The 144,179-nt window shown below is 34.1% G+C and overlaps 13 protein-coding genes across 18 annotated transcripts; 8 read left to right on the forward strand and 5 right to left on the reverse strand.

The window, feature by feature from the left end:
- Positions 1 to 708: 708 nt before the first annotated feature.
- On the reverse strand, positions 709 to 17,927 carry LOC120773491 (E3 ubiquitin-protein ligase UBR1). Of its 4 annotated transcripts, none has more exons than XM_040102434.1 (10): positions 17,681 to 17,927; positions 15,540 to 16,307; positions 11,581 to 11,598; positions 8,525 to 8,859; positions 5,908 to 7,386; positions 5,178 to 5,839; positions 5,005 to 5,116; positions 4,810 to 4,938; positions 3,369 to 4,737; positions 1,327 to 2,507 (listed from the first exon to the last, which is right to left on the reverse strand). In XM_040102434.1, exons 2-10 carry the CDS (start codon positions 15,712 to 15,714, stop codon positions 1,327 to 1,329), a joined length of 5,460 nt encoding a protein of 1,819 aa, XP_039958368.1. In that variant the 5' UTR covers positions 15,715 to 16,307; positions 17,681 to 17,927. The 4 variants fall into 4 exon arrangements, with proteins under 4 accessions (XP_039958370.1, XP_039958368.1, XP_039958367.1 ...); XM_040102433.1 differs by having other exon boundaries at positions 17,645 to 17,681; XM_040102435.1 differs by lacking the exon at positions 17,681 to 17,927 and adding an exon at positions 17,593 to 17,614.
- A 707-nt stretch (positions 17,928 to 18,634) lies between these two features.
- Positions 18,635 to 33,855, forward strand: LOC120774928 (fatty acid hydroxylase domain-containing protein 2). The gene is made up of 5 exons (XM_040104805.1): positions 18,635 to 19,538; positions 23,233 to 23,306; positions 32,708 to 32,883; positions 32,971 to 33,425; positions 33,488 to 33,855. The coding sequence occupies exons 1-5, from the start codon at positions 19,096 to 19,098 to the stop codon at positions 33,636 to 33,638; spliced, it is 1,299 nt and encodes a 432-aa protein (XP_039960739.1). The 5' UTR covers positions 18,635 to 19,095; the 3' UTR covers positions 33,639 to 33,855.
- Positions 33,856 to 37,581: 3,726 nt separating this feature from the next.
- Positions 37,582 to 38,968, forward strand: LOC120774520 (fatty acid hydroxylase domain-containing protein 2). The gene is made up of 3 exons (XM_040104214.1): positions 37,582 to 37,744; positions 37,877 to 38,052; positions 38,176 to 38,968. Exons 1-3 carry the CDS (start codon positions 37,672 to 37,674, stop codon positions 38,752 to 38,754), a joined length of 828 nt encoding a protein of 275 aa, XP_039960148.1. The 5' UTR covers positions 37,582 to 37,671; the 3' UTR covers positions 38,755 to 38,968.
- Positions 38,969 to 40,744: 1,776 nt separating this feature from the next.
- On the forward strand, positions 40,745 to 42,817 carry LOC120775441 (probable serine/threonine-protein kinase nek3). Its single transcript, XM_040105627.1, has one exon. It carries the CDS (start codon positions 40,873 to 40,875, stop codon positions 41,791 to 41,793), a length of 921 nt encoding a protein of 306 aa, XP_039961561.1. The 5' UTR covers positions 40,745 to 40,872; the 3' UTR covers positions 41,794 to 42,817.
- Positions 42,818 to 48,603: 5,786 nt separating this feature from the next.
- On the forward strand, positions 48,604 to 60,002 carry LOC120773985 (band 7 protein AGAP004871-like). Its single transcript, XM_040103244.1, has 4 exons — positions 48,604 to 48,828; positions 56,022 to 56,538; positions 56,600 to 56,765; positions 59,715 to 60,002. Exons 1-4 carry the CDS (start codon positions 48,699 to 48,701, stop codon positions 59,868 to 59,870), a joined length of 969 nt encoding a protein of 322 aa, XP_039959178.1. The 5' UTR covers positions 48,604 to 48,698; the 3' UTR covers positions 59,871 to 60,002.
- Positions 60,003 to 60,133: 131 nt separating this feature from the next.
- On the reverse strand, positions 60,134 to 64,985 carry LOC120773984 (RNA-binding protein 1-like). Of its 3 annotated transcripts, none has more exons than XM_040103243.1 (4): positions 64,870 to 64,985; positions 64,432 to 64,669; positions 64,240 to 64,371; positions 60,134 to 60,729 (listed from the first exon to the last, which is right to left on the reverse strand). In XM_040103243.1, the coding sequence occupies exons 2-4, from the start codon at positions 64,638 to 64,640 to the stop codon at positions 60,642 to 60,644; spliced, it is 429 nt and encodes a 142-aa protein (XP_039959177.1). In that variant the 5' UTR covers positions 64,641 to 64,669; positions 64,870 to 64,985; the 3' UTR covers positions 60,134 to 60,641. The 3 variants fall into 3 exon arrangements, with proteins under 3 accessions (XP_039959177.1, XP_039959175.1, XP_039959176.1); XM_040103241.1 differs by having other exon boundaries at positions 60,641 to 63,785; XM_040103242.1 differs by having other exon boundaries at positions 60,641 to 63,785; positions 64,432 to 64,665; positions 64,869 to 64,985.
- Positions 64,986 to 65,866: 881 nt separating this feature from the next.
- Positions 65,867 to 69,594, forward strand: LOC120775436 (surfeit locus protein 4 homolog). Its single transcript, XM_040105622.1, has 5 exons — positions 65,867 to 66,123; positions 68,192 to 68,455; positions 68,529 to 68,759; positions 68,824 to 69,003; positions 69,149 to 69,594. Exons 1-5 carry the CDS (start codon positions 66,073 to 66,075, stop codon positions 69,233 to 69,235), a joined length of 813 nt encoding a protein of 270 aa, XP_039961556.1. The 5' UTR covers positions 65,867 to 66,072; the 3' UTR covers positions 69,236 to 69,594.
- Positions 69,595 to 70,530: 936 nt separating this feature from the next.
- Positions 70,531 to 71,764, reverse strand: LOC120775537 (ATP synthase subunit gamma, mitochondrial). Its single transcript, XM_040105759.1, has 2 exons — positions 71,675 to 71,764; positions 70,531 to 71,602 (listed from the first exon to the last, which is right to left on the reverse strand). Exon 2 carries the CDS (start codon positions 71,566 to 71,568, stop codon positions 70,675 to 70,677), a length of 894 nt encoding a protein of 297 aa, XP_039961693.1. The 5' UTR covers positions 71,569 to 71,602; positions 71,675 to 71,764; the 3' UTR covers positions 70,531 to 70,674.
- A 386-nt stretch (positions 71,765 to 72,150) lies between these two features.
- LOC120775567 (protein Dr1) lies at positions 72,151 to 72,936 on the forward strand. The gene has a single exon (XM_040105795.1). It carries the CDS (start codon positions 72,290 to 72,292, stop codon positions 72,845 to 72,847), a length of 558 nt encoding a protein of 185 aa, XP_039961729.1. The 5' UTR covers positions 72,151 to 72,289; the 3' UTR covers positions 72,848 to 72,936.
- On the reverse strand, positions 72,937 to 74,153 carry LOC120775566 (probable tRNA(His) guanylyltransferase). The gene is made up of 2 exons (XM_040105794.1): positions 73,813 to 74,153; positions 72,937 to 73,736 (listed from the first exon to the last, which is right to left on the reverse strand). The coding sequence occupies exons 1-2, from the start codon at positions 74,048 to 74,050 to the stop codon at positions 73,012 to 73,014; spliced, it is 963 nt and encodes a 320-aa protein (XP_039961728.1). The 5' UTR covers positions 74,051 to 74,153; the 3' UTR covers positions 72,937 to 73,011.
- A 61-nt stretch (positions 74,154 to 74,214) lies between these two features.
- LOC120775628 (NADH-cytochrome b5 reductase-like) lies at positions 74,215 to 75,475 on the forward strand. The gene has a single exon (XM_040105882.1). It carries the CDS (start codon positions 74,394 to 74,396, stop codon positions 75,360 to 75,362), a length of 969 nt encoding a protein of 322 aa, XP_039961816.1. The 5' UTR covers positions 74,215 to 74,393; the 3' UTR covers positions 75,363 to 75,475.
- LOC120775629 (anaphase-promoting complex subunit 15B) lies at positions 75,453 to 76,125 on the reverse strand. Its single transcript, XM_040105883.1, has 2 exons — positions 75,796 to 76,125; positions 75,453 to 75,739 (listed from the first exon to the last, which is right to left on the reverse strand). The coding sequence occupies exons 1-2, from the start codon at positions 76,004 to 76,006 to the stop codon at positions 75,582 to 75,584; spliced, it is 369 nt and encodes a 122-aa protein (XP_039961817.1). The 5' UTR covers positions 76,007 to 76,125; the 3' UTR covers positions 75,453 to 75,581.
- Positions 76,126 to 76,457: 332 nt separating this feature from the next.
- Positions 76,458 to 77,001, forward strand: LOC120775184 (ubiquitin-like protein 5). The gene is made up of 3 exons (XM_040105239.1): positions 76,458 to 76,598; positions 76,658 to 76,796; positions 76,864 to 77,001. The coding sequence occupies exons 1-3, from the start codon at positions 76,560 to 76,562 to the stop codon at positions 76,905 to 76,907; spliced, it is 222 nt and encodes a 73-aa protein (XP_039961173.1). The 5' UTR covers positions 76,458 to 76,559; the 3' UTR covers positions 76,908 to 77,001.
- The last annotated feature ends 67,178 nt before the right edge of the window (positions 77,002 to 144,179 follow it).

Below are 144,179 nucleotides of genomic sequence, written 5' to 3' on the forward strand. Positions count from 1 at the left end.
GATAATGCACCGTCGCATACTGCACTGATTCTTCATAAGTTTTTCAACCAATATTGTGGCGCAATAACCGCATTCGCAAATGTATTGTGAACAAGGGGGATTACTGTGAGGGGTACGACATAGATTTGGAATTATAAAATTATGAGCAGAGCCTTACTATTTTTTGCTCTTGGCAGTACATGTTCTTTTTAAGCAAATTGAAAACAAGAAAAAACGTTAACTACGGCTGCACCGAAGCTAATATACCCTTCAGAGTATAAAAAAATACATACTCGCAAATAGGTTTACTTGCCTATCATTCTTGATGCATATATTACATAACTTCAGCGAACTACAGTGATGGGTCGCCAAAATATTCGGAAGATTCTTATATACATATGTAAATAAAAAAGCTGTCAAAAATATAATTCAATTTGTAGAGTCCTTACTTAGAATAGATTTAAAATCCATAGGGGTAAACATATAGTATAAGGCTCGATAAAGTATGGCTGCTGACGTAAATAATTAAAATTAAAATAATTTGATGGTAAAAGTGATAATTAAAAAATAAAAAATCGTACATTCCTCCAACACCTCGCTTCACGTTCAAGACATGTAAACATTTGATTTTGCTTTGTTTTTTGATTTATTTAAATTTTTCGTTTCTTCAATTGTTTGTCGTTATAGTTAAATTATAATTAATAACATTTTTTTTTGTTTTTGTAAATAGTAGTATTGCATATAGAGCGAAAGTTCTAACGCGTGCCAGAGAAGTACTGTGTGCAGTTAGGTTTTCATTTTGCCTATTCAAGTTTTTCGTTTATACCAAACTTCTTCAATTTTTGTTTTTGTAGATACGTTAAACAGTCACAGTTAATGTTTATAGAATATATGTATGTATGTATGTTATGTATTTATGTATACGTTGTATGTATCTTGAAAAGCGTTGCGATTTTATCTTATTCACTACCAACTAAACTGCCCCACGGGGTATTTTCATATATTTTTGGCTAACAGACACTTCAGCTCTCAGCTGCATTTATTATAGTTAGTTTATAATAAATTAAATAAAATAAAAAAATAGTTCTTTACAAAACCAAAAAGGCAAACCTATACAACCGTAGCGGGAATGAAATTCCAATGTTTTCTTCCCTCTATTTCTAAATTAGTACTAGACAAAAGAAGTCACGCTAAAATATTCCCGATGAGGTTGATTCCTTTAGCGCACACACACATAAATCACATATGTTGAAGAAGTTGCCAACTTGTTCACGCCGTTCCGGTTGCGCTCAAGTGTCCAGCGCATCATTGCTCGTACAACTTTTGTGTTGGCCGCGACCAAAAAGACTACATGTGATGCCACTGTGTTGCCACAACGGACGTATTATCATTGAGTCGGGCAATTTCCTCATGCAGAGTGTGACTCAGCCAATTTAGTTGAATTTTGCTGTAGCGCAACGGACATAAACGTAACGGATTGCCACGTCTTAAGCCCTGATCAGTCTCGCCGTATTGATCCAAGTATGGAGGATTCACAAAACAACCCTTATTACGACCCAAATACACAATTTGACAATCGCGTATGCGTAGAAAAACGCAAATTTCTGCAGCGCAAGAATTGGCATGATAAGTGCAAGCGCCCACATTACGACCCTCCAACTCCGGTTGACAGCAGAATGACTGTGCACAAATAATTTTGCCACATATCATGCACATCGTTGGCGTTTTCATCTCTTCACGCTTATTATTCGGACAAATGAAGTCCGAAACACTGTTTATAAGATCGCTATAATCTTCGGGTAGATCCACTAATCTTGGCACACGTTGAGTGCAGGGCACTAAATCGAAATTACGGCCGCAGCGTTTCTTCAACGTTGTCACATCACAGTACACCAAATCGGGATGGGTGGCAAATGTCTCTAATATGGATGCATAGCAGCCGGCACTGTCAAAATATGCAGCCAGTCCGGTTTCCAAGCCTAAATATTTACACATATTCTCGTATGTGTCGCTGTGTTCGGGAAGAAATTCATCGGGGAATTCCACTTCGGTGACGAAGTGGAAGAACAAACAACAACATCGTAAATATTCTCTCATTTGCTTTTTGATGTGAGCGTACAGTGCGGCGATGGTGCCCAAATCGCACGGTACCTTAAATTCATTATCAGCATTATATTCGCTCATCGAAACTTCGAGATCGGCATCGATTTCTGTTGACTGTGTTTCCTGTACTAATGCCTCCACGGATTTTGCTGGCGCTTGTGTTTGTGACTGTGCCTGTGTTTGTTGTTGTTGTTGTTGCACATATGCGTGGGCTTGTTGGCGTGCAACAAAATTATATTTACGATAGAATTCTGCTATGTTGTCGCGTATGTTTTGTGGTAACTGTTTGATTTCCTGGTCATAGTCTTCGTCGACATCCATGTCTGGTGGTTGGAAGAGCACAATTGCCTTCACCATATTTGCGAGGAAGAATAACTGCACGGCATAGAAGTCCAGCATGCTGCCATTGACCACAACAGATTTGTCTGTAGAAATAAATATTGTGAGAACAATTTTTACAAAAGAAAATTATAAAAAGAAAAGGCGTTAACTTCGGTTGCACCGAAGCTAGAATACCTTTCACAAATACAAAATACCGTTGGATGACGTCGATGACAAGTTATCTAATCCTTACCATCCTAACGGAGATTATGTACCCGTTACAACAACAACATCTAAATATTGTTTTTAAGAATTCAATTTTGAATGGTCAGTTAATACGGCAGCTATATGCTATAGTTGCCCGATCAAAACGATTTCATTGGAGACTGTGACGTTGCTTTGGATAATAATCCATGACAAATTTGGATAATAATCCATGACATTCAAAATAGCGTCAAATTAAAAAGTTTTGACTCAAGGATTTGAGTTTGATCGTTCAGTTTGTATAGCAGCTATAAGCTTTAGTGGTCCGATCCGAATAATTTCTTCGGAGCTTGTAGAGTTTGACAAATTTCGTAGAGATAGCTTGTCAAATCAAAAAGTTTTCCATACAAGGGTTTGAGTTTCGGTCACTTTGTATGACAATTATGAAGTCACGCTATATTTGTCCGATCAAAACATTTCCTTAAGATATTTTAGCGATGCCATGGATAACAATTCGTGCCGACAAATAAGCAGTTTCTTTCAAGAAAAGGACAAGGGAAACATTTCAAATCGATGTTCATACATATATCCCGCATATATACAGACAGATAGACTAAATTGGCATGACTAAATTGGCTCAGCTCGCCACGATGGACATTTATTTATGTACTTCATAGGATCTCCGACGTTAACTTTTGAACGTCACAAACAACGTAGCCAACGTAATACACCCTGCTCAGATTATAAGAATAAATACTTACGCGAAGAGGAGAAAAGTATATTCGGCACCAGGCATGTCATTTGTACCATCATGCTGAAAGGTCTCCATTCCAATATACAGCTGCCCTTTTGCTTGAAGACTGTGTCCAACAATTCGGCCACAGCGGGTTTCAGATTTGTTACATCGGTGTGTGTTAAATTCGTGCCATATAAGCAGGACGCACGCACCAAACCGCTAATGCAACTCTTTTGTCGTATGGACATTTCACTCTTAAACGGTTTGGCAACTGCACGATGGTGGACTTCCAGCGCACGAACTGTATAGATGCAAGTATGTATCAGCCACAAGAAGCCATCCTTCTCAGAATCATCAAAATCAGCGGGCGCATGTTGCCGAATCGATTTGATATAGCGTTGGGCAAATGTTATCCAGCTAGCCGGTAGTTCCAACTTGTCAATGGGTTGTGCGATACGCTCGAACTGTGCGATATTGGCATACAGATTAGCGCGCGACAATATTGTGTCAGCCGGTGGCAAGACACGATCGAAATTTCCCTCGATGGGGGGTAAAATTAATTCATCGCTCAATGTTTTCATAACTTCAATCCACATGTCTATGGGGAATAAATCCTCGCCCTTATGTATAACCAGTGGCATTGAGTACTTCGATAGCGGTGCACTCAGTGGCAACACTGAGTTACTCAGGCAACGACAATATGGACACTGAAATTCAGTGTTCTGTGATGCTTGTGGAAACGGTTGGCGATTGCGATGTGGCCTTCGTTGTTCTTTTGTCTCTTCGTTGGTATAGTATTCTTGCCAACAATTAATATGCATCACATGACCACAGCTGCTCGTGTGTACTGAGCATGCATATTTTGCATCGGGTGGCAATACTTTCGATTTCTGTACGAATGCCGAATACACGAGTGTCGGTCCATCCTTACTAACGGTGCAATCCTCAAAACAGAGTATACATTTGAAACTCTGCTCTTCTGGCTGCTGCAAACGTCGCTCCACGCCCAAACAAGCCTGTGAATTGTATGCTACAGCACCTTCTTCGTCCATATTCGAAACATCTTCTTGCCATTCCATTGCTGTGGTTGCATCACGACTACCGCTCGCTTGTACATTAGCGCTGGCAAACATTTCCGCATTCGATTTCATGAAATTATTTTGGGCATTTTGCATTTGTGCCATTATTTTAGCGCGGCGTTCAGCAGCCAGGCGTGCACGTTCCTCCTTCTCTTGCTTCTCCTTTTCGGCAGCAGTGAGTGGTCGTGATATTTCGACATCTTCACCACCATCTGCCAACATTGCACTGAGATCGGCTTCGTTAGCTTTGCCTTTGGCCTGTAGCTCCTTGAATTTTTGTATTGTCCAGAGTATGAAATCGCGATGAGCCTCAACCTAAAAGTGGACAACGTATATATGACACAATTTCGGAAACCATATTGGAGTGGCTATAGCAACAGTACTTACACGAGAACTACGCGACAGTTCTTCTAATTTACTTAACATATTGTATTTTTGTGACTGTTCATAAAATGAAAGAAACGGATAGTAGCCCGATTGTTCCTCTTGCAGGCCATAACCAATTAGAAAGAGTACCTGTAAAAAATTTGCGTGGTATAGTTATTGCCAAGCAAAATCATATGTTTTAGTATTTTAACTTACTTCTTGTAAATGATTTTCCGCAAAACTATTTGAGGTTAGATCGATGGCACGATCCAGCACAGTTGTTAATATCGTCATCATCACATCACATTGCAACAAATTAGCAATGGAACTGTCAGAATATAAACATACATAAGTATTTTTTAAGCATATTACATAACGCAGCAACTTACACAAAACCATCGGTCAACTTGGGCAGCTTAGGTGGTGGGCAACAGACGAGTTCGTTTTTATTCTTACGACGCAGACGTTGTGTCTCCTCCGACTTGGACTTTTCTTCCTTGGTATAATGATAGAAATACATATTATAATTTTCATACAGCTCTTCTTTGAGCTGGTAAACGCCTCTAGAGTCTGATCTTTGTGGTTTTTTAAAAACTGCCACAGTATCGATAACATCTTCCACGGCTGTTTCGTTGAGCGCATCTGGAAGAGCGCGATTCAACTCCGAATGCGAATATGGTCTAATACAAAGCAGTTGTATTATTTCCTTTTTTGTACGATCCTCTTCCGCCACATTCGATATACCGGGTACATAACGTTCGCCAATGATTACGATTAGTAATTCTAAAAATTCTTCAATCATGGGCAAGAGGAAGTCATCTTCCACCGCTTCCGCCGTTGAATTCTTTTCATAATCCGGTTGTATCCACTTCATTAAATTAAATTTATTTAGTATATGTATGAGATATTGGTTGCTCTCAATTAAAGCGGCACCAATCTGTAGGCCAATAATGTCGCGATCCAACATTTCCGTGCGACAGCGTACAATACGATAGAAGTACAGCTGATGAAGCAGCGAGTAGCCATTACGACGCCACATGCCAGCGTGCACCTATAATTTTAATTAATTTTTGAATAATTAACACCTTTGCAACAAGACTTTTTCCAAAAACCACTTACCTGAGCGATCATCGTTTGTGTGCATAAAATTGGCTCCATAATCTCCTCGGGTGTACGTTTATTGCCAGCAACGGCATTATCGAAGGTCAAACCGTATGCGCCCAAGTGCAAGTATATGCCAGCAAAGAAGCGAGACAATGGTAAATGTATTGAAACGGGGCGTGAAGCTACATCGTAGATTATACATTCGGCCACATGACCGGCAACATGACGTTCTTCTCGTTTAATCGTGGTATCCACAATAAAAGTATTCGAAACGAGATAACGCATTACCATTTGATAAAGTTTAGTCAGCACAGCCAAATCAGTTGAACACCATTCTAATACTAAAGTGATAGCGGTGGCTAATTTAATATGCAAATTGAAAGCGCATTCCCATTCGGGTTCGTAGTCCATGTGCTGGCCGGTTTGACGTGTCGTCGACTCCATGCCCTGCATCACGTTCAACAGCTTCAGCAACGCTTTGCAACCTTCCAGAAAACCCTCACGCAATCCATCCGTCCACACATCGGGCTTGAAGCTGAGTATATAACGCAAATCGTAGAGTATGTAAGCGGCACGTTTGAACGGTGCATTTATATTCTTTGAGAATTGTAGTGTTTTATTCTTGATGAACGTCTCTATCGATGCATGATAGAATGTGTGTAGCAATTTGTGAAAAATACCCTCGTTAGCCATTAGATAATGCGCTATGCTCGGCACGGTGAATAACTGCACACTCAGCGAAACAATCGAGCATGAATGCTCGTGATCGTCACGTATGAAATCCTGCACAATCGAAGCATAATGTTTGGAGAATTCCTGCGCCAATGCCATTTTGTTGTCGTACTCCATCAGCAGACCGGAGATGAGCAGGCGATGCCAGCAGGCACGCGCTGTCTTCCACAGCTTCACATCATACTCGAGTATGTGTCGTATGCAATAAGGTGACTTACGATCCATTATTAGACGTGCGAATATTTTACGGAAAATGCTGTGTTTGATGAGAAACTCCTGAAACCATGTGAGCAATTGCAATGCGAATTGCTGACAAGCTACGGCGCGTATATTTAGCACGGAAACGCGCAGGGATTGATTAGCGCGTGAGTGTGGTATACCTGGTACTACGGTGACGGCTTGTTTTTCAATTGCCTCCTGCAGTTGCTGACACTCACTAAAGCTATCACATTTAACAACGGCGCGACCTTCACGATCGATACTCGCCACAATTTCCATAGCGTCCTTCTGACGGCATTTGGCAATTTTCGTCAAAGTCTGTATGACCTGATCGAATGTGTGTGACTCGTCATTGTAGAGTACGGTGCAAAAGCACTCGTCTTGTCCATCGTCTGAGTCGCCGTCCAAGCACTCGAGACTCGCATTCGGTTCGATTTCAAGGAAATTCACGCAAAATGTAAGTATTGCATTGAAGGTCAGCTCACAACGTTCCTGTATGGCATCCGTGATGATTGTACTACTGATGGGATTCTCTTTACCGCGCTGGAAATTTTTAATGTTTACATTTCAAAATCTTCTTGCGTCTTACAATTTTGTATGAGTATGGTGGAAAATCAGGTTTAATGACGCGGTGGTGTTTATAATACGTTTAATGAATTTAGAAAATGAACTTAACACTAATGTTTACGGAAAAACTCAAAACGTTTAATCAAAATGTAATATTTTATATTCGAAGTACCACATAAGGGTTAACCATACAAATTATTTCGAATTTTCTGATTGGTATTGTATTTGTGCTGAGTGAAAAATATTCCCCTGGCCGAAATGCAACTGTGTTTCTCTTTATTTTCGAAACCACTTTTTTTAAAAATTGAAGAATCAATCACATTTTACTCACAAACTTTCGTAGTTTCAAATTTTCGGTCAAGTTGATTTAAAATTCATACATACATACATACATTCATATACCAACTGATCAAATTTGACCAGGACTGGAGGTTTCATACCGCAGCTGAGGATACTAGATTCATCAATCGCATTATTACTGGTGACGAAATGTGGGTTTAGAAATATAACGTCGAAACAGTCCAATAATCTAGCAAATGAGGTTCGAAAAAAGAACCAGAATCGAAAAACGCAATTTCGTTGAATGTTTAAAACACTGATTAACTATTTAATTAATTATTATATGTAAGTCTTGGTAACTATGTCCTAAACAATATTTTCGGAGGAAAGCGAGGTTATGTACGATATGAAATATTGAACAAGACTTTTAACATATGTATCTGTAAATGATTTAGGCAAAATATGATCATTTACGAGCACAGCCATACTTTTTCGAATTTTCGCTTCATTTCAAGGCAGTTTTAAAAGGGCAACTCAATTTTGGAATGAATGGATTTATAGTCAGACAGCTAAAATCAAATGCATTTTGGATACGAAAATAAATATTTGGACTCATTAGTAGCACAAAACTTTTTCTTCTTCTTTATTGGCGTACTACAAAACAAAATCTATCCATTTCCGCAACAGTCGGATTTATAATTCCCACTTCATCCAATCCTTTGCTCTTGGATTGTTGTACTTCGAAGTGGTAACTTATTCATGAGATGATTTCATATTTTATGACCAAAATGTATGTGCAAATGACTCAATATGAACTCAAATGAAATGTACTCACCAGATGCTCTTCACAATAATGATCCTTTTTCCATGCCTCCTCATCGCCACAATCACAGCAACCACCGCCACCTGAAGTTGACATTTTATACTTGTGATAGCGATGTGCCGATTGTTTAAAACAATTCACGCACAACACACAAGTGGGATCCATGCCGCACTCACGGCAACTATATGTGGGTTCGCCATTCTTGAATACTTTGCCACACACCGTGGCGGTATTGCCCTCCTGTTGTAGTTTATCGAGTACTATTGTGGGATTATCGCCCAACACGAACTCCATCAGAACATTTATGATGTGCTCCTTGGCGCCAGCCTCGTTGAAGGTTATTTTTACTAAATTTTGTTTTGTTTTTCCAAAGTGATGAACATATAGAAGAAGAGCGCAAGAGAATAATAAAAAGAGTCATGAAAAATAGAATTAGTAGAAATATAGATACAAGCATAAGTGAGTAATGACAATTTGATTATTTATTATTGCTGGTTTTTGCATGGCAAATGCATAACAACCTATGTATTTATAATAGCCAGGCAATGAATATTAGTAGCGTCGCCAGTAAGTTTTAAATACAATGAATGTATGAATATTAAACTGAAGATACGCTTCCGTTTAATTTAAACTAATTTTGAATTACTGATTGTGCTGATTTATGTATTTTATGATTATTTTTGAATTTTTTATTTCTTCAGATGAGTGAACTTAAATTTTGGGAAAAGTGTTGGCAAAAAAAACTTACAGGCGCCACGAGGCCGCGAGCCATCAAGCCTAGTTTGATAGTTTCTAAATGCAGAAAGTACATCTGCCCCTTGGGGAACCAAAAACACATAATAATTAACGTAAAATAAAAAAAATAAATAAATAATCGATATTGAAATAATAAAATTAGCGCATCAAGCAAATGTTACGGATTTAGATGAAATGATTTTTATGTTGAAATAAGTATTTAATATTAACGAGCAAGCACACATATTGTTTATTATTAAAGCTATTTCTTGATGAGTGTTTAATGTAGACCTTCAGCAACAAAAATACGATTATACACATAATACAAAAAACATCCTAAACTAAAACCAATAACACATAGTACTCAGGTTCTTTATAAGTTCTGTTTTCGTTAGAAATGGCTAAGATTCTTGATTTTTGGATATTTTGAAAAAAAAAAAAAAACTTATGAATGAAATTTTTAAAAATGTTGATATATATATTGATTGACATATATTTTACAATTAGTGAATAAAAACAAAGAATTAAAAAAATATAATTTAATTTTAGCGATTTACTCGCTATTTCTCTAGTTACTCAAAAACAAAGATTTAGATTTTGCGGATCGTAAATGAAACCAAAAAATATTATAAATATGTAAGGCATTGCTTGTACAATGACATACGATTGTTAAAAATGAAATTTAATAAAATAGCACTTCGAAAAAAAATTTCTAATTTTGCTTAAAAAAATGATATTTGGAAAGTCAAAAAGACATTTTCCAAAAAATCGAAAAGCTGGAAGGTCATTCAATCAAGAATATGCCAAATAAGAATAAATAAGAAAAACGTTAATTTTCTTTGCACCGAAGCTATGATACCCTTCACAAATTCAAAAAATTCCAAACAAGTATTTGACTCCGGTCGTTCAGTATGTTTGGCAACGAAATGGTATAGTATTTCAATCTGAAAATTGTCTTCGGATATTGGAATATTGCCTTAGACAATAACCCATATCCATGCCAAAGTTCGTGAAGATATCTCCTCAAATTAAAACGTTTGATTCCGATCCTTTACTTTGTATGGCAGTTACATATATGCTATAGTGTTCTGATATTCACGGTTCTAACAAATGAGCAGCTTCTTGGAGAGTGTGCAAAATGTATGTACAGGATTTGTCCGGAAAGTAATATTGAACCAATCCTTACAATTCTTTAAAAGCGCTATGTGTAAAAGCAATTCCCACGACAGCCGGTTCTACGCACCGAAATTGACTGGGATCTCATCCGACCAAGGGCTGTTTTTCCGGCGATCTAACCCCGTTTGGATCGGTGAGTGTTAATTTGTTAATTATTTAAAAGCTTTCAAAATAGGCTTCTTCTGCGTCGATGGAGCGATGCCAGCGCGATTTCCAAGCACAGAAGGCGTCACGGAAGGCATTCTCCGAAATAGCCGTCAATGCCTAGGTGAATGCTGCTTCGATCCCCTTTCAGGCAAGGAAACAAAAAAAATCCGGAGGGGGCACATCTGTGCTGTAGGGCAGTTGCGGAAGCGTTGGGATGCCGGCTTTGTTTAGGTAGCTGTTCACAAGAAAGGTGGTGTGAGCCGGGGCGTTGTCGTTGAATCGGCTACGATGTATTGTCGGACCCGATTGACCCTTCGTTTGAATCTCTTGAGAACTTCCACGTAAAAATTGGCGTTGATGGTTTGTCCAGGAGGAACAAATTCATGGTAGACGATGCCTTTGATGTCAAAAAAAAAACAATGATCATCGTTTTCACTTTCAATTTGCTCATTCTTCTGGTCTTCATTAGCGACCCCTCCCCGACCGTATAAAAAGGGCTGGTGCCACCGAAACACACCCCTTCTTACTAAAGTAAGAAACGTCTCCGTCGCCCGAAAATATTTGTTCTGACTATCCAGTTGCTCGGAGACAACTAACCAGCCGCTCGTTGGGACATCCTCTACCGAATCCAGTCGGTGCGCGAACGCTCCGAAGTACAGTCGTGGCGAAAGAAAATCAGTCCCATTACTTTCCGGAGAAACCCTGTGTATATTTTTTAGGGTATCCGACCTGTCTTTTTGGGTATTACAAGCTTCGTGGCAAATTTAATATACCCTGTTTAGGGTATAAAAAACTAAAGCGATCGCATTGATTTGAGTTATAACCGGAAAGACAATTGTCTTCAAAATAATCATTTTCGATTTAAGCCTTGTATTCCGTACTTTCTAACGGAAAACAGATCTTACAACTACACAAAGTACTTTAAATAATGTATGAGATATGTAGTTAAATGTTCAATGACATTTTTACGATGATCAGCGAAAATAATTCCACAATTCGATTTTACTTACAGCTGGGTCTGGTAGCATCTGAAAGAAAAAGAAAAAATAATTACATTTTCATTCGTTAGAATACAGCAGTTATGATGATTAATTAAATTTACATATGTATGTTTAGGCATTAAAAACAAAAAAATCATGGAAGTTTGGTTTGATGGATATTTACACACTATGTATACTAACATAATTACATATATACTACATATCGTACAATTTTATGGTTACAAATCGATTCACCACTTAGTGACTAAGAGTGAATACTTACAAAAATGCTGATGACGAGATTATAAATAACAATTACGTCTATAAATTATTTATATGGTTGGTAGCTTTGTCGTTTTCTTGTAAGATTTTTAACTTTTTATTTTTCTTATGGATACGTTTGAGTCTTCGATAAACTAGTATGTCACCCCAAATTTAAATACCCATTTAGAAAATATATACCCATATTGGCGTAGTAACAGATACTTTTTGAAAATCGAATTGCCTTTGTCACAAAAATTATATTTGATCTTAAACATCCTCCGGTCCAAAGTACCGTAATTTGCTAATTAATTAAGAAGTTTAAATAGTTTTACGGCTAACGTCGCTTTAATGTTACATATTGTAGTTAAATATAAATATTAATGACTGAAAAGTTTTTTATCAAGCCTCTGAACTCTTGAAAGTCCTAAATGGAAAACAAAACGCTACGTAGCACTTTATGTTTTTATTTTATTTTTATTTTTGACGACTCATCACAAAGAACTTTTCGTCGTATAAACTGCATATACTATGTAGTAAAAAATCATTCAAATGTATATGTATGTACATATGTGATTTAAAATCTTTGAATTAAAATAAATAAATATGAAATATATTTAGAAAAAAATTGAAAACTGAATTGAATATTACTTATGAATATTATGAAGCAACCAAGATTTCTAAACAATTAATAAAAATAATCTTAAATCATTTAATTTTACATACATATCTGGATTATTCTAAAATTAGAGGGTTTTTGTGGAATTATTAAGAATTTCAAAAACCGATATTATTTTGTAGTATGTAAGTATTTGTTCTAATTAAAGTTCAAGCGGCATTTAGATTTTGAGATATAAGCGTATTTACAAAAATTTTATAACTTAGTGTAAACGCTGTTTTCGGAGTAGGGTAGACAAATTTCTCCGAAACGGCTGAAACGATTGAATTGAAAATTTAAATGACCTTTTTGGATGTATTTGAAAGGTATTGATCGAATAAATCCATCCGGTTATCCATTTTCTAATAAACTCTGAAGAGTAAATTTTGTCACAAAAACGACTTTTCTTTGTCAAAAAAAACATTCCTTCGATCTTTACTGGCGTAGATACCGCTTACGCGATTATAGCCAAGTTAACAACAGCGCGCCAGTCGTTTCTTCTTTTCGCTACGTGGCGCCAATTGGAGACTCCAAGCGAAGACAGGTTCTTCTTCACTTTGTTCTTCCAACGGAGTGGAAGTCTTCCTTTGCTTCCCCCGGCGGGTACTGCATCGAGTACTTTCAGAGCTGGAGTGTTTTCGTCCATTCGAACCACATGACTTAGCCAGCGTAGCCACTGGCTTTTAATTGAACTACTATATGTCAATGTCGTCGCATATCTCATACATCCATCGAATGCGATATTCGCCGTGGCCAACGCGCAAAGGACCAGAACCTTTCTCTCGAAAACTCGTAACTTCGACTCATCAGATGTTGTTATCGTCCAAGCCTCTGCACGATTTGGCCGGACAGGAATAATGAGTGGCTTATAGTTTGATTTTTGTTAGTCGAGAGAGGACTTTACTTCTCAATTGCCTTCTCAGTCCGAAGTAGCACTTGTTGGCAAGAGTTATTCTGCGTTGGATTTCTATGGTGACATTGTTGGTGATGTTAATACTGGTTCCGAGATAAACGAAATTATCTACGACTTCAAACTTATGAGTGTCAACAGTGACGTGAGAGCCAAGTGGAGAGTGCGACGACCGATTCTGACGGAGCTTTAAGTATTGCTCAACGTCAGCTTCCACAGCCGTATTAGTTTTGCGGGGATACCAAATTCAGACATCGCGGCATAAAAGCAGCTCCTTTTCGTGCATCGAAAAGCAGTTGTGTGTCAATTCTCTTTTCACGATCTTTTCTACGATATGGCATATGGTGAATATCAGGCCGCTTGTTGATTTTCCAGGACTAAAGCCACACTGATAGAGGTCCAATCAGTTTGTTGACGGTGGGCTTTAATCTTTCACCTTATATGCGATGTTGAGGAGACTTATCCCACGGTAGTTGGCGTAGATTGTGGGGTCTCCCTTTTTGTGGATTGGGCAAAGCACACTTAAATTCCAATCGTTGGACATACTTTCGTCCGATAATTTTAATGCTCTTTATCAGTTCTTCGCCGCCGTTTTTGAATTGCTCGGCCGGCAATCCATTGGCCCCGCCGCTTTTTTGTTCTTCAGACGGGTTATTGTTATCGAACTTCTTCATGGTCAGGCAATTTAGATAATTTTAAGCAAAAAAAAAATATTTCTATATTTCGTAGGTCCCGGGATCAACGGAAGCCAAGAGTTTTTAGAATTAATCGTCGATTATTACAGTACATTCAATACCGTTACACGACAGTCGGGTCTACGTAATTGGAACGGATCCGGATTTTTTATGCGGTCAAGGACTATCAACTTGGGAGAATTCTGTCGCTACAACAACAACAGTATATAAAATTCCCTAAACGTACTTTTTACTTATTTATTATAAAAATTTATTATATAAAAAGCCGCTTAATAAAAAAAATCCGAAAAAAAAGTTTTTTTATAATTTTTGTAACGGTAAAGCACTAACGATGGAAATATAAAACTTTCATTGCTGTAAAGTGTCGTGCTTAACAGCTATGTTCTCACGATTGAATGGTGTTTTACTGAGAAATTTCTCACGGCAGTCAATCACCTATTGCTAATTTGTTTAACTCGCATTAATAAATTAACGAGCTTTATGTTCATTCAACGATAAAGTCATATAGTATATTTATATAATATAACAATTATTGATTTGATTGAGTAGTTCACTGCATCAAGAAAATAGTAGAACAAAGAAATTGACAAATATTTGAAATTATCCCACTACTTAATAATATAATAATAATGCTCATTACAGCATATAATTATGTTACTCCTCAATCCATATAAACAAATTTTTGCCATTTATTACAATATATTGCAATTTTTTAATCATGTTTCAACTTTGATTGTACTAATATGAACAAGAGACAATTTACAGCACAGTTTTACACTGAAACAAGGCAAACCAGTAAGAAAATACTACTATAAGCGTAACGGAACTTTATATTCCAACCATATCAGGCAAATATGTACATACATATATCATACGTACGTATGTATGCATAGTAAATCTTATCTCAATGTATGCGAGCCACAATAAGAATCTAAACCTGGAAAATCTAAAAAAAACATCAAATATATGCTTATTTCAAAATTGAATAATTTGTGTGATATATACCAATAATTTGTTTTTTTATAGCATTTTTTCCAAATAATTTACTTTTTTTAAGTATATTTAAATAAAATTATAACTAGATACTATATTGAAAAATATAGTTAAAAGCAACCGCTTATCAAAGTATAACACCCATGAGCGACATGTGGTGCTAGAGTATAAAACCTCAAAAACCTCTTGAAGTTGTGAAATCTGACATATCTACTTAACAAGAATAACATTACAGTTTTAGCATTTGTTAGTCATGTAAAATGAACGCATGTGTTATCAGATCATGTTGCCATGGTCAATGTTACCAAAGCACATAAATAACCACAACCGTCGTCGCTACCGCCATTGTCAAAGGGCAGACAAATGGCAATTTGTTACTTTCAGTCACTTATTGTGTGGTCTGCGTATAACGGTAATTAATATGAATGTCTAAACATTGCTTAATGAGAATAATAGTAAAGCATTTACTCACCTTGCTCTCTTTCATATCGGAAATGAAAATATTTCCTTGATTGTTTTTGAAAAAACTCCGTAAAATCACTATTTTTTATTGTACCAGCTTGATACTTGAGACGCCAATCTTTGAGTGGCGCATCGGCAGTGTGTGTTGGCGGTGCAACCACATCCTCCAAATCGAAACGATCCATAGAGATGCTAACGTTGCAATACTACTCCACCCACGTCGACAATGTCACTTGTCTTTAATATTCACTTCTCTTTAATTCTGTGTCTTTTGTGTTTATAGTACTTTTGTTTTCGTTGTTATTTCTTACTTGTTGTATGTTGTGCTTTTGATTTTGATATAGAAAACTTTATTTTGCATATTATGACACACGCATCTACTGCTATAGTTTCACTAGCCACACGATGACAGAAATTCGCTGTGTTGAGTTTGTCTATTTCCTCTGAATATTTTAATTCGCACAAATTATTACGCTTTGCTCTGATCTCTGTATTTGTATGTATTGTTTTTTACTTCTTTGTTTTTTTCCTTTAATAAAATTATTATATTGTAGGTGTATTAACCCATATGGTTATTTTGGGTCTCGAAGAATTAATTATTAAACAGGAAACAATACAGCGTCACTAGTCTCAAGAATATCGAAGAATATAGATGCACCTCCTTTGTTTCGTTTGTGAGATTCTTGCATATACTATATGTACATATGTGTGTACTTATTCGCCTCTATTCTCGTTTATTTATCTTAAGGTGATAGTTGTATATTTTGATTATTGGTATCTGCAAAAAATAAAAATTAATGAGTAAAGAGTCAAATTTTACATAATTTAGCCATACAGAGAAGCTATTTTGACTATCTGAAATGGTATTTAAACTTTATTATATTAACCCTATAGGAGAGAACCCATTAATGTTTATCAAACAAGGTTAACACAGTACATCATCATTTATACTTAAAAACTCTTTATCTTTCAATATTTCCAATGTTTTGCAAATCACAGCTGACTTATGCCAATCAATTAAGTATGGATTATGGTGCATCGTAATGTAGAGATGGATGGTAACATAGAGCAGTTATTGTGGGTGCGGTTATAAAAGGAATACTTAATGGAATCTATATAACTCTGGTTTTCGTAAAAAACATTACAATTACAATAATTACACTCTTTTCCTTAAATTTTGAAATTAAGATTTCTTTCTATAAAAGACTTAGCACTATGCAAAAACAAAGCGGTTGTAGATGTAACTGCGCAGCTCAGGGAGACACAGCCGTTATTGTTATACAATATAAAACATATATTGTTTTATATTCATCTATAGTATTAATGCAAATGCTGATTCCTATATACGAGTACATGTGTATGACTATGGCACAGTTCCACAAGCCAAAAAAACAAGAAATAAACATTGCACATATTTAGCGTGCAGTACCAGCAAGTGAAGGTCGTTTTATGTGTGACTACTGCAAAGTAGGTATATGTTTTATATAGTATTAAAAGCAACCAATATGATTAACTTGGAAAACTTGTTATCAGATATATACGAAATAATCAACTTTTAAACTAATTTGCTAATATGTATATAAGCATATTTTTCTTCCTGAAACGCGCCAGTAAAGTAATACTAAAAAAAAAAAACACTTTGAGGATAAGTCACTTTGAGGATAAGTATTCTTTGGGTGCAAAATATGACGTTGCTTTCATGCTCCTACCAAATATTTATAATCCATGCTACAACTTCATTGTTCATAAATATAAACTTTTAATACTCAAAACTTCATCGTGCATTTTTCGTCCACGTCATTTGTATACAACTCATGCAAATTGTTTTGAGTTAATAAAATACATTTTATCTGGTTTGCAGCTAAAATAATCACATTATATATATGTACATATGTATATAAGCAATAGCTGTTCAATGCTCCTTCTTAAACTGACGTAAAATATTTTTGCATGCAAAGATATTTTTCCTCAGGATGATATTTTTATTTTATTGTTTTTCTGCACGTATTACAAAATAAGTTATTAGCTTGGCGTTTATTATTGTACAACTTGCATAAATTTACTTATTATAGTTTGTAATTAATTGCATATGAATATTTTAAATGTATTGCGTACTTTCACGATAACTTTGTTGCTGATTTCTTCACTCACTTTCATGTAATCACACTAAAATTTATATTTTCTTTTCAATACCAAATTTATTCTTGTCTTCGATCTATCTTTCTTCGTAATTTTGTTTTTTATTATTTCTTTGACTTCGTACTGCTATCCAATTGTACTCTCTCGCTCTAGCTCATAACGACGAACGCAATATCATTTTTATCATTTGCCCTATTGTTTGTCTATATTGTGCTGCTATCCACAGCAATAATTGGAAATGCAAAAACAAATTGCATAATACTAGCAAAAATGCAAATTTATTTTTTTCAACACTAATAATAATGAATTTAATTGGCAAGAAACTGTAAAACAACTACGTTAATTTTGTACCTGTCAATTTTACACGTGAATAAAGACTAAACAGCTGTCAGATGCGCAAGTGTTGCTGAAGCTATTTTTCCAATTCTCCATTTATCACTCAAAACAAAGCATGTGCGAAAGAGAGAAAACTAAGGACTGCCTACATGGTTGCATGTGGAATGGTGATGCCCTCCACAAACAAAGCTCTTTTCATATTTTAGGATTTTCTTAAAATTTTCTGGCAAGGCCATATTGAAGCTTTTGCAGAACAGTGGGACATAACTGCAAAGAAGGATACATATATATGTAAGTAAGTATACAGATCGGTATTGGCCATATTGATGAATATGAATTAAAAGCAATAATCTTTATTAATTTGTTATTGCTAATGAAAATATTTGGAGCGAGAACTGAAATACATAAAAATTAAATACTCTTTATTTATAATTTACTTATTTTATTTTATTCTTTATTGATATTGCTAATTGCAAGAATATCACATTTTAATGTGAGAGTTGCTCTAATTTACTACACTGTTATAAAATTAGTAGAAATTAAGAGAGCTTTCGAAACCAATTGTCGTCAAGCCAACAAAATGTAAACAAAGGATATCAAGCATGTTGTTTTTGTTTTGATGTGAGCAATTCGTGTCCTTTGTTCACATTAAGAGACAGACATTTGCAGTACATTTTTATGGTTACAATAATATAACAATTTGGAAAATATATAGAAAAGCTTAATTAATCATTATTCATGTTAAGAAAAAGTAACGAAGTTAACCGAAAGTGATACTTATCAGCAGAGGTAGCAATTGGAATAAGATAACCAATTTTCATAGTTAACAATCGATTTTTATATTATACTAAATATATTCCGAAATTATCGATTTGGCATAAAAATGGTGATTAGTTTAATTAATTTAGATACACTAACATACATAAGCAGTAAAGTCTGCATACTAGTTTGAAATAACAAACTACGAAAAATGAGCAAAGTAAAATAATTGGAAACGTTTTTTAATTTACTAAATACAAATAAATACAATCGCTGCAATTACCAATTTGTAGTAAATTCAACAAGCTATACTTAACAAATTAAATTTAAATATGGCCACCGATTTGAAAACTTCAATTAATGCCACAACAACAACAACAAATTCATCATACGCAAGCAACGTTAATTCAATGAATAATATAAAAACAGTTACGGAAACCAATGCTGCACAACCGACTCCAGCTAGTGGGTGTAGTTATGGTGGAAACAATGTTAACGATAAAGGAAATGGCAATGCCGGTGGAACAACATCGCACAGTGAGAAATCGGAAAAGCATTTGGAACGTATTGATTTTGATGCTCATGGCGATAGCATCGCTTTGCTTGCTGGTGATGATTCCGATTATACCCCACCCCCATCACCCTTATCAAGTATTGGTTATGCCCCACCAATGGAGCCTAAAAAGCGACGCTGGTTGTCATCTTTACACAGTGTCATTTTCATTATAACTTGTGCACTAGCAGTATTCATTGTGTTTCGGAACGTCCTGACCTGGTGAGTATTACGCATGAAAGTGCATATGAATATATACATACATATGTATGTATGCATACATACATATATGTATCATATCCTGTTCAAAATTCATTTCGTTTTCGTATGCAAATTTTTTCTTACGTCATACATATTACTGATTACTTTTACCTTCTCATTAATTGCCCAGTTTGATCAACTCATGTCACAACCTCCAATGATGTAGTAATTTGATGTACATACTTACATATGTACTATATGTACATACTTACGTACTCCCACAGTGCATCGATATAGTATAATTGCAAATCTGTGAAAGTTAAGAAACATCTCCTCCTGAAAACTCAAAAGACCAGTTAGTTGTACAGAATTCTGACTGCACCGAAGCTATAATACCCTTTACAGGTGCATTGCTTTTGGCATAAAAGGTTATAAAAGAACAGATCTTTATTTTGATTTTGATGGACCAGTTTATATGATTACGATATGCTACTATATAGAGGTCTGATCTGAAGAAGTAGAAGTAGGGTTGCTGTAGCCAGTAATCTAGGCCAAATTTTGTTAACATAATTTTAATCGGTCAGTCGGTACGACAGTTATATGCTATAATGATCCGTTATCGATTCTAATAAATGAGGAGAGAGAATGATTATGCAAAACTTCAGATCAGTATCTCAAAAACTTTGGGAATGGGTGTTAAAAACTTCGTTGTAAACTCAAATACTCTGTACAGGTTATGATGAGAGAATTTAGATCTTGTATGGTCTAATATTCGAAAACACTGTTATCTAAGTATGTACGTGCGATTTTTAGTACAAGCTGCACTCTGGTACTGAAAAATTTCTGGTCACCAAAAACTGTCCAGTCAGCGCACTTCACTTCCGACATAAATATTACGGCCTTAAAATCCAAAGAAATCTCTCTATAAGTAGTTTGGACACTTTAAAGAAGTTAACTGGAAACTAACGGCATTTTTGAGCGGCAGGTGTATCGTAGTCATTGAATTTTTTCCGTTATAATAATTTATTCAAATATGCCGGTGTGAAAACCAATAACTATTATGGCCAAATAAACTTATGGAAGGGTACAAAAAAGCACTGAAAGTCGTATTTAAATTCATACATTTGAATTCTCTTGGTTCTGCTTTAACGTTACAAGTATGAAAATCCAAATAAAATAAAAGAATTTTCCTATATTTCACTACTCAATGAAATGCTAATGACCGCTTTGCCTTCCACCTGATTCAAAACAACATTCATAAGCAATGTGTATATGTATGCATTTATGTACATAAGTATATTTTTTGTTTATACGCAACAAAAATATCTTTAAGTATACACATGTGTATTTTATTATACATACATACATACATATGTACATGTATCTACACATATTCAAAAGTGAAATGCCGCTGCCTTTGTCACTACTTTCTTCTTGTATTTTCTTTTCATATTTAACATACATACATAAGTGCATATACACATTCACATAGACAGGTTCCTTTCTCTGCATTCATACACACATGTACTAGCATTTAATCCGTATATACATACATACATATGTATGTATGTGGGCATATTTTATCAGTCCGCACTTGACGGATTGTTTACTTTTGACGTTGCGCCAATATTGTTTACAATTTGCACAATCACGCATATAATTCAGTATATACACACATATACACGATAAATATGTATACATACGTACATATATATAATACCTAAGCTCGCTCTCGCTCTCTGAAAGACCTACAGCCACATATACAAGAAACGATTTAATTGTTACAACTCTTAAAAAATTGTAAACGTCCAAAAGAGAAAGTATAATGCATAAAGGTATTTTCCAAATATTCTGGTTTCGTATTAAAATTCTGAATTAGAGGAAAAATGAGCAGTGAAGACTAAAAAGTGTGGCATTAGTTACTTTACGAAAATATCATATACATAGTAGGTGTGAGGTTGTCTTCGACAGAATGTGCCTGGTCTGTTTTTTTTTACTTAAAAATTTATAATCAAATATGAACCTTGATCTAAAAACATAAAAATCATACCAAATTAACTTCTAAATTGACTTTTGACTACTTGATTTTCCTACAGGCTTTTGTATTTTTTCACAAAGAAGTAATGGATTTGTCATGTAAACAAATAGGCCTATACAAAGCCAATCCCTGCCGGAAATTGTTGAACTGGCGCTATTCTCACAGTACGCGTCTTCGATTCGTCATTTTTCTGGACACTAAATGGTCTCTTGTCTAAACTCATGTCAACAAGTTTAGTTAAATTGATAAAAGATAAGTGGTTTATATTTTTAATGATCCCAAGTTTTGCTTTACACATTTTAGACCAGTTTCACCATTGTGAATGGTTCATATAACAAATTACTATCAAATATGTAAATGTAATATTTTTTCTTCAAAGCTTAAGATTATCTCCAACAAAGACGCCTGTGCCAAGGGACATGTTAACGCTTGGCGAATCGAAGACATCTAATGCAAGCATGCAATCAATGACTTGAAATACAATCAAATGAGATTAATTAATGAGCATTGAGCGTGAACAGTCAGATCAGAACATTTCTAATGAGTTTTAACTACAATGAAATATTATTGAGTATATATGTGCATATGTACATATGTATGTACATATAGTCACCTAAAATTCAAAATAACGTAACACCACTTTTCATAAGTTTACAGGCGAAGGAAAAACGATATAATAGAAACCACTCGTAGAAGCAAATTTTGAGTTTTGGTTATATATTAGTTATAAAATGGTTATATTTTGGTTATATCTGAAAGCGGAAGCTGAAAATTTAATGATATCTATATATAGTAATATGATGTAGTGAGTCGACTTTTTTGATGATACGTTATTTTACGTTTTAGGTGACTATATAGTACATATGAAGTCAAATCCTATTTATATAGGTAGTAGAAAGATTTAAAAAAATTGCTAAACTTTTCCTTGCGGAGCAGTCAAATAGTATGTTTGTATAAGTACGAGTACATATTTGTATTGTAAGCGCGAGCAGATTGCATTACAAAAGTGTAAGTCGCAATTGAACGTCAACCAATACATAGCAACAATTTTCCAGTGCACCACCTCAGAGAGAGAGAGAGAGACAGAGTAACTCTCTTTTTACATCTCTGCATACTCATAGATACAATTTTATATAGCTGTGTGCGTGCTAATTGGTGAGAGTAAAATCTCCCGATCGCTTTGTTTTGATTTAGACTTCGTTAGGAGCGCAAAGATCATTGCACAGCCCATTGAGACCCATGCTGTCCGTCAATTTCCAACTACTATGTACCATATATAGCATACATTCGACCATCACAACACAGGCACCAGTTGACATTCTTTTAACAACCGTCCAGAATTTCGGTTCTCCAACGTACATTCTTCCATTACGTTTAGTGCATTTTTTCTTGTTTATTAGTGATTTTCCATTTTCGTTTCTGTAATTACATATGTATGTACATATGCGCATACACATCCATATGTATTCAGTAACTACCTAGCATTGCAGTTCCGACTTTCGTTTCAAGTTCAGCTTGGTTTAGTTTTAAACTGGAAGCCTTGGCATAGATACTCATATATACGATATATGCACCTTTTCGGTTGAAAGAAATTTTGTTTTATTTTTGTTATACATTATCGTTTGTAATATCATTGATAATGGAGAAATTTTACTACTTGGATATGTTTCTACTCAGGCATTTGCAAAGCTTCTGGGGTGCATCGGGCGATTTCTGGCAAGCGCAATGGGATAAATTTATCGATAAAACAGGTAAGTGCACAGCGAAAGGAATTCGTACTAATCGTATTTAAACGGTGATGATTGTTTGTGTAATTATGAAGGTGTGTGTGTATTTAAGTTTAACCATACAAGTATCTACGTATGTATGTGGATCACTCTTCCGTTTATCGCTGATAAAAGTTCATAGCCTCCTGCAATATTATTTTTTAGCTTTTTGACCGCAGTAAGCTTGGTTGAAGTTAAAAACTTAAGCTTGAAAGCTAAATAAACGTTTGGAATATGTATTCTAAGTGAAATTTGAAGTTAAATTGCGTAATAGTCAATAATAGTGATTTATGACGTCTGTTTATTATCAATATTGATCAACTAATGCAGTAGCTGATCAGGTCGTAAACACTAATCCGTGTTATCTACCAAAATAATCTACATAGATTCACACGCGACGTGTTGCTATTCATACGTACTTACAAACTAAACAATTTGAAATTTTTAAAACGTCGGGAAGTAATAATTTTGAAAGTTGGGTCTGCTGAAAAAAGATATACTCGTATAACAATTTATTTCTGTTCTGCCGTTTGTGAAAATCAGGAAAAAACCTTAACTTCTGCTGCACCGAAACTATAATATACTTCACAGGTGCATTTCTTATAGCATAAAAGGACGAAAGTCGGGGCTACGTAACCGGAACGGACGAATTTTTTGTCCTTTGAAGGACTGTTAGGTCGACAGAATTCTGCCGCTACAACAACAAGAGCAACAAAACAAAACCTTTGTAGAATACCCGCATTTAGAGTAGATATCTCATCCATAAAAACGATTTCTATTCAAGAACTTGATTTTGATCGACCGTTTGTATGGCGGCAATATACCACAGCGATCCGATATGACAAATGAGTAGCTGCTTGGGAAGAAAAAAAACGTGTGAAAATTTTCAGACCGATATTTCAAAAACTGGGGAAGAAGTTCGCGTATATACGACGTGTACGAAGTTTTCTTCTGGCTGTTACAAACTTAGTGTCAAATTTAATATACCCTGTTCAGGGTAGACAAATTTAATCCTCAAAGCTTTTTGATTTCGATATTTCAAGTACCAAATAGTTTTGATTATTGGGACCCCTACTAACTATTTATGTCTAGTTTAGCAGTTTCTAATATTCCTACAGCGACGCTGGTATTTTATAGCCCATGATTAATAAACCACTAAAAATATTAATAGCTAGCAATATAGAGGTTTTATCTCTTTTATATATTTATTCTTGTATACAAATACATGACATATATACAAGTACATATGTATGTATTTAGAATCAACGGCTATTAAGCCTTCGTTGTGGCTTACTAATTGCGCAGAAGCTTTCATTCTTATTATCAAAGCTTAAACATTTATGTATGTATGTTTGTACTATCTAACAAAAATATAGTTGAACAAAATGACCTACATATACATACATACATTCACACATACATATGTACATATGAACATAAACTTTTATTTTTATTTTTGTAAACACTTTTATTTATTTTAAATTTTAATAGAGTTTGTAATATAAAAAATTTCCTTAAAATAACGCGATTACATATGTATATTGTGACAAAAAAGCATCCGGAAATTGTAATTAAAAAGATATTTGAAAAAAGTGTACTTTGCTAAGTTGGTAGGACTGTCCTTAATTATTATGCCAAACGAATGGTACAAATCCTTCAAAGACGGTCGAGAGATCGTTGAAGACATGCCTCGTTCTGGGCGGCCTTCGACTTCTTCAACTGATGAAGATATTAAAAAAGTGAAGGAAGTGAATCGAAGCACCTTTGCTTGAAAAGTACAAATAAAATCGATTTAGTCGATCGTACAAATAAAACTGAATTCGCTGAAGGAGCTGAAGGACATCCCAAAATGTGCTTATGAAAAGTGTTTCGAGAACCGGAAAAATCATTGGCATAAGTGTCTTACATCTGGAGGGAATTACTTTGAAGGCGACAAAATAAATATTGATGAATAATTAAATATTTTGCGTTTTATTTACAATTTCCGTGTACTTTTTTGTCACAATGCATACCATATAAGCATATAAATAACCTACTAATATGAACGCCTAATCATCAATTAATTTGGCAGTGTTGTAATAATTTATTAGTCTAGTATAGAGATATCTTTCTTTATTATACAAATATACTTGTACATATGTAGGTACCTAGAAGATTTAATCTACGTTTTATAAACGGCTAATTGATTTTTATGATACGCCATAATGAAATTTAAAATTTTCTTGGAAGGGACGCTCACTATAGAAAAAGATTTCTATAATTTAAGACGCTTAATCAATAGCCATTTATTATACAATTTATTTGGGGAATTCTTATAGGCGCAAAAACACTTTCTAATATATAAATATTATTATACATATATACACATATCTATTTGTCATAATAATATTTTATGAAAGGTATTCTTTACACTTTCTTTGTTAATATACATATGTATGTATTTATCGAAATATATGTAAATACTTATTTCTTTTCTTTGTTCTGGGTTCAAAGTCTAAACCCATTCAATAACAAGTAAGAAAGGCCTATGTTCGGGTGCAACCGAACATTTTATACTCTTGCCACTTGCACGAATCAACGCCAGGGCAATGCCTTAGGATGTAAAAAGTCAACTAGAGGATCGGAAACTAGGCAATTTTATATATACATACATATACTCTATATAACTCATACAATGACCAACATATTCGGCATAAGGTTTGTTAGAAAATCGAAAATCGTTATATATACATATAATGTGTGGTATAAGGGATAGTATCGATCCGCTTTTATATATTAACTTGAAAGAATAATTACTTATATGACTTTATACTTTATATGTATATTAACTATAATTATGCCACATACTGAAAAAATGTTCCCAAGGTTTCATTAAGGTACCTCACATATAGTCACCAATCATATGACGCAAAGTCAGCCGGATCTTCAAAAATCTTGATAATAGTTATATAGGGGTTGATTCAAGTTTTGGCACAATTTTATTTACTTTAGGTACAAAGATACCCTGTTATGAGTAAATACTGAAATTTTTGTTGAGATAACTAAAATATTGGCCGTTATATGCAGCATAGTCACCTGGAAGTTCGAAAACCTTTTTATAAGGTATATAGGTGTTCAAGGAAATACTGACCCGATTCTGCCCATTTTTGGTACACAGAGTTATTATTAACAGGAAAGAATTCTGTCTGAATTTGAATTGTATATCTCACACACTGATCGATCAAAAGTAAAATATACTTAGATACTCGGGTCCACATATTCGGCACCTAGGAGGTTGATCCGTTTTGGTTGGATTTGGACAATTTTTGGTCAAAAAAAAGTTGTTAGTGCAAATCTTTACCCCGTTATTAATTACTTCTTGATTACACACTGGAAAGTGAACGAATCAAGTGGAGTTTAAAATTCTGTTATATGGGATGTAGGTATGGTTGTACTCTGATTTCGACCAATTTTCGCACTGTGACACAGGAATATGAAAAAATGGCACGTACTAAGATAAGTCGAAATCGGTTTGTTGGGTCGCGAGATATGTGATTTCACCAAAAAGTAAGCGGTACCACATCCATCGTCCATAAAGCTCTCTCATACCATCTCGGAGGAAGAATTTAATGCCTTTGGCGTAATTAGTTATTGATTTATTGCGCTTTTAGTAGTACCGTTATATGGGGAATGAGCGGGGTAATTTTCCGATTTCCACCATTTTCACACTGTCAATAGGAGTTCGAGCGTATTCGATATATTCGAGCTTAGCAAATTTGGTTGTTGTATCTTTAGTGGGTTAGGAGATACATATGTACATTAAGATATTAGAAGCCGCGCCCACGCCCACTTTTCAAAATATTTTTGCCCACAGGTGCTCCTTGCTACTTTGATCACCTATGTCAAATTACATACAGTTTTCTATCTTAATTTAGTGCTTAGTTATGGCACTTTATAGGTTTTCAGTTAATGGCGATTTGTGGGCGGGGCAGAAATCCGATTACACCCATCTACGAGTTCTTAATATTATTTGTACTAAGAAAGCCGCATACCAAGTTTCATCAAGATCTTATATTTTACTCAAGTTACAGCTTGCGGGGGCAGACGGACGGACAGACAGATGTGGTATAGTTTTCCCCAGCATAATAAAAAAATTTTCTGCAGCTTAAGTAAAAATTAAATTTTTTTCAAAATCAGTTTTTGTATCAAAAATACTTATTGGATTATTAAATCTAAATTGAGAATTATTAATTTGTATATGTCATCTGATCCAATTTGTCCCGGATTGACAAAAGTACTACATTATCATGTATTTTAATATAAATCTTTATTATCACCTTCAAAATATACAAAATATTCAAATACTTGTGTTCGACATAAATATTGCGTTAATCTTCACAAAACACTTTTCAACGATTCCATAGCCATGATTCCATTGGAAACAGAAAATTTTAAGAAACCCCGTTCTTGAACTGTTTTTTTTATTCTAAAAATTGCCAGACAACCTGTTCGCCTCGCAAACAAACAGCTGGAGATCAACTAACTCACACACGAACATTCGGTTTGCACACATACTTTAAATGGCCCAGTCCGGGTCAAATTTGATTTTCAAATGGTAGTTTTTTAATATAAAATATAATTTCAGTCCCTCTCGTGCAAATTTCGTTTATTCGAAGTTCACTGTACAAATATAAATACATATGTATATGTATATGTAAGTGTGGTTATGCATGGGACTTATACACACATACATACATATGTACTTATGTATGTAAATGTATCTTTGTATCACCGCAATCTAATCTTCTTTGCTGCGCGTGATTGTGATGGTCACGGTCATTCTTGTTCTAATTGTAACCATGTCGCTAAGAAAAATGTAAACAAAACAAATCATAAATACGTATGTACGTATAAATACTAAAAGCTTTTGAAAATAGCAGAACGAGCCCCATTACCGTACCCACGTACTCGCGTGCGTATTGACATACATACATCTCATATGTACTACTTAAGTACCCTCCTATTTATTTGCTCAGAAATATTTGTAAATATTCTTAGTCATAATTAGTTTTGGAGGCTTTTCACTTATATTCGAATTATTGCGGTATATGTCATGTTTGTTTTTTCTCCTACTATAGTACACACGTTTACATATCTAGATACTGTTAGAATGATTTTTGTATGTAAAAATTGCAAGTACTTTCTAATTTCTTTTTTATTTATATACAACTTACAATTTATTTATAAATACTCATACATACATACATATACACATGTATTTATTCTCTGCCGAATCAACAAGTGTTTACACATTTATTATGTGTGAGTCAATTACTTTTGTTTGCATGCTTAATCAACACAGTAAGCCGGTATCGTCCACGCATACATACTTACATAAAAATTCTGATTTGCAAAAATTTGTTTTTGCTAAATGTTACAAGTCTGTGAAATATATTACTTGTCAGATTCAATTAAATGGTGAGAACTACTTAAATTGATGTTCACTATATGTATATATTTACATACATACATATACATATGTATTTGTACTGTATATGTACACTGAAATTTTATTAATATGTATATTCGTGTGAGTAGCTCGTGTATATTTGTACGAAACGCAACAAAGAAGCTCGGCTTTCATTGAAATGCATACATAAGCAGTAATAACAGGTGATCCATTTCGAGGTTCCTTACTTAAAAAAAAAACATGGAAATTCGAATTTAATGAGGAATGTTTGTTATCATTCGAAAGAACATTCTTTGGAATTTATTTTTTGAAGATTATATCTTTCAAATGTTGGCCGCGGCTACGTCTCAGATGGTCCATCCATCGGTTAGTCCTATTTTCGATGACTCGTTCGAGCATTTCGACTGGTAACTGGCGAACGACACGCGTAATGTTTTGCTCCAAGGCCGGAATCGAAGCCGGATTGTCCGCATAGACTTTAGACTTTATATATCCCCTCAGGAATAAGTTAACGACGTGATATTACACGATCTTGGTGGTGAAATTATCTGCTCACCGAAGTGTTCTCTTAATAAATTCATTAATTTATGCGATGTGTGGGAATTGGATGAATCCAAATGTCGCCGAAATCATTAACTTCAATTTCAGGCATCAAATAATCGGTTATCATGTCGCGATAACGTCGGATCTTCTTGGAACTTTTCAAGAATCCATAGCGCAAAACGATGTCGCTTGGGAAGGTCGAGCGGCTTCAGTTTTTACACAAGCTGCATTTTGTACGCTTTCAATTTAAGATCTTGACGTAAAATGCGTCATGTCGTTCCATACGTCAGTCCGAGTTGCTGCGAACGATGCCGAATCGGCTCTCCACGGTTTTCGTGGACAGTCTCAGCTACGACTATTATATTTTCTTCACTGCGTTCTGGATGTGGTCTATTCGGTCGAACATTATCCAATAAAGAATTCTGGGTCTCAAGATGTTGGAAATAGTACGTTCAGTAGGCCGACTATGTTGACCATAAGTGAATGTGTCTTTCCACGATTAAATGCCAAACAATACTGAACATGACAGCTAAAAAAGGCTATTGCAAAAAGTAACTTAGATCACCCGTTGCATACATACATATGTATATTTCTATACGTGCAAACAATCAAAGACACCAATTTAAGCTGCCCATGTATGACATAGTGAGTATGTACAAATTCATGTGGCACTCAATAACATGAGCTCCGTTACCAATTAAGGAAACGCTCGTGTTTGGTTGACCTTTCTCCTAAAGTCTCCATATTACTACATCTTCGCGCCGAAATGTAGGCTAATTTTTATATTATATTATATGTATTATGGTATACATTATGGAGTTCATTGAGAATTAAAATATTGCTGTGTGTTTACCAGTTTATTCATTTGTTGATCTAACTAACTAAGGAAATTACCTACAATATCAAGTACAGACCTTTAGTCGCTCAAGAACAAAGCCTATATTTCTTTTATTTGAAGTTGCTAATTTTTATCCCTAACAAACTAGGACATGGTAAGGATTTTAAGATAAAAAAAAATTTTTTTGCGAAGTGATTTCTTAAATATGGATTGAGTAATTTTATTCGGAACTTTTGTACATTGTTAACCACCAGACTTTTGACAATATAGGGTAATTTTTTCATGCAGAAATATTAAAGCATAAGCCGGTAACAAAGCTTCTCCAGGAACTTCTTGTGAAAAAAACACTTTGCGGTGTATAACTCGGCTGGAAGTTATCAAAAAAAAAATCCTAGAAAAATTAGTCAAATTGTAATCCAAAATTCCCCCCATCGTACTGAGATATTTTTTTTTTCATTTAAATATTTTTGGCGGCCATTTAAAGTGAAAACTGCTATTTTCTACAAAAAAAAAATTCGCCATTTTGTGGGTGGAAAACACCCTTAATGTAAAAAAAAATTACTAAACGTTGGGGGACTGTATTTTATGTGTCAAAAATTTGTACAAAGTTTGAAATGAATCGGTCAAGTAGTTCTGAAATGACAGTGAACACGGATTTTGAAAAAATGGTTTTAAGAAAAACGCGTCCAAAATTTATAAACTAAAAAAACATATCGTCAAAATCGTCGTCTTAATAATGTGCAAAAGGTCCGAATAAAATTAATCAATCCATATTTAAGACATAAATTCTATTTTACCATGAAAACCTTACCCTCCCCCTTAAGAAAATGCTTAATTTCATGCTTTCTTAATATCACACAAATTGACTTATGTGCATGTATAAAAGTGTTAAACTCAACTGGAAAGTCAGAAAACACTATACGAAGTATATGGGGACTGAAAGTACTAGAGCCCATTTTACCTATTTTTTACAAGATTAGATAACAATCAGAAAAAATTATCTCCGAATTTCAATCATACAAGTATGTCTCACAGATAGACTGCATTTTCGATAAAGAGTCAGTTATAGATACCAGAGACCATAACATCGCTGTCTGAGGGCTTGAAAAGTTATGATAAAATTTTGACAAATTTTTGCTTAAGATGGCGTACCTTTAAAGTAACAGGTGGGCGGCACCTTGCCCATTGGTCAATTTTTATACCGACCCTATAGAGACCATCCGTACGATCTTGACTCTAATGCTGACCAATTCATTTAATGAGTTATGGCTCATTTAGTAGTTGTCAAGATACTCGTTAGACGGGGATAATCGTTATGAGATATGTACATTAAACCTTTAAGGGACGGGCGGCGTCCACTTCTTAAAATTTTAAGGACACTACTCCTATTCTCAATTAGTTTTAGGTATTACAAACAACAGTTAGGAGAACAAATTTTTATACTCTGTAGCAACATGTTGCAAGAGTATAAAAATAGATCTGAAGAAAATATTGGTGCTTGGAGTGTATTTATGCCCTAATTTGGAATAAAATCGGCTTCTTTATTTTAGAAAATAACAATTTAGTCCTAAAATATACAGAATAATAAAATATTTTCTTTAGTTTGGCTAATCATGTATGTATATGATGCAACTTTCGGCGCGTTACCGTGCTGAAAGTTTAATGTCCCTTCTAAAAAAGAACCGTTTGAAATTGTGGGTCATGATTAATAGATACATTTCTTAATAGGTAAATCTTTAACCGGTTGGTATAATTACTTAAATCATTAAATTGCTTTGCTGATGTATGCTAATTGAAATGTTTTACTGATTTCGATAAAATTTTTTGGTTCTCCAAAACACTGGCCTGATGTTGTATGAATATATTATATTTATAAAATTTTACAATTATTACATTAAAAAGTCTTTTAAAAAAATACTTACAAAATATAAGCATAATTAATTACATACGCACACTCAGGTATAAAAAAATACGTGGCTATAAAATATTGGGTAGTCGAAAAAGTCTTTTCGTATTTCTAATCAAACTTCAACTTCTTTTTTTTTTTTATTTATAATAATAAAAAAAAATAGGTACCATTTTGGTCGACCACTTTTTGCCATTTTTCCGCTAGAAACGTTATTCCATCAGTGTAAATCGAAATTTCCAGACCGGAAGCAAGCGAACCATTGTTGTGCTACACGAACATACAGCATCGTCTCCATAAACTTCACAAATTTCTTTGGCGACTTGCGTAGCATTCTTCCTTTTTTTATACAAAAATTTCAAAATATCGCGAATTTCTTCATTATTTTCACTCACTTTTGAACAGCTGTAACTGTTTTTCAACTTCCCCGAATTAATTTTTTTTGGTTAAATGAAGCTTAAAATCTCACCTTTCCAACACTGTACGGTATGACACAATGTGGTTGGCAGCACTGGAGATATACGATTGCAACGACATCTACGCAACGATCAAAATACGAAAAGACTTTTTCGACTATCCAATATATTCAAAAGTTGGCATTATAGTAAGATATATTGTATGGTACATTTGTTTATTTATATGTCTTTTAGGTGATGATCCCATGATCCTTTGGGTATTCGGTAGCACTATATTCTCGATGATAGTCTATTGGTTTGTTGGTGGTATTTACACTTTCATGGACATGACTAACCGTCCAGCATTCCTGCGCAAATACAAAATTCAGCCAGGCACAAATGAACCAGTTGAGAGGGAACGTTTAATGAAGGTAAGTAATATGAACCGTTATAAAAACTTGCACACCGCTTGTAACTGATAACTAATTATAATTTATCCGTTTTAACTCTATCACCAGGTTATATGGCGGGTAATTAGCAATCAAGTATTTGTCGGCATTCCATTCGCTTTCCTCAGCTACAAATTAATGACGCTGCGTGGTCCGAACTCGATACGCGAATTACCTACATTCCACTGGGTATGCGTGGAGCTGACCGTATGCATTCTAATGGAGGAGCTGGGCTTCTATTATTCACATCGGCTATTGCATAACAAACATATTTATAAATTCATACACAAACAGCATCACGAATGGACCGCGCCAATAGCGGTGACTGCAATTTATTGCCACCCAATAGAGCATATCTTCAGCAATCTGTTGCCACCATTCCTTGGCGTATTCCTAATGAACACACACGTGGCTACGGCTTGGATGTGGTTCGCTTTGGCCATTTTGTCGACACTTAACGCACATTCCGGTTATCATCTACCCTTCTTTCCCAGTCCGGAGGCACACGACTTTCATCACTTAAAGTAAGTAAAACAGTGTTTGTAGGAATTAATAGGCTAAATTTAAATTATCTGCTGTTTAACAGATTCAACAATTGCTTTGGCGTGCTAGGCGTTTTGGATCGGCTACATGGCACTGATATATTATTTAGGGCTACCAAGTCCTATACGCGTCACATTATGATGTTGAGTTTTGTACCGCCTCGCGAGGCTTTTCCGGATTCATCAACCAAATAGAATATCATCCAACATAAGCTTATTGAAATATCAAATCAATATATTTTAAATCGTATTGAATTCGCTTTCTATGTACATCTAATGTATGTATGTATGTATGTAATTATGCCTATTCAAAAAATATTTATAGTTTTACATAAGTTGCATTCTATAAATTTATGTGATATGATTGTATATATTATATATACAGATATATGTAGCTAAATTAAATAATAAGATAATTAATAACACGCCTTGATTGTTATTTTTATTGTGAGATTTAACTCGTGTAATTTGATTTTTATTTTAGATTAGGTTTATGCTCTTATTTATGTTATGGTCGGACAATGTAACGAATTGTAAATTGGTGGAGCAGACAAATAATTTACTTTCCTGTAATGTTTTAAGACACATTTAAAGAAGTTTGACATAGACAAATAATAGTCTTTCTGCTCGTATTAGAGTTATAAACATGCGAAATTGACTTTCACTTATAAAAACTAATAGGGTTGACCCCAAATTAAAACACGTATGAAGATATCATGTGGTTTATAAATTTAAGTACTACTGAATATATTTGTTGGAGTCATGGTATAAAAACATCGCAAATCGAAATCAGGTCAGTGGAAAAAAATGTAGATTTCGAAATCGAGCAGACGTTCCATGGCCCGACCATGAAGAAGTTCGAACAAAGCGACGGGGGCCGATGGATTGCCGGCAGAGCTATTCAAACACGGCGGCGAAAAACTGATAAAGAGCATGCATCAGCTCCTTTATAGAATACGGTCGGACGAAAACATGCCCGACGATTGGAATTTAAAAGTCTGCCCAATCCACAAAAAGGGAGACCCCACAATCTGCGCCAACTACCGTGGGATAAGCTTCCTCAACACCGCGTACAAGGTTCTATCGAGCTGCTTTTGACAGCACAAAAAGGAGCTGTCTTTATGCCGCTACGTCTGAATTTGGTATCCCTGCAAAACTAATACGGCTGTGTAAACTGACGCTGAGCAATACAAAAAGCTCCATCCAGATCGGGAAGGACCTATCCGAACCGTTCGATACCAAATTAGGTTCAGACAAGGCGATTTCCTTTCGTGCGACTTCTTCAATCTACTGCTGGAGAAAATAATTCGCGCTGCAGAACTTAATAAAGCAGGTAAAATCTCCTATAAGAGTGTACAGCTGCTGGCGTACGCCGATGATATCATTGACCTCAACAACCACGCCGTTAGTTCTGCTTCAAATGAGTCTGGTAGTGAACGAGGGCAAGACGAAATATCTCCTGTCATCAAACAAACAGTGGTTCCACTTGCGACTGGACTGTTGACAGTCATAACTTCGAAGTCATAGATAATTTCGTCTATCTTGAAACCAGCATTAACACCAGCAACAACGTCAGCCTCGAAATCCAACGCAGAATAACTCTAAAAACAGGTGCTACTTCGGACTGCGTAGTCAATTGAGAAGTAAATCCTTTCTCTACGAACAAAGACAAAACTCTACAAGTAACTCATCATCCCTGTCCTGCTATGTATGTATATGGTGCAGAGGCATGGGCAAATGACAATACCTGATGAGTTGAATGAGTATATCGGCAGCTGTCTCTAAGTTCGCAATGATAAAAATTTACAACACAGCGATCTATAATAATTTGTATGCGGTTCAAGAAAATATTTTTATTTGAGTCTGGCATACAAATTACTTCAGCCACAGCGACGTGACCAGATGTTTACTCCAATCAGAAAGGCGGGTGTTTGCCAAATAAATATACTACGGTAGAAAAGTGTGTAGGAATAATTGTTAATAGACATAATTTTTACTTCAGTTGAATAAAAATAATTCGGACAATATGATCAATTAAAAAATGAACATTCGAATTCAACTCAGACATACATATATGTATGTATGTATATTGTATTCAAATTTCTAAATATTGTAATTTTTTATTTAGTAATTTCATAAATATCATAAAATTGGTTGCTTATTGGTTTTAAAAGTGAAAAAATGTACATGATTATTCTAATGCTAAAATTCCTATCTAGTATTATCACAGTGCCCTTAGAATATATTGCATTTATGAAATTTCATTATAAATGACGAAATAGAAAGGAGCTTTATCTTTTATTAATACTGCTAAATCCTGCTTAGTATATCGAATTTGCAATATGGAATGCGATACGTGTAAATCGCACATTCATACAAACATACACGTACATATGTAGTGTCTATACATTGAATGTATGTACTTTCTGACAACACTCATCATTGTTACTATGTGCACAACTATAACACTTGGTCACGCCCTGTCACCAATCCTTTCAAAAAACTGTAATTTCGAGTACACTAAATAAAATAAATTTGATTAACAAATTGGCTCAAGACGAATTGTGTTATACGCTACATATGTGTACCTACTCTTATACCATTTGATCAAATTACCGGACTAGTTCATTTAAGCTGCGAGGGCAAACCGAATCGATAAAAATTTTTCATCTAGATAGGCAATAGACTTTGATAGTGTGTGTTTGGCAGCTATCTGGTTACGACGATAACAGTTTGTCTGGCGATTTTGACCATAGAAACAAATTTGAGAGGGTTTGCTAGAAATTTTGTTTTCAATAGAATCATCAATCACTTTCACTTTCACATTCAATTGACAATTAAGGAGCATACCAAGTACCTAGTGGTAATTTTGGACAGCAAGCTGATATGGAAACTCAATGTGGAGGAGAGAGTGAAAAAGGCCAGAGGTACCCTATACACATGTAAGAAAATGTCTACTTGGGGCCTATCACCTGGCCTCATGCATTAATGTTACAAAGCGATAGTCAAGCCAATCTTACTTTATGCCGCTAAATTTCATAAAGGAAACCGATGGAACCGATGGATCTACATAACGGGAGCGCTAAACGGCGGCAATCAACCCACCAACAATCGAGATTGCAGTAGAAAGCCCAGCTGCAAGATTGGCGGCATTAGGTGAGTTCAATAAGCGGGGAGCTGGTGGAAAAATTAGACCACACTAAAGGAAGATGAGTGGCGCAGAAGCCTACGACACCACACCAGCGGAACTTACAATATCTACACAGACGGATCCAAAATGGGCAATGGAGTGGAAGCCGGAATCTATGTGGACCGGAAATAACTAAGAACGATACTCAACGAAATTTACGAAAGGGCTAACAGGTGGATCAGGGCGAGATGGAATGCCTTAAGTACATGCAGGATCACCAAGATCATGTGAAAGAAACTCTCTAAGGGTTTTCACTTGCTTCTTACCACACGATCTCGAAAGGACTGGCGGACGGCTATTGACACTTGGCAGGTAACAACTTACTGGCATCAGATTCGAGCCGGATGGGCATAAGTGATAACGATGCATTCAGAATCTGCAGAGAAGTTAACATGAGAGAGACCCTGGAACACTTCCTATGCCTTTGCCCAGCACTACCTAGAACTCGACTCAAGTATCTAGGAGCTTCGGAGTTTAAAAGACTGGTAGAAGTACCAAACGTAGTCAGCAAGTCGCTCTTGAAGTTCGTAAATAAATGTTGGCGACCTGTGTGACGAATCAAATTAAACTGGACCTCCATCTGGCATTACTACGGACCAGTAGATGATCTATGTGTGGCGTGATAGCCGGCCAGTATAACCTAACCTAACATAAAATAAATATACAATAAAGGGTGTAGGGTACACACAAACAATTCATTAGATAACTAAAAAAGCCGGCGAATTTATTTATAAAATCTCAAAACAAAGCACAAAATACATACACACATCAATATATGTATGTATGTATTTGCATGGACGCACATGTCAACAATGCGAAAACAGCGAAATATCTACAAACAACTAGAGAGAGTGGATAGCGAACACTAAAAATTCCATATATTATCGCCTTGCAATAATCTCGGTTGGATCTCTGTATTAATTTGTTATCAACTCAATTGTGACGTTTTCGAGAGAATGGTATGGTATAAATTTTGGAAGAGAATTGCAACATATAATTTCGCACGTAGACCGGAATAGTTTCAGAATTCAAAGAAACATGGCGAGCAACGCACAGAACGCGACGGTGTCTTTCTGTCAGGAGAAGTGGAATCATTTTTTGGATGTAGTTGGTGTGTATGAGTATTCAGAAAAAAATAAAAACAATTAAATTAATGAAGATGAATTAATTGAATGTACTTTTGCTCACATTTTATTGTTTGCATAAAAAATGTATAGTTATATCTAAATTTCAAACATTTTAGGCGACGATCCAGAACGACTATGGGTATATGGCACAGTACTTTTGATTTTTATTATTTATTGGCTTTATGCTGCCGCTTTAACTTTGGTGGACTTTACTAAAAAACCACATTTCGTACGTAAATACAAGTTGCAGCCCGGTAAAAATGATCCCGTGGACACAAAACGTTTACTACCGGTAAGTTCACAATTTTTGTGTATAAGAATATACATACATATGTAAGGGCATACATATCAAACTATGCAAGCCCGATTATATATCCACATTAATAATTAACTTTCATACGACCTCGCATCGCAGGCTCTGCGCGTAGTGCTCTTCAATCAAACATTTGTGGCTATACCGCTAGCCTATGGACTCTATCATTTTGTTTATAAGTATCAAAATACTCTGAATATCCGCGAATTGCCATCGATACAACAAATTGTTTTCGATTTGGCCCTATGCTGTGTGCTGGAAGAGATAATTTTCTATTATGGCCACCGCCTGCTACACTATGGCGCCCTGTATCGGTACATACATAAGAAGCATCACGAGTGGACTTCACCCATTGCTGTTGTCGCACACTACTGCCATCCAATTGAACACATACTTGCGAATACCTTTCCCATTGCTTTGTCTTTGGGTGTGGTTCGTGCGCATCTTGTAACTGGTTGGATATTCTTTGCTATCGCAACTTACAATATATTAAGTGATCATGCTGGCTATGCGTTCCCTTGGTCACTAATTTCTGTGCCATTCCACGATTATCATCATGCAACATTCAATTATAATTTCGGTGTTTACGGTTGGTTGGACAGATTGCATGGTACCTATGGCGCGTATGACAAGTCTGGACAAATTAAAGCGAGCCACAAACCTCAACAAAAACAAGAATGAGGAGTTAAATTATATTTTCACAAATATGTTTCATCTTACTACCTATTTAAGTAAGCTTTTTCTACTTTTGTATATATAATGCACAATTTTAAGTATTTGAAAGTAATATTCATATAAATACATTTTTATATTAGCCAGTAAGCAGTCAAAAGCATTAAATGTACATAAATATAATTTGGAAATTCAAAATAAAAATAATTATTTATCAGAAAAATAAATTAAACGTTTTTTTTAATAAAAAAAAGTAGTAAACATTTTTTAACAACGAGTTTTCTTGAGATTTTTTGTTTCCAATGGACTCACGGCTACGGAATTGTTTAAAAATGTTGCAGAAGTGTGAGTGGAGCCTATGTCGTCGAGTCTTCCATGAACTTTTGTTAATGAGAATAACGTCGAAAAAGTTAAAAAAAAGTGGTTGGAAATGGTTGACTTTGCATTAAAGAGATAGCGGAGGATCGCAACATTTCTTAAAGACGTTGAATAGAGATCACAAAAGAGATTCTTCACAACGCAGCTGAGGACCCTACCTACATCAAACGCGTCATTCCTGGTGGTGAGGCATGAGTTTATGAACATGACGGCGAAACTATCCAATAATATAGCGAATGGCGGTGCAAAAATTAAGCGAAACCAAAAAAAGATGGCCATCCCAGCCGAGAATTATAACAATTGCATGCAAAACGTTGAACCGGAGGCACATCTACCATCAATGGGAGGATCATATATTAGACTGCTGACAGAGTTAAGTATCAAAAGCTCATCCTAGACAGGAAGCTCTGGAGAAACCCAACATCGACAAAAAACAAAGGGCATCGGTTGCCCTATACTGCTGCAGCGGAAGCATAGGAAAAAGGCGGTTATCAAAGGTAGTTCGTTTGTTTTATGAAACCATACTTATATATAGATATTAAGCTTATAATGCTCTAGGGAGTTTTTGTGTGGTGGAAGGCTCTGGAAAAAAACAACATTGCAAACAAACAACACGAACACTCGACGCACTAAATGTCTTGGTGAATATAGCAACGGTGGATATAGCCGCAAAGCTGCCTCACACTCAGAGAATCTTGGTACTTAGATGACAACGAGCCTGGGCACTTTGAAATTATCACACACTTTGATATTATTCCAAAATACTTCGATTATTAGCCACTGAACCCTGGCAGCGATATTAGCCCTGAGTTCCCTGATTTTTTACGTGAGCCTAAATGTATGCTATAAAATTTATATGTATACAATACTAACACATATGCATAAATTATTATATATTAGAGCACGCTTAAATCTTTCCTTCACTACTTTTGTTAGAATACTTATCATAAATTCGAAAAGTAAGAATAGAGGAAAGAGGCCATTTTACCGACAAACGGGTCTAAGAGCCGGAGTTTAATTCGGCCTAGAATTGTCACTCGGCAACAGTCCTTCAAATTACTGCAAATATACACCTGCTAATGGACTGCACAGCAGTCTGTAGACGCAGGATTAAGGCCCTTGGATCCATGTTTCCAAATAGGGTCACATCGCCTCAATAGCACCTAGCAGTATATTGGAACTCATCAATTTGCTGCGACTAATTGAGACGTTGTGAGTCAGGAGAGGGCACAATAGATCCTAGGTCGGGGTGCAATCCTCATTTAATTATCTAAGTATATATCTATCTATTGCAGATATATTTTTGCAGCTACAACAATAACAGGAATAAAAAATGGAAGAGGTTAGAGAAAAAAAAACAACAGGACTTCATAAATATGAGTTTTATAAACTTAAGGGGTTTTGTTATTATATATAATTCATTTTTGTTGAAGTGGTAAATACTTTCAAAACAACTTAATAATTTTATTTAGACTAAATTTTTTTGTACCCAATAATTTTAAGATGATCCCCCTAATAGTTAGTATTTCAGAAATTTCAGAATTCGTTTGTTGCATATAAAATCAACTCTGTGTATACTTGTACATAAAACAGCTGATCGGAAAATCTGTGGAAATTTGATAAATACTTATTTATGCATCCAAACATTGAAATTAAAGAAATTTTGAATTTATTATTGCAAGCAGACTTACTAAAATTTTGAAAATATTTAATGATTGCCAAATACATAATAAAGTGAAGTACCACAGAATGGAAAAGGGAACGATTTTGTTATTAATTGGTTGTCTGCAGATTTTGCATTGTCTGATTTTGGTAAATAGTGAAAATGTCGGCATAGCAACGTCATCAGTGCAAAATGCATTGCCAAATAATACGACAAAAAATAACACAGAGTCTTTGTCACAATTATTAAATACAACAGGAAGCAATGCCAATGTACATAAGAATCGCAATATAACACCAACTGGAACGGAAAACAACACGAAAAGTGCAAATATACCGATAGATCGAAATAACAATAAGACAGAGGAGTTAGGGAAAAACGGTATGGCTACCAAAAATTCGGAAAACAAAGAAGATAGTTCTCAAAATTCTACCACTAACCTTGGTGTAATAACAGTGAATGCAACAGATGTAACAATCCCAAAGGACAAGTTAAAAACAACAAATTTGAAACCGGGAATGCAAAACGAAAATATCTCGCAGGCATCAAATAAAACAACGGAAATAAAATATATTACGAAACCAACAAAAACTACCGCTTCAACCAAAGGAAAACCCGTATCCAGTAATACAACTGCTACTACAACCACCACCACCACTACGACCACACCCAAACCAAAGAAACCTAGTATCACTTTTGGACTTGGTGATTTCCCAATTTTGCCAGGAGAGTCGAACGTTATAAATGCGATGGTAGCATCTAGCTCAAAACTGCCAGTGGCTAACGACCCCGTCGTGCCACCGAATGTGCAACCGTCACAAGAGTTAAACAACGGCTTCAACTATTATAGCAGCCGAGATTACATAGTACCCATAATGACAGTTCTCTTCACAATACCCTTGGCAATTGGAGTTGTTATTACCACTTATCGTCGATTCCGCGATTGCTGGTCTACGCGACATTATCGCCGAATGGATTTCTTGGTTGATGGCATGTACAATGATTGACAAATGGATACTAAAGATATATCCGATATCACCATCGGAAAATATGAAGCAGAGACAGATGATAATGCTGTAGGTATTGCTCAGCAATTAGTACCGCAATGCACAATAACAATATCTTAATACATAGTAGTTGTGACAAGAGAGAGTGAGATTCGATAAGTACTAGTAGTTAAAAACAAAACTCTATTAGTTTTTTACAAACATTTTTAAAATCGGCATTTGTTTATAATCAAAATTTGCATGCAATTTGCGAATTCTTTGTAATTTGAAAACCAAACGAATTATGTTCATATTTATGAACGTGCAAACATTTTGGGGAATTCATAAAATTTACGTGTTTAGTAAAATCTTCTGTAAAAATATCTCTCAAGTCTTTGTACTTCCAAAAACGTTTGAATTACTGTCATCTTGTAAAATATTTTATTTAATTAAAAAGCCAATTGTGCAATTGTACGTTACAATTAATCCAAACGATATATACAATTGTAGCATTTTAAGATAAGCATTTTTATTTATCATACTGTGGCAGCAATTGGCGTGCGTTGATTTAAGAAAAAAAGCAATTTGTTGATTAATCAAAATTTCAGCCAAATTCTTTAAATAGAAAACAAGTGTAATATATGTATATGGTGCAATTTAGAGCTCAAAAATTACCAAATCTTATATTAATAAGTGTATTACACTTAAACATAGCATTTATAGAAAGTAAAAGCACATACTTTTAAAAAAAATATTTCGGAAATGCTAAAGTATTAGTAAATTAGATGACTAGTTTGAGTTACCCATTTCTTAATTGGCTTCCATATTGATTATTAAAAGAAATATATAAAATATATTTTTCTTTTCAGTGACAATAATTTAAAACCAAATGATGAAAAATATAAAATTGAAATTAGTATTGCTAATATATGAAAGCAATTATAAAAATACTTAGATTTGAAAGTGCCTTATAAATGCTAAAGCATTTATTTCATATAGGGTACGTCTAATATTTGTGCATAGTTATTAAGAAAGTATAAAAAAATGAAATTTAAAAATAAAAATAAATAATTATTAACGGTAAAAATAAAAGAAAAAACATATGTATTAATAATAAACATATGTATGTATATACATAGATACTTTGTAATATATGTATACTGGCTGAATAAAATTAATAAAGAGAAATTTGGTTGCGTTTTCAAGAATTAAGCGGTTAATCTCGGTTTCCGGGGAAAAAAGTTAAATGGCAAATTTAAAAATAACATATTTATAACTGGTCCGTTGACACACTTTTGGCACAACCTCAAAATTTATATTATTATTTTTGTACGGAAATCATATTCTTGTTTTGAAAACTTTTTTATTTAACGAGATTCGCGAAATTTAGCATGGATAGGCAACGGTACAATATCTAAAGAAATTATTCAGATCGGACTACTACATCATATACATACATACATATGTATGTATATACAGCTGTCATACAAACTGACCGGGCAAAAACATGTTCTTTTATATTTGTGAAGGGTTTTTTCTGTAATTTAACTGTAATTTTAAAATCATTTTATTGGAAACAGTCTTCCCAAGCGAAAGCCACGTTTTTCAGGGTTTTAAGACCTAATTACCTTAAATTTTTAAAGAATCTTGTTTATAGACTTGTCTACGTCTGGAACTAGCCATGTTCCCAAATTTCAATTTTTACTATTAAAATAAAAGTGGAGTAAAAATTGCGTTTTTTCAGACCGTCGCCATTTCGTATTTTTTTTAACCACAGAGAGGTTTTTTGTTTTTATTTCAGATTCCTAGAAGGTTTGAAATCGTGGGGATCGTCGCCAGACCCCACACTTTATTATTATTATTATTATTATTATTATTATTATTATTATTATTATTATTATTATTATTATTATTATTATTATTATTATTATTATTATTACAATAACGCCAATCGGCAATATACATTAAGAGAAACAAATAAAAAATGAAAACTGTAGGTAGAAGGTAAATGTGTATATGCAGAGTACTATGGTGATGGTTTCTGGTTGTGGCGGGCAGCAAATGGAGTCCTTGGTTAAACAAGCAGATGTTGCTTAGTATTGTTTAAGAAGGCAGAGTATGTATCTCCGTAGAAGTCAATCACACCTTGAAAAGAATTGACAGATTTGGCCAGTCTATTCAGAGGACCGTTGATCACATAATTTTTCTCTTACTATCAGTAAGTCAGATGCTTGGTGTTTTTCTCTAATGAAAGAAATAGTGGCCAGGTGGTAAACAAAGATGTCATAAGGTGACTGAGGAGGTATGTATACACAGCCGATGATTAGGTCACGGGATGCACCCTTCACCCTGATGAATATTTGCTCTAGGTTATTATTTTCAGTAGAGATTGGCTCAGTGTGTAGATAACGTTTGCATGCGATAAAGACTCCACCACCACGTACTTTATGATTAGCATGAGATGTACGATCTTTACGGTAGATATTATAAGAAGAGTCAATGACTTCTCCATCACGTATAGATGGATGGAGCCAGGACTCAGTGATGCATATGATATCAGACTGGTTAGACGACGTGTTGGTCAGAAATGCGCAGAGTTTTGTGCGCAGACCTCGAACGTTCTGGTAATATAACTGGATGAGAGATACTTTCTTCTTGTTCGTTGTGCGAGCGAAAATTCTTCTTTACAATCTTAGGCATTTTTTTTTGCTTGATAAGCTGGCCGACAGGGGTAATGCTCGAAAATTCTATGAAAAAATGCGGGGGCTTACAGAAGGTTTCAAGACCGGAGCATACTCTTGTAGAACCCCCAAAGGTGATCTAGTGACCGATGCCCAGAGCATACTTAAATTATGGAGGGAACACTTCTCCAGCCTGCTGAATGGCAGAGAATGCACAACGCCAGGAGAAGGCGAACCCGATTCCCCAATCGATGACGATGGAGCAGACGTCCCATTGCCCGACCATGAGGAAGTTCGAATAGCAATTACCCGCCTGAAGAACAACAAAGCGGCGGGGGCCGATGGATTACCGGCCGAGCTATTCAAACACGGCGGCGAAGAACTGATAAGGAGCATGCATCAGCTTCTTTGTAAAATATGGTCGGACGAAAGCATGCCCAACGATTGGAATTTAAGTGTGCTATGCCCAATCCATAAAAAAAAGGAGACCCCACAATCTGCGCCAACTACCGTGGGATTAGCCTCCTCAACATCGCATATAAGGTTCTATCGAGCGTATTGTGTGAAAGATTAAAGCCCACCGTCAACAAACTGATTGGACCTTATCAGTGTGGCTTCAGACCTGAAAATCAACAACCGACCAGATATTCACCATGCGCCAAATCTTGGAAAAGACCCGTGAAAGGAGAATCGACACACACCACCTCTTCGTCGATTTCAAAGCTGCTTTCGACAGCACGAAAAGGAACTGCCTCTATGCCGCAATGTCTGAATTTGGTATCCCCGCAAAACTAATACGGCTGTGTAAACTGACGTTGAGCAACACGAAGAGCTCCGTCAGAATCGGGAAGGACCTCTCCGAGCCGTTCGATACCAAACGAGGTTTCAGACAAGGCGATTCCCTATCGTGTGACTTTTTCAACCTGCTTCTGGAGAAAATAGTTCGAGCTACAGAACTTAGTAGAGAAGGTACCATCTTTTATAAGAGTGTACAGCTGCTGGCGTACGCTGATGATATTGATATCATCGGCCTTAACACCCGCGCCGTTAGTTCTGCTTTCTCCAGACTAGACAAGGAAGCAAAACAAATGGGTCTGGCAGTGAACGAGGGCAAGACGAAATATCTCCTGTCATCAAACAAACAGTCGTCGCACTCGCGACTTGGCACTCACGTCACTGTTGACAGTCATAACTTTGAAGTTGTAGATAATTTCGTCTTTTTAGGAACCAGTATTAACACCACCAACAATGTCAGCCTGGAAATCCAACGCAGGATTGCTCTTGCCAACAGGTGCTACTTCGGACTGAGTAGGCAATTGAAAAGTAAAGTCCTCTCTCGACGAACAAAAGCTAAACTCTATAAGTCGCTCATAATTCCCGTCCTGCTATATGGTGCAGAGGCTTGGACGATGTCAACAACTGATGAGTCGACGTTGCGAGTTTTCGAGAGAAAAGTTCTGCGAAAGATTTATGGTCCTTTGCGCGTTAGCCACGGCGAATATCGCATTCGATGGAACGATGAGCTGTACGAGATATACGACGACATTGACATAGTTCAGCGAATTAAAAGACAGCGGCTACGCTGGCTAGGGTCATGTTGTCCGAATGGACGAAAACACTCCAGCTCTGAAAAAGTATTCGACGCTGTACCCGCCGGGGAAGCAGAGGAAGAGGAAGACCTCCACTCCGTTGGAAGGACCAAGTGGAGAAGGACCTGGCTACGCTTGGAATATCCAATTGGCGCCACGTAGCGAAAAGGAGAAACGACTGGCGCGCTGTTGTTAACTCGGCTATAATCGCGTAAGCGGTGTCTACGCGAATTAAGAAGAAGAAGAATCTTAGGCATAGTCATACTGTCATTGCCGCTTTTTACTAGAGAGTCAAGTTCCAGTCGTAAATCTTTTAGGTGCTGTTGTTGAGAAGGGGTAAGATCAGCTTTGAAAATGACTGCAGTGTTACTATTAGGTGGTCTGTATTTGATAATTGAGAGCGCATCATCAGCTGAGCGAGTTGTAATATGTAGCGCACGTGTACGACCCGGTGTATGTCGGCCTAGTCTGCGTAGCTTAAATTCAGTGGCAATGTTCGAGAGACAAGAAGGCAAAGCGGCTACTAGATTTGTCCTGTCGTCATCCAAACGATCTTTACCCATTGGTTTGACTGATTCCGGGATGTTTAGAGCAATTACATTGATTTTACGGCGCTCACGTTCCAACATTTCAGTGAAGATATCTTCCTTGCTCACTGGTAAGTCAGGCTTGGCATTGAGTTTATTATTAATTTTATTCTCTACTGATGAAAGCCTATCGTTAAGGGCAGTACATTTATTAGCGAGTGTTGTATATTGTTTAGACAGATTGCTTACCTCATCCTTAAGGTTATTTACGCTACTTACGAGTGACTTTTTGAGATCTTCAAATTTGCGGTCATAGTCAGAGGTGAAGCGATCAAAGTACTACTTTCCATTTCATTAGCTTGTGGCGAGATGTGTGTTAAAACTTCATCATCAGATAAGTGGCTGTCACATGTCCTAACACTGATATCATTGCTGCAGGATGAACAGTTCCAAACCGACTCCTTTTTCTTGATACTGATCGCTGTGGCCTTAAATTCCACATATGAAAGGCCTGTACACCTAGAGTGAAACCAGAGTTGGCAAGAAACACATTGGATGCTGGACTGTACACCATCTCGTATCAGCTCAGAGCAATAACCACAAAATTATGATGTTGTGTTTATTTTCTTGGGTGGCATTATTTATCGATGGATAGCGCAATTTATATGTAACTAAGCAATTACTGTAGCCCTCCTTTATTTACGACGCACTGCAAACGGACCGCACATCAGCAATGCCCACTGCCACTGCCACTATTTATTAAAATTTGCTAATTTTTTTATTTCTTCATGTATTTTTTATTAATAACAAAAAACTAACAGAAAAATGGATAGTAAAAATATTCACTGCTTTTTTACAACACATCAAAAATTAACTGAAATACATGCCTCTAGACTAGAATACTCCCTAAATATCTTATAAGGAACCATAGATGCTTTTTGGTTGAATAACAAAAGATTTTGTTTTTGGAGTCATTTATTGCCATATACAAACATACACACAACCATATACATATGTACATACATACATCAACCACTCAAAATGACCTACGCAATTAAATCTCAGTAAATATGATCGACAAGTACATATGTATGTTTGGAAGTTCCCACTACAGTCGGCTCTACATACGAAAGCGGAACGGTCCCGCATTTTTTATCCGGCCAAGGACTGTCACTTCCGCAGTATAGAAAATCTACCTCTACAACAACAACAACAACAAGTGAGTTTGGCATTTTGAAAGGAGAAAATGTCATATCAAAGCCCCTTCTTCTCGGAACTGCCTTGCATCCTATTTGATATATTCGACATGTGTTTGTGTATTTACTCCTTCTAATCAAAACATTTTCGACCCCAAATGAAAAATTGAACACTGCTTGATACATTTACTCCAAAACGACCCAATAATTTGCCTGTTCATTGACTGATTAGCCACAGAGATTATTGCGGCAGAGGACGGCGCACGAGTGGATCAGCCATGCAGTACATTAACAACTCAATAGAAATCAGAAACATTCATGTATTCGTACTGCACGGTCGATGAAAACAAAAATGTCTAAAAATATTTAAGCATGTACGTTTGTAGGTAGGTGCTTGAAAAAAAATATGTATGAATTTATACCATATATCCCGTTTCGAAACAAAATTTTACATTTTCATTTAATTAGAAGAAAATAAACCTCGTAGCTACTAGTTGATGGCTATATTGTTTGTAAAAATTATAAACAAATGCATGTAGACGCAATACGCTGGAAACATTTTCCAGTGTGTGCCGCCAAGTTTTGTATATATACGTAAATAAGAACACCTCATGGAATATAAACACTGGACCAAAAAAATGTAGACGTTCATGAACAATCGTATACAACTACATATTAACACACATACATACATAGGTACATACAGACATACTTATATTAAGCACAAAAGCATATAATAATTTTGAAAACTCTTCGCGCTTTCCAATTTTTGTTTAACTCAATTTAGTTGCTTGTCCTAGCTCCCAACGTTTAGATCATCTAATCGGCCAATATTAAAGCTGGATATTTGCTTAATTGGTGCAGTGAAATTGTGCAAATAGCGCGCGTTTAAAACTCGTAAAGAACTAACGGTATCATTGATAATATTTAAAAATGAATACTACGCCTAGCCAACATCGCCCGCGTGTAAATCCAGCCTCTTCACATGCTATCAGCTATCCAACAACGGATGTCCGTTCGCCAACTACGCAAGGATCACGCGTCTACCAAGGACTGAAAACATGTACATACCCACAAAATTGACTGTATACAATATTAAAAAAACAAGCTTTTAAGACTGATATTTTTGTACAAATAGTAAATTGGTTAAGTAAAAAAAATAATAATAATTTATGGACATATTTATATGAAAAGTGAAAAAATTACCTTTGCTAATAGGCATATAGTTTCAATAATTAATAACAAGCAATTTTGTTGAATCTTAAAAACCACCAAAATGACAGAAAAGTGCAACAAAATTGAAACGATATTGCTAAATTCAGCTGGAACCCAGTCATTCTATGCAAATCATAAAAAAAAACGAGAAAAAGCGATAGGTTTGGCTGCACCGAACATTTCCTACATTTCCTGTAGTATAAAAGAGTTTAAAAAAATCTTAATCTTGACTTTATAATTGTTCGATCTGTTCCATGCCCAATTTCGTGAAGATATATTGTCAAATAAAAAATTTCTCCATATAAAGTCTTGAATTTGATCGGCCAATTTGTATGACAGCTATATGCTATAGTAGTCTGATCTGAACAATTCTCTCGGATATAGTAGCGCTCCAAGGCATGCTAAATTTCTTGAAGATGTCTGGTCATACAGGTACATACTTGAGTTTGATCCGACAAATAAGCAGCGTATTGGGCAGAAAAGAAGGTGTGCAAATTTTCAGATCGGCATCTAAACAATAAGGAACTATTTCCCGGATATACATACGTACAGACGGACATGGTTTAATCAACTTAGCTCGTAACACTTACCATATAGATATTATATTGGTAGTCGAAAAAGTCTTCTCGTATTTCTAATCAAACTTCAACTTTTTTTTTATTTATAATGAACTTTATGAACCAAATATGTACCATTTTGGTCGATCACTTTTTGCCATTTTTCCGCTAGAGACATTATTCCATCAGTGTAAAACTTTTCTGGTTTCTCGGTGAAAAACTGCGACAAGTAATTTTTACAGGCTTCTCTTGAAGCCAACTTTACTATATTAAGAGAGTTCTATATTGACCGAAACAAATGGTAGTCCGATGGTGCAAGGTCAGGGCTATATGGTGGATGCATCAAAACTTTCCAGCCAAGCTCTCCCAGTTTTTGCCGAGTCATCAAAGATGTGTGTGGTGTAGCGTTGTACTGATGGAAGACGAAGCCATTTCAGTTGATCAGTTCTGTCCGTTTTTTTTTTTTTTCGATTGCTTGCTTCAATCTCATCAGTTTTTGACAGTAAAATGTAGAATCAATCGTTCGACCAGGCTGGAGCAGTTTATAGTGGATGATTCCTTTCCAATCCCACCGAACACTCAGCTTAACCTTGAGAGGCGTTAATCTTGGCTTTGAGACCATTTGTTGAGTTTCACCACGCTGGAACCATGATCTTATTCGCACATTATTGTCGTATTTGATACACTTTCCCTCCTGTCTCCTGTTGCCATTCAGAAACAGTTTCATTTCGTTTCAGCAAAGAATCGGAGATGTTAATTTGGTCCATTAAATTTTTCACAGACAATTCACGTTGTACCCAAACATCGAGCTTCTTTTTGTAGCCAGCATTTTTTAAATGGTTCAAAACTGTTTGATGATGAAAGTTAAGTTCCTCAGAGTGTGGTGCATCTTTCACATCGAAATTTCCATAACGGAAGCGAGCGAACTATTGTTGTTTAAATTAAATTTAAAATCTCACCTTTCCAACACTATAACGTATGACAATGTGACAAAATACGAAAAGACTTTTTCGACTACCCAGTATATATACTTTATAGGGCATCCGTTGTTTCCTTCTGGGTATTACAAACCTCCTGGCAAACTTAATATATCATATTCAGTGTATAAAAAATAAGAACTCAGTATTCAAACTTTCAGATTTTAAATATTAGTTACAGTGTATCTCCGAACAGTTGAATGATTTTTTGGGATTTTCTAGTATTTCAATAACTTAATTCAAGTGATGGTCGCAAATAATTTTTGGATAGCGGAGAATGACCTAGTACCGTTAATATTTAGCCTTTGGAGAAACACTGCTTTTCCTTTAAAAACATTTCTATTACACAATTTTTGTTCAACATACTTAGTAAATATATAAGTACATACATACATAGGGGCAAATATGTGTATTGTAGATGGAGAATCTTTATGCCTTTAATCGCTTTATTTGCTTTATAATAATGCATAAACATTAAAAAGTATATAAAAACACTAAAATAGCATATTACTTAAATTTAAATAGTTGTATGTGTATGTATTATATGTATGTACTAAAATTATCTTTTATGTATGTACGTACATATGTACATAAGTAGACACGCTTTAAAAATTTTTGTTTATATCATTAGAAAGTCAAATCATAAAATAAGATAAAGGTACACAGTTCTAGATACTCGCCATTGAATGATACATTTATAACAGTATGTAGATTTGTACATATGTAATGCAAAATCGAAAATACAAGTATTATGCGCTAACCGATAGCAGAAAATTCTCCGTATAATATAATACATGATTTATCTTCTAACTTGCTAACTTCTTAAATATAAACAAGGCAATGTTCATTCGCAATTTCAGCGCCAAATGGTGTTTGAGAGGTAAATAAACACTTGAAATGCCAACGAAGTGCATTGAACGGGAAATAATTTACCTTGTCGATGGATATATGTACATATCTACAAATATAATTAACATACAGTGATTTGATTCATTTTGCAACTAAATTTACAACTATAAGCATACCCTGTAGTAAACATTCTGCTAGCCAGAAGAACTAACAGTTCACAACTGTAATTTTTCAGCCGAAAACGAACTAGTCGGAGAAGGTTTTTATCTCTTTTATGGAAAACTGGTTCAGGAAGAGAGTTTTTACCAGCTTCTGAGAATATTATTGTGATGATTTTCTCTTAAAAGGTAGTAGGCTTAAAGCTTGTAGGCCTCTACTTTCGACTTATGAAATAAAAGAGCAAAGGCTAGGTTAGGTTAATCGGATAAGCCAATAAGCCATGCATATGCCAGCTTTGGCCCTTGTCGATAATACCAGGTGGAGTTCAGTTGATAGGTCCAAGAGGAGTAGTCATCATTTAGAATGCCTGCGCTTGACACGAATTTTAATTTAGAACTTGGACGCGCTTGACACGAATTTTAACAGACTCTGCGGCCTGACTAACGATACCTCCTCCAGTGTACCGTGGCGACCCTAGATGCTTACAACGTAATCTTGTCAATGCGTGACAAATGCACAAGAGATGTTCCATTGTTTCCCTGGTGACCTTGTCTAGACATTTCCTGCAGTCTTCTCAATCTGTCAGCCCCATCCTGCGGGCGTATGTCGCCGCCAATCAGCTTTAAATCTAATTTTTCAACAACAACAGATCTTTCACAAGTACAAATGAATCATTAAAATAGAAAGTAATTGCAAATTTTATTATTGGAAAATTATTAAATATATTTACCGTATGAGAAAGCAAAGCGTATATTACTACGTGTCTATTTGCTCTCACACGCAACGTAATCTTTGGCTTAAACGATTTCCGAAAGTTTTTAAAAACTCAAATACCAAAAACCAAACGCAAAGACAATAAATAAATCGTTCGAATTTTCATATGCCATTAAATTATGCAAATCCCCTGCCAAAAGCAGCCAGAATAAACTCAATTATACAGGTTCTCATCATTGAAAACACAATCAGTTGAAAATTTGTTTTTAATTTTCGTGAAGCAACGGCGGAAGCTCATGAGGTCTTCTCAAGTGCCGAAAAATTAATAATATATGTAGGCATCTATGTATATATGTATGTATATGTACATAAGTGATGGATATGCAAAAACAAATTAATATATAAACAATCGTACGTTTTGACTGATATATATTTACACGCGTGCAATTGGAGATACATACATACATATATTGGCAATGCAATGCAATTTAAGAATACAATCAAATTTTACACTTGCACTTTTATGAATCCATGTGCAAATATTTATGAATCCATTTACCATTTCGAAGCCAATTATAAGAATTTATAAGCTATATAAAATAGCTAATCAAAACGAAATGAAAAATTTCCATTAAATCTCACTGCTTCATTGGGAAGCAATCGAGTTTTTATTAATTGCTTGTACGATATTTAGAAAATGAATTAAGCATATTGATATGCTAAGTAGTTTTAATACTAATATCGAAATTCTTAGTAAAAAATTCATCAACCTACTAAAATGTGTAATATATGTATGTATACCAATAAAACGGTGGCACTTGAATGTGTTCAGAGATTATAGAGATTAAACAAACCGATTGTACTTGAATATTATGCTTCGGATTTAATCATATGAAATAAGAACAAAATAGTTTTATCATATTTGTTATTGCACATTATCTGAAGCTGATAAGTGATGCCTGATCATAGTTATTATAAATGATATACCTAGATGAAGAAACGTGATATTCTCGGCTAGAATTGGTTTTAGCCATTCAACTAGTATTTTCCTATTTTACAATAAAAAAATAGTGATGTTTTGGAGCGGAAAAGTGGATTAGGTCGTCCTCAAATGCCAATTGAGAAAACAGACAACTTCTGCGACTTTAGAGCGAAGATGCAGTATTGAATTTAAGTGTCGAAACCATACGTCGACGGCTTAGAAATATGGGTTTATAAGGAAGACTCTCTGCCAAAAAGTCATCATTAACACGAAAAATGAAGGCTGCATGACTTTCTTGGGCTAAAAAGTACCAAAATTTGTCTTCTGACGAAAGCAAATTTAATTTACTAAGCTCACAAAATTTGGTTTACCTGAACCGTTCAGGTAGTGAGAGGTTCCAGGAAAAATGTGTAATAAAAAAAAATTAAGTTTCCTCAAAGACAAATGATTTTGGGCTGCTTTCCATACTCCGTTTTGCGACCTCTGCACCTTGTTGATGGATGATTGAATGCACAGAAATATGCGAGAGTGATTAACAATTTTTTAGTATCATTATCCTTATATGGATTACCTAATCTTCCAGGATGACTCAGCGCTATGCCATCGTGCAAAAATGGCTAAGTTTAGATTGGAAAAAATTTTGTATAAAACATCTATACAATATCTTATTCAGCTCGAATTTTTACATTTAGTTAGCCAATAACAAAGTGTGAACTTGCTAAACAGAACCCAACAAATAAAATTCAATTGATGAAGATTTTAGTACTGGTTTGGTATGACCCCGTTATAAGGAAATTAATTGAGATCCTAGTGAATTCCACGCCTTCAGGAGTTAAGGCAGTTATTGAGGCTAAGGGAGGAACAACTCGTTATTAGAAGAGCCTATTGTTAAGCCTACTTTTCTATCGGTAGTGTTGAGAACGAGTTAGTTGCTTTAAATTAGCTTTATATTGTTTTCTTTTACTTAATAATGAATATCATGGAAAATAAATTTTTGTAAAATTGTTTGAATTAATTGGCTATTCCTTATAAAAACCATTTTCGAGATAAATTCTTGTGTATAACTAATTTACACTATGTGGAAAAACTTATAAAAATTGTCCCAATATTCTAACTTTATAACAAATTTCTAATGTGATCTTATTTCAATTATACTTGGTGGTGCGTTTTTATTGACCAGAAGTGTATATTGTATATATGTAGCTATACTACATTCTATTGGAATTTCGAATTATTTTTTAATATTACTAGATGTTGATGTTTATAATCATGTTCTTATTAATTTATTAGAAATTATTGCATTCCTTTGTATAGAGGAAAAGGCTCAATTTACCGAATGTTCCGAAATTAAGTGAAATTTTTGCGCAAAATATTCATGCGATAAGTCTAGTAACGAATTACTATCGAAACCGACTGCATAAGATTGATTTACAGAATTTAACATATCTGATATAAAAATTGAGGATCTTCTTAAGGGATTTTCATGAGTTTACGAGTTTCAAAAAATCGATTTTTTTTATTCAAGTTGATCCGGGTAATAGTTTCCGGAATACAGCTTTGAGAACTTGTGCGCTCGAGGCTAGCTAGACTAAGTGCGCCGTCTTTAAATGCGTGTTTCTCGAAACCGTTTTTGAAGTCGGTTGGCAAGATTTCTCGAGAACTACTCATGAAGAATTTTTTCGATTCCAAATATTTGAAAAAGTTTAATTTTTTTGTAAAAATGTCTGCCAAAAATCCATTTTTTTCCCCTTCGTCCAAGTTCTAAATTAAGGTTTTAACTAAAACACGTATTTCACTGTTATCCTGCCAACGCGGGCGCATCTTTTTTCCGAGCGGTCACCGGAAATGGCGTCGCAATGGCCGAGTTTAAAATATTTTGTTCCAAAATTTTCAGAATTTTCTTAATTTTTAATAGTGTATGTTTGTAACAAAAAAAATTGTAATAAAATATTTCCTTTTTTTATATGAGAAAACAATTATTGAAAAAGGCTTGTTTTACCTGAGGAAAACCCATGTAACCCCTTAAAAGCAAACGCCATTTGAAAATTATGTTACTTAATTAATTGTTATAGTAAAATACTTGTAGTACTTACATATCTCAACGTTCCGAATTATATATTTGTGAGTCGAATTTTGATTGGTTGCAACATTTTTTGCTTATGCCGAATGGGTTCCAAAAGTGAATGGATTTTATAGAAGGCAGTTTTTGCCTTTTCAACATCCAAGAAGCTTAGTTTTTAAAATTTATGGGAGGCTTCAATTTATTTACTTGATTGATGATTATGTCTGCGTTAAGAAAAAATGGAAATGGGTTTCAAAGTTATTTTTTAGCTGGCATATACATATAAGTATGGTGAAACATATTGTAATTCTTTTACTATAAAATACATACACACAGGTATAAATATAGCTCAAGTATGTTCATATGTATGTATGTATGTTCAAGTATTTATTTTTTTATAGTTCTAGCAGAAGTTTAATCAAATTTGCTTTGGTTCTATGATTTTAATACATTTTAACCACAAATGATACATACATACATATGTGCATATGTATGTATGCTTTTCGTGCAGCTTTGAAATCGAATATGTACATACATATGTATGTATGTATGTATTTGCCCAAGTCAAATAATTATATGTGCAATACTTCAACTTTAATTATTTTTAAAAGGAACAATGAAGGAATGAGAATTTTTTCTTGCCTTTTAGAATTAAAACAACAAAATTATTTTAAAACATTTTTCTTAATTAAAAAAATAACAATGTTCAATAAAGTGTAAATAATTTTCTTCCAACCGTAGCAGAGAATGACGAAATGGGCTGTGTGGAGATACTCGCGACGGCGATTTCTGTCGTAGTAATGATACTCACCTTTCCGATCTCCATATTTGTCTGCTTCAAAGTAGTTTCCGAGTATGAACGCGCCGTCATCTTTCGCATGGGACGACTGCGCAGTGGAGGCGCCCGTGGTCCTGGCGTGTTTTTCGTATTACCATGCGTAGATGATTACTGTAAAGTAGATCTTCGCACCGTTTCGTTTGATGTGCCACCACAGGAGGTGCTCTCCAAGGATTCGGTAACAGTGACGGTTGATGCAGTTGTTTATTATCGCATTAGCGATCCGCTTAAGGCCGTCATACAAGTCTCTAATTATAGTCATTCAACGCGTTTGTTGGCCGCCACAACGTTACGTAATGTTTTGGGCACACGAAACTTATCCGAGCTATTAACGGAGCGTGAAACTATTTCGCATACAATGCAAGTATCGTTGGATGAAGCTACCGATCCGTGGGGTGTGAAAGTGGAACGTGTGGAGATGTGAGTTTTGATTATTAAAGTTCTGATCAGTGAACTTATAGCGTATTGCTTTCACTTATAGCAAGGACGTTTCACTACCGACAGCATTACAACGTGCCATGGCGGCTGAAGCAGAAGCGGCACGAGAGGCTCGCGCAAAAGTTATCGCAGCTGAAGGAGAAATGAAATCATCACGGGCTTTAAAGGAAGCATCTGAAATAATTTCTGCGAGCCCATCCGCTTTACAGGTGAGTAGAGAATTTACTTCTTCTTCTTAATTGGCGTAGACACCGCTTACGCGATTATAGCCGAGTTAACAACAGCGCGCCAGTCGTTTCTTCTTTTCGCTACGTGGCGCCAATTGGATATTCCAAGCGTAGCCAGGTCCTTCCAACGGAGTGGAGGTCTTCCTCTTTCTCTGCTTCCCCCGGCGGGTACAGCGTCGAATACTTTCAGAGCTGGAGTGTTTCCGTCCATTCGGACAACATGACCTAGCCAGCGTAGCCGCTGTCTTTTAATTCGCTGAACTATGTCAATGTCGTCATATATCTCGTACAGCTCATCGTTTCTTCGAATGCGATTTTCGCCGTGGCCAACGCGCAAAGGACCATAAATCTTTCGCAGAACTTTTTTCTCGAAAACTCGCAACGTCGACTCATCAGTTATTGACATCGTCCAAGCCTCTGCACCATATAGCAGTACGGGAATTATGAGTGACTTATAGAGTTTGGTTTTTGTTTGTCGAGAGAGGACTTTGCTTCTCAATTGTCTACTCAGTCCGAAGTAGCACCTGTTGGCAAGAGTTATCCTGCGTTGGATTTCTAGGCTGACGTTGTTGGTGGTGTTTACGCTGGTTCCAAGATAGACGAAATTATCTACGACTTCAAAGTTATGACTGTCAACAGTGACGTGAGTTCCAAGTCGCGAGTGCGACGACTGTTTGTTTGATGACAGGAGATATTTCGTTTTGCCCTCGTTCACTGCCAGACCCATTTGTTTTGCTTCCTTGTCCAGTCTGGAGAAAGCAGAACTATCGGCGCGGGTGTTAAGGCCGATGATATCAATATCATCGGCATACGCCAGCAGCAGAGAATTTACTACATAACAGTTTTAGTCGTTAAAAAACTTATGTACGTACACAATATTTTGATTTTTGGGTTTTAGGAATGCCAATAGTATTTTATGAAGCCAATATAGTTGTTATGTTGACAGCAACGCAACGTTTTTCAAAATTACTGTTGCCTAGAGATTCCGTTTACGAGAATTAGACCATGTTAGTTTTGTTAATCAGTGTATGATCTATCGCCCGCACTAAAATTATTCAACCCATCAAAGAAATTAGGAGCTTTGGAACTTGTTATTATTGTTGTATGGTAGTTAGTACCTAATCCGTTTAGGTGAAAGTGCAATCAATAGGAATCACTTAGCAATGGGTCCAGGAAACGAGCATGGGTGTTAAGCGAGTGGGTTAGTGTTATGCAGAGACTCTTTGCATGTTTAGTTTATCAGAGGCTTTTCTGGATAATTAGAAGTTTAACCTGCTACATTATCCAGAACTAAGCTGCACAAGGGTCACTCTCGGTTCTCTCGACAACTCAAGCTTTTCGTCTGCAATGGGTGGTGGTTTGACTCCGAGTACGCTTTTAACTAGAAAGAAGTCGGTGAAGGTATTCATGGCTCCACTATAAATGGCGGTCAGTGCATGTCGGAAATTAATTGCGTACGAAGTCTGGTCGCGTATTGTGTGATGTCGTCGACGTAGTTGCGGAATGACCTCTAGCTACTCCTAGGAGGCGGTTCCGCTCCAAGTAGGTGACTACAAGGATGATGTTTAAGAAAGCATCCCAGCAAGAAATGCCTAGAGAAGAGTTCATTATGCTTCTTAACAGGCCTCACTATGCAGGTGTTTGGTAGAAGACATCAAGAGGCATTCTGTCGTAGTTCGGAATGCAGTATTCTGACAGCCCTGAAGCTTCCTAGTCTGTGGGAGTTTCGAGATATGGATGTAAAACAAAAGCTGAGAGGACACACCCTGCGGAACTCCTTGTTTAATTTTTTGCAGTTTTCGAGTTTTTCCCTTGATGTTCCTAGGAGGTGATTCCACTGCGAGTAGATGACTGCAAGGATAATGTCTGGGAAATTTCGCAGCAGAAAATGCTTTAAGAGAGATGCATTATGTTAGTTTACCGGAAGCAAGCGGTGTTCTATATGAAGATATTCCAATGGGGTATATCCTCCGATAGTGTGCCGAGTGCTGCATTCTAACATGTCTGCATGTATATTGAGGATGCGGATTTTTTGACCGCCTGGCCGAATGTCTTGTAGGTAAGTCAGCAAGTTTTTGTTGTTCTTTCTCTCAATCTTTAAAAAAAAATTTCTAGGGTCTGGTTCAGTGATTTCCTATGGATTGGCAGAATTTACTTATCTTAAAACAGAAATCCTTCGTCTGGCAAAGGCATTTTTTTGGAATAACGTTGAGGACATTCTGAATAAATTCAAGAAAAATGTTACTCTGTCGTTCGACATGAGCGTCATTGCTTCGTATTCGAAACAATTTATTGTATAAGCAAGCAAATATATTTTTTTAGACCAGAAAAGATAATTTTTAAAAACTAAAGAAATCATAATAAGATTAAACCCATCGGAAGCGGAAGATAAAAACATTAGGGGAAATATACTTTAGGGGCGATCTGTGGTCAGGAAAAGGAAGGGGAGAGGCGTGATTGCATTTGTCAGGTTTAAAAACGGTTTTCTCTATTTCCGGTAAAACTACGAGTCCTAACCTCAAAATTTATGTGAAAAAGTTCACATAACCCAACTTTTGACTTTTTTTATCTTGTAAAAAAATGTATTTCTTTCACGAAATTTGATATAACTTACCCAACACACTGCATTTTTAAATTTACCTAACAACGAAAAAAATATTTCCATAAAAAAATTTCATTTCAGATCTTTAAAAGAAAAAAAAAAAAACAAAAAAAAGAAGGCGCCAGGCTTTAATTGTCTGAATTCTCTTCTTTCCGATGGTATTAAAAATATATCCATTAAAAATTCAACTAATGTTTGTTATCTTACCTTTCGTTTCCGATAGGTTTCAACCTACTATGAATTTCTTTCTTTTTTATCGTTTCCAAAGGCTTTTGCAGTAGTCTATTTGAATCAATACATTCTAACTTATTTGCAATTCATTATTTCAGCTTCGTTATCTACAAACGCTCAGCAGCATATCAGCCGAAAAGAATTCAACCATAATATTCCCCCTACCCATGGAATTGTTAACGCCGTTTCTTGGGCACTGCACAACAAATCACCTGTGTCGGCAACACGCCGCTCAAGGAATGAATCATCAGTGACAGTTACTGTTGGAGGAGTACCTCAATGCTCTAAGTTTATATGAAATCGATTACAAACGCATACCAATTCACAATTAGATCCACTTTTTCGAAACAAAGTCAGTTTGTTAAACAAAATACCATATAAAACAAATAAACAGTAATAATCAAATAAATAATAAATAAATGAATAAAAACAAAACTACAAAATTTTTTGCATTTTGACTCGTACATATGTACATAGGAAAACTGTACATGATGAATAAATAGTAAGAAAACAGCTCTTTATTTTATATATCTTATCTGTATTTTATTATACTTTTAAAATTAGCAAGACTTAATCAATAATGCTTTCCATAAGTAATTATTCACAAACGTACATAGAATGCGGTAATTCAATAAAAAAAAAAATTAAGAATTTACCTTAATGTGGTGCTTTTTGGAAATACTAGTCTGTTGGTGGATAGACAGATTGTGTTATGGGTATTTTGTGTGACCCAATGATGTTTTTGTTTTGCTCAGGAATGCCCACTTATTTTCGCACTTTTGCTGCGAAAAAAATCTTCCAAATTCCAGAACGTTGAAGTTCACCAGTTTTTCAAAATTAATCTATACTTTTTTTGTTGTTTTCTGCATACTGTACAGTAAGTGTTTAAGTTACTCTCAAAACTAAAACTTATGCTAATGATAAGTTCTCTCTTTCTACATAATGGTGTATATAGATTTTAGGTAAAGAAAATATTTTTTTTCTGGGAATTCAATTTGAGAAAATTTTGTGATTTTTTGTTATATCTAATGACGATCACGAGAGTCCGATCGGCTACGTCTGTCTCTTGAAAAACTGCGGGAACGGCTGCGTGTACGACGTGGTGAGCGTGATCTGTAAGAAATTGTCATATAAAAAAGAGAAAAAGGAAAATTTAATATGCTGTTGGATAAACAAGTTTTTAAGCACTGCACACAATTAAAAAATCCATGTATTGAAGATTTTAATACCATTTGTAAATATTCGATGGGATTTTGTAGTAGAGTTGATTGTTGTAGAGAAGATTTCGATACAAATAATTTTGCAGTCAAGGGATGAGAGACGCTACTTTTCAAATAATAAAAAAAAATCTCATTCATGAAAAGTAGTTAATTTATGACCTTTGCTTTCACAAGTCTAACTATTGGGAATGTTTGGTTGATTTTTTCGCTGTACTTTATCTTGATTCAGTTAACAGTAATTTTACCAAATTGTTGCCTGATAATGTCGATATAAATATTTATTTCAAATCGTTTTCGTATTGCTGCGTTGCTGAACTCGAATTCGACGAGCTGGCTTACGTTGCTGACTATTTACAATTCCTTGGGTCAAAAAAAAATTACAAGCTGAATGCACGAGTAACTGCAGCTCAGTAGCTCGTTCATTTGATTGGACATATTTGTTGAGGTGGTGTAGTAGTAGTAGTACGGTGATGGTTGGTTTTTGGTGATAATGGAAGAGTTTCTTTTGTTGATAATCAACTGATTTGTGATGACTATTTTAAATGAATAAAAGATATAATAAAAAATTGCAAAATAAACCATTGAGCAGATAACAAAGTATACAAGCCCGATATTCATCTGTGACAATGATACTTAGAAGCGTTTGTTGCGCATATCAGACATGATAGGGTTGGTGGAGTAGACAAAAAGCCTTAATTTGGGACGCTGGTTGACTATGTATGCGCATCGGTGGAGTAGTAGTGATGACATTAGCTTGCTGCTGTTGACCGTGATGCAATATGAGAGCTTTGTTATATTTAATTGAAGGCCTTGGAGATCGGTTGCAAAGACGGAACGTTGAATAGCTTGATGTATAGCGGTGACCCTGTGGAAAATACCAATCAAGCTCTCAAACGCTCGAAGGACCAGCCAAAGTGGTTGTAATGAATTCGAAATAGGATGTCATGGAGTTGTAGCTGAGCAGAGCAGATATTTTCACCCATATTAAGTAGAAAAAGATGTTGCAGTCATTGAGCCGATGTCGGAACTTCATGAGTTCATTGAGCCGATCATTGCTAAGTGTTCACCTGCTCGGATGCAATGGAATTTACAATTAGTGGATAGTTCTTTGTCAAAGTGTAAATTTGTTTAACCTTGAAAGTAATATTTAAACACAACTTGAAATATCCTCAATATTAGAATATTAGTAACAAAATGAACTAGGTAGTATCTAAATTAGAAAGAACTTATTCTTACTTGAAGTTACCGCACACGTTTTGTCTTTCGTTCTTGATGCACTTATACGTTGTTTCGCACATTAGCATGTCAAAAACGATGTTCAGGGTGACAACCTGCCCTTCCCATTTTGAAAATTGAACGTTTGTTTTCATTTTGACGAGTTGAGTGGATTAAATTCATTGTAAATGTTGAAATATTTCTCGAACACATGTTGAAGATATACATACATATATGTATGTGCAGTTGAAACCACTGCAGAGACAAGAGTGAAGTTGCAGAACTGATGGAGTAATTGGTGGATTACACAAAAGCGCCATTCAATGTCGATTATCTGAAGAACATAACGTAGCTAGCACTTTTACCTCGCACAATAAAAATACAAAAAAAAAAAAAATCCGAATTGCGGTCATACTTTTACTTCAGAACCCGTGTACCCGAATCATTCAGTTGTCTTAAATCTTGAATTTTAGGTTAATTTCCATTAAAAGTTATACATTAGACCGACAGTACCGCATAAAATTGCAATGCAACAGTCAGACTATGCGGTGTATGATTGAAAACAACCACTGCTCTTTAATGAAAAATTTGTTGTCGTTAAAGCAGTTTCGAGAGCTCTATAACAGTATTAGTTGTAAAGTCGTTATTAATGGTTGAGAGCAGTCTCGAAGAAGCGTTCGAATATAATGCTTTTTGTCACAAAAACAAAAATCATGTAGTTACATCGAATGAAATAACGAAGTTACGATTAAGTCACCTATTTTGTGTGGTACACCCCACACACAGACTGATGGGTGAACATGCATACATTACCCGACCAAGCACACTCTTTTTTCTTGTTATCACATAAGTTTGCATTTCTTGTCAAAGTCGTTGTGATTTTTGTTGTTGGTGATGGTATTTGTTGTGCTGAAGATTGTAGTGTTGTGGACACTTTTCACAGTCAGTTGCTTATACAAAGGAGAAGGAGGTGGTAGTAGTATATCAAGTTGTTAAGGTGGTTGTGGTGGTAGTAGTGGTGGTATTAATGATGATGGCTGTAGTAAATGCTTAGGAATTTGCCGTTGATGCTGATCCTGCGCCTGCTGCCCAAGCACACTTTTACTAGTTGCACTAATTCTTGTAGTAGCAATAGTTGTAGTGACTGTAGAAGCAGTTGCAGCTGAGGTAGTAGTAGTAGCGGTAGTAGTTATTTTACTAGTAGTTGCTGTTCTAATGATTGTTGATCTTTTACTGCACTTAACATCAGGACAACTGTTACAGTTTTCTATTGCGACAACAACAATTGTTAGATAGGTATTGATGACAATGACTACAGCGAAAACGAGATCAAATTTTATGTGCAAGACTGTTGTAACGTTGGTGTTGGTGGTGTTCAAGGTGTTCGTGTTGATAATAAAAACTATGATCATTAATTTATTGATGAAAGTACTGTGTTGTGGCTTTTCTTGTAGTTGTTTTTGGTGATGTTGAAAATGATGTTTGCTATAACTAAAATTGTTGTTGTCGAAATTTTGTAGACATTCTTTCTTAAAAAATTGTTGATTGACATTTTTTTCACTATTATCAAAAATGTTGTCGTTGAACGATATTAAGTTGAGCTTGTTGCTTGTCGTGGTGAAGTTTGTGGAGAAGGAGCAGTAGTTGTGATACGTGAAGATGTTGTTTTTGTAGTTTTTGTTGAAGGAAGAGGAGGTAGAAGTTCTAGAAGTAGTAGTAGCAGTAGACTTTATCCTGCAAAATGATTATCGTAAACTACATTTAAAAAATCTTTCAATATCTTTCTCAAAATCTAAATAGAAACACGAAATAATGTGTGTAATCAAGAAATAGCCATAACAGTACTTATCTACTACTATAAACGTTAGCATCGTTTATGGCTGTATGTATTAGCAACAAAAATTAAAAATATGTTGCACTACTCGTTCCTATAGATTTCCATGTTAAAAATATTTTACACTTTAATTCTCTAATATAATTTATCTATGCATAACATACTAATTAAAGCATTTGCACATCTGTGTAATAAAAGAACAATACCAAGGCATGGTAATTTTCGCAACAACTCATCCTTCGCAAAATATTTAGGTAATAAAATTTCACTGTATAATATAATTCTTACAATTTGCCAAGAATGCTAAAATTAATAAAGCGTTCATGTAGGCTATATAAAACTGCGTTGACTTACCTATAGCGACCTCCCCCTCGGCCACCGCTGCTGCTGCCACCGCCACCAGCACTACCGCCTCCTCGTCGTCTATCATCTCTTCGTGACCGACCCGACGACATTTCTACGCGTATGCGAGTACCACAGCAGCGACTGCAGTTTTGATCAAAAAATATTATGAAAAAAAAATGCAAATTTTCTACAGGCACTTACGTTCCATCCAATCCCCGAGTTGCATCTTCTGCGTCGCGGCGATCTTCAAATTCTACAAATGCAAATCCAGGTGGATTTCGTGCGACCCATACGTTTCTCAACGGACCATATTTGCTGAAAGCATTTTCTATTTCATATTTAGAGGCGGATGATCCCAAATTTCCTACATATACTTTGCAAGCTAAGTCCCACTCACGATAACGCGGCATTATTTATGTTTATATATTCTTAATAATACCTGTAAGCAATCAAAACAAAAAAAAATTATATTTAAAATACTTTTCTACGTGGAAAATGAAGGCGTGGAATTTTCTACATATACAGAAAATACAAAATGGCGGCCGACATTATGATTTGCATAACTAATCTATATGCAATTTAATAGAAAACCCATAGAAAATAAAATATTGACTATTCTTATATTTTAATAATATTTACCTTTATATAAATTTGTATATAGTTCCGCAAATAGCTTCAAAATAATTTATTTATTCTGTTTAATGTAATTTTCTTTGCGGAGAAGAACCACACACGTTCACCCTATGCAATCACAAGAAAAGAATAATCGAAACTTTCGAAAATCATCTTTGTATAATCGCTTGCATATTCGTATACCTTTCAGTACACTTCCCATGTTCGTGCTTCAATATGAAACAGGGTAACTAGGAAGCAACAGTTTAATTATTTCTTTTGTAAAATTAATAATACAATTTGGATAAAATAATTCAATTAATTATCTACATGGTGACCCAAAATTAACACAAGATTTATTTATTTAAAAATTTCTTCACAGTTCACGAAGTTAAAACACTATACCGACCATATTTTATATGAAATTTTTGAAGTAACCCGCCAATCTCTTAGTATTTTTTATATATTGTTCAATAATGAATACATGTTATTCTATAGTGTAACGCTCCGTTTGTACTAAACATAAACTGCCAGCTGTCGATTTTTTGTTTTGTAGGCTTCTTACTACTTCATAAATGGTGACAAATTTAAATATTGCCTTATTTTTGGGACACTCTGTGTTTAACACCAATCATACGTCATTTTTTAAACACCCTTTATATGCATTTTGTCTAACAATGCAATATAAGAAATATTTCTCAATAGAAAACTTTTAAATACTTATAATAAACACTATTTAAATTCAGTAAATCTTTGTAATATAATATAGAGTATTGAATGACATTTATGTTATATTTAATAAGCTTTTTTTTAATAATTCGTCATTTAACATGTCAAATAAGCTTGAATAAAGCAAAATCAAATACATATTAATGTTTTTGATCTTTTTCAATTTTATCGAACGTGATTTAATGCGCTTTCTAATTGGATTTATTTATTTATAATTTTATTCTAAATGGCGACTTACAACACTGGATATATAAATCAAATACAACACTGATAATATGCAGCAGACGTGTTCTCTTCCAACATTTGTCTCGTTTTCGTGGTTCGTGTTTAAGTAGTTCGTGTTTCTTCAAGTTTTGTTAATATTTTTTATTTTAAATATTATAAAGGGCAGTGAGAAATCGTAAAAGAAAGTAGGCTTTATAATTCAAGCCGTAACGAATAAATTTGTTCCATTGAGCTTAGGTTCCGGGACAACGACGAACGTTAAGTACACAAACAAAAATGAATATCCCCAACGAATACATTTCGAAAACGGAGGATGTGGCGGATCAGGTAAATTGGTACAAAACTTGGTAGGACAATCAAAGAAGCCAATATTAAAGCGAATGAAACCAAAAATGTGCTATGTGAGTTTTTTTTAAAGAAAGTGGTCATCATAACGGCTTGATTAGATATTACGGCTATCATCCTGCTATTTTGCACTAGAAAGAGATGAGTGCGGCTGAATTGAGTAGCCGCACGGTAGATTACGAAAAAACTGTCAACGTCACCCATTCGTATCAGCAATATTTAGTTGTTGTTTTAACATTATAATATTAGTTTGTCTATTGCTGCTGTCCATACATCATGTTTTCTAATATGAATGATGAATTGTAGACCAGTAATGATTGTACCAGTGGCGTTCCAATAAGTTTGTTTTCTGCGCTGTATGCAATTGGGACGTCAAGTGAATTGATATAACATGTGGGAGAGTACTTAATGAGTTTGAAAAGTAATAATTTATAAAGAAATATCCATAATTTTCACCAAACAATGTTATGTATGTGATCAGGCATTTCCTAATATATGTAAATAAGCAAAAAATTAAATATTAGATTCGGGTGCCACTTGTTGATAACTAGTTAATTTTTTTAAGAAAGCTTAAGTATTATTCGTAATAATTGTTTTATGCTAATTAAAAATAAAGTCTAAAGTACGAAGATGGTATAATCATAGATTAAATTTTAACAATTTCCTCTTTGGTGAAAATAATTAACTTGCCCTCAGTCAATATACAGCAATCTATGCGTCCATGTACATACATATGTAACTTGCATTACAAGTGTATCTAACTTTTACTTTCTGCTTCGAACTTCCGTCTCAAACATTACTTGGGGCTTAATAGATTTACTCTCTTGACCGGTTTAGTTTTTTTACTATTTATAGCTGTCTTTAACATATTTCGAAAGTTTCGTGTTTAAGTAATGATATGTCGGTCGCATTTAAAATGCCACACATGCACTTTGATTTCATATTTACATAAGATGAGCACATATTACTATAGTTGTATGTATTGTGGACAAAATATGGAAAAACTAACGTAACTGAAAAAGTATTATATAGTTACATTTTAAAAAGTTTCAATAATACGTATCTACCATTGACTGAAGCATGTATGCGCATATAATTAAGGTTTTTTTAACTATTTAAAATGTAAAGTAACTTTTCAATTATCTTATCAGTTTTTTGTGTCAGGTTCCTTTTAATAATAGTAAGTGTGAGCTTGATTTTTTCACTTTAATTAAAAAAATTTCAATGTCAATGTTCTGTTTTAAATTTACCGTAAAACCAACTGAACAAATGTAAAATATTAATTGACATGTGTGAATGGCTTTGTTTGACAGCGTGGGAAATTGCTGCTATTTGAAAATTTTACCAACTTTTCGGTGTCAAATAATATTTGTATATACACATAAATTGTTTGGTAATTCTATACTCTCTTTCTCAGATCAGTTTTACTTAATTTGAAGAAAAAAATTTCAATACACAATATTGTACGTACATATGTACATATCGTTATCAGCGTATCTTAACCAAGATATAACCTAGTTATAACACAAATTTAAGTTTTGTTTCAATATGAGTTTCGCTTTGTTTATATATTTTGTTGTATTTTGTTGTATAAAATATAATATTTTAACATATCTGGAAAATTTTGAGTTATAATTTCGGTGTTCGTGACGGAGTCACGTCTTGTCCAAAAAACTACTGATCACATTCATATCTTTCAAGTCTTTACAAGACTTTTGCACGTTACATGAAATTTATTAAAAAAAAGTAATTGTTGAAAGAACCAATGTTTTGTTATTTTAGTTGGATAGTTAATATTTTGTTACAACTAGTTGCTCTTGTTAACTACAATCACATAGACATTTTTAAGTTCATTCTGTTATGATCAAAAGTGAATATCCTCAAATGAAAATCGCTGATGGATCTTAAATAAAAGCCTTATCTGCATTTGAAACAGTTTCCTAGCACATCAAAATATTCGAAGCTGTTATATTTATACAAAAGATATGAAAGAAAATACAATAGTATATATACATATACATATATTAACTACTCTCTATTTTTCATACAGGTTATTCGTCGTGGTAAAAATATCCTGCCTACAGTCGCCCGTCTGTGTTTAATAGCGACATTTTTTGAAGATGGTTTGCGCATGTATTTTCAATGGAATGAACAACGTGAATATATGGATATGAGTTGGGGATGTGGCAAGTTTTTGGCGACAGTTTTTGTGCTTGTGAATTTATTTGGACAACTAGGTGGCTGTGTAATGGTAATCGCTAGATTTAAGGTTGAAATTGCTGTTGGAGTGCTTTTCTTCATTGTAATTCTACAGGTATGTGAAATGTTTAAGTACCCATAATTTAAGTGATAAATGAGTTTTAATTGTTTACCGTTCCTTAAACTAGACAATCGCTTACTCTATCCTTTGGGACATACAATTCTTGTTGCGCAATCTGGCACTGCTTGGTGCATTACTGCTTGTTTTAGCGGAATCACGTGTGGAAGGACGCAGTCTATTTGCTGGTGTGCCCTCACTTGGTGAGAATAAACCCAAAAATGTAATGCAGCTCGCTGGTCGTATACTGCTCGCATTTATGTTTATTACACTAATTCGTTTCGAAATGAGCTTCCTTCAGGTATTATAAATATTTAAGATTGTATGCAATATAATACAAGTATGACCCTTTGAAATATTTTCAGATTTTATTAGACATCGTCGGTTCAATTTTGATGGTTCTGGTAACAATCGGATATAAAACAAAATTGTCTGCACTCATCCTCGTAGCATTATTGACTGTACTCAATTTGTATCATAACGCGTGGTGGACCATTCCTTCTTATAAACCACTTAGAGATTTTCTGAAATACGACTTTTTCCAGGTAATATGTTAGATAATATATTAGATTATTAAAAATTTCTGGCAGTATGTTGTTAATATAATTTTCTTATATGTGCTACTGTGATTTTATCTAAATATAACAATTAATACTTTCATATAATTACACTTGTAATCTTATTTTACAGACGCTCTCCGTCATAGGCGGTTTACTAATGATTGTGTCACTGGGTCCAGGTGGTGTATCAATGGACGAACATAAAAAGAAATGGTAGACGGCCATGGTGACTTAGAGCATCCCCATGCACAGGAGAGAAAATGTTTATTTTTATTATTTTATATAAATGTATTTCTTTTTGTTTCATAAATTAGACAACTTTTGATAATAACAAGCGATAAACAACAACCATAAAATGGAAGAAATTATGATAAAAGTAAATTAAAGAAAAAAAAAACACAAATAAAACAAACAAAAAACTTAGAGAAATATCAAATCGTGGTTAATTCCACTATGCGTTCAAGACATTTCTTTATAGCAAAGGACTTTCTATATTCACAATAATGTCTTTTACATTTGTAAAGTAAACGATGTAATATAATATATGATCGACGTCAGCTCGTATAAACGATTTCAGGTTGTGCTTTTGCTCTCATAATTTATTTTTATACAACTCCTGGTACATACATATACTATATCAAATACCAAGAAATGCCACATGATGGAGCTAATTTTTAAGTATACTCTGTTTCAGTTCTTCCAAACCCCCCGATATGTAAATTGAACTACAAGGATTTTATTCCCACTTTCCGTTAATTTTTAAGAAATAATGTCTTAAAATAAAACGAATGTTTTAAATGAGAAAATTATATTGTTTTCAACAAAATTACTGCTATTCTTTGAAAGGATTTCAGATGCGCTAACTACTTATAATAAGTAAAAACGTTAACTTCAGCTGCATTGAAGCTACAATGCCCTTATCAGTTGTATTTCTTGTAGTATAGATCTTTATCTTGAATATGTTCTATCAGTTTGTATGGCTGCTATATGTTCTAGTGGTCCGATCTAAACATTTTCTTCAGGGAACGTTCGTTGTCTTGGACAATAATATATGCCAAATTTAGTGAAGATGCCTTATCAAATAAATAAATTTTCCATACAAGAACTTTATTTTGGATCGTTCAGCTTTTAAGGCAGCTATTTACTATAGTTATCCGATATTGGCAGTTCAGACGTATGAGCAGCTTGTTGCTGATCAAAGAACGTGGACCAAATTTAAGATCGATTACTCAAACACCGAGTTATTAATTATATATGTATAGAAAGGTGGGCATGGCTCATCGATTCAGCTCCTCGCGGTTACCATACACATATATACATTTTATAGGGTCTCCAATATTCTTTCTATGAGTTACAAAATTCCTCGGCTATTTGGAGACGACCTTGAACTGCTATGATCCAACACAATTAAAAAATAGAAGAAAATTCGTCTATCCATATTAAATGATGTTTAATTCCACTTAACTAAGGTTTTATATCTCTCTTTAAAAAAAATTAAAGACATTCATATAAGTTTTATTTGTTTATAATATTTTATTTCAAATTTTAACTTATGGCGAAAAATTCGCTATTTTGTTAAATTCCGCATTTCGAAAACGTAAAACAAATATTTCCTTCGAAACTTTTCCATTCATTACTTCGATCGTTTTATATTTCTTAATTCAAAGCAGCAGCACCAGAGATGATTTCAATCAACTCACGGGTGATGACAGCCTGTCTGGTACGGTTGAATGTGAGTGTGAGCTTCTCAATCATTTCACCGGCGTTCTTGGACGCGTTGTCCATGGCAGTCATACGGGAAGATTGTTCGGAGCAAGCACCTTCCTTCATAGTATAGAATATCAATGAAGCTAGCGAGTATTCCAAGTAGCTCTGCACAATTTCGCTGTCAAGTGAATCATAAAGTGCCAACTTCTCAGATTTCTCGACGGTTGGTGCATTGTATACTGGCAGCGTAGACAACTGATATGAAACGACTGATTTGAATTTGTTGTAGACAATTTGGCCTTCAGTGAAATCATAACCGGTCTTTAACACTTCATGAGCAATTTTTGAAGCATCAAGGAAGGTAGGTGGCAGACGACCGACCTCGTTGGCAACCATCAAAATGTTCTTGCCATATGTACGTGACAAAATGGAACGCGACTTGTCACCAACACAGAATAACTTGGTTTGGGAATCATCTTTAGCAAGTTCGTTACGGATATAACGGGCAACACCGGTATGCACGGCACCACATAGACCACGATCAGATGTCATGGCAATCAACAGCTTCTTTGGCTCAGTTTTATCTTCCGATTGGATTTCGGTTTTCTCAAAGAATTGTTGTGCACCAACACCATAGGGGCGAGCAGCTTTTAAATCACGTTCAGCACGCGAATATTTGGCAGCTGACACCATCTTCATGGATTGCGTAATTTTCTGAATGTTCTTTACGGACTTCAAACGGATTGAGATGGCTTTCAAAGTAGCCATGCCGCGCTGCGGCTGCGACTGGAAAGTCGCCTCAATGGCAACTGGCATCAAAATGTTAGCACGCTGCATCATCATCTTGCTAAGTTGAAGTCCCGGACCGTGCAGAAAACTAAAAGTAGTATAAATTTGATTATTATCACAATTTTTTCCGCAATCTTTGGTTATGCAAAATCAGAATTACCGAATTTTTCACGACACGAAGCAATTGACAGAAAATGGTGTTGTGAATTTCCTCTTATGTAAGGTGGGATCAGTGTTGGCTAACTAGCCTTAAAAAGGGAAATTTAGAGGCCTTCAAGAATATATATGTTCATTATTAGCAGAAGTTTTTGAATATATGGAATTCTGGTAATAGTAAATACAATATAAAAATTCACTTCCTACAGATTTTTTAATTTAAAATATTATTTTTAAGTATTCAACAATAAAAACTGGTATTATTGTGCCTAATTGGACAATGCAACACTTAACATTTGAAGTTGTTGTCTGCCTGTATCTTATGTATTTAAAACTTTTTATTTCTCTAATTAGATTTCTATAGCAGCATTTGAAGAAATTATAAAAACCCACTATTTATTTATAAAAACTTTGCCACACTGAAGGGGATTTTTGTTTGACGGCTTGTCATTTTTGACACTTGTCAACAATGTTTAGGAAATTAAAGCTGCTGTCAAACAGTACACAAATTATAACAGCATATGTTTATTTTATAATATATTCTATATTGTAAATATAAGCTCGAAGTATAAAGTATTTTTGAAATTAGGACGATTAACGCAATAAATATTAGTAATAAATGGCAGACCCACAAGATGAGCTGTGCCCACCACCTACAGAGGATGATGACTTGACTTTGCCTAGAGCAAGTATTAACAAAATTATAAAAGAGCTGGTACCATCAGTCCGTGTTGCGAATGAGAGTCGAGAACTGATACTTAATTGCTGCACAGAATTTATACACTTAATTTCATCAGAAGCTAACGATGTATGCAACAGACGTAATAAAAAGACAATTAATGCAGAGCATGTATTAGAAGCTCTTGACCGCTTGGGTTTCTGTGATTATAAACAGGAAGCAGAGGCCGTTTTGAATGATTGCAAAGAAGTTGCAGCTAAACGGCGACGTCAAAGTACACGACTTGAAAATCTTGGTATACCTGAAGAGGAACTTCTGCGGCAACAACAAGAACTTTTCGCTAAAGCTCGCGAAGAGCAAGCACGTGAAGAGCAACAACAATGGATTAGCATGCAAGCATCTGCTGTTCAACAAAATGCTGAGCTATTGCATCGACAAATGAAGTCTAGCAATAGCGGAGGTTTAGAAGATGATGACGACGACGATGAAGAATACTAATTGCTTTTAAACAGCTATAGGTTTAAGAGCACTCCGCTATGAATTATAAGAGGATTTTTTATAGTAAATGATACATACATACATTAAAGTTTCAAATAAATGTTTTATTAAATAAAAAAGTTACTTATTTCTATAATTAGATATAATTTTGTAAAAATATTGTGCTAACTTGAACATTCTACATTTTGTGGCTTTTCATCTCCGGAGCTCAGTTTTTCTATTTGTGTTCTTAGTATTGGTGATAATCCATCAAAGGTAGATTCGTAGTTGCCAGGCTTATACTTGCCTAACAATTCTGTATGATCTTTCCAAAATTTTTCACGTATCATATCATCGTGCACGGGTACAATTAGCTGTCTATTTAAACCATCATGGTCGCTGATTTTCACTCGCTTTCTCAATAGTATAGTACCTTTGCGAAACATGGGGGGAAGCTTGTTATAATTGATGCCAAATTTAGTAAAAAGCAATTCGTTTTTATCCGCAGAGAATGTACCGCGCAGCTCAGCTTCGGCTTCTTGATTACTTAGTCCTGAGTGTAATACTAAATTCCAAAAGGCGGTATTGTATAAGTTATTTATGTGTACGTCAGCTTGTCGCCAGCTGAGATAGTCGCGTAAGTTTTGATCTGATGGATATAATACAACTCGACCATCGAAGCATGGAGGATACTGTAAAGTTTTGGGATGCATCCAATGATTCCAGTTAAATACGTAGGCAGAAGTGAATAAACTGGTTACGTATGTGAGAAGTTTTGCTGCTCGTCGATTAAAAACGTTAGTTTCCTTTCGGAATATAAATGAGTATTCATCACTTTGACCATAAGCTAGAATTACATCGCGGAATTCTTCCATTACTGTTACCGCGGCGATGTTCATCAAATTAAGCGCTGTTTACAGAACATATTTATATATGTATGTATAAAAATAATTCAATAGTAAAAAACCATTTGTATATATATGTACCATTGGCATCGTTAGGTTTAGCAAAATCGTGTGCTTTGGAAAATTTATGGAATCCCTTGCCATCTAAACGTATCACTATCCACACATTTGGTAAAACGCTGTCGTCTTGTTCGTAGTTTTTAACATATTCAAAGCGGCTACAGGCCATACCACCGCTCGTATGTAAAACACGTTGTTGACTTATAATCTCGCCTGATCTCTTTAATAAATGAAGGATTGTGTATCGTAAAAGCCGCATAAGATATTTTAGTGTTTAGCTCATTTATTTCAGATGCAAATTTTATAATTTATGTATAAAAAACTCTTTTCAAAATACCTCCCACTTTTTGCTTATTTATCTGTAAATAACACATCAGTAGACGTCAAAAAAAAACCATATGAGGTGTCATTGAAAAATCGGTAATCAGCTGTTGGCAATTATCACCATATCATTGAACATCTGAGCGATCCAAAGTTCTTAACAATTGTCTTAATATCATGAGAGACTACTTTGAAACAAATCAGTTTCAATTGCAAAAATTGATAAGGAATATGGAAACAACGGATGGGAGAAATTATCTTGTTGCACAAATTTGAATATTATGGATCAAACTGCATTGATAAGTGAGAGTGAATGCTGCGGTAATGGCTGCGTAAATTGTGTATTAAATGTCGGATATCGGAGAACTTATAGTGATAACCTAGAAGGAAAACAGAACGTAATTTCGGAGTATCGAAAATTTCGACTGTCAAGCAAATATCCACATAATCCTATGGGCAGGGAAGATGATAATGGAAATGGTGTCGAAGTAATTGAGCTTCACTTTTGTGTTTCTTATTTGCCAGACGGTGCGGAGGATTTCGCTTTGATGATACCAGCAGGTTATCATGTAATGATGCGTCAACATTTGGCTACTGGGCTAGTTTGTCTGAGGCCCTATTCTCCTTTTTGGGTGGATACTTTGGCGATGGAATTCAAAATCCTCGTAAATCTCGCTCCTTGCGGTCAAATGTCTCGATTTATTAAAGAACTGAAGGTTGGTGATTTTGTCGAATTTCGAGGACCTATAGGTGCTTACGAATATTTTAGTAACACTAAAACTGAACGCAATATTTTCATTATAACACAAGGTGTTGCCATTGCAGCTACCATCCGCATTGTAAAAGATATTCTGGATAATGAAGAAGACTTCAGTCACGTTTTTCAGGTAGCATGTTATAAAGATATAGATCATGCTTTCTTTCGAGACGCCATACGTGACTTTAATAAGTATTGGAACTATAAAAGTCATATATATCTCGCGCATCAGAAATGTTTGCATCGTATGTGTAAAACAGCTGAATGCACTGGAGAATGTACCTGGTTTCAAAAAAAGTTGTGGTATAAAGAAACGGTTCATTTACGTCGTTTTTCCGATTCTGAATTGAGAGATATTAGCAACGGAAGTGGCGGTAACGGTACGGAATCAGTTTTTATAATCGCAGGCTCAAAGAATTTTCAAGAATCCTTTACTAATGATATAAAAAAGTTAACGTTAGAATCCTCAAATACAAAAATTGTTCTACTTTAGAAAAATTAAACTATTATACAGAGATTTCAAATATAAGTATTATTTTTTATTGAAATATCTGAATCGTTCTTAAAATAAACACATATCAGGTGGCATTTTTCGGTTTCCAAGTTCTATTTCGTTTTGAGTGGTCGATACAATATAAACCCTTTTTGTAATTGCAAAATTAAGTTATTATTATTCATAAAAAAACTAAACAGCCACAAAGGAAAAGCCGACTTATAAAGTGTCGACTGTTGTTGGCACATCTTCATTAATTGGATTAGCATCATCACCCGGCGAATAAAGTGCAGAATGCTCTGGCTGACCAGGAATAGCCCTGTCATTTGTATCATCATCATCATCGTGTGTATCTGAATCATCGCTATCATCATTAGCTGGAATCATAAAAGAAAGATTATATGCCCTTGAATGAATGTGATGTATATATTACCATCTTCGTCATCAGTTTCTGGTCCAGGTCTGGTTAAAACTTTACCCAGAGGCGGAATATCGCTTGCCGCATTTTTTATAGATTCTTTCCAATTATCATGATCCCGTTCATAACGCAAAACATCATCTTCGCTGGGTGGGGTATTAATTTCAAACCAAATGCGATTAGCTATTTGTGGTCGCAACGATGGAAAGAAAGGTATCATAGACATGACTAGTTTCACACGGACTTCAAACTAATAAATAAAGCTGGTGTATGAGAAAATCTTTACTAACTTGGTTTATGAAAAAAACGATTTTTGATGTATTGCTTTTCGTAAACAAAACAAATGTTGTTACTTGCAATCAACAAGGTTGCAATTATTGGTACGCCGAAAATGTATAGCCAAGTTTTGTAAAATTTTTGGTAGATATATTTTATTTTCTGCATCTACATATTTCTAATATGTGTATTCGAACGAATACTTTTTTGGAAGAGATGAATTAATGATTTAAAAACTTAACACTTTAAATATAAGAGCATTTTAAATTTTTCAAAATCACCATTATCTCTAATCTCGTTTTATCGAGATAAAATGGATTGCCAGAAATATATCTTACCTATTTTCCTTAGCAAAGCATCACTTAAATGCATTGGCTTCAAAATATTTTACCTGTCAGCTGGCATTTTGACAAATGTCATATAGCTAAATTTATGTGCAAAGCGTTTAGAATATTTTACAATTGAGTTAATTCTGGAATTCTTGGTTATACTGGATATCAACAATGATTGAAATTACTTGCAATGATCGATTGGGCAAAAAGGTAAATAACTGTAATTATTTTAATTAAAAACAAACAAATTATAAAGTCCTCTATAATAGGTGAGAGTGAAATGCAATCCGGATGACACTATTGGCGATCTAAAGAAGTTAATTGCAGCGCAGACAGGCACAAAATCTGAAAAGATAGTTTTAAAGAAGTGGTACACCATCTATAAAGATCCTATACGTCTATGTGATTGTGAGTAGTTGGATAATAATTGTTATAAGTCATAATTTTAACAAATATATATCTCTTATTTTTCTAGATGAAATACATGATGGCATGAATTTGGAGCTTTACTATCAATAGTTTAGATATCGTGTAATATAAATTGAATTCCCAGTTTTGATAAACAATTTCTTTTCTTAAACTTTCTTAATAAAATATTTGTTAAAGAAACAATCTTGCGATAGTTCCGTCTTATACTGGAGAGGTGATCAAACGAATTAAAGCACCAAAAAAATTACAACTCCGGTTACTCCGATGCTGGAATACCCTTCACAAATAAAAGTGTTTTCTTACAAGAACTTGAATTTAGTAGTCCGATCAAAACAATATACAGGAAAAATTTTTTCGGAGATTGCATCGTTGTTTTGTTTAATTATTCATACCAAATTTTGTGAAGATATCTTGTCAGCTAAAAAAAAAAAAAATCATACATAGACTTGTTTTTAATCGTTCAGTTTGTTTGGCAGCTATATGTTATAGTAAAAAACTGAGAGACTAAACTGCGTATATATAGACGGACGGACGTGGCTAAATTGACTCAGCTTGTCACGCTGATCATTTATAGACATACATATATGTATATGTACAAACATACATACATATATATTATATTACAGGATCTCCAATGCCTCCTTTTGGATATTACAAACTTCGTGGAAAACGTAAAACATGATAGAGAATATAAATAGAGAATATAAATATGACTTTAATTAAATGTCATGCGATAAGTTTTGTATTAGCAATATAGAACCAAATTTCAGTTTATGAAGATTCGGTAAGATATATGTACTTCTCTCTCCTTCTCTCTATGTATGTCTATTTATGGTTAATTTTACGTCATATTATGAGTTCATTAATTGTCAAATAAGCAAAATAAGGCTTTCAAGTTGTAAATGCTCTAATATTTAGTATATCAAATCGAGTACCAAGTGATCACTTACTTGTTAATTCCGCTTGTCCACTTCTCAGAAGTAAATTAACGAATTGATCAGTGTTGAACATTCGAAAAGCACAATACATCCGCGCGGAAGCGACTATCCAATGCCGTTTTACTCGTTCGTCAACTTCCGAAAAGCTCTAAAATTCAACGAACCAATTAGCGAACAGTTAGTACTCGATTTGAAGTTCGTGCGTGCGGTTGTCAAAAAAATTAGGGAATAAATTATATTGTTACGCCGTGATTAAAATATTTATTATTGTGAAAATTATAGTGCTTGCGTGTCAAAATTGTGCGCGTTTAGTGTGAAAAGTGTGATAGATAAAGTCTTCCGATTTAGATTTGCATATTTGCAAAGGCAATACGCAAGTGAAATTGCAAAAATGAGAAGCCTCCTTTTGTTCAAAATGGCCGCCCAGAAGTGCGTTTTATTGTATCTTGCTGAAAAGAGCCAATCTCTTATAAGAAGGAGTAAAGTTAGTGTGAAGAAAATTAATGTGAAATTATAGTTTTGTGTGATATATAAAAAGTGTGTAAAATAAAATCAGTTAATTCAGTTAAAGCCAAAAATGAAAATCTAAATATATGTGTGTGTAAATAAATATGTGTTTGTGTTTGTCTGAAAGCTGCGTTAGATGGCGCACAAATGTTTATGATACAAGTCTTTCGTTTTCCAGGCAAGGCAGTGTTTATTTAGTGTCACAGGTGAGTTTTTTGGAATTTAAATGTCACATATGATATTTTTACACTTAAAACAAAATTTTGTGAATATTCAAATATTTGAAAGTAAAAATTAATTTGGCAGAAATGAAATGAATTGAACACTCCGTATTTGGCCAAATTAGCGCTAGATGGCGCAATCATACTTATGCTACATATTCGAGTTGCACATCATGAAAGCTAAAAAGCAATTAACTTTATTTTAAATTAGCGATAGGTGGCGATATCATACTTATGGTACATATTCCAGTTTCACACTATGAAAGCTAGAAAGCACTTATCTTTATATTTAAGCAAAATTTAAAATTGAATATCAACTGATCAAATTTGACCCGAAGTGGTCCATTTAACCTGCGCAGGTAGGCGGAATCGATAACAAGTTCTTTTCTTGGTGAGTACAACTCTCTTTTATGTGTCTCCATATGACAATTAGTGTTTTCCTGGGAGCTGCTTGTTTAGGACACGACAAGTTTGTCAGCCGATTTTTAATATGGAAAAAAATTAACAACGAGTATGCATGACATTTTGTGTTTCCAATGGAATCATAGCCCGGTCTTTGATAGTTTTGTAGAAACGTTTTAAGGAGTCTAATTTATGACGAATATGTACAAGTAATTGAGTGGCACAAACATTCCATGAAGCTTGTGAAGTCTTCAAAAACTTGTCGTATAAGAACCTCCAATGAACGCTAAAGTAAAAGTTCTTGAAATCTTGGCATCATAGAGATAGTAGAGGATCACAACATACATACATATGTATCTTATGTACCGATCAACATATTTTGGTTAATGTTTATCTCAATTGTCGGCAAAACTACCAGTCTTATAGAAAAAAGTTGTAGCTGCTGAAAAGATTTACAACTTCTATATTAACACATTTTGCAAATAACTTCAAAATTTATGAGAAAATTTCATATATCCATGTTTTTGGTTTTTTATACTCTGAACAGGGTATATTAAGTTTGTCACGAAGTTTGTAACACCCAGAAGGAAGGGTCGGAGACCCTATAAAGTATATATAGATCAGTATGTTGAGCTGAGTCGATTTAGCCATGTCCGTCTGTCTGTCCGTCTGCCCGTCCGTCTGTATATATACGAACTAGTCCCTCAGTTTTTAAGATATCGTTTTGAAATTTTGCAAACGTCATTTTTTCTTCAAGAAGCTGCTCATTTGTCGGATCTGCTGATATCGGACCACTATAACATATAGCTGCCATACAAACTGAACGATCGGAATCAAGTTCTTGTATGGAAAACTTTCACATTTGACAAGATATATTCACGAAATTTGGTATAGATTATTTTTTATGGCAACAATGTAATCTCCGAAGAAATTGTTCAGATCGGACCACTATAGCATATACACATATGGACAAAATAATAGGTGTATTACATTTTACCAAAATATCGTGAAATCATATGCAATTAAAACAAATTTTTCTTTAGTAATAAAAGTATTTCTCTTTATTAAACAGAAATACTTTGCAATTTTCTTACTGTAAGCTTTAAAACAAAAAATTCAATTATAAAAACATATTTCCCTGGACAAAATAATAGGTGTAAAAAAGTTTTTTCAAAATAAAAAAAAAAAATCAGTATATTATTTCCTTAGCCTATAAGTTTTTAATAGCCAGTATATCCTCCCTTGTTTTGGATAAGTTTTGCTATTCTCTTGGGCATAGACTGTACTAGCTTTTGACAAGTCTCCAAGGGAGTTGCATCCCACAATTCCTTAGTTTTTTGCCACAATTGCTCCTTGTTTCGAAAAGAAAAGCCTGCCAATCTCCTTTTGAGGTCACTCCACAAGTTCTCAATCGGATTGAGGTCAGGAGATTGACTTGGCCATTTCATACAGGTTACATTTGAATTTATGAGCCACTCAGATACTAACCTCGAGGTATGCTTCGGATCGTTATCTTGTTGATAACACCAGCGCAGAGGCATATTTTCTTCCGCATATGGTAGCATAATATTTTGTAATATTTCCCTGTACTCAACAGCGGTCATTGTATCCTTTATCCAAAATAATGGACCAACACCTTGCCAGGAGAAACATCCCCACACCATAACATTTCCGCCCCCATGCTTAACTGTCTTTTTGGTGTATCTGGAATCGAATTCCTTGCCTTTCGGACGGCGTACGCTTCTCATGGAATCATTTCCGCAAAGATTTATCTTCACTTCATCACTAAATAAAATATTTCGCCACCTTTTTTCTCCAGTGGGACCACACCAATCTTTATGTTCAGTAGCGAAAGTTTTCCTCTTCTGGATATTGTTCTTTCGTAGCAGAGGAATTTTTCTGGCCGTTCGCCCTGGTAGTTTAGCTTCCACCAAACGACGCCGAATTGTCCGCGAGCTTATATTAAGTCCCACCTCCGCTTCAATTTGTCGCGAAGAGATAAAAGGGTCTTTTTTTGCCATAAGTACTATACGATGGTCATCAATTGGGCAGGTTAATTTTGGACGGCCACGAGTTTCCTTCCCTTTTTTTCCTTTTAGAGCATTAGTGACAAAATTTTCTGATCGCTCTAACGTATTGGCTATGAATTTATATGTTTTCCCTTCACCACGTAGTTTTTTAACCAATTGGCGTTCTATTTCGGTGCAGTGTCTCTTGCGACCCATTCTGAAAATTTTTTGTTTGTCAGTTTGTGATATTTAAACTAATATAAATTTGGAAATACTCAAATACTTACTTTGGTATGGTAAATAGTACGAATTAACAACTTCTTTACGAAAAATATGAACTACACCTATTTTAATGGCCAAGCAAAATTAAATGAACAATGATCACTCGTCACTAAAAAGCAAAATCACCGAATGAGTAATGCAAACTGTTGACACCACCATGCTACTAAAACGCGTCCATCATAAAAACATAGCGGTATTAAAAATAAATAACAGTTACAACACTTTTTGACAAAAAAATGGCACCACGCATAGGCACACCTATTATTTTGTCCATATGTGTATGTAGCTGCCATACAAACTGAATGATCGAAATCAAATGCTTGGGAAACTTCTTCATTTGACAAGATATGTTCACGAGATTTGGTATGATTTATTGTTTATAGAAATAATGTAATATCAGAAGAAATTGTTCAGATCGGATTACTATACCATATAGCGGCCATACAAACCGAACGATCGGAATCAAGTTCTTGTATGGAAAACTTTCGCATTTGACGTGGTATCTTCACGAAATTCGGCATGGATTACTGCTTAAGGTAACAATATAATCTCCAAAAAATTTTATCAGAACGGATTACTATAGCATATAGCTTCCATACAAACAGAACACGTAGTTACTAAAAGAAATGCACCTGTGAAGGGTATTTAGCTTCGTTGCAACCGAAGTTAACGTTTTATCTTGTTTTTTTTTTTAGTTTCATATTGTAAAAAACATTTCTTTCACAAAATTAGGTGTAAGGTTAACTTCTTACAAACACACTTATTTTTTCTTTTAAAAATTTAAGAAGAAAAACTTATTTAGACTTAAAGTCGAAAAATAGTACCAAATTTTCAATCAAAATTCTCACCTCAAAATATCAGTTTTTGTTTTTAAAGTCAGCAGGCGTTGTGTTTGGGAAAACCTCTACTTGTTGATAGTGAAAAAATATATACGTTACTTTGATAAATTTTCTCAGAAAATGCAAAAAACGACCCCCCTTTATATACACAGTGAAATTTCACATAACAGATCGACTTATCGATCGATATTTTTATTGTCTTATTAAATTCTACAACACCTCTAGAATATTGTCCTCAATTTTCAAGTTGATCCCAGTAACAGATTCGGATATATGTACATCCTTGAGAACTTGTGCGCTCGAGGCAAGCTAGACTAAGTTCGGCGCCTGTAAACGCGTTTTTCTTGAAACTATGTTTTTGGTTTTTTTTCTTAAAGACTTGGACGAAATTTTTTTCGTTACGATTACAACTACCTGAAAAAAATGTTGCGAAATTTTCACTGAAATTTAAATTTTTTTGTAAAAATGTCAGTTCTAAGTTAAGTTTTTAACTAAAACACGTATTTTTTCACTTGAAATGAAAAAATATGTAAGGAGTTATCCTGCCAACTCGGGTGCATCGTTTTTCCAAAGGGTCCCCACAATGGCGTCGCAATGGTCGAGATTTAAATATTTCTTTTCAAAAATTTAAATTTTTTTCCGAATAATGTATGTTTTGTAACAATAAATATTGTTGAATACAATATTAAATTTTTCATATTAGAAAAAATTGTTGAAAAAGGGCTGTTTTTTACCCAAGGAAACCGATGTTATCCCTTAAGTTGAGCAAATATTCAAGAAACGATTTACCCAAATAAAAAAGAACTCAAATGTTTTCAATAGAGGTGTCAAAAAATTCTAGAACCGTACCCATACGAGAACAACATCAATAAAAATTATAACAAAATAGTTCTCAGAATGAAAAAAAAAAATCTTGCAACTCAAGCGTATATTTCTATTGATCTAATGAATGCGGGCCAATGTCATTTCGTTGAGCGCCCACCCAATTCAATTTACTTGCTGTGATCTCTTTGCGTATTGTTCTTAAAAAAACTGTGGCAAAACTCCGCAATTAGGAATTACGCAAATAAAAACTAAATAAAAGGGGAATTACACATTGTATACAAGTCTCTTAACATATTTTATGGAATCTTGTCCGTGTCCGGTCATTGGATAGTTCTCATGTCTGGTTATAGGAATTGGTTTTGTATGAAAATATGAAAGAAAACGTTGTGTTCATGAAATTTGTTTGATTATTTGAGGTGTCTAGTTATAATGATTGTCCGTAATGGGTAATTTCAATATATATATATGTATATATTTCAATATGTATATATATATATATATCTATATAATGTTCAAAATTAAAGTAGGTAAAATACTCAAGACGAAAAAGAAGGTTTATTTATTATAAAGAATCCCATAAAGCTACATACCTACATAGCTATTAAGTATTCTAAAATTTTGTTCCTAACCATCAGTCTTTCTAAAAATACACTAGTTATGTATATCCAGTTTTTCGGGGTCTATAATCATAATGCTTATTCTTTATGAATTCATAATCTTTTATTTTCTATACATATGTTAAAATATTCTGATCATAATTGAAATAACTTAAAGAAATTGCCTATTTTTTAACATAATTCATAGCAACTCCAGATTTAATATTTATGGTTAGGGCTATGTTTGCATTAAGCGCTGCGAATGTGAAGGATTTGTTGTATTCAGATCATTATTTCATTCATGGATTTAGATTTTTTTGGTAACCTCAATGCTGAAACTATTTTTAAGTAGATAATTTTGGATGCAGTAAAATTGACCTTAATAGGAGAAACAAAAGCGCGTAGAACAACTTGAAAACACCACAAGGTAATAGCAAACATAAGTGGATATATCAATTACGCGCCTCTAAATACGCACAGTCATAGCCGAGCAGGTGGCATTCATCGCTCATCATGGCTAGTTCTAGAAACTATGAGACCAATAAAGCCATTCATCCGAACAACTGAAAGGAAGAAAATTTGTCTTGACTGCAACTAGCGTTACACATAGCAATAACAACAAGAAGACAAATGCGGGTACTTTTTAACAAGAGAAATGTAATTTCAAACTTTTTCAAAATAGATTTCGGACGCCATAAACACTTGACGTTGCCAATAACCAGACAAATACGCATCTGGCTGTGTGCATGTATGTATATTGATGTGAAGTAGAGTTCACAAGGATTTTTCATCAGCTTGTGTGAATTTCCGGCAGAAGTTGTCATATGCAAGCATTGTAAACGTGCTTCGGTTTACATGGTGGGTGTGGTAGTATGCCTGCGGCACACTGCGAGCCTTGTGAATGCCAAGGTGAATTCTTATGCATATATGTATGTCAAGGAAAGTTAAGGTGTGTTGCAACCAACAACATGCGCAGAGCGAAACTAACAGTTCTATAAAAGCGTAAAGAGCGTACATATTTTTCACAGAAAATGCTGTTATTAACAGATCGTTAAGATAAGCATGTTTGTTAACAGCGAATGGGGAAAGTCTGCAACATTTCAAAGTTCTCTGTTTAGAATTAGGACAGATGTATTAACAGCTTGGTTACAGTGCGACAAAGCGACAAAGTAGGGGAAGTGGGAACTCTGTAAATACTGTTTAGAGAGAACAAATTGGTCGAAATTTTCGGTGGGGACTGCAAAAGCAAAAACCTTACAGTAACTGGCTCGATGCTTGTAATTTGCAATTGTGGTGACTATTTTTTCATATCCAACATCGGCATAATTGTTACCATTCAATTGAGATGCTTTTTGATTATCTTATAGTCGGGTTTGGGCTAAAGTCAACAGCGTTAGAAAGTAGCATTTAAAATAAGCTGTTAAAGTTGTACGTCAAGTATACTGTAATAGTAGAGTACACCATGTCGTATGAGTAATATTGACTTTATATGGCTGTTGTATGATTGTTCAGTACATTTGATGTATAACTGTACACATTTTAAATGGATGTTTTTAAGAAAAAAAATCATTCTGAACTTTCCTCTAAAGCAAAAGATTTGTTAAAATTATAATTTTTTCACAGTTGCAGATTTGGTTTCTTAATGTATATTTAAGAGCAAAGAAGTAGGTATGAATTAAATATTAGGTAGTCGAAAAAGTCTTTTCGTATTTTGTCAATAGATCTCGTTGCAGTCGTATATCTCCAGTGCTATCAATCACATTGTGTCATACGATATGGTGTTGCAAAGGTTTTTTAAGCTTCATTTAACCAAAAAAAAACTAAATTCGGGGAAGTTGAAAAAAAGTTACCGCTGTTCAAAAATGAGTGAAAATAATGAAAAAATTCGCTGTATTTTGAAATTTTTGTATAAAAAAGGGAACAAGTTTACGGAGACGATGCTGTATCAGTTCATGTAGCACAACAATGGTTCACTCGCTTCTGGGATCGTCAGTAAAAAATCCCTCTGCTGACACATTAATCACACAGAAGTAATTTTTCTAGCAATTTTTTTTCAAGTTAAGTCTTTTTTAGATTAGGCGTTTTTTTTTTGTTTTAAGCTAAGTCTGCAAATATTATAATGGACTACAACTTTTGTTAAAAAGCCTCAAAGCTTTGAAATAAGCATTAATCCTCTTTTAACAGATGCCTTAACATGATGTTTAAATGCTTTTTATTCAAAAAGTGAAACTGAATCCCTAAAATCAAAAGGGGGAATTTACTGTTAGACCATAAACGCAAAACGCTTGTTGTGCTTTAAACTCTCTTTATATATTCTCGCCCACCGAACGAACACTAAACTTTTCCACGTTTTATATAAAACCAAAATAAATACATACATATGTATGTGCATATAAACGAAAGCTTCATTTCTACTCCGAAAGTAAATAAGACATAAGATGAACTTGAATATTAGCTCAAGGTAAATATAAGGACGACGTACTGCGCCGACGCAGTGAGCAGCACCCATTTCTCACTCAATCGCACCCGAAATGCTCACTCAAACATTTTGTTAATAACTTTTATACAAAGCTGTTTTTTAAAGATAAAAGCTCAAATTTAGGTGGTAACTGTCTTGGGTCATTCGAAAGTTTTAACGAACTTTCTTATCAGCTGTTTCAAGTCGCAGCTTGTATTTAATGTTTTCTTGCATGTATGTATACACAACGTTCAATGATGTTCGAAACTGTTGCGTCTGCTCGAAAGCGCTACTTACGTTTTTTGTTTTTGTCTGCGTCCTGTTATCATTCGCAATGTCTGTACATAGGAATGTGAAATCCCTGTGTATCCTTGCAAAACATTTGGTAAACGCAGTTATTTGGCGTTGCGCGTTTTGTTCTACTATATTAGCACGAGTCATCTGCAAAGTATCTTCAGTACATTGAGATACTTTCAGCGCTCGACAACTAATCGAACGAAGCAATAGTGGCAGCAATTCCTTATAGGGGAATCAGTAAGCACTATAAGACAAAAAAATATTGAAAGATAATTAAGAAAAAATTTTAAGCAACAGTTTTGAAAATATTGAGTGAAAATTTTGAATTTAAAGCAAGTAAAAGTTTTTAGTGACTTTAGAAAAATTCAATTTGTGTGATAAGTGCTATCAAAAGTTTTGTTGTTATTGCTAAAGTGGCACGCAATTTCGAATTGTGCAAGCTTGCGCTCGGAAAAAAGTTTGAAACTATTAAAACTAAAAGTTTGTTAAAGCGATGAAAGTTGTTAAAACTGCAATAATTTTCAAAAAAATGAAAAAGTGATGTAAAACGGTCGCAACAAACTAAATTTTCAGTGAATTATTTGACGTTGGTTTATTGCCCTTGAAAAAGTGTGTGATTTAAAAAATAATGGTACAAAAAGTTAGTGAGTGTTGAAAATATTTTATATATTTAGAGGAAACTAAAGTGTTTGCACATTTTAAAATAAATTATATATACCAGAGTTGTTATAAATGATATTGGAGAGTTTAATAAAAACCTTGTGAATCTTGTTAAAATAATAATAATAATATGCGAAAAAATATTGAGTCCCGAAACTTGTGGAAGTGTATTAAAAAATAATCAAATTCAGTTTCAAAAAGTGTTAACGGTCAAAAACTGCTGACCTTAATAAGAAACAGTGTTAATATAATATTTGCGATATTGGTGAAAAATTTTCAGAAAGCAAATAGATGAAAATTAATTTTGTGCTCACAGAAAAAATATATATTTTGAACTATAAGTGAAAAAAATTAAAAAAAAAAAAATGGTGGTGTTTTAATAAATTACGTACGTGGAAGTATACTAATATATAAATATATAAATAAAAAATTGTTAAAAAATCGAAAATCTGTTGAAATAAATTCTGATAAAAAAAATCTATTACTAAAAATTATTTACGCAAATAAATAAGAAAAGCAGTATTAAAAATATCTGCATTAAGAGTTAAATAAAAAATACAAATACGTGAATCAAATATAACAAATAATTAAAATTAAAAAGATATATAGAAAAGTCATTTTTGAAAAACCACTTGATACTGTTGTTTGTTTAACGCTATTGTTGTTGCTCAAATTAATTAATATTAACTACACTAACAAACAGTTAAATTAAGTGTTAATTAAATTTCAAGAAATCTAAAAGATAGTTAACTTAACAATAAGTGTTAAATATAACATATTGAAATACAAGTATATTTACTTAATTATATTCAAAGCGCTATGAAAAAGTTCAAATAACCCTAAAATGTTGTATTTTGAGAGTGACAACAATTTTTAAAAAGTTTGCAAACAAATTTTGAATTGTAGTTGTAAAAATACAACACTACATTACATTGACATACACATTCGCAGTTAACGAATGAAAAGTTTATACTGACATACATTACTATTTTTGCGAAACCAAAGCTTTAATATCCACGTTGGCATAGCTTTGTTGAGAAATATGTAAGCAGTTAAGTGAAATATAATTATATAAAGTGAAAAAGTGCAATTCTGAATATAAAATAAAAAAATTAAAAAAAAATTGTGAAAATATAAAATATTATATAAAACATACTAAAGTGATTTACTGATTCATTCAGCATTACTAATTAGTGGGAGCTAATCAAATGCTTAATTAAAAAGGTAACTAATTGACAAGTTCAATTGAAATAAAAAAGTCTATCTATAATATTCGAGAAAATAATTTTATTTTATAGCGTCAGAAAGAAGAATTTCAACAAACATAAAGTTTGCCATTTATTCGAAATAATCTGAAATTTTCACTTGCGAATTTTTTTTTTGATTCTTTCGCTTTTTTCGATTTTAAGCCGAAATAAAGTTTCTCCCTTAAGGGGTTGCATGGGCTTCGTCGGGTGAAAAACAGCATTTTTTAAGCCATTTTTTTCATATAAAAAATTAAATATTTTATTAGATTTTTTTGCTACAAACATACACTATTAACAAAGAAATTCTGAAATTTTTGGAAAAAAATATTTTAAACTCGGCCATTGCCTCCAGTGACCCTTCGGAAAAAAGATGCGCCCGCGTTGGCAGGATAACTCCTTACAGGTTCATATAAAGTGATAAAATACGAGTTTTAGTTAAAACCTTAACTTACAACTTAGACGAGTCTTTAAGAATTAGAATGTGTAAAATTTCAAGTCGATCGGTTGAGTAGTTTTCAAGAAACCTTGCCATCCGACTTCAAAAACACAGTTTCGAGAAAAACGCATTTAAAGACGGAGCACTTAGCCTATGCTGAATCTCTGAAGCTATTACTCGAATCAACTTGAAAATGTAGGACAATATTCCACAGGTGTTGTAGAATTTAATAAGATAATAAAAAAAATCGATTTTTGAAACCCGTAAACCCCTTAATATTTCTAATTTAAAAAATACAGTGTATTTTGGAACGATTAAAAATATAAAATCTCAAAAATTTGAAATTTTCACATTAAATTTTGAGGCTATGTGCAAAAAGTGTTAAAACAAAGTTGTAGATCTTTTTATATCCTTCAACTTCGACATATAACTTATTTATAGCAGATGAAGTTTCGTCTGAAATTGAGTTAAACCATTTTTAGCTTTGGAAATTCAACCAAGCCCCTTACCTTCCTCTTCCCGACTTCAGATCGCCCGTTAATTACTGTTCCTTCATTATTTTGATATTTTATCTTTCGTTATCAATGATTTTCAACTTACAATGGATTTATTTTATTTGCTACCATTTTCAAAAGCAGAAAATGTACTGGCTTAAAAGTAATTTGGTACTGGTCTAAAAGTAGTTTGGTATATACAAGTACTTTGTTACAAAAAGGGGCCAGAAATTGTAATTAAATTCCCCGGAAAAATGAACCCTCGACCTCTTCAACTTATGAAAATACTAAAACAGTGAAGGATATGATGCTTGAAAATCGTCAGACAGGTATTAGGGAGATGGAAAGAGAGCTCGATATTTTGGGTATGAAACGCGTTATTGCTTGACTCGTCTTGATATAATTGATTTTTTTTTTCAAAAAGAGTACTGTAAATAGATCTCTCTAAACATGCTTGATCGTGCGATTGTTACTTCCAGAAAACCTATTATTAAAAATCTATTATTTAATCTTTTTATTAAATAATAAAATTTGGCTATAAACGAACAACTTTTCAGAACAAAGTGAATAAAATACTAACTGTACACGTATTTCGAATATGTGGTCAAAGTTGCACATTCACATAAAGTTGTAACAAATTTATAACTACGTGTTTGCAACTAATCCGAAAATGTGAACGTCTGCAACAAAGTTGCCACTTAGCTTTAATAAACCTCTGGCAAATAAATTAGAATATACGATAAAATGCAAAATGCTTGTTACAAAAGTTCACAAATGTAAAAGCAAACTATGAACACGTGTCCCCTTATAACGACTAAAATTCTGATGCAGAAATTCGGTAAAATTTTATTGTAACTTTTCACAAAACTGAAATTACATTTATTTGGAAGGGCTGAGTGGCGAGGCAAAGCAAAGTTTTGTAGAGAAGTTTGAAACACATGAATACATGTAATAAAAAAAATATTGTCATAACATATGTTTGTATGTAAGAACAGAAATCTCTACAATGGCAATGATTCATGAAATGTAGCAACTTGTTGCGCACACAGCAGGAAAACAACTTGACCTAGAGAACACACATGGAATAAAAGCGCTTGCAAAAGACGGTCGAACGAACACAGTATGTATGTGGTGAGCTTGTGACGACAGTCAGTCGTCTCTCAGAAACCCAGCTGGCGAGCAAGGCAAGCAGTCAGCTAATTGTGCAACCAAGGGCGGAAGTCAAAGTAAATGTAATCACATACTACGGAGTGTATTAGGAAAGTCACAAAATGTGGAATTTTGCTGAGGGCAGAATACATTTTTTTGTATTTGCTGTTTTCTGCTGCTCAGCTGTTGCTGCAACTACACACTCTCAATCTTCAGGTCTAATACCTCTTAATATTTGACGTTGTAATTTAGTACTTTCTGCTGCTCAAACGCCTTGTGGCTAACGACGCCCCACGTAACTGTTACTAGATGCCTTAGAGACAAAAAATTGCAACATTTAACTCTTTTGAATTTTGTGTAGATTATTAATTTTAAATAAAATGTAAGTGGCTTTGATTTGGTCGACATTTTATTCCACTTAATACTGAAAGTAAATTCTTATGAGTTTTTTCGAAGTTTGGGATTTTAAAATCGGTTAGTGTTTTGAAGAAATCAGAAGCTTGAGACGATTTATTTTTTATTTTTGTTTTTAAGGTTGATGATTTTTTTATTTGTAAGGTTGATATCTCGGCCGAATATCTAAGACTACTTTAATTTATGAATATGTAGCAGCTAACTGATGATCTATATTTTTATAGACATCAAAAATTCTTCCTTTCTAGGTTACAAACAAAAAGTAGGAAGCTGATATTTTCCTCAAATTTTCTATTTAACAACAAATGTGTTTGTACAGGTATAAAGACCCGGAAGTGCCATTGGCATCGTTATCGTTAACTACGGCTGCACCGAGGCTATATTACTCCTCACAGGTGTATTTCTTATAGCTTAAAAGAGTATAAAAATATTTTTTATTTGTTTTTATGGGCCAGTTTGAATGGCAGCTATATAATTATATAATTTAAATGTTTTGGTGAATGATCTAAAAAAAAGGCCATTAAGAAAGTTTTCTTTATAGGGACTACAGTTTAAACCTTCAGTTTGATTGACAGCTATATGCTGTCTGATATTGATGGTTGGCCAATAAACCATGCTTAAGTTCGTGAATATATCTTGTGAATTAAAAAAAGTTTTTCATACCAAAATTTTAATTCGATTTTTCAGTTTGTTTGGCATTTATATGCTATAGTAGTCCGGTATCGACAATTGCGCAAGAAAGGACGTGCGGAAAATTTTAATCCGATATTTCAAAAACTAAATTGCATAATACGCACAGTCAGACGGACATGGCACTATATAGGGTCTCCGACGTTTCCCTCTAGGTGCTACAAACCTCGTGAAACATTTAATATAGTATACCATTTTTCAGAAAATTAATTAAGGGAGATTTTGGCTTAGATGTATTTATTTTCTTCTAAATTAAAGAAGCTTGGTCAAATTTAGATATTAATTCAAATATTTTGGTGTTCTAGAGCTAAACTACTAACTTTCGTTAATATTTTCGAACAAGTTACTATAAACTCGAATTTTAGGGTAGATAAAAAAACGATTTTTTTCGCTAGGTACTCTGAAAAAAAAGTTATTAGAAACTTCTAAGGAACTTTATCCAAGTAAGAGCATTTTATTGTAACGGGAAGATCCTTTGCCTTACCGTTTTACATTCTTCTTTACTATCAGTTAGAAAAAAACCAAATGTCGCTCCCAACTACTTGAAAAAAAACTCCTTTCTACATTGTTTTTGGAAATTAAATATCCTACAAAAAAGGTCTTCTTCGATATTTTTGTTAACCTAACCGTTTCAAATATATTAACGGCTGAATTTCGATTATTTTAAGTTATTTTTTTACTCTTGCAACATGTTTTTACAGAGTATAATAGTTTTGTTCATCTAACGTTTGTGTGTTTCACCTAAAACTAATCGGGATAGATATACAGTTATATCTATACAAATTATCACGATGACGAGAGCAGTTGAAATCCTGCTGACTGTCTGCCTGTAAAAATTAAGATGTCTTGACGAAATTTGGCATACATGTTCCTTGGCAAAAAAAGGTGGAGTTCGCAGATGGACACACCCATAAATTATCATTAATCGAATTCTTATAAAAGACAAGCAGTAAATTAATGTATAGAATTGTAATTTGGCATAGTGGATCGTAGTAGCAAGGAGGACGTGTGGGCTTAATACTTTGAAAAGGTTAGCGTGGCTTTGCCCTCTAGTTAGTTTAATGTCCATATCTCCTAAGCCACTTAAGCTACAATAACCGAATTTACTGACGAAATCATTTAATCGGTCTCGTCCACTCCTTATACAACGGTACCGTTAAAAACTATTAAAAGTGCGATAAATCAATGACTATATACGCCAGAGACATAAAATTTTACACTTGAGATGGTATGAAAGGACTTTATGGGAGCCAGGGCAATAATTTGACGACGGCCGTGGAACCACTCACTTTTAGATGAAAGAACAAATTACGTCCGTGGCACTCTAGTCATATTCCTATGTCACAGCGCGAAAATGGCCGGAATCGGACTACAACTGCGCCTACTTCCTATATAGCACAATTTTAAATTCCATTTGATTCTTTCAGTTTCCATTACACAAAATTAACAGGAATTAATATAACGGAATAAAGTTTTGCACTAATAGTTTATTTAAAGTATGCCACCTTATGACGAAAAATTGTCCAAATCCAAAAAAAACTGTTAAAGCCCCTAGGTAATGAATATGTGGATCCCAGTATCTATAGATGTATTTTGATCGAAATTATCGTTCAATGTATGGGATATATGTACAATACCTTTCCTGACAACAGTATTTCTGTGTATTAAAAATAGGTTGAACTTGATCAATACCTCCCCCAGTAGCCATACACATAATATAAAGATTTTTGCGCCGGTTGACTTATACCGCAGATATCGGCCAATATGTGAGTTGTCTCAATGAAATGAGAGCAAAACACGCTATTCATAACTTTTTGAACATCCGGCTAACTTTACTTTATTTGATTGGTGATTTTAGTTTTTGAAACCCAGGGAATATTTCTGAGTATGTCGAATGTTAATAGCATGTGGTATTGGCAAAAATAGATAAAATCGGGTCGATACTACCTAAATTCCCATATACTACAAAAAAAAAATCGTATGTCGAATCTGTCGCTTTTTTATTACATACCATCTATGAAAATTCTATAAAGCCTTACTTAAAAAGCTGAATATCTCGAGAAGTATTAATGATAGCGATCTTTTTTGTAGCAAATAAAATTTCCAACAAGTTTGTTATGAACATTTTTTCTATAGCTCTTGTCATTTACGAGCTATGTACAACAAAATGCTAATTTCATGGAATAATCAGGTTTAGAGCCCCGTACTATCTCGCCGGTGTGAGTTACGACTTTGTTGCACTGGGCACTTTTGTAGAGTGAACAATTCTGAGAAATATGCGTCTAAAGTCAAAGCGATGCCATAAAATACCTCTGATCTGTAGGAATTTAAAGAAAATAAATCACGATTGTAGTGTATTTTCTATGGAAAATTTTTACGGACTTTGGTCCAGTTCTTAATGTTAATATTAAGAGCTAAAATTTTCAAGGAATTTTTTTAGGGTATTTCCAAGGAAATTTCGTGACGGGACTGAAAAAAATTAATAGTTCAAATAAAAAAAAACCACCATAATATGTATATATAAAAGTGCTTGGATTCCGATCTTCTGCCGGTAAGGTATTTCCCTGGATTTGATTTCTGAAAGTTGTAAGATTATAAAATGTTCAGTTGCACCCATACTTCTTTTTATTTGAATTTCATAGCTCATTAAAAAAAGATCATTATAAATCGGAAAACTCATATTTGTGTAGGGAATTTACTCTCTCTAAAAAGATAATTGGGGTACTCACAACTTGTCATAAAGCATACGATACTCTAATAAATTCATAACTTTTTCCCTTTTTATAAAATATTGTTGTTAGATTACATACAAAAATGAATTAACGCAACAAAAAATGCTAGACTAATACCTAAAAGATCTACAATTCGTCAGAAAAATATAGAAATTTGAAAATGTTGTCTATTAAATATAAGCATAACTCATTACTTACACAAGAGTACGGATACTCTGTAACTAAATATATATTCTAACTATAGAAGCACAAAAGTGCGAAGTCGAAAAGTGAAAAAGTTTGATGACTGTCATCATTGATGCAACTTGCAACCTGTAGCTCTGCTTGAACGGCTTGGAAATTCGCTGTAGGGTATGAAAAAGTGAATTTAATAAATTTACAAAATGACAAAAATGAATGCTGTACATTAGCAGAAAGTGTGAGAACATGAAGCAGCAATAAAAAGTTGGAAATTTTCTAAGAATTTGTCATAGTGACATCAGCAAAATGATTGAAAACGATAAAATGTATAATAAAACGGAGAAGCAGTTCACAAGGAGCGGGGCAAGCAAGCAGCGAATACTAACGGTTTTTTCCTATGGCATTTGCACTTCGACATTGAATGTACACACACTTACGTGCGTATATATATACAAACACAGGCTGGTATATGTATACACAAGCAAGGGTGTGGGAGTGTAACTAAGTGTGCGAACGTGAGTAACCTTGGCACTGCCTTCTATTGACTGGGATGTGGAAATTAAATTAATGGTATTGTTGTTGCGAAAGCAATTAAATTCCAACATTTTGCTGCAAGCTACGTTGGCGGCATACAAAAAAGCCACTTAATGGTGTGGCACGAGACTGAGCGGTTAGTGGGAAGACTAACAAGGCGGTTTGCCCTTATTGTGGAGTTTTTGTATGTAACTGGGTACTAACATGCATGCATGCGAATGTACAATAGGTGCAAATTACATAATTTTATGTTTTCGCATATAACAATTTTCAAGTCCCACACATTGCCTTTGATAGCAGCAACCGCCATTATGTAATATTGTTAGCAATAACAAAATTGCGGCTTTCGAAAATACATGCAGAAACATATTTTGTACACACGTATATGAAGAATTGCAGAATTGTAATGTGAACATGTCTTCTGCAACTGTTCGAGCTTGTTTTGACTGCAATTTGTGTTTGGCGGTTAGGCAGTGACTGAAGAGGAAGACTTTTTTATTTTTTTCGTTCATAAGTTAAATATTTAAGAAATTTATTCGCTTATATTTTTGTAAGAAAATAATATTACTCATACGCCATGACGAACATAATGTATAGTATATTTCTATGCAAGCTGCTTTGTATGCTTAAAAAATTTAAAATTTCCTTTAATAACAAATGTGATATTTATGTTTTTATATACTGAAGACACTCAGTTGCAAGTAGATCGTTGAAAGAAAGCCTGAACAACAGTAGATTTAAGAAAACGGCGTTTAAGGTTTCGGGAAAATTCAGTCTAATGTTAACTTGCCAAGTTGGATGTCCCGTCATTAAAATAACTATATCTCCGGACATAATTAATATTCTGACAAATCCTAGTAAGCACTTATCTTTGAAAGGTCCCGCCTAGAAAATATATATATTTTTTTTTAATTTCAATGCCAGTATTCCCTCTTAGAGGGTTATATCCACGTACAAGTCAGAAAAAGCGTATTTTTTGATGTATTTTTGAGAGAATTTTTGTTTAATAAATAAATAAAAATGTAATTGATAGAACTAAATGTGTATTAATAATTGATGATCCATTTTGAAAATTTTGGATTTCTTAGAACCCGTAACCGATCTTGGAAGATATGCGAAAAAGCGTGTCTAGCGGTGAGGAAGACTTTTTTTGCTAAAAAAATATGTAAAAGAAATATTTATTGCTATAGATGCAATTTACACTTCAGGGGTGCTTAAGGGGTTATATACAGAAGAAGAAGAAGAAAATTTACATATCCAAAAATTTGTACACATATTACGGTATCTTTTAACTATATATTAAGACTTAACATTTGCAAAAATATTTATTTGGAAAGGAACTACTGCTGATCTCCGGGAGCTCTCAAAAAAGACGTTTTGTGGCGAACACTATATCGCTGAACTGGATCCTTCGAAATTAAAAAACCAAACAGCTTTCCTTAAAGTAATCTTAAATCTAGTAATTAATCCGAGAAATAAGCAAAGTAAAATTTTTCAATAAATCGGCGGTTTCTAAAAAAACTACTTTTGACCAAAATTTCGATCTTAATTAGTTTATAAAAAATATTTATCTGTAAGAAGTAAATCCTCGATTAATCCTCGATATATTATTTTAAGAAGCTCGTGTTAAAATTTGAGACTAATCGGTTAAGGCGTTTGTCGGGTAATTTTGGTGGACTTTGAAAACACCATTTTGAGAAAAACGCGTTTAAAGTTTGAAGTGCACTTCCAAGCACTCTGAAACGCCTTTTTAAATTTGTGTGTTGCTTCGAAAATATTCCTCGGAAAGATATGAAGTTTTCTGTGTGTATTCTTAAATATATGTACAATAAGAAAATAATATTAAAAAAAATCGAAAATAAAATTGAAAAAAGTCGATTTTTTGAAAATTCTAACTGTAAAATCAAACAATTCTAAAAAAATTGTTTGAGATTTTCAAGTCAATTGGTCCAGCCATATCGGAGCAATTTTTTTTAGGTACTCTGAAAAAAGCGTTTCAAGAAAGGAGAAATTAAATAATTCATACAAATACGTTCATATCTCCAAAATTGTTTGTCGGTTCAACTTAAAAATTTTTTCGGAGAACATTTTCAAATATACGTAAATTATATATGTAATATGATATAAAGCCAACATTAAGTTTTGGGTATAAAGTGAAAAGGCTTTCTGAGTATTTTGTGAGAGTGGATAATTCGGAGGCAAGACGTTGTTCATAATTTTAAATTTTTAATTTATTCCTCAAAATCTATATCGTCCCTCTCAAAGTAATCCCCTTGGCCCTTTGAGTTTGTTGAATAGCCACACATGGAGCTAAATTAGGCGAATATGGTGTTTACCGCACGATATTAGTTGAAAGTGTGGCGAAAAACTCATCCACTTAAGAATCAATGCAGTATGAGATTCATAATAATTTCGGTCTCTTTTTACGAATAGCTTCGCGAAAACGACGCATTTTTTCGGCTTAAGCTCACCTTTGCTACGATATTCGGTTGATTGATAGATAAAAAACTCATCGCCAATAATAATACGTTTCATGAAATGCGTGGTCAAAGGGTTCTCGACCTTCTTTGAATAATTTGTACCAACCAAAAACACTTGCTCGCGGCAAACAATTATCACCGAAGGCCTTTTCCAACATTCTGAATATTTCGGACCAGAAATTTTACATTTAAATTAAAAAGTCTTACAATTTTTTGCCTACAGTTGTATATAATATATACTATATATTAATATAATTGCACGTCATCGTCATGTTTCGAATTCAAAATTAAGAGTAAACCATATTGAGTCTTCTATAAAGTCTTCTAAAAGTTAAATTGCTAGTTAAAAATTTGTGTTTATAACATTACGTGATTAACACAAATGTTGAACACACTATATAAAGTGGGTATGGTATTGAAATATAAGATCTACCATCTAAGTTGCACTAAATCTGTAAGTACATATGGCGCTGTGCATAGAAGTAGTGGAAAGAAGAATAAAATCGTAAATGTCGTTTTATTATTTTGAGTGCCAAGACGCGAAAGCAACAGGCGGTCTTACCATCAATGTCACTAACTACCACAACCACAGATAAATACGAATAACTACCAGACCTCACAGCCATCGCCATAGCAAATATTGAGCGAAAAGGCAAAAGAAAGCGTGCAAAAATATATATTTCTTTCAATTGGTGTTATGCTGGCTAAGCGAATACATAGAGAAGCAAACAAATATAAAAAATACAAATAAATAAAAATAAGATAGGAAGTTCTAAAGTGCTTTAAAAATTCAGTCAGTGGGCAGAATCATACAGTTGTCAGCGAGGTCACGAGTGAGGGTGGCAATGAGAGAAAACGATTTGATAATAGAGGCAACAGTTGGCATCGCTGTGAAATGAAAGCGTCAGTTGGTGGTCCTTGATATTAATTTTTTAGGTGTGAACATTTTCTCACATTTTAACCGCCTTCACGAAGAGCCGGCACGTGTATATACATATATACCTTTATATGTATATTATATTTAAGTGTTGAATGTTTATAGCATTGTACAGTGGTAGAGGCGCTGCACGTCCAGACTGTTGATGGTGTTTTGCAAATGACCATAATTGACTATATACAGTTGTCAGCAATATCTCAAACACACATACAAATACAAAACTCGGCTATAACCGTGTAAGCGGTGTCTACGCCAAAAAAGAAGAAGATACATACAAATATATATAGCATTTGGGCACGGATGAGCACGGATAAACTAATCGCTAAAAGAAAGAAAAATATACTTGACGAATGCTGCTCGTAATTCAACTCGTCGTTCTTCCGAATGTTTTCACGTTTTACTAGAATGTCCTAATAAAGTTAAATGCTCACTTTTTTAATGTTTCACAATGGTGCGTGTATGTATAAATGCTCAAGCAATTTTGCAGTGGAAAGGAAAAACGATTACAATGTACGTGCTGAAATAAATGGTGTGTGATGCAATCGCATGGAAAGTACGAAAAGCCTTGAACTTTAAAACTCCAATAAACACATCCAGGGGAGATGAATAGGGAAAATGCGAAAATCAATGAAATAGTTAGAATTATTAGGGTAAAATCGGTTTTGAGTTTAAAAATAACATACTAAAATTATTAAATCGATATCTCGAATAATTTTTAACTTTACAGCCTTTTAGAGTGTAAATGCTCAGTTCAATCAGCTCCATCAGTCTATCTTTAACTGCTTTTTTGTTCAAAAATTGATTTTTAAAATTTACTTGAATAATTTCTCTGATTATCCGATCACTACCAAATTTTTACTGCATGTTATGCATACATATGTATATTGGGTAGTCGAAAAAGCCTTATCGTGTTTTGTCAATAGATGTCGTAACAGTCGTATATCTCCAGTGCTCTCAATCATATCATATCATATAGTGTTGGAGAGAGAGATTTTAATCTTTATTTAACAAAAACAAATTAAGTTCGGGGAAGTTGAAAAAAAAAGTTACAGATATTCAAAAATGATTCAAAATAATGAAGAAAATCGCTATATTTTGAAATTTATGTATAAAAAAGGGAAGAATGCCACGCAAGCCACCATTGAAATTTGTAGAGTTCACGGAGATGGTGCTGTATCAGTTCGTCTAGCACAACTAAGGTTCGCTCGCTTCCGTTCTGGAAATTTCGAAATTTCGATTTACACTGATGGAATAATGTCTTTAGGGCAAAAATGGCAAAAAGTGGTGACTAAAATTGTACATATTTGTTTATTTATTTATTATTATAAATATAAAAAAATATGTTGAAGCTTGATTAGAAATGCGAAAAGACGTTTTCGACTACCATAGTTCTGTACGCAATTACCTTCGTGTTTTTTGATCTGACCAAAAATCGAAATTTTAGCAAGTCAAAGATATTCAACGTGTCGTTGATTTTTATTTCAACCACAGGTCGTTGTTGTCACAGCAGCAAGGGATGACTTTAGCGCAGTCAGATATCATGAAAAATTTAAAGTTTTTTTATGAAGTAAATTTAATTATTGATTTTTCATGTAATACGTATAAGTTTAAAACACTTAATACAGTAGTTTTTTTTACCCAAAAATCGTTATTCTATCTTCAGAATATCACACTATTTGTGTCCTTTAAAGAATAATATCGATGTTTGCTTAACTATTTTACTCTTAATTTCTGACTCTCTCAGAATTGATTGAATTTTTCATTATTTTAAACTGTACGTAAATTTATTTCTTCTTGAGATGCCTTGTATTGACTTTAGCCTTCTTAAAGTAAACATAATCCATATCAATTCTTATATAAAGTCATTCAATAATAAAAATTGTAAGTTAACTATACATTTGACTCTCTGACTACTTTTTGATTCACTGCAAGCACACAATTGCCAGACAGGCAAGGTTGCTTTGACTTAAAAGTACCATAAAAAACTTTGCTCATTGCAATTGCTTAAACCGCGCATATATTGCATATTTAAAGAACAATTTTCTTATCACGTGCCTAACCGCCTGACTGCACGCAAAAAATATTTTTCGCTTTATACGACATACTTTGGAATGCGATTCTGTTTAAGCTTTAGGCTCATTTTTTGGTATTTGACCCTTTGCCGATTACTATCAACGGCAAGTGGTAGACAGCTGAACAATGAAATGAATTATTGTTAGAAAAATGTTTGAAATTCTGCTTTCGCTCCCTTCCGTCTTGGAGTGCAAGTTTTTCTTCCTGCTGTCAGTGTTAAAGTAGTTTGTGTTTTGTGAACTATTGTGGAGACGTTCTTACTTATTAAATAAATATAAAGAAGGAACATTTCAGTTTAGGTTTGAGTTTTTTATAGAATATTAAATGTCTTGCAAATTAACTTAAGCTTCATAATTATTTAATATACAACAAACTGGTTAACTAACGGTTAATTATTAAATAATCAACAAACTGGTTAACTAATTGTTAAAATCTGTCCAAATTGCATAATAAATAAATATATAATTCATTTTTTTTTGCTGAAATAATTAAGATTAGTCCATAAAAAGAGTATAAAACTCTGTTTAGATGTTTAAATTCAAGCTCCATTTTTACGCGTGTAAGTTTTCTCACATTTTGTTAGCCTTCACCAATCAGTTAATCGATCCAATAAATGCTTAAACTAGAATAGCGAAAAAAAGCTCCAAAGCCAAAACCAACCAGCAATATTTACCAATCGGCTGAACTTGATTTGAGTATTGTTTGTTTATTGAAATACCCAAGCTGCCAAGCAATCGAAATAAAACGAGAAAATTGAAAAATAGCAAACTGCATCGTAAACTGCTGCAAAGCTTGGCCAAACAACCGTTGTACAAACAGCAATCAAATGGTGAATGAAAATCGTAAAACAAAAAAGGATTATTTTTGCTTTCAGCTTTAATTTTTTGTTTGTTTTTCATTTAATATATGAAAACTCATTACTCTAGCTTATAATAATATGCTGAAAACCAATCAGGATAATTGAACATTATCGAATTTTTAGAAATATTATAAAAATAATTAATAATTCAGTTGAAAGCTTTAAAACAGGGGAATAAGTAGCATTGTAAACTGATATTCAAAAATCATTGAAATTCGTTGCCTTTGGAAGCCACAGTAATATTTTATTAGTTACTATGACGTAAATGCTGCGATCGCTTCAACTATTTACACCCCCTTTAGCAGCAAAGAAAATAACTACAACATGTGCCGTAAATAAAATGCTGCAAGCAGAAAATGTCAAGAATAGTTACAAATGCGAAGAACACAAGGCTAAACAAGAGCATGAGCAAGCTCATGGTACAAACACACATGATTAACACCACACAAGCTATGCACAAGTTCCAACACGCACATGGCTTAGATGTGTGGTAAATTGTTTACTCCCTGCAAAGCGCAGCAAGGGACTTAAATTAATTCCAAAATCACTTAGTTGCCACGAACTACGAAACAGCAACATCTGAGGGGGATGAGAGTAAATGGAAAAGTAAGTTTGTGTATATGTATGATAAACAAACTTTGATGCTTGTGCGCGCATTTCAACAGTTGAATGCTGAAGGCATTGAAATCTAAACTCAAAAGTAATTGGGAGCTGGTGGGATATGTGGAAGCCATAATAACAATTTCATTATCATTTAAACGCAATTTGAACTTTGACTAAAGATATATTTGGGAATTTAAAGCTGGTTGGTTTGAGAAAACAATAAGAATTAAAAAGATTAATAAATATAAATCTTCATTTTAACCTCTTTGTAGCCATGACTTTATTAATATCAACTTTTAGGTGTTCTTGCGCTTCATACTGTACTGAAGGAAAAATCCATGATAATTTTTGCTGTGACCAAAAGCATCATATCAATAATCATATAAAATAATAAAAAGAAATGTAATTTAATAGATTTTTATTTGATGCATTGATTGTAATTCATACACAATAAGCAAATATATATAACAGCCATAACTTTGATAAGTACTATTGGTAAGTACTTATGATTATTTTCTGAATATTCACTCTAATATTAATTACAAAAAACTTATTAGCTCTGATATTATAGTCTGGAATTTGTCTTTATTATCTGCATTTTTTTGAAATTTGTACATAAGTATATTTCGTCACCTAAAATGCAAAATAACGTATCATCAAAAAATTTGAAATTGAGTATCTTATTGATTACGATTCACTACTTCAAATTACATACATAATATTACATAAGTCCAACATTTTCAGGTTCTGCGCTCATATACATATAAACCAGTTTTAACCAATATTAAATTTGTTTTTTCATTCTTGTTCCATTTTATTTTGTGTTTCATTCACGCCACTGTAAATTTTCGAAAATGTTGTTGCGTTATTTTGCATTTTAGGTGACGATTTGTAGATTCCATTAACGCACTGCTCATATATTAATATCCTGAAAACATGGCGCAAAATACATACAAGTAGTAATGCGTGCCATGCTCATTGCAATCCTCCGAGTGCTTTTCCGCGTAATTAACTGCATTGTAATTAAATCTTATGGGGAAGCACGCACAAAAGCTGCACATATGAAAAGAATAGGATGTGTGTACTCGCATTATAGTATTTAATGGAAATCATGGAAGTAATTATAAGCCATTAGATAAGAAGTATTATATATGACATGCATATGCTACGCATATTTTTTTCCATAATTAAATATTTCAATGATCTATACCACTTATAAATTTTAAAAGCACATAACTAAATTATTATTAAACAAAAAGCGAAACAATTTTCTCAAAAACTACCGAAACAAAATTTTATTTTTTTCTAAAATATGAATCCTATATTTTTCAAGAATTTGGTTCGATATCAGATGAAGAACTTATTCAGAGCAAAACAGCATTAAGGGGCTATACCAGTGTGACGCATGAAAAATTAGGCGATTTTCGTGATTTTTTTTTAAAAGAAAGTACTAGATTGAATGTTTCGGCCTTCTATGGACGTAATAAAGTATATTTGTAACCACATTAATTTTTTTTTTACAAAAATATTGATAAATAACGGAGTTACATATACATATGTACTGTCTGCGAAGTACCGAAAAAAAGTGCCTCAACTGCTGGAATGATTTCGGTCGAATGAGTAGCTGAAACAAAAAAATTCTAAATGTTTATTAAACTTAAATATATTTTCTATACAATGAACTACGATCTTAGAAAAATATCAAAAATTAAGAAAATGACGTAATTTTGAAAAAAAAGTCGTTTTTTTACGAAAAAAATAATCGTTTTTTTAATGCCAAATTGACAATTTTCAACCAATCAAAAAGATCGTAGTCCATTATATAGCAAATGTATTCAACTATACCCAGTTTTAATTTGAAGCCGATCGGTCAATTTCTCGTCGAGTTACGATGTCAGAAATTTTGAAAAATGTCATTTCGAGAAAAACGCGTTTAAAGTTTCACTTATACTATATATGTTTGCCCCTCTGCGCGGTCGCTGTTTAGAACACTGCCATTCAAAAACTATTCAAGATACGACCTTGCCGATTTCACAGGATATTTTAGAATATATAAACTATCGAAAAAGCAAAAAAAAAAAAAAAATTGTTTGAAAGTGTCACACTGGTATAGCCTCTTAAGACATTTTTTGTATTATATATTTTATTTGCAATCTATCTGAAAACAATTCGTAAATTTTAGAAATATAGCCATCATAACAGGATTGATTGGGCTCCATTGAGACTAATCAATAAAATTTATTTTTGGCCCCACTTAACAAAGATATAACAACCGAGTAAAATTACACCAAGTGATAGTTATGACAAAAATTGTTAAAATAAATACTACCCCCAAATCCATTTTCTATAACTCGAACTCTTGAATAGGTAATAGAAGTCAAAATTCATAAAAATTTGCTTCTATGAAACGAAGTCTCTCTGACTCGAAGTTTTAGTGTGCTTTAAGGTGATTCGAGTAGGAAAAATTCAACTGTAAATATAATTACTTGGATTCCTATTCTCTGGTTGACATTTTACACCTTAAGGTATTTCCCTGCTTTTGATTAACTTGCAAGAGTATAGAATATTCGGTTGTACTCGAACTTAGCCCCTCCTGACTTGTCCGATGTTTCCATGTGAGTGGAACTGCTTCTAACCCAGACCATGTGCCATCGAACGGAACAAACGGACTGTGCAATATCTGAGGAATAAAGCTGGTGGGGTAAAACTTTTCGTTAAAGTCTTTGCAGGTAGGTTTCAACGAGTTTGGCAACATGAGGCAGAGCGTTATCTTACAGCAGAAGCACTTTTTTAAACGTTCCCAGCGCATGTAGTTGCTTTGAAATGACTTGGCGGGTGACTCCTTATGCTGAAGTAAGCTCTTCTTCTTGTTTGACATGGATCCTCATCGAGATTCATCTCCAATTCACCGTCTTCGAAGGTTTTTGGACGTACTTCGCGCAGTCGATCGTAAATTTCGAAATCGTCGTCTTTAAAGCGACAAAATCAATCACGGCACGTTGTTTCACTTGGGACAGCACCTTCAAAAGTATTTGACACGTAAACAAAGTAACTAATGTGGAAACCCAGTTTCTTTTTCAAATGTCTAGGTTAAGTTTATCACGTTTTGGATATATCCAAATCGACCACCATTAACTGAAGCCAGCTATCAACAAACAGCGCTAAATTATATCGATGGGAGTTCAGATAGGAGTCTAGCTTTTTAAATTTTTAAGGGTACTGAAAAAGGCGAATTTGATATTTTTGTAAATTCAAGAAAAATTTATATATAAATAAACATACCTACATAAAGTTTTACTCCCCTTTTAGTCGGTCATTTATATCCGCCCTTTTGACTGCAGGTCGTAAATAAGATTTATGCACGAGAAGAACTGAAAATCTATGCAACTTCTACTGCTATGAAGGAAGTTTATTAAAGGCACAACAGTTAAAAAATGTAAAATAAGACTGCAAATACAAAGGATGAAATTCTTTTCACGAAGCAGAAATAGAAACTCAAATACACATAAATTATGAGCTTAGGCGTAGCGATGCGCGAAAGTTCGTTTCACAGCAGAGTGTTTTCTTTGTTGGAAAAAGTTAAGGGTATGCATGCGTCCACCGCTTTCCGAAAACCAAAGCAATCTCACTTATTTTCAAAGGTGGCTTTTAAAATTTCATCCAATGACTAAGGTGATGGCTACAGGGAAAACAGCGGAAATATTTGCCAGTATTTCCTTTTGTTTTGCGTTTAGTCACAGTGTTTTCTCTTCTTTACTCCGTCGTGTATTTGAATTCGTAAATTTATGCGCGTAGCTGTCAAAATACTTTGGAAGTCATTTAAATTTACAACTTGGCAGGCGAGATGCAAAGTGACACAAACGAAAAGTTGAAGCATAATTTATTATAATAAAATGACTAAGACGCACAATATCTAATAACTACTGATATTTTTCGTGTTTTAAGTTAATCAAAAATACTTCGATTTCGAAGAGTATTTTAACTTGATAAAAACTTGAAATTTTCCTATTGTTTAAAGAAGAGATCTAATAAAAAATAGATTTATTTGTAAGGGAAGTAGCCTCTCCTAATAATCATGGAAGATACCGGTTTCAAAAGTATACTCATTTCACCTTTTAGTAGTATTCTACTGGGTTTTCGGAGAGTGTAAAAGCATATATTGGGTAGTCGAAAAACTCATTTTGTATTTTGTCAATAGATGTCGTTGCAGTCGTATATCTCATACCATGTAGTGTTGGAGATTTTAAGCTTCATTTGACCAAAAAAAGTTTCGGGAAAGTTGAAAAGTTACAGCTGTTAAAAAATGAGTGAAAATAATGAAGAAATTCGCTATATTTTGCTTATTTGCGTTTATATATATATGTATCTATATAAAGTATACTTCCTTTAAGGATATACCTACAAGGTCTGTCACAAAAGAAACAGAACTGTAAAAAAAACAACAAAAATTAATATTTTTCAAAAGTTATGTTTTTTATTCAAAGTAGTTTCCTTGTGCTTCGATACAGCGTTTAGCCCGGTCAGTTAGTATTTCAAGTGAGCGTTTAAGGTCATTTTTCGGAATGCTCTTGAGAATATTGGTCGTCGCCTTTTGGATAGCTGAAATGTCCTGAAACCAGTGTCCTTTCATGGGCAAATGAAGTTTTCCAAATAGGTAAAAATCACAGGGTGCCAGATTAGGTGAGTAGGGTGAGTGATTAATGGTTAATATGGAGTTTTTTGTCAAAAAATCAGTGACAAGCGTCGACCGATGACACGGCGCATTATCGTGAAACAAGCGCCAGGACCCTGCCTCACGGTATTGTGGTCGCGCACGACGAATGCGTGACAAAAGACGCTTCATAACACCAAGATAAAACACAGCATTAATCGTTTGGCCAGGTGGGACGAACTCTCGGTGTACAATACCCTCGGAATCGTAAAAACAAATCAGCATTGTCTTTATTTTTGACTTCTGAAGACGATCAACTTCTGATTGTCACAGAGGTCCTCACGACCTTCTTGGAATCGCTTAAACCACTCATGCCCATTACTACGGAATAGGCACTGATCACCATAAACTTTTTTCATCATTTGAAATGTTTCAGTAAACGCTTTCCCAAGCTTAAAACAAAATTTGATATTTGCTCTTTGCATTTTACGACCGATGACCAAAAGCTGCTGTCACTTTTTGATCGATAACATCGATTGTAGTTATCCAATTGTCCTAAAATTTTTACGAAATGTCAATAAGTGATCAAACCCACCAATAGGTGGCGCCACCAGAAACAGTTATATTTAAAAAGTTCTGTTTCTTTTGCGACAGAGCTTGTATATACAGTATATACATATGCAATTCAAATGTCATCCAAACTGGTTTTTATGTTGCATACTTTTAATCGTATCTTTTTGGTGAGCTGCTTAAACTTATTATCGCCTTCGTACAGTGTCGCTCAATTATTCTAGGTTTCAGTACCACTTAAAAAAGTTACAAACACACATACATACAAGTGAAGCTAATAAAGGCGTATTAAAAAAGGAAGGATGTCACGCAAGCCACCAATGACACTTGTGAAGTTTACAGAGACGATGCTGTATCAGTTCATGTAGCACAACAATGGTTCCATCGCTTCCGTTTTGGAAATTTCGATTTACACTGATGCAAGTTTTACACTGATGGAATAATGTCTCTAGCGTAAAAATGGCAAAAAGTGGACGACCAAAATGGTACATATTTGTTTATTTATTTATTAGCATAAATATAAAAAAATAAGTTGAAGTTTGAGTAGTAATACGAAAATACTTTTTCGACTATCCAATATTTTGTTCATGAGAGAAGAAGCCTCTCATAATAGCCATAAAAAATAGTCAACCGGTTTCCGAAGCCTACTGGGTTTTCGAAGGGTAAATAAGCAATATTAATTTAAGAGATGTAATTTATTACGAACGGCGGCATTATTTGTAAAGGCATTCAGAAAGTCTTCAGTATAATGACATAATTGATAATATAGAACGATAAATCTCAAGAATTATTGAGCAAATATTGTACCTTATTATTTTATAATGTTTTTACTTAATTTTTTAGTGTATTTGGATTGTAACTGCACTCATATTTTTTATGACAAAACTGTATAACTAAAAAAGCTATTGAGGTTTTCGTAAACGATACACGGTCATTAACGAAAAAGGTCAATAAGTATCAACGACAATTTTCCAAATAGTATTGATTCCTTAATTAGAGTATTCCCTCCAATAAAGGCTTTCGAAAAGCTGCTTATTTCGGGATTTGTGTAATGTGTATACCGTAAGTTGCAAACAAAGTGGAAGATATCAGAAGTTGAAGGGCATGCATTAACATTTAATGTGAAAGCTATAACAATGATGATTGTTGAACAACAAACCCCATTGAAGAAGATAAAGGACACAAGGAACTCAGTATAAAAGGGCTCTTAAATATATAAACTCGTGTTATTTTCTTCATTGTAATTGTGCGTTTGTATATAGATACCCATATATGTGAATAATTTCATTTCGTTTATATATTATGCTCTTTTGTTATCTAGAGGTCATACTCACACGCCCTCATCTCAATACAATGGCATATGGTATATTGTTTACCCTTAAGAAATGTATGCTTCCCTTTTGTTACTACAATTTGGTTGCTAACAAATGGTTACAATGCTATGTAATTCACTTAAGACTTTGACTTGTTTGTGCACAAGAATTGTTCATCGCTACTCATTATTGTCCATATTGAGCTTTTGATGGGCCGGCTATTTTTATCCGTCTCGAATTCTCTTGCATTGTTTGTTTGAACCGCCATTGATTATTTTGTTTTCTTGTTCTTACATATACTTGTACATATATACGCAGCAAAATTGAGTTGTAGTGTTTCCTCAAAATTAGGACTTGTATTTTCTTAAATTTCAATATCATTTCTTGTTTAGTTCCAAATGAAAATGCAATCCAATGCAGGAGTTTTAATTATATATATATACATATATTTTTATATATACTATTAGTCTGGGAGTAATAATCTGACATCACAATATCAAACATAATTGTGGTACCTTATTACATACCAGACTCTCATCATAAATGTTACGTATACGCCCCGTCACTTGCTAATTAATGCTTTACAATAGCGGACGAGCATTCCCTTTCAATCTTTTTCTCTGCATAATTAAATGAAATGAATGTTGCGACTTACTTGCCTTTAAACCTGTCATCAGGCACTTTCCTTTGATGTTGTTTACTTCAACTCACCTACTATTGGCTAACACCACTAATCTTTGCACTTTCATTAAGAGAAAAATCAGATTAGTCAAAAGCATCATAAAAGGCGTTAATTAGCAAACTCAAAAGGGTCAAAAGAAAAAGCGAGAAGTTAAAAAACGGGGGAAAAAGATAAAAAAGATTATTTAAAATTTTTTGCTTTTCGAAACAAAAAGTAATAAGAAAGTAAAGGAAAGGAGTGAAAAGGATTAAACTATATACTTAATATGTAAATAGTAATATTATTCGAATCTAAAACGTGTGCGTGGGTTAATGAAATATTTATTAGTCGACTTGTAGAGGGACTGAGGGAGATAGCGGAACTCATTTCGTTAAACCGCTTAGAGATGTTCATTTTAGGATGCTTATATTGTGATAAATACACGAAATAAACACACATATTTTTTTAATTTTGAAAATTTTAATTTAGAAAAAAATCCCTAATAATAGTAACCATTCTGTCCATGATCGTACCAAACTCTTACTTTACTTTCATTTGGTGATTTCGATATCCTTACTACCACCGCATTTTAAGAACTTACCCTCATCAACCCATAAGTATGCAAATACAGGCAAACAGACCCATTAAATATATGTTTGAACAGTGTAAATGCGCTTAAGCTATTTGCAATCACGCATTAAAATGCAATTAGTGCGGTTTAATTACTCGGCAGAAGAAATCATAGTAGATTAGAGAGAAAAAATCAAAGATATCGGTAATTCAATTTGTGGTTTTAAAATCGATGCTGTTATTCATTTAGCTTAATAAGCTTAAATATATATGAACGGATTTTAATAAGTGAACTAAGAGGAAGAAGCTAAACAAAAGGAAGGGAAGAAAATTGTTGAGTTGTTCATAAAATTATGGTTTTTTCGAATCATAAAGTATAGCATCACATTTTTGATGGAATATATTGAAAAGATTTAATAAAAGGAATATGGTTACAAGTATTCGAGAAAACTGTTTGATAGATTTCTTCATTCTGCCAACTAATTGTATACTTTCTCAAACCAGTATATTTTGGTTTTACACTAATATCCTATAGAAAAAATAGACATATCAATTAACAGTTGTAGTAAGTTTATTAAGTTTTCAAATAATAATACTATGAACTAATTTTAAAGGATTTTGAATCTAATGTATGTGTCAATGTTACAGGCGGCTCGCTAGATTCCAAAAAGAAAGTTTCTCTGCTCAATCTTATCTATTTCTGACGAGTAGTAGTTTAGAAAACCAGTAAAATGATGGTTTTCTTTTTTTTGATCAGAAAAACTAACAGCAGAAAAGATTACTGATTCAATTTTATATTTTTTTAATTATTTATTTTTATTAATCATTTACGTCAATAATGCTACTTCCTTTTCATAAATTAGTAACTAGTGCTTAAGAAAAGAAGTAATTTTTTCTTTTAATCGTCCTTTTAATGAGCCATAAACAATAAATATGTTATAAGTATGTATGTGTGGCCTTCGTATGGTTCATTTATCATCAAGACTGTAAGTTGCCAGACGACACTTTCTTATATTTTCTATATTCTTTTGTCAACTCAATTCATTTTTCAAGCATCTGCTTTACCTGCTTTATATCTGATTACTATTAATGACACACATGCCACCAGTCACCTATTCAAGTGTGTTATTATTATGTGAGAGAATAACATCATTTATACAGATACATATTTGAACATGAATACTCTTGGCCTGCATATGAATATGTATTATATAAGATGAAATACTTATAATGAACATATTGATATATTATATTCTCAAGAAATTTCATATTGTGTTCATATGTATATTAACAGATCAATTCCTAATTTAATCTGACGCACTTATCAGGCTTGTCTGTCATTGAAACTTAAAGATTCACAAACTGTCATAATTGTTGGATGATGCTAGATATTAATAGTATTTTTGAGATATTTGTATATAAGTCACAGTATTGAGTTCCTTTTGGTTGAACATTTATTATAACTATTGAATTCTCTTCTTTTATGTTTTTTTTTGGGCATCATAAACATCTGAATGCAGTTTGCTGGCCGATATTTTTGCTGATGGTTATTTGTAATATTATTATTATGAAGCTCTAAAAACATCAAAATGAAAATTGAATAATTCATCTATTTATTCTCATACATATGTGTATGTATTATAAGAAAAAAAAATAGTTTAGTGCTAGTATTAAATTTAATTTTCTGAGAAAATATTTCCTTTTGTTTATTTTAGTTATATTTTCATTGGAACTCAAAATATCATTATGGCAACTGTCGAACACAGCAATACTCGTATTGTTTGTGGTATGAAACTTCTATATTCATTAATAAAGCTGCTCCACATATTTGAAGTAAAATCAAAGCTGTTTACATGGTTTAGTTGGAAAATGTTTTCAAGAAATATTTTCTTAACATATTTGTAGGAAAATGCAAATGTACTTGCGGCAGAGTTGAATTTTATGAGAATTTATTAATCGCATGAGACCAGAGCGCTATAAATATATTACATATATCGATTATAAATAGACGCATGTTAACATGCATACTTGCACATGCGTAGGAGCAGTTCATAAAAAACTCCGCTTATCAGCCTACTGTTTCCAATATAAACTAATTTATATATTTCTGAAAATATTCGATGTTATTCGAAATTCCAATGTTATGTATTTACTACCGAAATTTTAACTTTGCTACTTGTTTGTCAGAAAAGTTGTGGCTGTTGAAAATATACTAAGTGGTTGATACAGTTTGTAATAAGATTTAACACAAAGACTTTGATTCCGGAACACACTGAATGAAACCATTTAGTTGGTAATAACATAAAAAGCCTTTACTTTTCCAAAGCTATTAGTATTTGAAAGTCTGCACATTGTCGCATATACATTAAGGTGTCCGTTATTTCCGAAGCTTATTGTTTTTCTTTGTGAATGCTCCCAGAAGTTTCAGTTTTTGGTTCAGAAAAGAGGGTGCAACGTTAAAAAACCTAAATCATTTAATTTTCGCGTAATGGCATATTTTATATTTATATTTAAATCTTTGCCATTAAACTTTATATCTCCAAGTAAGTAAATCTACAACTTTGAAAAAGTAATATTCTCTTCCAAAAAGCACTCAATGATTTTTTTAAACAAACATTACTTTATCATAATAGTAATTCGCAGCTAAAATTATGTACCAAATGTACTGTTTTCATGTAGTACACCACGTCGTATGATTAACGCAATATGTAAACCACTTGTATGAATGCTTAGGTCATCTGATATGTAATTTTGACTACGTATAACTTTTTAAGGAATGTTTTAATGAAAAAAAATCATTTGGACCTCTCGGAAAATTTTGTATTAGAATATTATTTTTTCAGAGTCATAGATTTACTTACGTAATGCAAAATATCAAATTATCCTGGGATCATGGAGAAAGAAATATGATTAAATCGACGAGTATTTACATTGGATCCTTATTTTGAACGCAAAAATGGAAACTTCAGTGAGTGTTTGCAAAAAACAATAAACTTGGGAAATAACGAACACCCTAATGTATATTTATTTTTGCACTTAATTGTGTATGTACGAGCATATTTATATGATTTTGTGCTCCCTGGGGTATAAATTCGTTTTCATTCTTGTCTGTTTGTGCAGCTTTATCATACTGCTTCTAATCCTTCGGTGTAAGTAATTATACTCGTAAATAAGTGAAGTTCCGCAAACTTGTAAAAGTACATCGACTATATATACAAGTACATATACATACATATGGTTCGCTCTTGTGTGGTTACGTATGTCATACCCACTAGGAATTTTATTTTTCTAAAAATAAAAACTTAATATTAGGGAAGTAACATTTCGTTTAATGTAATAATCATATAATTTAAAAAAAATAAATAATGTAATGCGTTTTTTTAAATTAATGACATAAAATGAAATACAGTTTTTAGTATAATGGTGTTTTCTAAAGTACAAATTTAATAAGTTTTGAGTTAAGATAAACAATCGGAATAATTATATGTGATTTAAGGATGTCTAAAACTTTGTAATTATAATCTTTCAGGATGAAAATACTTCACGTAAAATAACTAAGTTTCAAATTTCTTACTGGGCATTCTATGATTTAGAAATTGTGTTCGTTTTGCAACTAGTGCGCAGACAGAAATGTGTGTGTGGATATATGTAATATGGATATATGTATGTATGTGTGTATGTATAATATGTGAACTGTACTTTGTAACAGCTGCCATAAACATGTGTCACCAAAATGAAACCATTCAACATTGTTGTGGTTTTTCGCTGACGTTGACAATATCTCACGATTTAGTGCAATTTTATGGTGCAAAAGCAACAAATATAACGAGCTTAAACAGCAATGGTGTTGCATTGTTTGAAAAACTGTGTTATTTGCAGTGAGACACTTTTTTGAATTTCCTTTCACTGGTTAACTCTCTCATGTGGTTCGTTTTCCTCTCTTTTGTAATGCTTAAGCTTTCATGTCACGTCACTAAGCGGTGTTGCTGCAAATTTTATGTTTAGCGAGAGAAAGTTTCACAACTAGTTTTTGGCTTAATGCATTCGTGAGTTTGTGTTTTGTTAGTGTTGGTGCAAAGAGGTGTGTGCCAGATTTGAGTTGAGTTGCTGAGTTCCTCCATATATCTATAGAAAAAGTGCAGAAGTTATTAGTTTTAAGGAAATAAGACATATGTATAATGGTGAAATATGGTCATACGTAGATGGATTGAAATATATATGCGATCCATTACGTTGTAAGAATATGTCTCACATCTCTTTAAGTTGTCTTTTCTCAAAATTTAATAGGTGTTGTAACCTGCTCCTTGCCTCTCTAATTTCCTTATACATTACGTTCGTTCACAGTTTAGTCCAACAACATAAAGTTAGCTTCGGTAGAAAATAATGAATTAATTATGTCTGGATAAAGTTTCAGTTGTATTAGTTCATTTTATGATGCGATCACAATTGAAGACAAATAGTAATTACCAGACTAAAATGGTATTGAATAGTAATGCGTAGAATGCGAAATCGGATTAAATTATTTCATAATATGCAAAGGTGTAAGTCGGTGCGTTGTCACTGCATGAAAAATACTTTTTCCTGGAATGAAGAGAGCCGTTTTTGTTACAATTGTACGTCAAATCGGACAAATAATTAGGCATAATATAGGCCTGGGACCTTGTTGCCCTTTTCAAAGTTTCAAGATTGATGAGCCAGATTTCGCCTTCTTGGTAGTAGGTTCACGATATAGCACAAGAACTCATTCAGCTGCGTAGTGCAAGGCGTGTAGATCGCGGAGAATTAATATGTAAGTAAAAGTGTAAAACAAAGAGTTTAAAAGTTTCAAAATTTCCAGAATGGAAGCGAGCGAACCACTGTTTTGCTACATGAACCAATATAGCATTGTCTCTGTAAACTTCACAATTTTTTTATACAAAAATTTCAAAATATTGCGAGTTTTTTCATTATTTTTACTCATTTTTGAACAGCTGTTACTTTTATCAACTTCCCCGAATTTAATTTTTTTTGTTAAATGAAGCTTAAAATTTCAACTTTTCATGACACAATGTGATTGGTAGCACTAGGGATATACGCCTGCAACGACATCTATTGACAAAATACGAAAAGACTTTTTCTACTACACAATATATGTACATATATGTATATATGCAATAACTTTCGAAATTTTTCGAATTTCGAATAGCCGTCGAATTTGTATTTATCATTTACCGTTTAACACCAAAAAAACGCTTGTTGTTAGAGAAAAAGCGCGACTATCGAAAAAAGCCCGCTTTTGGGCCTTTTTTCCTGCAAAATTTCTCTTCTGTAAGCAAGAATCGAACGTGCGATTGTTATTTCATTGCTCTATATTTTGGAAAAATCCGGTGATAGAATTAAGTGAAGCACTCTCGAATATTATTGAAACAAAACGCCTAAATATTTTTTATACAGTCGGACTTATACTTGCTTGTATGGGAGATATGTGAAGTGAAGTAGTAGTCCGATTTGGCTGATTCGAACAAATGATCAATGAAATATCAAAATGCACCTACGCATTAAATTACATTCCGAACAAAATTTTATAGTTCTTAAAGAACTTAGCCTTAAATTCGCTGGCTCAAAACCGGTTTTGGACCCATCGTCTCTTAGGGGAAGGTAGGGGTTTTCACTTTCGTAAAATCGATTTTTGTTTTTCTTATCTTATTGTTTAACATTTCAAGAATATGTCCTTAAAATTTTAAGTCGATAGAAGAAATATTCTTAAAGTTATCGGTTTATTAGTCTCCTGGCCTTTAACGCTCTAACTCTAACAGCTGAGGGCGGTCCGGATAGAAGTGCAGCTTTAGGCGTGTTTTTCTCAAAACTACTTTTTCAAAGTCCGTGTTCACTGTCATTTCAAAACTACTTCATTGATTCATTTCAAACTTTGAACACATTTTTAATATATAAAATACCGCCCCCAAAGTTTATTAAATAATTTTTTTTTTTTCATTAAGGGTGTTTTCCACCTACAAAATGGCGGAATTTTTAGTGGAAAATAACAGTTTTATACTTTAGATGGCCGCCAAAAATTTTTGAATGCAAAAAAAAATTTCAGAGAACGTTGGGGGGAATATTTGATTATAGTTAAACTAATTTTTCTTAATTTTTTATTTTCGCATAATTTCCAGCCGAGTTATGGTGAACAAAGCAAAGGCCTTTTTACTCAGGTGAGAGTTACTGGGAGAATATCTGTTACCGGCTTATGCCTTAATATTTCTGCATAAAAAAGTAACTTACATTGTCAAAAGTGTGCTCAATAATGTACAAAAGGTCCGAATAGAATTACTCAATCCAGATTTGAGAAATAAATTCACAAAAAAGTCTTTTTTTACCTTGAAAACCCTACCCCCCTGTTCATAATGTTCCATAGAACATTTCCTGCATTCGCAATATACCTTTTTTTTCTCCCATTAAAAAAATCCGCACTAATGTATACACTGTAAACCAATTGCCTGTAGCTATATCTGTTTGGTTTGTCAAAATTTATTCTTGCATATTTGGCTATTGAATTGTTATACCACCATTGCTTACAACTGAAACTGGTGTTTTCAGTAATCACAGCACCTCATCTAGTTAGTTGGATACCAATGTACATACCGACAGAATCAATGCGAAATCAAATTTCTGTGGTTGATATTTTCTGATATTTTTGTTGTGTATATTTCAGCTGATAAGCATGATGTTGCCATTTCATTGAACAAGCCCCCCAATTTTTTAAGTGGAAAATGTTAATTCACGTGTATGCCCAGTTTAGCCACAACCAATTTTCCCTAATTAGCAAAACTAATTTGACACATTTTCTTTTATGTTGATATTTACACCTGGTCACCACAGTGTACAAACATATCAACAACAGCTTCATTAACATGAAACAACATGATTTGGTAAACAGCAAAGGCGGCCGTTATTCGTGTCAATATAACGAAATGAACCACAGATGTCGGGCGAAGTTTAATGTTTTCGGTTTTGTTTGGAATAATTTTTATTTAATGATAAAAATGGTTTAGGAGTGTAAATTTATATAAAATTATGGGTAAATGAAGACAAATAACAGTGGTGATAAAGATTATTAGAATGTTTATACTTGTACATACACACATATACATATATGTACGTAGTTCAGTTAAAATGTTTTAAACCTCCAAAATATGATGATAATTCTACAATGCCATAAATATAGAATACAATAATGATATTTAGCAAAAATACAGAAATTAAAATTTTGCGTAATGGTATTGTTACCGCTCACAAGAAGCATAAAAATGTAGAACTGAGAGCATTCACATGCGCATGAATAAACTTAATAAAAGTGAGTGACCGTGCGTCTATATGCCCGTTGAATAAATGTCCCCACATTCTCCCCCATTGCGGAGGTAAGACATCAAAAATTTATACGAACGAACCGAAGTTGATAAATCCCCAAAAGGTATCCACTATGCAAACAACTGTGAAAGCGTCGAAGTCAAGTGAATGCATTCTTCAAAGTTGTTGAAAGGCAGTTCGAAGAAATAGAGAACACATAAAGGCAGGTGTCAAGTGCAAGTGATGTTCTAATGATGAAAGTAAATTGCATTTTCTATTTCTGCAAGCGCATAAGCCCTCATCTATATAATAGTGACTGTCACTCAGTTCATTATTTTCTACTAATACAGTCTCATAGTCTTATATTTGTTTCCTTCTCGGGAGTTTTCAGTAAATTCAGGTTACTCATACGCAGTGAGGGAAAAATACAAGTTTATCTCAAAGTTTGTTCTTAGAGGATTGACTATGTTCTGTTGCTGTGAGGGTTTCACTGTGCCAACCTCAATTTCAGGAAATTGCCGATTTACACCAAAGTGTTCACCTTCTATCCTTCATTAATCCGATTTTGCCACGCTTGTGGTTAGACGGTGTGTTGGGGTTTACTTTGGCGTCCATCAATTTATGGAATCCGTCAGCTTTAATAAGAAGAGCCTAGATTAAAATAGAATGTGTATCTGTGTGTTCGTTAGGTGTCCTGTAGCGTTTCATTAAGTGCGCCAGTTGGTGCAAGCATACAGGAAATATGGTGGTAAGCATGTTCATTAGTTCGTTGGGAGAGTGTTGGTTGGAATGGCTGGTTTTCACATTGTGAAGAAAAATATATACAATGTATATATGTGGCCGTGTAGAAATAACAACTTTCGTATTTATGAAAAGTTGTCCAAAATGTGATTATAAAGATTTGATTTTACAAGTATAATAAGAAATTAAAATAAAAAAATTTTATTAAGGGGTTACATGGGTTTCCTCGGGTAAAAATCAGCCCTTTTTTCAAATTTCTTTTTTCATACAAAAAATGAAATATTTTATTAAAATTTTTTATTATTACAAACATACACTTGGCCATTTCCGGTGACCTTTTGGAAAAAAGATGCGCCCGCGTTGACAGGGTAACTCCTTTATAAGAGCATCTAAAGTGAAGAAATACGTGTTTTAGTTAAAACCTCAACTTAGAATTTGGACGAAGGAAAAAAACTAAAAACTGGATTTTTGGCAGAAATTTTTACAAAAATATTTAAATTTCAGTGAAAATATCGCGATATTATTTTTTCAAATAGTTGTCTTCGAAAAAAATCCTTCGTCCAAGTCTTTAAGAATTGTATCTCAAAGGCCTGTATAAGATTTTATGAAGAGTAGAGAAGTTCTCGAGAAATCTTGCTAACCGACTTCAAGAAAACCGCGTTTAAAGATGTCGCACTTAGCCTAGCTAGCCTCGAGCGCACACGTTCTTAAAGCTGTATCTCAGAAATTATTACTCAGATCAGCATGAAAATTTAGGACAATATTCTAGAGGTGTTGTACAATTTAATAAGACAATAAAATGTAACCCTTTAAACAAGTGTTAGCTACACAAAATTACACAATTAATTCTGGAAAGATTTCAACATTAGCCTTTCACCAAAAGTTTCAATACAAAGTGAATTGAAAGGAATTAGGTAACAGAACCTGGTAGTAGTATTTTATTTGTCCTTCGAGCGTTTATACTAGTTGTTAGTTGTGAAAACCGATTGAAAGACCCTTTAAGACTTTCCTTTCGGTTTAGTAAATCCGTAAGCGTACGGGTTGTACTGTGTTTATAGATAGATTTCCAAAGTGCAGTAACAGGGATATGCACAATATGTACCCATACAAACAAAATACCCACAAATGTGATCACTTACACGATGCACTCATTCTTATATTCACATAACACACATCTGTGCTCACAATATACTGAAGTGTACATAATTGCCTGCTCTTTTTGTAATGTTAACCGAACTGAGTCATGGAAATGAGTTGACAACAGAAAGTAATGAAAATGTTTGATGTGCGTTGGTGCGATGTACACATACATACGTATGTACATGTAAAAAACGTAAACATACGTATTGCTGTTGTTCCTCTTTTTCGTTTCCAAGCGCATGTTGACTTTATTTTGCGCGTGTTTTATGCTTTATTACAAGCTGTTGTTTTTTTCCAACATAACCCTGCAACGGCGTAAACGAACTGTAAACACTTTTTGAACTTTGTTGTTAGCCTATACATATGTACATATATACAGCCTCCATCCGCACGTACTTGCGATTTTATGTTTACCTTTGATGGAAGTGTTGATGCTTTTGTTGGTTTATACATATTTTATGATATCCACATCAAGTGAAAAGTACTGCAACAAAGTTAGGCCTCAACATGGCGAGTATATTTATGTATTATTTATGAAGCCGGTGAGAGTAATTGCGATATAAGTAGGTACTTATCAAACTGCTTTAAGTTCAATTAATCGAGGAAAAAGGGCATTGAGTGAAAAATTAAAATTAATATTAAAAATATTAAAAATTAATTTAATTAAAAATATTTCAAAAAAATATTAATTTATTTTTACGGAAAATTAAGTTTGAAATATCAAATGATCAAAAATTAGTTAGTATTCAATATTAATTCCATTTAATTGTTAATGTTTGGCTTGTGTTTAGTTAGTGAGGGTATTTATTATGCCTTTGCTTGTATTTGTAAAAAATTTAATTCAACATGTCAATGTCCTCGTATATCTCATACAGCTCATCGTTTCATCGACTGTGGTATTCGCCATTGCGAATGCGCAAAGGACCATAAATCTTTCGCTGAACCTTTCTCCCGAAATTTTGTAACGTCGACTCATCAGATGTTGCCATCGTCCGTGCTTCTGCACCATATCGCAAAACAGAGATGATTAGTGACTTCTAGAGTTTGGTCTTTGTTCGTTGAGAGAGGACTATCTTTCTCAATTGCCTACTCAGTCCAAAGTAGCATCTGTTGGCAAGAGTTATTCTGCGTTGGATTTCCAGGCTGACATTGTTGGTAGTGTTGATACTGGTTCCAAGATAGACGAAATTATCTACAAATTCTTTAAAACTGTCAACAGATATTTCCTCTTGCTCTCATTCACTACCAAACCCATTTGCTTCGCTGATTTGTTCAACCTGGAGAAAGCAGAACTAAAATTACTTAGCCTACGCTCAAAGGAAAGAAAAGTTTACTTATGGGTTCTCATGTAAATGTCAATTTCGGTCTTTAGGTCTAATCAAAGATATTTATTTATTAATGCCAATGGATGGCCAAATGAAGCTCAATGAGTTACCTAAGTGGTGAGTAGCTCTGCATATTCGCAGAGTTAAAGAAAAATGAGTTCGGGTCATTTGAAGTAGTATATATTTAATTTAGCTAAATACCTATATAATAGATTTATTCAGCCCCAAACCATATAAATTTCTCAAAAATCTTTGCGGTTTTCGCTCTTTGTTCTTCAGTCCAAATGAGTGAAATAATAGAGGTGCAGTGCTTTCATATCCTTCCTTTTGCCAGAGCATAACTATGTGACAACACTAAATGCGCTACCAACAACTGAGGAATGAAATTTTACCATTCGGTAAGATGAGCAAGCTCATCGTACTGACAGTGTCCTACCAAATTACATTGCATTCGCCTAGCAAATTCTCCCATAGTCTCTTTTTTTGCATGCAATTCCCTTTTATTGTGTAAGTCTATGTTATGCTGACCTCAGCATGAAGTTGCATGCTTTTTGCTTATAGATTACCATAGTAATTTGTCAGCGATAAAGCAAAAAAGTGCAAAGCGCTTAAAAATAGATTGGTGGTGGGAGAATTGGCAAGAAACAAGAGCTTCGAATGAAAACGAATACAGCAATCAGAATTGGCAAAAAGTTTGATGCATCACCAAAGCTTATGTTATGTGGCAGCTGAGCGGTTTATCGCAAAAAATATAAAAAAAAAACATACATATACGTATGTGCATGTGTTGGCAAAATTGTGCTGTGAAAGATTACTTGTTTGCGGTACGACGTGTGTGAAATTCATGGTTCTTTAGTTTTAAATATGAAAACAACTGTGAATCCCTATAGGTAATGTGTTGACCTTACTTTTTCCAAGATCTCTAAATCTTTAAGCCATGATTTTTTTCTATTTCCGAGTATAATCACAAGACAATTTCACTATGACAAAATCAAAATTTAAGGAGATTATAAAGTTTACTTAATCGTTATAACTACACCATTAGTTGGCATTTGTTAGTACATTTGTTGGCTCACTTCACATGCACAGAATTCCTCTCATGCCGACCACTAAACTAGACTTATTAATAGCTTTATGTGAGTAAAGTTTAATCCTCATAATCTTGTTGTCTAAAAACTTTTACCATCTGCGGCTTTTAGGCTTTGTAAGAAAAACTTTTCCTTCACATTAAAACTCATTTAAACGTATTGTTTGTGTGTGCTAATTACCACTTAAGTAGCCTTAAGAGTTTACAAAGAATTTATTGTTTCTTGATTGTTTTTTGAGCACTGAGAGTGTTAAATGTGGCCAAGTGTCAATAAGCTGTGATATTAATTAGTCTGAGCTGCGGTTAAAAACCCAAATCAATGTTAAGTGGGTGTGAACTAAAAAGTTAGAACGGGAAAGGGATTAACGAGTTAGTGTTTCAACTTTAAAATAGTTAATAAAAGTCTGTGACGGAATACATGTTCATTAGATCGGATTAATTTATAGGGAGCCAAAAAATGGAAAAAATGGCGTAAGTGGGAAATGTTCTACAGCAAAGGACTCTGTGGGTCTAAAATCGGTTCGGTGCCTGCAATTTTTAAGTTAAAATTTTTTAGGGATTATAAAAATATATCCATCAGTTTTTGAGATATACTAATTTTTTTTCGAAAGCTGGAGTGCGGTAATTTAATTCGCTAAACGTAACCAACTCCCAACTCAAGAGTTTCCCATGGAACCACCGGCTAAGTATCACTTCCTGGACAGGACATTTAAGTCTCCTCTATTGTGCGCACTGCCGGACTCCCAATCTGTTGAAAAAATCTCAGTTTTATCATTATGAATGCTGACGCTTCGCTAACAGCTTTTCATTTCTCAATCTACTGACATATGAGTGTCGTTAATTTATCGACCGTAAAACTATCACCGCGTGTGGTTTTTAGTTTTACCCTTTGAACAGCGAGGGCAGTAAAATAATATATTTTCAGAGTACATGTCGGACAGTTCAAATTAATGTCATTGTGGAATCTGTAAAGGTAGCTTCTAACGCAACCATGTCTACTAAGTATTTGTGTCAGGTAGAAATTCAGGTTCCCATGTCGCCTGTCTATGCACTATGTAGTTCTTGCCCGAATGATCCATATTGGTGCTGCATATAATATCCCAAGGAAATTTAATATTGAGGTGCATTCTGATACTCAATTCATCATTTGACAAAATTGGCAAGATGAGCCAACTACATCAGAAATCTCCTTTGCCACCGATTTTTTATATTTTTTAACTTTGCATTTAAAATCGTTGACTAGAAGCCGATTTTAGACTCATAGCCACTTAGGCAAAGTTGTTAAGAATGATCCTTGGAACATTTTCAGCATACGTCATTTTATAATAAAAATATCGACTCGGTCTAGTGTAGATACATATATGCCATAACACCTGTCTATGCCCTTGGCAATATTTCACGCCTTTGGTCGATTGCATATTCAAAGAAGGTTTTGTTTTCAATGATTGATTTCTAACATGTTTCTCTTTTTCTGCTTTCAGGTAATTAAAAACTTGCCACTTTTACGATTGACTTGCAGTCAAAAGAAGGCAAGTAAAAATTTTACAGATATTCGGCCGTGTAATGAAAGTCTATTTTTATATGGCATTAAGAAAATAAAAAATTCTCTAAGAAAATATTTTATCCAAAACTTATTCTTTAAGCTCCTTAAAAAATATATGTCAAGCTCATTTTGATTGCCTTCTGAACATGTTTTAAGATGTACTTATCTTGATATAATACATTTTTTATCTTTTATAAAAAAAAAGAAATTACTTGAGGGTTGAAGCGAACTTTCTTTTAAAGTATATATATCTGCTAAATTTCAACATATTTACCGTTATCAAATTTCAAATACTGATAGATATAAATATATATAGATTAATTAATATTTTGAAGCACCCACCTTAGAAGGTCATGTAGTATATTTCTGTCATCTTTCGGTTGCTGTAATAGTCATTTGCACAGAAATTTGCTTTTATTCCTTGTCTCGTTTGGGGTTCACATTTACATGTACGGTTATCACTAACAATTAACATATATCATTATACTCTGAATATACCCTCAGTTTTCTTCAATGTTTGTAATACCCAGAAGGAAGCGTCGGAAACCGTATAAAATATATATAAACGAGCTGAGTTGATTTAGACCTGTCCGTCGCTCTGTATATATGCGAACTAGTCCCCAAGAAAATTTGTATTTGTCCTAATCGCAGATATCGAAGCTCTATGCTATATGCTATAAGCTGTTATACAAAATGAATGATCGGAATCAAGTTTTTGTATAACAAATCTTCATGAAATTTCGCATGACTTATTATCCAAGAGAAATAACTCAGATTAAATCACTGTATCATACACTTGGCATTAGATAAATCCCCTTCTGAACTCATCATTAAGAGATAAGTGTAAATTCCATTAAATCATCATATTTCAATTGGTAACCTTCGCCATATTTCGTACTCGTGTACCTTATACTATATATACATACCACTATTGAAATTCCTTTGCCATCCCAATAACTTTTATATTGCTACATATCTGTACTGTACAATAAACATCGATACGCAAGGTTGTATAAATTCTCAGAAAAATTATAAAATAAAAATACCAGGAAAAATTGTAGTAAGAAGTTTTGCTGCAACATAACACCTACGGATATTTGTCTCGTTGTCAGTTTCCAGTAACGATACAAGAATGGCAAAGGATACCTAGTGGGAAGGAAAAGCGGACAATAAAACTTTTCTGGTAATAAAAGAAATTTCTTGAATAGAAGTGTGCGCACATGTGTGAGTGCGTGTCTGAAGGTTTGTTTTGGTTGACGTATTATCAATTTGAATAAGCAACACGTGTTGATCTGAGGTGTTTGTATTTTAAGTTATATATTTAGGTTCGCAGATAATTCCCATTTATATTAACATTAATATATGTATAACATATGTATATGTACATTATAATATATAGTATAATAGTCAAGCGTTTAGATTACACACGAGAAGTGAAGGAAATGAAAAACTTCTATACTCAAATTAGTGGTATAAGGTTGTTTATAGACATACATATATACCTACCTAACTTATATACATAACACTAAGTAAATACTCTAGAATATGCTTAAGTAACATAATAATGTTTTCTTAAGTGAATGTAAAGAAGGGATTTGGATTGGTTTAATCGTTAACAGTCATTTATAAAAATTTTAAAAACAAATTAGTTTCAAATAAAAGCTACTACGGAAATCTAATGCTCCCACAGTAGGAATTATTTTCTTAGAAAAAGTGTGGGAAACACTTTAATTGCTACACTGTATTTTCGTCATTTGATACCAGCTTGATTCGTTTCTATTATACGAATTCGAGTGCTACTTCACTGATTTCCTTAGTAATATATTATTTATAATATATAATACTATGCTTTTACAACATTATCACATTTATTGTGCACGAGTTCTGTGCTTTTCTGTGCACAAGTTTGTTATTACTCAACTGTTACATAGTTAAACAACAAGCGAGCATGTTTTGTGCACCATGTTATCTAAACAAACATGTGTGTAGGAACAATAGGCACTGCATTTTATTGTCTATTAGTTTCTGATAATGATCTATGTTCTTGAAGCTGTATTTGTTGGATTATTTGTTACTCGTTTACCGTTTTGTTTTGTTCTTCTTTCTAATTTATTTTATTCTCTTACTTGTATATTTTGCCTGTCACCGGAAAACGGAAGTTGAACAGCGGAAGTAACATGCCGAGATGTGCGCTTATAGAAAGCGAAAGCTTTGAGAAAAGTTACCAATACACTTGTGTAGATATTATTATAGATTTACCTGCCTCGAACAGCTTTTGTGCCGCAACTACGTATAACGTCAACGCCAACGCTGTGCCACAACTCAATTTATTAAAATGTGGCGGAACGGATGTTTCGTTGGAAATAAGTTAGCTTATTTTTATTTTCTATGAAATAAATAACTCGTACCTATAAATAATGTGAATTTTATAAGGAAAGTATAAGAAACTAAACTAATTTCGCATCTCTTAAAAGGAAGCCACATCAATGAAAGAACCTAAATTTCTAACAATAGATTTGTTCTCACATATATTTAGGGCAAAGTCGTATATCCGTACGTGATTGACTTTAAATTTGATTATTCCCATGTTTTTGCTACGTTTGAAAGAGCTCGTTTTAATATTTTTCAGCAAATTGAAAAGCTTTAAAAAATACCAGTTCAACTGACGAAAGATTGTAGATTGTATATAGAAGTAAACGTTTTTCATTGTAAGAAAGTTTTATGAAACTTAAAAGGTTTTACCTTTTAGTACAAAGGTTTTTACCCAGCTGTATCAAATAGTTTACGTAGGTAGCCTTTTATATTTCGGGTTTAGAGAACAAAAAAGAGTCATTAGTCATTGAAAACCACTTTATTGCTTTTAAAATATTCTCCAACTTTAACTTTTGCATATGTTTGAACCAATTGTCGAAGCAGTTTTGTCACTCTGATTAAGGTATCTCCAAAACATGAGTTCTGAAGGCATTAACCGTCTCTTCAGGTGTCGGTAAACGTTGACTACTTAGTTTATTTTTTACATACGGGAATAAAACGGAGTCACTTAAAAAAAAGATGTTACTTTTATTCCTAACTTACGATCATTCGGCGGAACGTAATGGATTTTTTGATTGCTCAAAATGACGTTTTACAGTCGATTAGTGAGAGCTCGCATTTTTTTGGAAGTGATTCTTGGTCATACAACTTTTGATGAATTCGGCTTATTTTGAAACGTTCATGTAGTCGACTGCTATTTAGTTTCGAACTCATACCTAAATCCGCGATTCATCAGCTGTTACAATGTCAAAGGCGTGTTTCTAAGTATAATTATAGTATTTTGTTAACATTACTCTCGACCAATCGACACCAGCAGTTTTTCGAGCGATCGACTAATTGTGTGGAATTCAACGCGAAAAAAAATTCTACAATCCAATTTTCATGCAATTTTGAATCTACGCTAGTCTCACTATTGACTATATTTGTCTCAATCTTCTGATAGGTCACATGACGTTCTTGCAATATCAGTCACAACATCAACAGTTTCCGGAACAACAACTGATTTTGGACAAGGAGTGATCTAGGACCTCAATTGAATTTACCATATCATAGATAAACCCTGACCCTTGATGGAACTTCGTCGCCAATAATTGAATTAAGTTCATCTAAGCACTCTCGATGAGATAACACAAATAGTACTCGTATATATGTCAAAACGTATAACATATCAAACTTTATGATAAAGTTGTGAGTTGCCAGGCTGCCAAATCACGAAATACATATAAAAGACAAGCTACGTAATCAAGCTTGTGGAATAAAAACAGACGCAAAAGCCAACATTTAATTGCTGATGCTTAAAACTTTCTTTAAACAAGGTTGAAAGATCCAGATGCTAGAACCACTTCCAGTGTCAAAAGTGTTTTTGTGCAGGAAAATGTGCGAAGTGAACGAAAGATGAATAAAGGTGGTAAATAGGTGCATTAAAATTAAGATGCGATTTTCGATGTATATATTCAGTGAAGAGAAGACTATTGCTTCAACACTTTGCCGGAAATATTTGTAAAATATTGCTGAACTTGCGAATGAGTAACGTTGTTGTTGAAATATGTGTGCAAAAGATCATACATTGTGGCAAAAAAGTACCGCCATTACACTTAATACACTTATGTCAACGATTTTTCGAGTCCTTGAAACACGTTTCATAAGCACTTTTTGGATAACCTAAAGCTTCTACAGCGAATTTTGTTTTATTTCTTCGATCGATTGAACATAGGTTCCATGAAACGGCAATTTTAGTTTAGGGAACAAGGAAAAATCACACGGCGTTAAATCTGGTGAATACGGTAGTTGATAGATGGTATTTATTGCATTCTTGGCTTTAATTTCAGTCATAATCGTACTTTTTTTGAAAAAAATAGATTTATCGGTACGAGTTGAGCAAGAACGCGTTTCATACTCAACATATTTACCAAAATCATGTTCGAACGGACACGCGAGAGATGTCGAACTCTCTTGCCATCTTTCTAAAAATTGCCCGTCGATTTTAAAGCACAATATCCTTCACTTTTTTTAGTATTTTTATCATTTGAAGAGGTGGAAGGTTTTTGAGACAAATTCTTTGTTTGATATTTTTATCAATTGTAAAAATCGCAACGCCAGCTTAAGTCTGATCTTTAGAGCAGTTTACCCAAAAGGCGTTATTCATTTATTTGGTGGTAAGAGTGTATATAGTATAATGTACATAGTGCTCACATTATTTAGGAAAACTTTTTATATTTTCTTATTATACCCAATACACAGATAAACACTGTAGAAGCATCAATTTACTGTGAGCTTTAATCAGGGTATGGAAAATTATGTTGAAGCCGTAAATAGTTATTCTAAAGTAAAGCGATGTCAAATTGAAATTAATGAACATTTTAAAAAGTTTTGAGACAAATAGACTTAATGCGATGTCTTGCTAATTTTCATAAACTCTAATGCAACAAACGAATGTCAATAAAATGGCTTTCTTGCACTCTTGCCATTCTTTATGAAAAATTACTCAAAATTGATATACACATATATATTTATATACTATATAGATGTACATTGATGCTTGCTAAACAAAAAATATACCGAACTGGGAATTCTACTGAATCCAAGTCAAATTTCTGTAATTTATGTGCAAAAGTTTCCTAAAACTTTTTGTTATCACTTACTTCTTCATTTATTTATAACGCAATAGCTTAACACATAAAACCCTAATGCTCTTTACACTTACGTAGCGTGTGTGCTTGATTGTGGTGGCTGTCATAATGGCTTAGCTTCGTATGTCTTTATAAAGTTAGCAAATGGATTGGTACAAACTTGTGCAGGTGTCTCCACATTTATCACTGTATCTACCCAGCTGGAAGTTCGTTATTTAATGAGAACTTATGGAGCAGGTAAAAGTAACAGCTTAACTTCTAAATTTTATCAGAGAGGCTACATATTTACCGACACAGGTATCCTTACATTACTTTGGTTATGACACTGTTAGGTACCTCTTACTCACCACTCCCTATAGCAGGACAGGACTGATGAGTAACTTATGGAATTTGGTCTTTGTTCGTCTAGAGAGGACTTTACTTCTCAATTGCTTACTCAGTCTGAAGTAGCACCTGTTGCCAAGAGTTATTCTGCATTGGATTTCGGAAGCTGGCGTAATTTCATTTGAAATGTATTTTACACCTGATTTGGATCCAAATACGCTTACTTGTCTAAAATTTTCAAGAATTATGCATTTTAATATACTCTGCGTTACTTAGCCTCAATATACTATTATAAGAAACAGTAAAAAATTGGAAAAATATCATTGAGACTTAGTAAGCAAGTCACTAAAATTATTTTCTTAATTCTTCAGCAATTACACAATTCTCCAGTGACTTTTTCATATAACAAAATCAAAACAATTTTCCTTACGTATACGCACCGTCACACTTCATCACCGTGTGATTTTTATTTACACAAATTATAGTAATCAGCAATACGGTCATAATCAACACAACGCTATATTTACAGATTTCCATTTCATTTGAATTCCAGGCTGCTGGTGACACGAGCTTGTCGTTGGGTCAGCAAAGTGGTATGCTGTTATTGGAATTTGATTTGATTTACCAGTTGGTTGAGTGCGCTTTTGTGTTGTTGTTTTATGCTATGCCACAGCAAATTGACAGCGATGTCTGCACGCGCCAAATTATCAACCTTTCTTCTGATTTATCTACGTTCACTAATAGAAAGGCAAACAGCTTTTTTGATAAAGTGCTAATTGGTCGTCCTTCCTCGAATTCCTGTAGATCTAATCTTTTGTTAATTAATTGCGGCTACACAATTAGCTTTGACGTTTTCCTGCAAGTCAGGAATACAAAATGAGTCTACTACTAAAATATAAGAAGCGAAGGAAATTAAGGATTTGAATTGACTGACTAATTTGGATGACCCCTCAATCTGCGCCAACTACCGTGGGATTAGCCTCCTTATCATCGCATATAAGGTTCTATCGAGCGTATTGTGTGAAAGATTAAAGCCCACCGTCAACAAACTGATTGGACCTTATCAGTGTGGCTTCAGACCTGGAAAATCAACAACCGACCAGATATTCACCATGCGCCAAATCTTGGAAAAGACCCGTGAAAGGAGAATCGACATACACCACCTCTTCGTCGATTTCAAAGCAGCTTTCAACAGCACGAAAAGGAGCTGCCTTTATGCCGCGATGTCTGAATTTGTTATCCCCGCAAAACTAATACGGCTGTGTAAACTGACGTTGAGCAACACGAAAAGCTCCGTCAGGATCGGGAAGGACCTCTCCGAGGCGTTCGTTACCAAACGAGGATTCAGACAAGGCGACTCCCTATCGTGCGACTTCTTCAACCTGCTCCTGGAGAAAATAGTTCGAGCTGCAGAACTAAACAGAGAGGGAAGGTACCATCTTCTATAAGAGTGTACAGCTGCTGGCGTATGCCGACGATATTGATATCATCGGCCTCAATACCCGCGCCGTTAGTTCAGCTTTCTCCAGGCTGGACAAGGAAGCACAGAAAATGGGTCTGGTAGTGAACAAGGGCAAAACGAAATATCTCCTGTCATCAAACAAACAGTCGTCGCACTCGCGACTTGGCTCTCACGTCACTGTTGACAGACATAACTTTGAAGTTGTAGATAATTTCGTCTATTTAGGAACCAGCATTAACACCACCAATAATGTCAGCCTGGAAATCCAACGCAGGATTGCTCTTGCCAACAGGTGCTACTTCGGACTGAGTAGGCAATTGAAAAGTAAAGTCCTCTCTCGACGAACAAAAGCTAAACTCTATAAGTCTCTCATAATTCCCGTCCTGCTATATGGTGCAGAGGCTTGGGCGATGACAGCAACCGATGAGTTGACGTTACGAGTTTACGAGAGAAAGATTCTGCGGAAGATTTATGGTCCTTTACGCATTGGCAACGGCGAATACCGCATTCGGAAACGATGAGCTGTACGAAATATACGATGACATTGACATAGTTCAGCGAATTAAAAGACAGCGGCTACGCTGGCTAGATCATGTTGTCCGGATGGATGAAAACACTCCAGCTATGAAAGTATTCGACGCAGTACCCGCCGGGGGAAACAGAGGAAGAGGAAGACCTCCACTCCGTTGGAAGAACCAAGTGGAAAAGGACCTAGGTTCGCTTGGAATAGCCAATTGGCGCCACGTAGCGAAAAGAAGAAACGACTGGCGCGCTGTTGTTAACTCGGCTATAATCGCGTAAGCGGTGTCTACGCCAATTAAGAAGAAGAAGAAGACTAATTTCTTTCTGAATGTATATCACAATAGTTCTTACTGCTTATACGTTAATAAATCAGTTGACCGCAAAAGCGGGAAAGAAATGTGAGTTTGAGAGTATTATCAGGACAAATTGGTGACCGACGTTTTCTTTTCCTTCCGTTACAATTAAAAACTCAATTTTTTTTTTGAATCACTCTAATAGTCATAATACAGTATATGTATGTATAGAATAGTATAGTGATAAACACACCTAAAGTATACACACATTATTTTCAGTACTTAAACATGCTTTTCTTTGCTTGAGCATTAGTTGAAGATCAGTAAATATGCATGTGAGAAATGTTAATAAGTTTCTGCGGGAATAGTTTCACTTTTAATATGCCACAAGAAATTTGTTCGTTATGTTGCTAAGGCTGTTTAAGGTACTAACGAAGCCTTTATATAGTATACAATTTTATTGCTATCATTTTAGGCAACTTAAAAGTTTCAGACACATTTTTCTATATGGAAATACTTTTCTAACTGTATAGCTTTTGCCTTAAGTTGCTGTTGTTCACGTGCATACTTAGGTATAGTCTGCGGCATACCCAAAACGAAGGATTTTTGCTATTTAGGATAACATTGTTTTCATTCTCTTATAAATGGAAATGTTTTTATTTGAATCCTTTGTTAGTATAACCACTGTTAGTGTGCTAGAGTTTTCCTTCTTCCTATTTTGTAAAATACTAAAAAGCATTTCTAATTTTATAAGTCTTAAGTCATTGTGTTAGTTCTAAGTTTACGAAGTAAAAATTTCTATTCAGCCAAGTGAAGTGTATAAGCAACTTAGTTAAGCTCTCTTATTTTATACAATTTTTTAGTGTAATGCAAATACTGCTTTGGCATTTTAAATATTTTTGTAACGGCTTAGTTTATCTTCTTTCAGAACTAAAAATATTGTCGTCTTTACATATTTAATTATATATTATATAGGGTAATTAATTTCGAAGTTCCCAACTTTTTTGTAAAGAAAAAACACAAAAATTTCAAATTTAATGGGTAATGCTTATCATAATTCGAAAGAACATTCTTTGGAATTTATTTTTTGAAGATTATCTCTTTCAAATATTGGTCACGGCTACGCTTTAGATGGTCCATCCATTGAGTCTAATTTTCGATGAATCCTTCGAGCATTTCTACTGGTAACTGGCGAACGACACGCGTACTCTTTTGTTCCAAGGCCTGAATCTAAGCGGGATTGTCCACATAGACTTTAGACTGTACATATCCCCACAGGAAAAAGTCTAACGCTGTGATATCACATGATTTTGGAGGCCAATCGACCGGCCGAAAACGTGAAATTATCTGTTCACCGAAGTGTTCTGTGTGGAAGGTAGTGTCGTTTTGTTGAAATCAAATATTACCGGGAACACGAGCTTCAATTTCAATCATCAAATTGTCGGTTATCATTGCACAATAACGGTCGTCATTGACGGTTACGTTCTCCCCGGCATCATTTTTGAAGAAATATGAACCAATGATTCCACCGGCCCACAAACCCCCCCAATCCTGGATTTTTCTGGATGAAATGGCAGCTCTCGAATCTTTTCAGGTTCCTCTTCGTCCCAAATGCGGCAGTTTTGCTTGTTTACATACCCATTGAGCCAGAAATCATCGCTGAACAAAATTTGGCTCGAAAACGTCGAATCTTCTTGGAACTTTTCATAAAGCTAAGCGATGAAGCTGGGGTCTTGCACAAGCTGTGTTTTGTATGCTTTCAATTTAAAATCTCGAATAAATATAAGTTTATATCAAACACGGCTTTGATAACCAACTCAAGTTTGATATTATTACTTAACTTACTTTTCATATTGCTATATTAATACAATACCATTTTTAGAAGCACTTCGATCGCAAAATCAATAAACTTATTCTATATCTAATATAATATATTGAATTATTTAGGAATTGCGCTAGGCCAAATATGTGTAAATTCTTAATATTCTTAGTGGTTTGGTTAATAAATGAAAATATTAGTTTCAAAGAGCTTATGTAGACTTACGTAAATTCAAATTAGAATATTGATCGGCTTCCGAAAAATACTATAAATACACATGTATATTCTATTCTATATTCTATATTCTGCGTGGTTGTGGTGTCTGTCTTAATGGTTTGCATTGAATTGCAATACTATAGGCAAATGCTAAGTCATTTCCAAAATATTTAGTATATGCTGACAAAAGCATATTTAGGTACGTGTGTATATCTTCGATATTCCGCTCTATAGTTCGCCACTTCCTTCAAGATCTTTGCACCAATATATCTGTCACAACTCTCTGTAGTACCTATTGCTATCATATTGGAACTTGATGTGTTGTATATATTTATATACATAGCTACCACCTTTAAGCATTTCCTTTCCATTATTACTGCTGTAGACATCCACGTGTATTATTGTGTTTGTGTGTTGCTTCGGACCAGCACTGGTTGTTTGGCTTTTGCGGTAATGCAATAAACGCGAGGCACTCAACCGAAATGTCCTGCCCACGGATGATAAGGATAAAGTGTGGGCCGTCCAATAAAATGCATTTGCAATGAAGCTATATCCCGGAGGTTGTTATGCACGGGTGCATCTTTCCAATCGTGCCCACGAACACAACCGTCGAAGTAGTGAGTATATAAATTTAGCTGTAAACTGTATGTATACATTTCACAGTTGAGTATTCTATACCATTTTATTCATAAAAAATGTTATAATTATGACACCATTACGAAGCATGTCAAGATGTTGCTGAATTTATTCTTATTTTTTTTTTTAGAATTGTATTTATTTATTCATATATATATTTAAAACTGAACAGCCTCTGTAAGCTTAGTGAACAGATACCCATATGTCAGAACTGCCAATATCGGACCACTAAAGCATATAACTGGCAAAAACCGAATGATCGGAATCAGGTGCTTGTATGGACACCTTTAAGCCATGAGTGCTTTGATAAGCAGTGATTGCTTGTTCTACTTATTTCCTTGAATTATCTTTGCCTTTTTCAGTTTAATTAAAACTCTCTGTTTGGTCGATTTATGTGCTTGGCTTAGTAATTTGTAATTATTGAATTTCAGACCTGAAACGTATTGATTTTATTCTTCATGCCTTTAATTTGCCTTAGCAATTACCATCTGTGCATCAAGGTAACCAAACACAATGCTTTGATTTCTAAATATTTCCTTGGCTGATTGAAAATAATAATGAAGCTTTTGATTGACTTTGCGGTTAACATGTGTTAATTGGTTCTTCATTTAGCCAATTTACAGACCTAGAACACTTAAAGTGTATGTACAAGAAGCATTGGTTTTTTACATTTTTTAATTTTCAGCTTTTTGAAGCTTTCATTGGTACGGAGTAAATACAGTTTACTTTGGATAAACTGGTGTTTTAATTAATTATTTCTTTTTTATTTTGCTTGTTTCCTTGGAAGGCTACTCGCTTTACATAGTTCAAGTTCACTTCCCCATTAGCATTTTTACCCTTTGATTTTAAATGAATTTTTGTTTAGCCAACTGATTCGTTCTTGTTTATTGTTTCTTTTGAGCTTTGTACCGCCAGACCATTTTATGTAAAGAATTTTTGATTTTCAATCTTAACATTGATTGAAGAACTGTTTCCCAAATAAACCTAGGCAATATGCAAATTATTTGAGACCTGCAAATTACCTTCTATTGAAAGTATTCATGCAATTATTTTATAAAAGCGGTGAGGGTATAAATTTTTAAATTTGTTGGCAAGAAAGGTTAACGTAAAATAATTGTGTAGAGTAATCGTTATAAAATGGGACTTCTTGTTATTTTTGCGTACTTTTTTATGATAGTTTTGGGAAATAATACTCGAAGCATTTAATGGTATGGTATTATAAGTAAACTAAGAATAAGGAAAGTTGAATGGCAGACTATTCCGAAACTCACTGTTTTGCTACACTAAAAGTTATTGCTATGCACTTTGAGCATTTAAAACATTTTTTTGTAAAATAAAACATATTTTTTCTTAACAAAAAATAAATGGGGAAAAAATGCTAAAAGTTATTGATATATATTTTGGCTATTTAAATTTGTTTCATTTGTAACTGTTAGAGCTACAAGACATGGCCGATCCTTAGCCACTTCTTTATTCAGATCTCATTCCAACTTTTTGGTTTTTATTTAATTTAATTCCTCTATATATTGAGAGGGGTATCTCAAAAAATTAATGAATTCATCTAAAATTAATTTCTTAACATGCCTAGAATACGGTAGACGAGCGATTTTTTTTTAACTCGAAGTCATTTTAATGATACAGCAATTAAAAGAAGAACCATTGCGGTGAGGCCAATGGCGGACTTGAAACTTTAAACGCTTTTTTCTGAAAACTGTGTCGTTCAAACCTTCCTACATCGTATCTCAAAAACGATTTGAGGAAATGACTTCAAAATACTCTCAACACATGTAAATGCCTACAATTATAAATTCTCAAAATTCCGATTTTCTATCGCAAAAAACAAATAAGTAAAATTCGCAATTTTTTTTTAGATGATTTTGGTTATATTCATTTGATAATAGTTCATTTCGTACTTTTAAGCATACAGATTAAAACGCCGTTAATTCTTTTTATTTCAATTAAGTCGGAAGCGTGATGAAAGTGCGACTCAATTTTTTCCAAGGGGGTGTTGTAATTCATATGTTACACAATATTTTGTGCTGTCGAAATATATCTTAATAGATGAAAATAAACGTATAGCTCTATCTCTTAACTGATCATGGGAAAAATTCCTATAAAACAGGAGGCCCCATGGGATGACCTACTTTAAATATTAACCAGTTTGTTTGGAGAAACAAAATATTAATCGGCATCGACTAGTATAAGTACATTATAATTGATGTATAACTGTCATAGCCCAAAGCTTTGAGCTTTTTCCACAAAAATAGAAAATCAAGTATTTTGTATAAGAATATTTTTAATGCTATAAGTTTACTTGCTTTGAAAAAGAAAAAAAAATAATGGATAAAATCAAAAAATTCCATGCTATATACTCTGGAAAAATAATATGACTTTCGTACGATTTAATTTGAAAATAAAGAGCTATATGTATTGAAGAATTTGTTAAAAGCAAAGAACTTATAACGGTAGCCATAATATATATATATATATATATATGTATATATACTAAATGTGTTTTCCTTTTGTTTTCTTTCTGCTATCATTACATTTTCTCGTCCCCGTTTACTGTTAATATTTCTTAGTATTTTATACCCTGAACAGGGTATATTAAGTTTGTCACGAAGTTTGTAACACCCAGAAGGAAGCGTCGGAGACCCCATAAAGTATATACATAAATGATCAGTATGTTGAGCTGAGTCGATTTAGCCATGCCCGTCTGTCTGTATATATACGAACTAGTCCCTTAGGTTTTAAGATATTGTTTTGAAATTATGCAAACGTCATTTTCTCATCAAAAAGCTGCTCATTTGTCGGAACTGCCGATATCGGACTGCTATAACATATAGCTGCCATACAAACTGAACGATCCGAATCAAGTTCTTGTATGGACAACTTTCACATTTGACAAGATATATTAACGAAATTTGGTATATGTTATTTTCTAAAGCAACAATGTAATCTCCGAAGAAATTGTTCAGATCGGTTAACTATAGCATATAGCTGCCATACAAACCGAACGATCGGAATCAAGGGCTTGTATGAAAAACTTTCGCATTTGACGTGGTATCTTCACGAAATTTGACATGGATTACTGCTTAAGGTAATAACATAGTCACATAGTTACTAAAAGAAATGCACCTGTGAAGGGTATATTAGCTTCGGTGCAGCCGAATTTAGCGTTTTTTCTTATTTTTGTAAAAGTTTTGCAAAAAAGATTAAATTTAGCTTCGCATTATTTATTATATTTTTTAGTTCTGGCTCGTCGTCACATTCCTGTCTGCCCATGCAAATTTGTCGCATGCCAAAGGCATGTTTTTTATTGAATTATATTGAGCTTATTATTAAATTTGCTTTGCTTTGAATTTTCTGTGAATTTGTAATACAATTTACAGCGTAGCAGACAAAGACACCAAGAAACATTTTTCTTCGTTGAAAATTATTAATAAGTGAAACAACAATGTATTGGAGTTTTGATCGGTATAGTGACTCATCTAAGGGGAATATATGTGATCACAAGCTAATAGCTTTCTTTTCATGTCCATGGTGTAAGAGTAAACAAGATTTTTAAAAGTAATTTTTACTCATGAAATTTAATATTTTATTTACTGATAAATAGGCTTATTTTATGAATTGCAATTACGTGTTCTTTAAGAATGTGTAGACAAAAATTTATAAATAAAAGAGCTACTGCTTAATTATGTGTTTTTCTTTACTCATATATAATAATTTCCATAATTCAGTTTTGTATTTGAAAGTAAAAGTTTTAAAATAAAATCACACATACATATATAATGTATATTTCCATTCCAATGTATTGAATGGGTGATATTTTCACTCGTTGCAGCCTTCAATTAAAAATAAAAGCTAAAAGTGAAACGGTATAATACCAATCAAATTCGAATACTTCGCAGAATTTTATGGAAATATTGAAACAAATTCATTGCTTGCGGCATCCACAACATGTTGGAACGTCACAATCTAAACATACGTTTATTGAATTTTGTACAAATCGTTTGAGGCGAAATTTCTCATTCCAATGGTAGAACCTGCTGGAAGGCAGTTATCGGTAGTTTAACTAAATATACGGTTGAAATGGTTCCTGTGAGAGTATTTCATGTTTTGAAATTGTCATATAGGTATTAAATGTATATATATGCACGATTACTACATACACATATACAATAAAAGTGTAAAAATATATGCATATCGAACAAATATTGCACACCGTCATGGCGAATAACAATATTTATACATAGATCGCTTTAAGCATAATATCTTCAGTGGTGCTAATATGTCACCAGAGTGTTGTTAGCACTGCCAACGTGTCAACGCTCCCATATACGCAAAATAGCACGTCGATCCTAACAGGGATCTCACTTGGAACGCCGTTCCGTTGATTTACCTGCAATTTCCATGTCATAGATCATAAGACCCTTGAGATTCATTGGTACCGTCCTGGAACGTAAGATGCCAAAGGAGATCTACCTCAGTTTCATTCCGATTTGAGCAGAGCAAGGCTGCTGGCTCTGGCTGGCTCTTCGGCTTTGCAGTTATCAGAGCTATGACCAGGCACCCAAACGAGTCTGATGATGAAGGAGCTTGATACTACTTCTAGTAAAAACAGACCGCTACTTTAATATCAGTCACTTCTGCCTGAAAATATTTCACTGGTCCGGCAGCCCAAAACTAAGATTGACGTGGAGCTCCTCACAGAAAACTACCTATCCAACCTTCCCTGCTAACTTCAATCCATTTGTGAAAAATGTTACAGCGCCTCCTCAGTCTCTCCAACGTTTGAAATAGAAGCGGGGAAAGGCCTGAAATCCGATTATTGGATCGTAATATTTTTACATTTTTACTTCAATTTTGTTGGTTACAGTTCCTGATTAAGCTTTATAAGATCATACCTTAAAGTATTCCTATAAAACGGTTTACAGTAACCAGTATTACTTTATTACATATAATATTTTCACGGTTTATTGCCTTGTGGGCATTTTCGTGGATTTATCTCTGGACAACTCTGGACAAGTGTTTAAAGTGGCGGCAGTATTCCCTTGCTTGTATTGCATAGCGCTGTTGTCGCAACTGTTGCATTGCTTGCAGTCATATTTTGCAACGTCCTATGCAAACAATAGTGTTTCCCACGGTGGAAGCCTCCATTCTTCTTTTATACATACTACAGCGGGTGCTATAGTCACATTCACAGTAATGTACGCGAGTGCGCCCCACATAAATGGCTATCACGCTCGACTGCCTGCCAGCGCTTTGAGTTGAACAGCAAAACTTAAGTGTTTATGAATGCCATTGTTTAAAATGCAATTGAAACAAAAAGATTGCAGAAGTAACTGAAACTGACGCCTATGAAAGGCGCGAGTAGAAAGAGATAAAGGGAAAGGTATGGAAGAGTTGTGAATGAATGAATGTTGTACTGTGCTGTAGCGTGAAATTGTGTTGCGGCTATTTCAAACTCAATGCGAGCACTCAATTATGCTTTAAAGCAATTGTCAGCAAAATTCAACAATTTAGTAGTTGAAGTTATAATTTGGCTATAGAAGCCCTTAATAGGATTATTATTAAATACCATAAAATCAAATACGGTACCTTTATATATATGAAATCATTAGATTTTGAATTTTAGAAATTTAAAATTTTATTCTAATTTTAGTAAATAATTCAGTGTCAGGCAGACATTTACATAATTATATTATTAGCATTATGTGGTTGACTGATTTGTGGTATTTACATAAAATGCTGAAAATTAAAACCCTCTCTGCGCGTTATTGCGTCAATCATTGAATATTATGAAAAATAAAACTTGTAAAGGGTGTTTTTTTTAGATGTGCGATTTTTAGTGAAAACCCCAATAAGTCCCTCCGCAATTGCGCTTAACTATTGGAGCTGTGCTCATCCACTTTATAAACAGTTTTGCGGAAGGATTGATGATAATCCACAACCAATTGGACGTCGTTACATCTTCAAAAAACCATTATTTGGTGTGCTTTATGGGCAGAGGGATTTTTTGGTCCATGTTTCTTCAAAAGTGAAGCCGGCCACAATCCACAGTTTTACAGTCTATGAGGAATGTCATAGAGCCATTATTAAAGACTTTTTGATGTCTGAATTGGAAGGTGTTAATGTGGACGACCATTGGTTTCAACATGCTACATACCATACAGCCAAAGAAACAACGAATTTATTGAAGAAAACTTTTGGTAAATTATTCATGTTGTGGGCCTAGGCGTGGCCTTCAAGATGGCGCGATTAAACACAGTTACTATATATTTTGGGGGATTATATGAAGTAGTCTACGTAGATAAGTCCAAGACGACTGACATACAACCCCAGTTGCTTCAAAAAGTGATCGAAGAAGAATTGTAGAATTGGGATTCTTGACTGAATTTTATTCGGCGGTCACTTGCCCGAAATCATTTTTAACACTCATCGAGACCCTAGGGTCTGGCCAGGCATATTTTGTTTTTAAATGTTATTTAAATATATTTAGAGTGTAGCAAACGACTTGCGCTTCCAGGTAGCTATAATATTATAGCTATATTTGTCTATAGAATTCAGAAAAAAAATTCAAGGATACCGTATCGAAAAGGACGAAAAAAGGATATTATAATATTACACCTTAGTGCACCAATGGTGCTTGGCTAGACCCCATATATTTTGAATGAAAATATATGAACTTTGGTATGTTTCTATCACTTCGCACGGTTGATTTATGTGTTTTCATGTTCGTTACATGTCCAATGGTTTGTATGTTTATCTAGGTCAAATACTTTAGCCGCTAGAGCGTTTTAAAGGTTAAGAAAAATGTAATTTTTCTCAAAATGTTAAGTGTATCAGACCGTTGGTCTCGACCAGGGTTAAACAAAATAGTACACTCTCAACTTTAAAATGAAGCTAAATTCATAGCCAAAACACTAAATTATATGAGTTTTATTTCTTCTTCTAAACGAAATGTCTAAAATAACACCCTTTATACACATGCCCTTTCAAAATCAAGAGCATGTGCTACAGAAGATTGAACAGAGAGGGTAAAAGTGCATATTTGCATATGAAATATATTTGATTGATGAAAGTAATGTAATTTCAAGCCAAATTTAAAATTGTTGAGTGTCATTTTTAAATCTTTCAACACAATGGATTTAAATAAGGATTTTTGGCTAAGAGGATGTACATAAGTTACTTATAACTTCTTTTCCATTCGTTGCCCAATTATATATGTATTAACTGCTTTATTTTCGAGCGCACTATTCAGGAAAATTTGGGAAAATCTCGAAACATAAATCAATGCAATTAACAATGTTTAAATGAACTCGATTGGGAACTTCATTAAGAGTCACCGTAAATAAACAGCTTACAATTCAGCATAAAATCCACTACCCATTAAACCCACTGAAGTTTCTGCATACTATCAACTAAAGAGCAACGCTCAACTTCTGTGCTTCTAGTATTTCACAGCTTTATGTTTATGGGGTTTATTGAAATTAATCAATTACAATACCCTCCATGTGTGGGTATTGAAAAACTCGCCCAAGTGATCCCACACATCGAATACAATTACTAAACAAAACTGTGAAGTCTTTCGCCTGTTCCGAAAAAGTTAAAAATAGTGAAAGCGGTGGGAGATCATAGCAAAGCAGCAGCCAAAATTAATTCTGCATATGCAAGATATGAACAAAACACTAATTACTTCACCAAACCCACCTAAATATGCGTTCAAAGCTCTACAGATAAAGGTCACGAATATCATAGTTTTGTAGTTGGAAAATCCAAAGAAAGTAACACAAGCGAGCTTAACGTAGTTTGGCTTTTACCACATTGCATGGCGAAGTGGTTCTAGAGATTTACTGATTGCAAATTGAACATTTTGCTGCAACGACGGATTGACGAAGCTGCAGGACAGTCGAACTTCACATCTACAAAATCAATGGATGGCAACGGTAGTTAAGCGAATGAGGAATTGCTAAAGAGTGAACAAAAATTAACAAACTTTACTGCAACAAATAATATTGATGTTCACTTCAAAATGACGGAGTTTAAGCAAATGCCTAACATTCAATCGAGGGTTGTCTGCTAAAATTGTTTCTACGGTATGTAAATTTTCCGCACGTTCAGTAGCAAATACTAATTGAATCGGTTTCATATGTAGAAGTGATAGTCATTTACCAGAACAATTTGAGAATTGAGTACGAATAATTGTCTAGCTACCATAATGACCATCTCGTAAGATTTTTGGTTATAAAAGATATTTCGATTCGTTTGAATGTATATGTATTAACTCCGCCAGTAAAAAACAAGATATGTATGAATGTGACAAAGGTCATTATTATTATATCAGAAAATCAAATTTGACAGATGTCATTTGTGTAATTATTGTGAGTCCCAATGCAAACTGAAAATTTTTTATGACAGATGAGGGAGGAGGGGAGTATTTACAATATGATATACATACATTTACTTAATATAAGGGCAGCCGTTGCTTCTTACAAAAATATCGGGTTAAATTATAGGTAGGTAGGGTACTGCTTTCTGAGACTCAATTAGCGCTGGATGCGCCATATTGATACACTATGGTAGGAGATTATAATCTTGCTATTCCGTTTCATTGTTGTGCTCAAACCGTTTGGTGCTCTTAATGAAACTACTTATATCTGTTATCCTTTTTGTAGACGGCGAATATCGTATTCGACGGAACGATGAGCTGTATGAGTTATACGATAAAAACACTGCACCTCTGAAAGCCGGGAGAAGCAGATGAAGAGGAAGACCTCCACTTCGTTGGAAAGAGCAGATGGAGAAAGACCTGGGTTCGCTTGGAATCTCCAATGGGAGCCACCTTCCGAAAAGAAGAAACGGCTGGCGCGCTGTTGTTAACTCGGCTATAATCGCATAAGAGGTGTCTACGTCAGTAAAGAAAAAATGATGCCGGTGATCTAAACGTCAATGGCGACCGTTACCGAGACATGATAACCGAAGATTTGATGCTTGAAATTTAAGCTTGCATGTGGGCGACGGTGCATTTCCTACACATCGCATCAATCAATGAATTTAGGAAGAGAACACTTCCGTGAGCAGATAACTTCACGTTTTGGGTCGGTATATAGGCCACTAAGTTCGTATAAATTCACACTGTTAGTCTTTTTCCTGTGAGGATATGTAAGTCTAAGATCTATGTCGACAATCCCGCATCGATTGAGGCCTTGGAGAAAAACATCACGCGCGTCATTCGTCAGTTACCAGTTGAAATGCTTAAACTCGTCATTGAAAATTGGACTGAAAGGATGGACCATCTGAGACGTAGCCGCGGCTAACATTTCAAAGAGATAATATTCAAAAATAAACTCCGAAGAATGCTATTTCGAATGATAATATACTTTCTCCATTAAATCTGAAATTTTTGTGTTTTTATTTTAAAAAAGTTGGATACCTCGAAATGGATCACCTTACCTAACCTGATTTTCAAAATAATTGTTTTTATCTTCTTTTCTCTTTTCTATTATAATTATTTTTCATACTTGCCCTTAGAAGATTTTTCTGACGGTCCGCAGCCATTTTATGGCGTATAAAAACTAATACCCTTTTAATTGCCATACTAATCTGCTGCCACTTTTCCATAAATATATAAGTCACATATACATAGGTGTACCGTATTACACGCTTACTGCTAGGTGGCTATTGTTTATGGCTTGTTGAGAACTTCACGGGCGCGCGTTGTTTGCTGTTTAGATACGTAATACCCTCGGAACTTATTGTGTCTGTTACTCAACTTTAATTCATCAATAAATGTCACAATTGTTACAAGATAATCCTGGTGAATTGGTTGGCTGTTTGATTGATATTTGATAAAATTGCGTAGCTGTTTAAGATAATTTCTTTTAATTCTTTTATTTATTGTAGATCACTTTTTTAATATTCCACATTACATAACGAGCACAATTGGAATAAAACACCTCAAATTCGAACCCAATAATTTAAGTCTGGATAGAATACAAAATGCTCTAATAACTCCATTTTATGTTTCTTTTGAGTTGATATTGGGGATTCTGATACTCTTTGGTGATTTTAATCCTGAACCACTTCAGAAATGTTGTCTAATCGTCACGTCTCGCCCTTTTCAATGAAGAAGTATCTTGGTAATTTGAAAATGCAGCATCACTGGAATATTTAATATATTTCACTTTTTAATTAATTTATTATTTAATTGTTTAAATATGAAAGTATTATTTTATGATATTTTTATACTCTTGCATCATGTTGCTACAGAGTATAATAGTTTTGTTCACCTAACGATTGTACGTAGCCCTAAAACCAAGCGAGATAGAATAGGGTGTTATATTATATATATGTATATAAACGATCAGGATGACAAGACGAGTTGAAATTCGAGTGACTGTTTGTTTGTCCGTAAAGCTATTACTTGAGTAAAAACTAAAATATCTTGATGAAACTGGGTACATACGTATGTTCCCTGGTAAAAAGGTAAGCAGAGTTCGTAAATGGGCGTAATCGGACCACTGCCACGCCCACAAAACGCCATTAAAGGAAAACTTATAAAGTGACATAACTAAGCACTAAAAAAAGATATAGAACAGTAGTTTAGCACAAGGGATTGCACTAGCGAGGGGCAACTGTGGGAAAAATTTTTAAAAACAATCAAGTGTGCTAAACGCTAATATTATGAAAACTTCTAACGACAATGTGAAAATGGATAAAATCGGAAGATAACCCTACTCACTCCCCGTATAGAGGTACTGTTCAAAACTATTAAAAGCGTAATAAATCAATAATAAAATCGCTAGAGACATTTAATTTTACCTTCAAGGCGGTAAAAGAGGGCTTTATGGGAGCCGGTGAAAATTTTTACGATGTGCTTGGCACCGCCCACTTTTTTGTGAAATCACATATCTTGACTCTTGGCAGAGTGATTTCGACTAAATTTACTACATAGAATTTTCCCCACATTCCCATATAACAGTACGATAACGGTCGAATTCGGACCACAACCTCGCCTACTTACTATATAAAACAATTTTAAATTTCACTTGATTCTTTCATTTTCCAGTTCACAAATCAAGAAGTAATTAATAGAACGGAATAAAATTTTGCACCAATAATTCCTATAACCAAAAC

This window comes from Bactrocera tryoni, chromosome 4, assembly GCF_016617805.1.
Source record: "Bactrocera tryoni isolate S06 chromosome 4, CSIRO_BtryS06_freeze2, whole genome shotgun sequence".
NCBI classification, from domain to species: domain Eukaryota; kingdom Metazoa; phylum Arthropoda; class Insecta; order Diptera; family Tephritidae; genus Bactrocera; species Bactrocera tryoni.

Bases quoted from the DNA above. Each gene is read 5' to 3' on its own strand.
- LOC120775628 (XM_040105882.1), top strand. From the start codon at position 74,394: ATGGATCAAACTGCATTGATAAGTGAGAGTGAATGCTGCGGTAATGGC.
- LOC120775566 (XM_040105794.1), bottom strand. From the start codon at position 74,050: ATGCGGCTTTTACGATACACAATCCTTCATTTATTAAAGAGATCAGGC. The intron at 73,737-73,812 runs GTACATATATAT...TTCTGTAAACAG, and splicing joins TAAACCTAACGATGCCAATG to CGCTTAATTTGATGAACATC.
- LOC120775436 (XM_040105622.1), top strand. From the start codon at position 66,073: ATGAATATCCCCAACGAATACATTTCGAAAACGGAGGATGTGGCGGAT. The intron at 68,456-68,528 runs GTATGTGAAATG...TCCTTAAACTAG, and splicing joins TCTTCATTGTAATTCTACAG to ACAATCGCTTACTCTATCCT. The intron at 69,004-69,148 runs GTAATATGTTAG...CTTATTTTACAG, and splicing joins TGAAATACGACTTTTTCCAG to ACGCTCTCCGTCATAGGCGG.
- LOC120774520 (XM_040104214.1), top strand. From the start codon at position 37,672: ATGGCGAGCAACGCACAGAACGCGACGGTGTCTTTCTGTCAGGAGAAG. The intron at 37,745-37,876 runs GTGTGTATGAGT...CAAACATTTTAG, and splicing joins TCATTTTTTGGATGTAGTTG to GCGACGATCCAGAACGACTA. The intron at 38,053-38,175 runs GTAAGTTCACAA...CTCGCATCGCAG, and splicing joins ACACAAAACGTTTACTACCG to GCTCTGCGCGTAGTGCTCTT.
- LOC120775184 (XM_040105239.1), top strand. From the start codon at position 76,560: ATGATTGAAATTACTTGCAATGATCGATTGGGCAAAAAG. The intron at 76,599-76,657 runs GTAAATAACTGT...CCTCTATAATAG, and splicing joins ATGATCGATTGGGCAAAAAG to GTGAGAGTGAAATGCAATCC. The intron at 76,797-76,863 runs GTGAGTAGTTGG...TTATTTTTCTAG, and splicing joins TCCTATACGTCTATGTGATT to ATGAAATACATGATGGCATG.
- LOC120775629 (XM_040105883.1), bottom strand. From the start codon at position 76,006: ATGTCTATGATACCTTTCTTTCCATCGTTGCGACCACAAATAGCTAAT. The intron at 75,740-75,795 runs GTAATATATACA...TTATGATTCCAG, and splicing joins AGAAACTGATGACGAAGATG to CTAATGATGATAGCGATGAT.
- LOC120775567 (XM_040105795.1), top strand. From the start codon at position 72,290: ATGGCAGACCCACAAGATGAGCTGTGCCCACCACCTACAGAGGATGAT.
- LOC120773491 (XM_040102436.1), bottom strand. From the start codon at position 15,714: ATGGATCGTTTCGATTTGGAGGATGTGGTTGCACCGCCAACACACACT. The intron at 5,840-5,907 runs GTAAGTGGTTTT...TTAAAATTATAG, and splicing joins CACAAACGATGATCGCTCAG to GTGCACGCTGGCATGTGGCG. The intron at 5,117-5,177 runs GTAAGTTGCTGC...ATATTCTGACAG, and splicing joins AAGTTGACCGATGGTTTTGT to TTCCATTGCTAATTTGTTGC.
- LOC120773985 (XM_040103244.1), top strand. From the start codon at position 48,699: ATGAATACTACGCCTAGCCAACATCGCCCGCGTGTAAATCCAGCCTCT. The intron at 48,829-56,021 runs GTACATACCCAC...TTCCAACCGTAG, and splicing joins CTACCAAGGACTGAAAACAT to CAGAGAATGACGAAATGGGC. The intron at 56,539-56,599 runs GTGAGTTTTGAT...TTTCACTTATAG, and splicing joins AAAGTGGAACGTGTGGAGAT to CAAGGACGTTTCACTACCGA.
- LOC120775441 (XM_040105627.1), top strand. From the start codon at position 40,873: ATGGAAAAGGGAACGATTTTGTTATTAATTGGTTGTCTGCAGATTTTG.
- LOC120775537 (XM_040105759.1), bottom strand. From the start codon at position 71,568: ATGATGATGCAGCGTGCTAACATTTTGATGCCAGTTGCCATTGAGGCG.
- LOC120774928 (XM_040104805.1), top strand. From the start codon at position 19,096: ATGGCCACCGATTTGAAAACTTCAATTAATGCCACAACAACAACAACA. The intron at 19,539-23,232 runs GTGAGTATTACG...GTTTCTACTCAG, and splicing joins TTTCGGAACGTCCTGACCTG to GCATTTGCAAAGCTTCTGGG. The intron at 23,307-32,707 runs GTAAGTGCACAG...TATGTCTTTTAG, and splicing joins TAAATTTATCGATAAAACAG to GTGATGATCCCATGATCCTT.
- LOC120773984 (XM_040103241.1), bottom strand. From the start codon at position 64,640: ATGCCGCGTTATCGTGAGTGGGACTTAGCTTGCAAAGTATATGTAGGA. The intron at 64,372-64,431 runs GTAAGTGCCTGT...TCAAAACTGCAG, and splicing joins ACTCGGGGATTGGATGGAAC to TCGCTGCTGTGGTACTCGCA. The intron at 63,786-64,239 runs GTAAGTCAACGC...ATCATTTTGCAG, and splicing joins CGAGGGGGAGGTCGCTATAG to GATAAAGTCTACTGCTACTA.